This window comes from Lemur catta, chromosome 7, assembly GCF_020740605.2.
Source record: "Lemur catta isolate mLemCat1 chromosome 7, mLemCat1.pri, whole genome shotgun sequence".
Lineage (NCBI taxonomy): Eukaryota > Metazoa > Chordata > Mammalia > Primates > Lemuridae > Lemur > Lemur catta.
This window is the reverse complement of record NC_059134.1, coordinates 81,504,593-81,648,771: the sequence shown is the minus strand read 5'-3', so window position 1 is coordinate 81,648,771 and position 144,179 is coordinate 81,504,593. Positions and strand designations below refer to the sequence as shown.

At 37.8% G+C, this 144,179-nt stretch overlaps 1 protein-coding gene and 1 long non-coding RNA gene across 2 annotated transcripts; both read left to right on the top strand.

Moving 5' to 3' along the window:
* Positions 1 to 26,985: 26,985 nt before the first annotated feature.
* On the top strand, positions 26,986 to 85,618 carry LOC123642548 (doublecortin domain-containing protein 1-like). The gene is made up of 18 exons (XM_045557715.1): positions 26,986 to 27,056; positions 35,276 to 35,457; positions 43,419 to 43,518; positions 44,293 to 44,428; positions 46,294 to 46,450; positions 50,710 to 50,874; positions 52,041 to 52,241; positions 55,720 to 55,813; positions 58,717 to 58,887; positions 61,062 to 61,247; positions 62,636 to 62,839; positions 64,129 to 64,321; positions 67,165 to 67,317; positions 68,040 to 68,141; positions 73,733 to 73,869; positions 75,387 to 75,557; positions 82,911 to 83,061; positions 85,491 to 85,618. Exons 1-18 carry the CDS (start codon positions 27,021 to 27,023, stop codon positions 85,616 to 85,618), a joined length of 2,667 nt encoding a protein of 888 aa, XP_045413671.1. The 5' UTR covers positions 26,986 to 27,020.
* A 15,632-nt stretch (positions 85,619 to 101,250) lies between these two features.
* On the top strand, positions 101,251 to 140,800 carry LOC123641720. Its single transcript, XR_006736335.1, has 3 exons — positions 101,251 to 101,266; positions 102,016 to 102,218; positions 140,598 to 140,800. It is a non-coding gene; the product is annotated as an uncharacterized LOC123641720 (long non-coding RNA).
* Positions 140,801 to 144,179: the final 3,379 nt, after the last annotated feature.

Below are 144,179 nucleotides of genomic sequence, written 5' to 3'. Positions count from 1 at the left end.
GAGTAGTTAGGAAGCGGGTAGAGATAGGACAAAAATTTGGTCTCAGAGGTCTCACCATCTTAATTTGGTCACTTCTAATGAAAAAAATAAAAAATAAAATTGTTCAAAGATACCTTAAAGCTGAAAACCTGAACAGCATGTTTTTGTTGGCTTTTTTTTTTTTTTTTTGGCTTACTGCTCCTGGGATCACCTTTCAGGTTTGGCTGGTACTTTGTACAGAGCAATGAGGTTTAGTTTCTTAAGATGGAAGGTTAAATTGCTAATTTTGGATCTTTCTTCTTTACTAATATAAAATTTAATGCTATTAATTTCCTTCAAAGTATACTGTTTTATCATCCGTGTCCTCCAAATTTTGGTGTTGTATTTTCATTTTCATTTAGTTAGCTTATGAAAAAGCTTCATTAGCTTAAGTTAAAAATGTTTTATTTCAAAATATTTTAAAATGTCTTTTAACATTTCCTCTTTCACCCATGGGTTACTTAGAAGTAAATTACACATTATATTTTTAAGAAATAGGATTTAACATAAATTTTTAACATCTTGTATATTTTAGATAAGTAATTTTTGTATAATTTCTTCACATGGAATGCCATTTTACTTTTTTAATTAAGTAAAGCTTCAGATTCAGGAAAGTGAAACCTACCTTATGACTGAAAATCAAAATTAACGTAGATCTTCCATTCATTTGCAGGGAGATTACCCTATTTAAGTAGCCTGTCTTAGTTTGTCAGTCATTATTTGCTCAATACAAGCGGGTTAATCTTCAGCCTGATGGTCACCATCGGGTCTTGTTCTCCTGAAGGTATGTTTAGGATTGTAAGTTTAATATATGGATATATTTATATTAAAACAAAAACACAATGTTTCTTTTTAAATGACTTGATGTTCAGCATTTTATAGTTAATATATATTTGAATGAGATCTTATAGAAATAAATATGATTTTATTTATGTCTTTCTTAAGGTACTTTAAGAAAGTGTATTTTATATTGCACTTTATTTGGGTAACATTCTCTCTTAGAAAATTTGAGGCAGGGAGCACTTTGTTTTTATCTTTGTTTTCTCAAGAATATGCAATAGTGTATGGCATATAGTAGGTCCCAAGTAATGTTTGTTGAATGAATAATAAATATATAAATGAAATATTCCTTCTCCTTGTTTTACTCTTATCCTCCATTTTCAGTAACTTTAAATTCTTTTTCCAAAAAGTGTTATAAAAAGCTGTTTTTCTTTTTTTCTAGTATTGCTTGCTATGTATAGCTGAAAGAATGCAATTTGCCACCCATCTTATTTAGAAAAAGTTGACTTGTATGATTATTGATAAAATCTTCCCTAAATAAAACTCTTTTGATGTGGTGCCTGCTAGGTAACTCCATAAATATATTTTTTCAAACTGGAGAAGACAAGAGAAGTAAGGCGAGAGACAGAAGAGATCAGGTGTACAGGTTTGTACACTTGGCTTAGTTGGGCTTTTGGTGACCACAGAGTCTAGTAGTCTCGGTGGTGTTAACACATGGCATGCGCATGTTTAAAGCTTCCTAATTCAAGCCATCCTGATCCAGCTGCCACTAAATTTTCCTTCATGTTATTTAAGAGCCTTACTGATTTTCACCACCAATACAGTTCAATTTTTAGAACCAATTAGAATCTTGGCCTTTGGCTGATTGGGAGTGCCCACCTAAACCTTGAATTGGACCCCTTTCTCTGTCTTTTTATTTATTATTATGGCATATAGTTAAGGTGTACAACACGACGTTTTGATATACACATACTTAAGGTCGCAGTCCCTTGTGAGTGAGTCGCACTCACTCCCAGGTACCGAGCCTCCCTCCTCCTTAAGGCAGGCTCTCATGGCGCTCCCTCCTGTCTGCTCTTGAGGTCTTGGGCTCTCGTTACAGCTGAGCACCTGCTGCTTCAGGCCAGCCTCCTCATGGTTACCAGGGATGTCCCTTAGCCCTCCCTTGGCAAGCCCGTTTGTCAACTGCCTCACTCCCTGGCAGCACCTATTTTTATGCCAGCAATATTACAGCTTTCTCACATCAGCGTTTCCTCGTAACTCTCACTTAAATGTGGCTGTATTATACTAGGAAGCTTCCCACCCCGGAATTATTTTGGAATGGCATAATTTCAAGTCTACTGGCCTGGAAAATGTCACAAGAATGGGAAGTTCTCACCCATGTTACTTGCTCGAACATAAGTTTGCTTCACTGCACTTGCGTGATTAGCGTTAGTGAAACTGTCTATTTGTGGCATGTCTTTACTAAATAACTCTTTAAACACAATTCCACTGTGTAAATAGCTTAATACAGTTAATAAGAAGAAAATAAACATAGAATTTTGTATTATAAAAACACGTGTGTTTGTTCTTAGCATAATCCAAATGTCCTCAGACCTCATTAGCCAGAGGTAAAAATAAGGTCACCCAACAAATAGCCACATTCTGGGCTAATCGCTCCACCTGCATAGCTATAGCACCTTCACCTTCTAGGTCATCTTCCTTATGTCTCCCTGGTTGTTAATACCTGAACATCTCCACAGTGTTTCATGTCTATTTATGGACAGTCCTCTTTTTACTCCTGTTCATCAGCTGCAGCGTCCTTGGTGAGGGCATATACCTCATAAAGAAAGTCCTTAACTGTACTGCAGGCGCTTCCATGATACATGGCTTTGCTGCTCCTGGGAGCATCTTCTGGTGCGCCCTGACACTGCAAGTGCCTCAAGATGCCGAAAACTGCTGTGCCCTGTTCAGTTTACACGGTGATGACTCTAGGTTATGTTCCTTGGAGAGGTCTTACAGGAATAAGAATAATTTTACTTGTGTCTCTCTTAAGGTACCTAATGCATTTTACAGCACATACACATACCCAACTGCATGCATATGTTCCACTGGAGTCAACCCTCCAGCTCTGCGCTGCCCTTTGTCACTTAGATTCTAAAGCAGCACTGATTGTGCCTTGTGTTTGCACAGTGTCTCCTGACAAAACATCTCCTTCATGTCTGGGAGTTTCTTTCTTGACAGATTTTGGGGCTTGCTCAAGTAGAGATACAGCACCCTTCGATTTCCAATTTCAAGTGTTTTGGCTCCAGTACGCATGCACACGTGCCACGCAAGACCAGTCACTGCCCGCCTCTTCAAATGAAAGTACCAGTTTTCCTCAGATTTCTTTTTCCCATCATTCTGAATAACTTTTGGTAGCCCGAGAGCTGTCTAGTTCATCATTTTATAAGAGCAACTCAATACCTTTCAAAATAGCAACAAAGAAAATAAAATATCTAGGAATATATTTAACTAAAGAGGTAAAGGACCTCTATAAAGAGAACTATGAAATGCTAAGGAAGGAAATTGCAGAACACGTAAATAAGTGGAAATCCATACCATGCTCATGGATTGGAAGAATTAACATCGTTAAAATGTCTATACTACCCAAAGTAATCTATAGATTCAATGCAATTCCTATTAAATTACCAACATCATTTTTCACAGATTTAGAAAAAATAATTATACACTTTGTATGGAAACAGAGAAGACCCCGTATAGCAAAAGCAATCTTAAGCAATAAAAACAAAATGGGAGGTATTGATTTGCCAGACTTCAAACTATACTACAAAGCTGTGGTGCTTAAAACTGCTTGGTATTGGCACAAGGGCAGGGACACAGACCAGTGGAACAGAACAGAAAACCCAAATATAAAACCATCCTCATATAATCATCTAATCTTTGACAAAATAGACAAAAACATACTCTGGGGACAAGAGTCCCTATTCAATAAATGGTGCTGGGAAAACTGGATAGCCACATGTAGAAGACTGAAACAGGACCCACAGATTTCACCTCTCACAAAAATCAAATCACGGTGGATAACAGATTTAAACCTTAAATGGGAAACGATTAGAATTCTAGAAGAAAATGTAGGAAAGACTCTCACAGACGTTGGTCTAGGCAAAGAATTTATGAAGAAAACCCCTAAGGCAATTGCAGCAACAACAAAAATAAACGAATGGGACCTGATTAAATTAAAAAGCTTCTGCACAGCCAAAGAAACAGTCACGAAAATAGACAGCCTACAGAATGGGAAAAAATTTTCGCATACTACACATCAGATAAAAGACTGATAACAAGAATCTATTTAGAACTCAGGAAAATCAGCAAGAAAAAATCAAACAATCCTATCAAAAAATGGGCAAAGGACATGAATAGAAATTTTTCAAAAGAAGACATAAGAATGGCCAAAAAACGTATCAAAAATGCTCAACATCCCTAATCATCAGAGAAATGCAAATCAAAACCACAATGAGATACCACTTAACTCCGGTGAGAATGGCCTTTATCAAAAAATCCCAAAACAACACGTGTTGGCGTGGATGCAGAGAGACAGGAACACTCATACACTGCTGGTGGGAATGCAAACTAGTGCAACCCCTATGGAAAGCAATATGGAGATACCTTAAACAGATTCAAGTAGACCTACCATTTGATCCAGCAATTCCATTATTGGGCATATACCCAGAAGAACAAAAGTCATTCTTTAACAAAGACACCTGTACCCGAATGTTTATAGCAGCACAATTCACAATCGCAAAGATGTGGAAACAACCCAAGTGCCCATCAATCCACGAATGGATTAGTAAACTGTGGTATATGTATACCATGGAGTACTACTCAGCTATAAGAAATAACGATGATACGACATCTCTTTGGTTCTCCTGGAGAGAGCTGGAACCCATTATACTAAGTGAAGTATCCAAAGAATGGAAAAACAAGCATCACATGTACTCACCAGGAAACTGGTTTCCCTGATCATCACCTAAATGTACATCAGGGAAGGATACCAATTGGATATCAGACTGGGATGGGGGGGTGGGGGGAGGGGATGGGTGTATGCCTACATGACGAGTGCGTTGCGCACCCTCTGGGGAATGGTCATGCTTGAGGGTGCAGACCCGGGGAGGTGGGGGGGGAGGGGATCGAGGTATGAATACATGGTGAGTGCCAGGCGCACTGTCTGGAGAGTGGGAGCGGACGCGCTTGGGACTCTGACTCGGGGGGATGGGCGGGACAGGGACAATGTATATGACCTGAACTTATGTACCCCCATGATGAGCTGAAATAAAAAAAAAAAAAAAAAAAAAAGAGCAACCACAAACTGGTTTTACTTTTGGCATTTCCACAGCACTCATAAAAAAGAAAGGCTGCTTAGGTAAGGGTATGAGAAATGTTTTGAATGCATAATATGATTATATATATTATTCATACAGGATATTTTATCCAAGACTCTATAAGTACCTTATTGGATGGATTTGAGCAGAAATAATTTACTGTTCTGATGTGTAAAGCACAGAAGAGTGCACAAACCCATCTAAATGAACTTCCAATGTGTGTGTTTTGATGTGATGTTGGTGCATCTTTGTGCATTAGAAAGTGTAGATAAAAAGGACAATAGCTTCTCAGGTTCATTTTTATTTTTCAAAATTCCCAAATACAGTCATAAGGTTCTCAGATTGAACTTGGGAGTCAAGAGAGTAGTCTGTGTTAGTTTGGATTGTCTTGCTTCTTCAAGAATATTAAGTGATCTTGATTTTGGAACAGTGTTTTACTCACATTAAACTAAATATTGAAGAATAACTGTTTTCTCTGCATCATGTAACATAGGTTTTCCAAAGCCCGTTTCTTTGTTTTTATATTTTTTGGTCTTTCAAAGCATTTGACTCATTTAACTACTTCCTACTTGTGAAACAGTTTTCTTGATTTCTCTCCTACTTCACTGGACATTTCTTTTCCATCTCTTCTACTGCTTCCTGGTTTTGGTTCTATCTCTAACTGTTGAGTATCCTAGGGCTCTGTTCTCTGACCTCTCTCTCTTTTACCCCTTCACTTCCTGGATGATCTCATCTACTTCGGTGGTTTGAAATGCCGAGGAGAAATCAGTGGCTCCCAAATCCATAGCTCCATTCCCAACCTCTGCAGACTCATAAATCCAACTTCATGTCAGACATTTTCATCTGGAGGTGTAACTGGAATCTCAAACTGAAGATATCCCAAATAGAATGCTTATTTTACTTTCCTGAATTTACTCCTATTCCAGGTATCATCTATCCCATTTTTTAAAGCTGAACAGTTGGGAATTTCTCCCTTTTCTTTCACCAGCCCCATCCCAATACCTAATGCATTCTGAAATTCAGCTGATGAATCTGTTCATTTATTTCTTGCCTAGATCCTGAATGTGCCCATTTATTTTGATTTACACTAAACTCTAGTCCCAGCCACCATCGTCTGTTCTATAGCGGTTGATTCCTAACTGCTCTTATTGCTTCCCTTTTTGCTCTCCTGCTATCCATTATCCATCCAGCAGCCAGAGTCATTATTTTTAAACGAAAATGTGATAATGTCACTCTCCTGCTTAAAATGTTCCATCATGTTTAGAATCAAATCTCAACTTCTTGTCTTGGCTTGCAAAACCCTTCACAGTCTGGCTCCAGCCAACCTCTGTGACCTCATCTCCTACGTCTGACTGCTGTCCTTACCGCCCTCTGCTCCAGCCTCCCGGCTCTCTCTCTGCTCTTGGAACATCCTAAGCTTTTTCCATCTAGAGCCTTTGCACCAGCTGTTCCTCTGGCCCCAAATCCTCATCACATGCGCTTCACCTGGCTTGTTTTTTTTCTTGTCATTCAAATCTCAGCTTAAATGTAACCTCCTAAGAGAGGTCTTCCCTGATGACCTCACATAAACTAGTCACACAGTCAACCTCTATTATGCTGACTTACTTTAATTTTCTACATAACATTTACCATTTTCAGAGCTTCTTTGTTTGTTTATTGGTTATAAGTTCTATAATAACAGTAAGCATGCTTGTCTTGTTCATGGCTATATCCCAAGTGCCCAGAACAGTTCCTGGCATCATAGACACTTAAGAAATATGACCAAATTTCATTTGTGATTTTTTTTTCTCCCTTAAAAATAGACAAACTAATGGTATCCCACTTTTTTGGTTTCTGTTTCTATTTTTTTTTTAAGATAGTAGGAGTTATTTTCACTGTCACTTCAGAAAGAATATGATTGTTTTTGATAGTGTTTTTTAGTGTAAAGAGTTCTAATTACAAGCAGATCTGTTTGTCTTAATTCATTTGAAGTTTCCTAGATTTGTGTTACTCTGAGTACTTAAATTGATCAGAGTTTTTTCTCTTCCTAGAAGAGAAACTACTAATTGTCTACCATAATTTCCATTCTTCCTACTTCTTTAATTAACAAGGGTGGAAATGGGTCTTGCCAAAATACTGACTATCCCAGTCTCCACTACAGATTATGTGGCCTCTGATATAAAAAGTAGAAGTCATTTTGTGAAATAATTTGAAAAACTATTTAAAATCTACTGACTCTTTATTAAGCAGGTACCCTTTTACCCTTGCCTTTTTTCTTTCTTGCTGCCTGGAAAGTGGACATGGTGACTGGGGCTGCAGTAACCATTTTGTGACCATGAGGCAACCACAGGAAGGAAAAGATGTAAGGATAGTGAAAGAAAAGAAGACCTAATCTGGGTTTCTAATGACTAAATAACTTTCATACTAATCTTGGACTGCCAACCTCTGAATTTCTGCATAACAGAAAAATAAACCTCTATCATATTTAATATGTCATTGTTTGAGTTTTCTGCTATGTGCAGCTGAGCCTAATACTAATATCCCTCCCTATAGAAAACTATGGCATTCCTTTGAATGTTAAGAATATCAGAATGTCAGTTTTAGTTAATTATTTCATAAAATGTTCTTTCTACTCATTCTTTCTACTCATTTTTAATAAATAATTTGGTGTAACTCAGTATTGATATTTATTCCCATGAATGTTGATTACCATGTTCTCATCATCCTCTCTTTTGATAGAGGCAGTGTGGCTTGGGGGAAGGATATGGGCTTTGGAATCAGAGTTTGAAACTTAGCCTTATCGCCTCTGGCAAAGTTCTTTTTTTTTTTCTTTTATTCCATACTGTCTTTCTGAGACATTCTTTCATATGTATTTCTTGATTTATCTGGGCCTCACCTTCCTCATCTCACCTCATATAATTTTAGTGCCTCGTTTACTTTTAATACCTCATATACTTTTAGTGAGGGTAAAGAGAGGTGATAAAAATAGTCTATCTCTTGTTTGCTGTCACACTTCTACACAGTGTCTGTATTTGTAAAAAAGTCATTGAACTATACGTTTAAGATTTGCACATTTTATTCTATGTAAATTATATCTTAATTTTAAGAAACTGTTGTAAATAGGCATACCATAAATAGAAAAAAAAAAAAAGAAACCCACATACTCCAGTGTTTTAACATGATTGTCATCATTTCTATAATAAAAAAGGAGATAATCACTCTGGGGGGAAATTTACAGGCACTTTAATTTTAAAATTCAGAAACTGAGATGACTGCATTCTACTGGAAATGCTCACACATGATAGTCATGTCATGCTGAGGTTTTCTCTTCTAATTTCTGACTCTCCTTCTGGAGTTCCTTACCTTAAAATCTGTAAGATTCACAATTATTGCCAGGAAGTGATGTGATTTTGTTTCCTGTGCTGAAGATTTGAAATATGGGAAGCAGAATCCATAAGTTGTGCTTTTCATTTAAATTAGGAAGTCAGTGTCCCCTTCCTTGGGATGATTCACAAGGAAATAATTGTTCAGAAATGAAAGCAGTGGTCATCTGATCTCTGCGGAAAAGACCGTGGCCAAGATTAAATGTGTGGACGTTGAGACCCCGTGAGGCTCAACCAGAGCCCTGGATCCCCTCTCCTTTAAGGACCAGCAGTACTTCTTGCCTAATTTTATGAGTTGCCATTCCTAGAGGTTGTCTCCTTCTCCAGTCCCTTCTCCCATTGTCCCCAAATGTACTCAGCACATGTGGACACAGTTCCCCCTGTCATTTGGGAAGTGCCAATTTACTTCTGTGAGAGACAGGCTGGTTTTCACATTACACTGGCAACTATCCTGGACTTTAAAAAAGCAGCTGTTTGGTTGCCAGCTGACCTGCTTTCAACCAAACAGCTGCTGCTTAAAGTTATGGTTAGAGTTTGCAAATCCTTGGGGATCGAGAGTCCTGTTACACCCACCTTTGAGAATAGGAAATGTCTAGCTTATGACCATATGAATTGCTTCAACTTCTGATTGAAACAGAGCAGATGACGTTCTGTGCTGGCTGGTCTAAATTGATTCAGCCTAAGATCAGACTAGACAGATGTAGTGTGTGTGTGTGTGTGTGTGTGTGTGTGTGTGTGTGTGTGTGTCAAGAGTTGCATAAATCTGGTGATTCTCCTATTTCTCATCAGTAGCTCACCAAGCTAAAATTAGTGAATTTTTGTGAGAGAAAAACCTGTCTTTCCCAGGTTATTTTTGAAGTGAGGCAGTGAGAATACAGACAGGAAATGTTTTTGTGGACTATGGTATCGAATGGCATATTTGTTGATGAGGGAGAGAGGAGGCCCAGTGACACAGCTAGTTCTATACACACACATGCCCAAACACACACACATGCATGCACACACACACAACCATCTCACATGGAGTGACTGTAACTATGGATTTAGATATCTTTATTTCTGTCTTCGTGAAATAAACTCTAAAAAACCATGGAATAAACTCCATTTATCTTTGCTCTCTTTACCTCCTCACCTGTACTCTGCACAGTAATTTTGCTCCCCAGGACAGCTTTTAAGATTCTAATCTTGTTCCTGTCCAGCACTTTTCTCACAGCAGTAAGGAGAGGACTGGCATTCCTCCACTATTGTATATAAAGGAGAATCCGTTCTTGGAAATAAGAGCATTGTTTATGTTGAAATTCCCTTAGCTTAGCTGAACCTTGATTATATCGCCCATTCAGATAACCAGATTTTTACCCCCCGTGGTCTGTTTCCATTCTCAGAGAATTGTCAACAATTTATTTCTGCTCTGGTGATTATTTTCATGAGTGAGAGAGAGACATCTGGGAAGATTTTGATAACTGAGTAATGTACACAAAACTGTAAGCACATTTTTTAAAGATGCAATGTAAGAAAATATAGCTTTTCCTAAAAAATAGCAAATTGAACTTAGTTACTGCTAAGGTGGTGTTTGTAAGCTGGGACAATTTTTTTATATAAATGCACTGTTAACTTGATTCTAGGTAGCATAGAAAAGCACCTTTATTTGTATTTAATAAATCTGAAGAATATGATTTGAAAAAAATCTAATATGATTTATATAATTTTAATAGATCTTAAATGTGAACCAAATAATTCTATTATTATATTTTAGTGGAAGCTATATGAATTTATGTCCGTTTTACACAACATAATTCTGACAATATAAACCCCCTAACAACAAAGATTTTTCATTTTGCAACATTTTGTTTCCTCTATATTATTCTGTTCATTTAGACACTTTGATCCAAAAGCAATAGAAAGTAGGCAAAGGCATATAATGGTCAGTATAGTTTGCTTAGTGGGAAACACTTCTGATTATGTGTTCAGAAATTGGGCAAATTTGCTTCATACACTGTCATTCCCATTGTCGAATATTTACAAGGACCAGAGAATATTCAAAGCAAAGGCTTTTTTTTTTATTTTGTTAAGTTCCATGTTTATGGCATTGTGTACAAAATGTACATAAAAGGCATTTTTTTTATCTATTCCTGTTATATTAGAGAAGTTCATGCCCCGCTCTTAGCATTTTCCAACACAGCTGTAGAGTAGTTTAAAGCCTATTTTTTAAATAAGTGATGCTCAATTTGTCTTTGATGATCCGGATGATTCAGGTGAGATGGGAGCACGGTCGGGCCCTTATTTGCATAAAAATTAATCACAGAAAAATGTAAATTGATAAAATTTTGCCTAGCTTTTTCCCCCTATTTGAGAACCCGTGGATGGCTCCCAGAAGCAATCATCTCAGTATGGGGCCGCATTGGATGCTGTACAAATGATCACATTTGTGTTGAATACTCACTCATTTAAATGTCAGCACTGATGGGGCGGTACATCAGTAGAAAAAATGAAAAATAAATACACAGCAGCTGAAGACTATCAAATCTGTGGGCACTCTTTAGAGATATATGATCTAATGTGAAAAAATTGCAGATTAATTATCCTTTTTGCAAAATGGTAATTGTTTTAGTATCACACCAGAAAAAATCTGCAATTTATTTGGAATCAAACAAAAACCAGTAATGTTAAATACGTCATTACATCATTGTGTTTATTAGAAGCCTGCAATTAATTCCTAAGGCTCCTTTGGTCTTTAAAGCTGCATAAAAATGAAACAAAAGAATGTTGCTATTAATTTTCAAACAAATGCTTATCTTTCAAATCAGTGTGGCTTGTGTGAAAAAGAAGGAAATGTTATGAAGTTTTGGTGGATATAGTGTATTAACTTAATTTCATTGTGCTGCTGACACTTCTGATAATATAGTCACAGATCCATTGAAATTGTAATGTTATAATCTAAAGGTTTTTGTTCAGTTGCAAGTAACTCTAACTCACCTTGAAAGAAGTTGTGGAGAAGTGTCTTCTCAATAATAAATGCTTTAAGAACACAGCAGCAATACTAATATGAGGGGAAATAGAAACTATTTGTAAGACCTGAAAAATAGAAATTATTTGCCTTTAGTACACTAGTAGCATGCATGAGTTTTTAGATGTGTAATTTATGTCTGTTTGAAATTAAGAATTTAGGTTAGCTATCTTAAGGAAAATAATAAAATCCTAAAATTTTATTAAATGAGAACAGGTATAAGCAATGCCATTCTCACTCTAAAAGATGGGTAAAAGACATTTATTATTACTTTTACTATAATTATTATTATTGTTACAGCTTATATAATACATTTATCTTTGTTTCTGGATACCTCTTCTTGGCTTCTATGTTCTAGCTGCTTTGGTGTTCTCAGTGTATGGTTTCTATGCAGCATTCTAACCCAGTTGGAGATTAGGGTTTTTTTTTATTATTATTCTTTAACTTTAGAATAGATTTTAAATGGATCGAAATGTTGAACATGTCTTCATTAGCCAGGGAGGACAAAGTTAACACATAGCCTTTCCACTTGCTGACTTACAAAACTCCTATTGAATTAATGCTGCATTAACGAAAGTCTATCGTGGCAACACAGTAAAAATATTTTGAGATGGTTGAAATCTACTGTTATTACCAGAGTTGGTTTTTAGTTAGTTTAGTGAACAGCCCTTCAAATTTAAACTGACCAACACTTAGAGATCATACCTGTTTTTGAAATTAAATATAAGTTGGCATATAATAAGAATAGCTAACACTATGGGTCACATGCTGTTTATTAATAAGTTATGTAACAAAAACATCACATTTAACTCTGGAGCTCAGCCTTTTCAGAGTTCTGACTATAAGCCGGACCCTGTTCTGTTCCTCTACAAGTAATAATGTACTTAATCTTTATAGCAACCCTCTGAAGTAGGTATTCTTGTCCCCAAAGTGACATGTCCAAGGTCACCCAGCTAGTCAGAGGTGAAGCTAAAATTCAATCCCAGGGACCTAGTGTCAGACTTCTTGTTCTCAACCACTCTGCTCTGCTGACAAATTTCCAGTAGGCACTTCTAGGTGCCAGGTCTGTTGCCAGATGAAGTTCTGATAAGAAAAAGTGCTTTATTTTCTTGAAATTAGAATTTTCTTGTTATAATTGAAGCTTGAATCTATTTTTATTTAGAGTACTCAGGTGTTAGGTGACACATTTTAAAGTTTCATTTGATTGAGAATTTTATTTTTTTAATTTGCTTTTTATGTCATTTTGAGACTGAAAATTAAAGAGCTAGCTTCTTTGGCCACTGCAAAATGTCTCATGAACTGTCACCATTTTTCTGGACTATGCTGTCACTTTTGAGATGGGTCATTAAAGGCGCTAAAAGAAGTCCTGTCCAATTTGACAGAGTTGGCTATTATCATAATCTTTGGGAAAACCCATGTGTCCCCATTCATTTCTCTTACTCATTGGTTCACATACAGTCATTATTTTCATTCATTTATTCATCCATCCATCCATCCATTTATTTAAATAAGCCTTCTCTTAAAATTTGCAGGGTTGGGATAAAAGCACAAATGAAGGTCCAGGCCCACCCTCTTTTCTTCACAGCCCCAGCTTTATCAAGCACCACAGTGGGCCTCCAAAATGCACAGGTAGCCACACCATCCCCCATGTCCAGTCTTTGCCCCTCCATGCCTGACCGAGCTGTCTCTTGGCTACCTTTCAGGACTAGGAGGCTGCACACCAGTGGTATGATCTGCTTTCAGGATAGACAGGAGGGGAGGTTATTCCAGTCTCTGGACACAAGTTTAGGGCTGTTTGGTCAGAGAACTTAGAGGTCTCAGAAAATGGGTCTAGAGATGAGGAGATTGCACACAAATTTCAGATGGGCACCTCCTTTTGGCTCCATGGACTCATGAACACTGAGTGAAGCAGGAGGCCCAGGGAAGTGTCAGTGACTGCCTAGGTCAGTTGGTATTGTTATGCATTTTACAAATGTTTATTTGGTGTGTGCTCTATGCCCTATGCTGTTCTAAGCACTAAGGATGTACTGAAACAAAACAGACAAAATTCTAATGAAATTTATAATCTCATAGATAATAGATACCATTTCTTGTACACTGAATTTTATGATACCCACTGTATGAAGCTATGGCAAATATAGGATTGTTTATATGTGTGTTTACCAAGAGTTTCCTTTGTATAAAGTTTTGAGAAGCTTAGAGACTATGGGAAATTACTATTGCTTCTTCTCTCTCAGGGAAAATTCTCAATTTTGCCGTGAACAAACAGAGGATCATCTCACATCCTGATTTTAACAGTTTGACTCAACAAACATTTATTGGGTGTCTTCTTTATGGCAGTCACACTTGAACCGAACTGTTAAAGTACTGCCCAAATTGGGTCACTTTCTGGACATTCAAGGCTCTTTATGTCTAAACATGGGATATTTTCCCATGTGAATTGTGTGATTTACTGGCCTGTAAGGATCTGAATTTACTATGAGCTCTTCCCGTAAATAGCTGGGCAAGTCTTCCTGAACCTCATTTCCCTCATTGAGAAATGATAGATTAGATAAATTAGTCCATAAACTCCTTTCAGATGCAAGAGAAGAATCATCTGGACCTAAAGACTGGTAAGTGAAAGTGTTCCCTACCCACCCTTGCTCACAACAATGAGAAAGAAAACATATGGGCAGGTGGGAGTGGGGAGGAGGGGATGGGTATATTCACACCTAATGGTTGCAGTGCACACCGTCTGGGGGATGGACACACTTGAATCTCTGACACGGGTGGGGAAAAGGCAATATATGTAACCTAAACATTTGTACCCCCATAATATGCTGAAATTAAAAAAAAAAAGAAGTGTTGGACATTACCTTGGCATGTGGTCACTCAGTATTTCATTGTAAAAATTAGATATTTAATAGTAAGGATTTAGTTAAGTAATCTATGGTATATTTTTATGAACTTTAAAAAGTGAAATGGATATAATTGTCCAAAAAGCTTTTTCTTCCTCAATGTTAATATTTAGGAGATCTCCCTTAGGCTAGGCATTTAGAAATATAATTGCTAAATCAAAGAATATTAACATTTAAAATTATCAATGCTTATTGCCACATTATTTTCTAAAGTGGTGATGCTGATTAGAATTCTTTTTTTTTTTTTTGTAAAATAAGTCATTAGGCCCCTATCTATGGTTTTGACTATACTGTTTAAAATTACTTACCTCTGATTTGCGAAGTAATGAAAATAAAAAGTTCTCTAAAAGTTATATGGGTATTCACATCAATCATGGGTGGTTTACTTACTCTAACACAGCTCTGAAGACTTACTGTGACCTCAGCCCCATCTGGATAAGGTGCTTTTGCACCGTGGATGTTGTTAACCACCATCACTAAAGACTTAACCAACAACTGTTTGATTAGTTTCTCTTCCCCTTACTAAACTACAAGGTCTGTGAGGACAGAAATCCTGACCATCTTGCACATGGTTATATCCCAGAGTCTAGCACTGTATCTAAAACACAATAGATATTGGAGACACTGAATAAATATTTCCTTTTTTGCATCATCCTTTTTTATCAATACATAATATTTGTACATATTTATGGAGTATATGTGATATTTTGATACATGCATAGAATGTATAATAATCAAGTCGGGGTATTTGGGGTATGCATCACTTTGAGTATTTATCGTTTCTATGTGTTGGGAACATTTCAAGTCCTGTTTTCTAGCTATTTTGAAATATACAATACATTGTTGTCAATAATAGTCATCCTGCTCGGCTTTCAAGCATTAGAATTATTCCTTCAATCTAACTGTATGTTTGTACCCATTAACCAACCCTGCCCACCACCCATACACTCTTCCCAGCGTCTGATATCTACTCTCTTCCTCTGTGAGGTCAGCTTTTTTTTTTTTTTTTTTTTTTAGCTTTTTGAGCTCCCACATGTGAGTGAGAACATGTGATATTTGCCTTTCTGTGCCTGGTTTATTCCACTTAGATAATGACCTCCAGTTCCATTCATGTTGCTGCAAATGACAGGATTTCATTCTTCTTATGGGCAAATAATAGTCCATTGTATATATATACCATATTTTCTTTATCCATTCTCTGTTGATGGACACATAGGTTGATTCGCTATCTTTGCTGTTGTGAATAGTGCTGCAATAGATGTGAGTGCAGGTATTCCTTTGATATACTGATTTCTTTTCCTTTGGATAAATGCCCAGCAGTGGTTGGATTGTATGGTAGTTCTATTTTCACTTTGTTGAGAAATCTATATAATGTTTTCCATACTGTCTGTACTAATTTACATTTCCACAGAGTTCCCTTTTCTGTGCATCTTTACCAACATGTTGTTTTTTGTCTTTTTAATAATAGGCATTCTAACTTGGGTAAGATGATATATCATTATGGTTTTTATTATTTCCCTGATGATCAATGAAGCTGAGTATTTTTTCATATACCTGCTGGTCATATATATGTCTTATTTTGAGAAATATCTATTGATATTCTTTGCCCATTTTTTAAAGAAATTATTTGACTTTTTACTGTTGAGTTGTTTGGATTCCTTGTATATTCTGGATATTAGTACCTTGTTTGATGAATAGTTTGCAAATATTTTCTCCCATTCAGCACATTGTCTCTTCACTCTGTGGATTGTCTTCTTTGCTGTGCAGAAGATTTTTAGTTGAATTTCGTCCCATTTGTCTATTTTTGTTTTCATTGACTGTGCTTTATTTTTTTAATTATACTGTGCCTTTGAGGTCTTAGCTATAAAATCTTTGCCTAGGCAAATCCCCTGAAGTGTTTCTCATATGTTTTCTTCTTGTAGTTTTATAGTTTCAGGTTTTATGTTTAAGTCAAATCATCTTGAGTTGATTTTATATGTGGTGAGAGAGAGGGATCTAGTTTCATTTTTCTGCATATGGATATCCAATTTTCCCAGCACCATTTATTAAAGAGGGTGTCCTTTCCAAATGTGTGTTCTTGGAGCCTTTGTCAAAAATCAGTTGGCCATAAATATGTAGATTTACTTCTGGATTCTCTGTTCTATTTCATTGGTCTATGTGTCTGTTTTTATACCAATACCATTCTGTTTTTGTTAAAACAGACTTGTAATATATTTTGAAGTTAGCCACTAGATTTGTTCTTTTTGTTTAAGATTGCTTGGGCTATTTGGGCTCCTTTTTGGTTCCATTTGAATTTTAGTATTGCTTTTTCTATTTCTGTGAAAATACCATTGGTATTTTGATAGAGATTGCATTAAATCTGCAGATTTCTTTGGGAAGTAGCTTCATCTTAATGATAATAATTTTCTTGCCCATAAGCATGAGATCTCTTTCTGTTTGTTTGTGTCCTCTTTAATTTCTTTCATCAGTGTTTTGTAGTTTCCCTTGCAAAGGTCATTCACCTTCTTGGTTGAATTTATTCCTAGGTATTTAATATTTTTGTTAGCTATTGTAAATGCAATTGCCTTCTTGATTTCTTTCTCAGCTAGTTCATTATTGGTGTATAGAAATGCTACTGATTTTTGTATGTTGATTTTGTATCCTATAAAGTACTGACTTTATTTTTCAGATCTAAGTTGTTTTATGATTGTTTTGGATATACTTTTTTCCTTTATTTTTATCATTGTAGTCTGGTGGTTTTCTGTAGTGGTAACATTTGAGTCCTTTCTCTTCCTTATTTGTGTGTTTTTTCTACCAGTGGGCTTTATACTTTAATGTGCTATTATGATGGTAGATATCATCCTTTTGTTTCCAGGCAAAGGACTCCCTTAAGCATTTCTTGAAGGGCTGGTCTAGTGGTGATAAATTCCCTCAGCTTTTGCTTGTCTGGGAAAGACTTTGTTTCTTCTTCATTTATGAAGAATAACTTTTCTGGGCATAATATCCTTGGTTAGCAGTTTTTTTGTTTTTTGTTTTTTTCTTTCAGCACTTTCATCCTCTTCTCACCTGGCCTGTAAGGTTTTTGCTGAAAAATCTGCTGTTAGTCTTATGAGGGTTCCCTTACAAGTGACTGGACACTTTTCTCTTGCTATTTTAAAAATATTCTCTTTGTCTTTGACTTTTGACAATTTGACTATAATGTGCCATGGAGAAGACCTTTTTGAATTGTAGCTATTTGAGGATCTCTGAGCTTCTTATATCTAGATGTCTAAATCTCTTGCTAGACTTGGGAAGTTTTCAGCTATTATTTCATTCAATAGATTTTCTATCCCTTTGGTTTTTCTTTTTCTTTTTCTTTTTCTTTTTCTTTTTCTTTTTTTTTTTTTTGCCTCTGGAACACCAAATACAAAAATTTGTATATTTGGTTATTTTATAGTATCTCATATGTCACATAGTCTTTGTTTATTCTTTTTTTTTAATTTTTGTCTGTTATTTCGAAAGATTTATCTTTAAGTTTAGAAATTGTTTCTTCTGGTTCATCTAGTCTACTGCTGAAGCTCTCAAATGTATTTTTTTAAATTTAATTCATCAAATTCTTCAGTTCTAAGATTTCTGTTTGGTATAGTATGTACACTGAGCCTCAAAAATGGTACTGACATAATGATTTTGGGTGACTCTCACCCATGTCAGACGCAGGACAAGCTCAGGGCTCTGGACTTTGGATGGTTAGTTGCCTATCCTTGGGGTTGAGCTGTGTGTATATAACCATGTATTGGTTTTCTCCTATACATGTTCTGATGATAGCAACACCTCTGCTCTATAGCACCCTTGAGTGGGGCATGGTAGCAGATTTACTTTATCCTGTGCAGTTCTCCACTAGCTTCCAAGGCAGTCACCCACCTCTGCAGGCTCTGAGCCACTTGTCTGTTTGGCAGTCCTCTGGGGGTGGCCACACCTACACCTATTTTTTCTGAGGGCTTTAGAGATTACTGCTCTGAAATCTTAATATGCCATTTGGATCTGTGTCCTCTTTTGCCTCTCATCCATGTGACATGCTCTCCTGTTGATCTTAAGCCATACAGAAGGAAGGATGAACATTCTTTGTGCAAATGAGACTGATCATTTCCCTCTGCCCACTGGTCCCTCATCTATCCTTCCCATTGTTGGTAAGGGTGAGGGTGTGGTTAACATTAGAAAAAATCATATTCTAGAATGCAATAATTGTAGCTGATAGAGTACAAAAAAATATATGATTGGACTTGTGTTGGTCTGATTATGCTATAAAATTCCCAAAAATAAATTTAACATGATCAGAAAACAAATTATCATTTACATTTTCCAACATACTCTGGGTAAGACTTGCATTTAGTCATCACCAGTGGAGCCCAGTAATGACATCTGAGGGAGTCATTGCAAGCTGGCATTCATGGCTGGCATGACGGATGTTACAGTGTCATGAGTAATCATGTAGAAAGCATTGCATCATGGTATAAGGAACTGCAGGAAGGAACTGGCAGGAAGGTTTATGCTGTATCAATACAAATAACTTCCAATAGCCATAGCACTGGGACTTCCTAAAGGAAGGAAGGAAAATGATATGAAATGAGCCAATAAATCCACACCTGATGATAAAGAACACAAAGAGATGGTTCCTGAACCTGAGATGGGGTCTGGGCCCTATGAAGAATCTTCATATGCACCAATTGAGCAATAAACAAATGTGTAAGTATCTCTTCCCTATCCATTATGCCAAATCTTTATCAATAAATCACTATGCCTTGTGTGGGCCTATAAATTTTTGTAATGTATTCTACAATTACATTTTTTACATAGACAAGTGCCCCACCAAAACTATTTTTGCAGAACACTGTGCACACTAGGCGTGGCTCGGGAGATTTTTAAAAAACCTCCATCTTTTTAATGCCAATATTTCTGAAGAGCTAACACTCATTGCCTCCAAGAGCATTTCTTGAAGAACTTAGGGAAGGTGATCACTGGTTAAGCAATGGGTGAACATTAGAGGAAGGAAGGAAGGAAAAGATAGGAAATGAATTGATGAAAACAACTATAAGAATTAGGAAAAAGATGAGTGGCAGCAACATGTGATAGTTGCCCAGAGGTAGGTAGCAGAAAAAGCAGTAAAACGTTCAGAGGAAACACAGTAAAAGGTAATAGACTGGGGCAATGGAAAGATTATACTGGAAAGTGTATAGGACAAGCTGCTGTGACAAAGAGACTCCAAAACATTTAGGCTTACACAGAAGCTCATGATAGTTTATAGATAGGTAGTGCTACAGAGCTGGTAGGTGGCTCTGCCATTCTTATCATGTGGCTTCCCCCTCCCAAGTCTAAAGTAGCTAGTCCAGCTCTTGCCATTTCCTAGCCAGTGGGATGGAGCCAAGGGGCCAGGAGAATACATGTCCAGTTATCTTTAGGGTAAGGTCTGTGAGTGGTGCACATTGTATCCACTCACAATCCATTTGGCTGGAAATTTGATACATGGTTACACCTAAATGCAAAGAAATCTTGTATTAGCTGGATAGCCATGTGCCCAGATAAAAATCTATTACTACTGAATAAGAAGGGAAAATTGATTTAGGGGATAAGTATTCCTTTATGATATGAATAAATAGAGGCAATCAACCCTTTCAGCAAAACTAGTTGATATAACTGAGACTAGGAAATGAACAGCTGTAGATATGAATCACTCGCTCTTCTAGCTAGAACTCTGTGTCTTTACTCAAAGAATCATGTTTTGGCATTATTATATAATATCAAGAGATTGTATTCTTCCTTGGTCTCTTGAAATGGTACCTCTTTTCTTCTCTTTCACCATCCCAAGCTCTTTATTCTCCATGTATAAAAAATTCATGCATCCTTCAAGAATTCTCTTCCACCATTGCTTCTTTCTATAATATAAAACTCATATTATTTTCTTGTCTTTCAGACTACCTGTTATAACTCTTGTTGAAAGTACCATTTCTTTTTATTAATTACGTTTCTTCTTCTATTGTGTTCAAAAATTTTCCCAGGAACATAATCTTTGCTTCTTCCTGAAATGTTGTAACATTCCTAAGGACAGAAGCCCTCTCACACTTCTTTTGGATTCCCTGTGATGTCTTGCTTAGTGCCGAGGAGAGACAGCAGGTGCTCATTAGACAGTATTCACTTCCTTTACTTGTATGAAAATAGATACGGAAACTTCAGGGAGTTTATACACCAAAGATATGAGATACCAAAGCTAACCTATCAAGCCCATATAAGTGATAAATGCAACAGATTCAGGAATTCAAAGATCACATGGGGTTCCATCATCTGCAGGTATTGTTGAAGAAGCATGGTTTTTTGTTTACAAATCTTGCACTTGGTAGAGATTTTACTGTAGTTGCAAAGAGTGTTTTGCTTTTACACCAAGTATGAGACTCTCTGCCTATGGGAGATAATGATAGGTTTTTAGTGCTGAATATAGATTACTCCTATGTATCTAGAATCTAAATAACCAGGAGGCACAAGCAACTAGCAAAACAAAACAAAATAGAGCAGGTGAAAAGCTTATTGTAAAAAGCAAACTTCCAAGAGATGTCAGGATTGGCTTTATATCCGTCTGTATATCCATCTATTTTTCTAGACTAAATATATATGTACTGCTTGCAATTATCATTAATGTACCATAGGTTTTCACCATATTTCATAATTAGTCTTTTAAAAAATAACCTTAGATTGTGTTAAAGGGCTTAATGATCTTCAACTGAGGTGGATGTAATATAAAATTATGGAAATTATGATGGAATAAATATTCTTTTCAGTGTCATCATTGAAACGATTTCTTATTCTTAGAAATTCCTCATTATGAAAAATGGATCATGATCTTAGTGTTCTTGCTCTTAATCCTTAATTAACATCAAAATCCAGTCTATGTTTTAAGTAATTTGCTAGTTATAAGAATAATAGAAAGAGATGGGGCAAAAAGGGATTTCCCAGCCAGATGAAAAAATTTCAGCTGTATTTATTAGTTTGTACAAAATATTCCAAAAATAAAGTAGAATAATATTTAATTTGCAAAAATTACTTGATCTTTGTAAATTTTGGCTTGCAAATTAATAATGCTCTAGTCTTCAGTGTCTTGTTTCTGGTGGGGTAAGGTTATTTAAAATTAAAATCTTAAAAATAATTATTTTCATAAACTATTAAATTTACCTTTAATATATTGGTACTGATAAAAGACTAGAAAGTAATACTTGATGTATTCAAGTGTCCAGCTATGCATTTAATCTTTTAACTCTTATACAATATTTAAGCTCTGCTTGTGTATGTAGAATAGTTACCAATTTTGAATTATTTTTTCCCTGTCTAGAGCACCAAAACTTTAAAAAGCTTTCCAATAGTCTAATCCATGAGATTTTGTTGGGTTATTATCAAATCCCATCAAAGTAAGTCATTGTTATTATTACTATTATTTTTATGATCTGTATATTTCTTTCTCTTATCCTTTTCTTTTTTTCAAAGATGAGGTACGTAAAGTCAGTCTTATAAACTAAATTCTATCAAAATCATTGTACAAAATATATTATTGTCCTGTATAAATAACACGCTGTTCACTGTTTTTGAGGAACCATGAAATTTTAAATTAATTAAAGATAAATTCTAAGTTGTAGTATCTTGTGGGTAGGATATTCCTAAAAAGAAAAATGATCAGCTAAATAAATAAATAGGTCCTAGTGGGAAGCAAAAAGTTCGGAGTTTCTTTGACCCTTATGGGATGTGAATCTGATCCTTTTTACATGTATATTTGTTAAACACTGCTGATTTGAGTTGGAATTTGCTGCAATACCTATTATTTACTGTACCAGATCCAAATTATATATTGTATCATTTTATTACTATGTTCATTGCATTGTTAGAAACAATACAACTTTGTCCTGATAGAATATAAAAAAGACTATTCAATTGTTTCTTTTCAACTGGGACACATTTAGTTAGGTTTTTATTTCATTATTGATTTCCAAGAGCACCAAATAATATCTTTCTGTCACAGTGTGTACAATCTTGCACCAATTTTCATAGTCTTCCACAACGTTGTAGTGCCATCAAAGGCACTGGACTCCAAAAACTATCTAAAGTGTTTTTGTTTTCTATTACTTTAAAAGACTAATTGAATAGAACATTCTGGTGGAACTCAATCAAATTGAAATTGATATAATAAATTCTGGACTTAGTTTTTGAGAGAGGAGGTATCTGTCAACCAAAATATTGAAGAACAACCCTAATTTTGTTCTTTTAGGTTCAGATAAATCTGAGAGGGTATTATAACTTTGGTCATACTATCTATCCCATGGGGATAGATCCTCATAAAATAAAATTTTACCATTAAAGGAAAGGCAAAGTTAATAAAGACTCCAATTTAAATAAATAACATTGCATTTGAACCTTATTTGGCTGCTTTGTGAGGTGTGGAGTGTGTATATGTGTGCGTTTTCAAGCAGGTCCTTCCAAAGCCTGAGATGTATTGTTTTATATAATGTTTTGTTAGAAATACCAATTGTTCAAGAACACCACACTGAAGAGAAAAATGGAAAATATTAAATAGAAGTTCTCCAGGGACAAGAAAAAAAAAAAAAAAAATAGGCTGCCTGCAAGCATTGCGTGAATCACTGTCTCCACCTAGTGCTAATTTTTAAGAATTAGGATTCCAGAGACCTAACTGATTTTGTAAGTTCTAATTTATGTTATGCACATGTACTGTCATTATAGCTAGGCTTGCTAGTGTCATTACAGTTAAGGGTCTGTCATCTCTTCATTTATAAAGCAGAATATTAAGAGGTCTATTGCTTTTACATAAAATCTCGTGCTGTGCCAGAACTCTGCAGTCTAATGGCCTTTGCTCTATATGAATGTTTATTAACAGTGTAAGTTGAACTTGACCAGCTCATTTTAAAGGCACCCTGATGGGCTGAAGTTATATAGGCACTGTAACCAGAGTATGAAAATCTTTAGAAGTAAACTAAAAAGTGATTTTATATCCATATATGTATGCTTATGGAAGTCATAACTACACTACATACATATAGTTGTTTTATTTTTGAATCTTTACACTTAAAGATTAAATCTTGTCTCCAACACCCAATTTCTTGGCCAAGAGATCATTTAGATTGAACTTAGACCATTTTATGGCAAGATACCCTACCTGAGAGTATGGTTAGCTAGAAATTCAAATTGTCCCCCACCCCTGTCTTTTGGCATTTTAATTCTAGTTTCCTAGTAAACAATAGCTTGGTGAAAAGTTTGTATGCTAAGGTTTTGTTAGGAGGTGCAATCCTATGTCAGCAAAAGTGAAAGAAAGATGAAAGTAGGGCAGGGAAGGCGGGAAATGAAGTACTAGGTGGAGCGTTATGGATTTGGCCATAGCTTCAAAAGTAAACTCACTTGGGACACCTTTCATCCAGGCTTTTAGAACTCACATATCTTGGTGAGGAAGGGAAAGGGATGTATTTACTGATTCCTCTCGTCTCTAAGTTCTAATTAGTCAAAATTTTCTTCAGGAGAAATTGACCTGCCCTCACCTCTGGGTTATGTTACTGATCTCTCCAGGACCTTTTAGAAAATCACTGGGGAAGCCAGAGCTCATGCCCCATGGGACAGTCTTTCTTCTAAGCCCTGAAGTGGACTAGTCAGCCCTGAGAAACAGAACCACTCCAGCTCCTGATTCAGTGAGTATGAAGGAGGCTGTGCCAAGGCCTGGCCCTCTCTCTGGAAGTGGATGAGAGAGTTGGTGCTGGTAGAAGATGCGGTGACCACAGTAACGGCCAAGGATCTCCACTGAGCATGTGAATAGGGAGGTGGATGGGATGAGTAAATTTGGAGAGGCACATACACATCCCATGCATAGAATCACCTGAATGTGTAAACTACAAATACCAAAGGTTGGTTACAAAAATACCAGAATGGTAGTACCATTAAGGATGTGATTTTTCCAAAAGAGTGAGCAACACTAAAAAATCAAACAGATCTTCCCTCCTTGAGATATTGGAGGAAGTTGAATTCCTAGAAAATTCATTGTGTATTAAAATTGTGCAAAAATACTTTGTGTTTTTTGTAAAATATAGTTTGGTTTTAGACTCAGATAAATAAATTTTTACCTCCATGAATGCTTAGAGGGAAATCTGAGAGTCTGTGTGATGCATGATAAACTTTCCCATACTTTGAAGAAGGATATTTGACATTTTTGCTACCCAGTCAGTTAAATGACAGTAGTGTCCTCTAATCATTGTGACAACCAAAAAGTCCTCAAATTCTCAAAATACTCCCTAATGTATCCATACTGTCTCCCACCCTCATTGTGTTCTGTTGATTTATAATGATTTCATTCACGTGGAAACACATGAAAAGTAGTTGGAGAGGAATACATTGTGTGTTTTTTTCTAACCACTGTTCAACTGTTGAGTTATAGGTTTTGAATAGGTAAAGAATTGGACTTAACCAGTGTTGGTTTATATTTGTTTCCAAGTGTACACAAAGAAGGAAGAGTGGACAATGGGTTGAGGGCAAGATCAAAAGACAGTGCTGGACCATGGATCTTAGCTGAGTACAAAGCGAATAGTTGACCTGGTTATGGAGTATGAAAAGGTGATAGAAGCAATGGCTTGGAGTTGAGGAATTGGAGTAGGGATACATAAATACATGAACTAGAAAAAAGGGAGGCAGTGGTGAGAGGGTGGGAATCTTGAAATTATGATTTTAGAAGTGGTACATTTAACTGTTATGATCAGTTTGAGATTGTGTCCATGGGAACAGTAGGCTGACATGAAAAAGGGTTAAGATCATTGGAGGCACTTAGAGGTCAGGATGGATTGTCTACTTAGATATGGAAAAGATGTTGAATGATTATAGGAGCAGAGGAGGAGAGAACAAAAGTAAGCCAGAATGGTAAACTCTTCAATAAATGAGAAGAGGAGATACTGATATGAATGCAACTGAACTGATATGAATGCAACAGAAAAGTGTAGTAGGTGTTAGGATCTATTGATATGTGCTTCAAACAACTTTGGAAGTGAAAGGAATAACAATAATCTAGAAGTTATTATAAGAAGCAAGAAAGTGATATTTGACACCTCTGGGCCCAGATGGTTTTGAATATTTTGGATAGCATGGAAATGATGTCCCATGCCCCACAAAGTTATGTGAGCAGGAGCATGTTTCCTATTTTCTATTTCAAATCTGTGAGCCTTTTTTCACCCAGAAATTCACATTTATTCATTAGAATTTTTGTATTTATTAACATATACATATATAATATCCTATTACTTTTAATCTTTGCTATGTTAAATATTTAGCTCAATTTTTCTATTTGGTTTCTGTTGTATTTTTATTAATCTAAATTTATTTGCAAGAGATTTACTGTTATGTTTTTTGTTTCAAAAACATTTCTTTGAAACATTCTACTGAGGTTCTATTTCCTAAATTATTTCTATTTGAATCTTTATTATTTCTCTTCCACTTGTTTTCCACAGGACAATTTTATATGAGTGTTGTCTTGAAAATATCCAGCCATTGTTAATACAATGAGAACAGTTACCTAGCTGGATGCTTTCTGGACAGCCCTTGTATTTTAAAATAAATTATTGAGTTGAATGCTTTCTGAAATTCCCTTCCCTACTTAGTTCTTAATAAATTAGCAGTATTTAATGTTATAAATTTACTTTTGAATATAACTCTAGATGTATGCTGTAAGTTTTCAAGTATGTTGTTTTCATTGCTTATGAAATGCCTATTTGTCACATTATTTTTTCCTCTATTCGCTACAATAGAATTTTGGGAGAGAAAATGTGTGTTTATTTAATTATGTGGTTGAAATGATAATATTTAAACTTTCATTTATATCTAATTTTATTCTCTCATTTGCCACAATATGTGGTTTATTCAGTTTTTATTTTAAAATTGTGTTAAAATTTACTTTGTGAATATGTGGCAAATATTACAAATATTCTACAAATTGTTGCAAAAGATATATTTTCTGTTAGCATGCTACAATGTATATAAATATTCATAAATGGTCATACTTACATGTATTGGTTATAGCAGTCATATGTTTTATGTCCTTATTTATTACTTAAAAAAATTTACCTGATAGTTTGTAATCTTTCAGTCATGTAATAATGTCTCCCACAATAATTGTATGTCAGTTTCTCTTCGAACATCTAAAGTTTTGCTTGATTTTTTTACATTAATATTGTTATTTGTCATAGTTATTATAAAATGACTTTTATTCTACTTGGCCTTTTGTCTCAAATTCCAGTGTCTAGTATAACACTGCAAATTTTGCCTTAATTTAACCATGTTTTCCTGATTTAAAAATTTTATTCTTTTATTTGTAATTTACTTTCATTTGTGTCTATTATAAATAGCATATCAGATTCGGGTTTTTAATTCAGACTAGGCCTTTGCCTAGTACATAGCAAGTATTCAATGAATAAAATGAATATTTTAAAGTAATATTGAACGTTGCTTAATTCCTTTTTGTCTTTTATTTTATTTTAGGTGGGCCATAAAACATGAAGGGACCAGTAAGCCATACCAGTGGAAACATTCCAGAGTTGAAAATCCTCTATGGAACAAGCTTACCTACATGTGGCCAGTCCTTCCCAGTGGCCAACTTAATGAGGTTGTGTTACTTAGTATGAGAAGTTGCTATTAAGACTTAATTTCAGGCCCAGAATGTGGTCAAATTTCTTTTCCTTTTTTTATACTTTTAAATGATTTTTATATTTTTACTTTTTTAAAATTTCAGAGTATTACGGAGGTACAAATATTTTGGTTACATAACTTGCTTTTGTACCATTTGACTCAAAGTTATAAGTGTGTCCATCACCCAGATAGTGTGCATTGTACCCGCTAGCTGTGAATTTATCCATCTCCTCCTCTCCCTCCCTCCTGCTGGATTGCCAATGAATGTCATTTTCATATGTGCGCATAAGTGTTGATTGATTCGTTGCAATTTAATGGTAAGTACATGTGGTATTTGTTTTTCCATTCTTGTGATACTTCACTTAGAAGAATGGTCTACAATTCCATCCAGGTTAATACAAGAGGTATTAGTTCACCTTTTTTTTTATGACTGAGTAGTGCTCCATGGTATACATGTACCACATTTTATTAGTACATTCATCTCTTGATGGGCACTTGGGTTGTTTCCACATCTTTGCGATTGTGAATTGTGCTGTTGCGAACATTTGAGTGCAAGTGTCTATTTTATAGAATGTCTTTTTTTCCTTTGGGTAAATACCCAGTGTTGGGATTGCTGGATCAAATGGTAGGTCTACTTTTAGTTCTTTGAGGCATCTCCATAATACTTTCCATAGAAGTTGTACTAGTGTGCAGTCGACCAACAGTGTATAAGTGTACCTTTCTCTCCTCATCCTTGCCAACATCTGTTGTTTTGGGACTTTTTGATAAAAGCCATTCTCACTGGAGTTATGTGAAATCTCATTGGGGTTTTGATTTGCATTTCCTTGATGATTAGAGATGTTGAGCATTTTTTCATGTGTTTGCTTGCCATTAATCTGTCTTCTTTTGGAAAGTTTCTGTTCATGTCTTTTGCCCACTTTTTAATAGGGATGTTTGATCTTTTCTTGGTAATTTGATTAAGTTCTTTGTAGATTCTGATTATCAGCCCTTTACTGAATATAGAGCATACAAATATTTTCTCCCATTCTGTAGGTTGTCTATTTGCTCTATTGATTGTGTCCTTGGCTGTACAGAAGCTTTTAAAGGTGATCGGGTCCCATTTATTTATTTTTGTTGTTGTTGTGATTGCTTTTGGGTTCTTCTTCATAAATTCTTTGCCTAAGCCTATATCTATAAAAGTTTTCCCCACCTCTTCTAGAATTCTTACAGTTTCATGCCTTGGATTTAAGTCTGTTGTCATCCATCATGAATTAATTTTTGTGAGTGGTGAGAGGTATGGATCCTGTTTCAGTCTTCTTCATGTGGCTATCCAATTTTCCCAGCACCATTTATTGAATAGGAATTCTTTACCCTAGTGTATGTTTTTGTCTGCTTTGTCAAAGATCAGATGGCAATATGAGGATGGTTTTATATCTGGGTTCTCTGTTCTGATCCATTGGTCTATGTCTATGTTCTTGTGCCAGTACCATGCTGTTTTGGTTACTATAGCCTTGTAGTATAGCTTGAAGATCCTCTTCTTGAGAACTTGTATCCCCTTTATCATTTAGTTCAAAGAATCTTTTGATTTTCATCTTAATTTCCTCCTTGACCCAAATATTGTTCAGCATTAGGTTGTTTAGTTTCCATGACTTTGTGTAGGGATGAGTGTTTCTATTGGAATTGATTTCTAATTTTATTCCACTGTGGTCTGAGAAGATGCATGGTATAATTTCTATGTTTTTAAATTTGTTGAGACATGTTTTATGGCCTATGATGTGATAAGTCTTACAGAATGTCCCATGAGCTGATGAGAAGTGTATATTTAATGGTTTTTGGGTAGAATGTTCCATAAATGTCTGTTAGGCCCATTTGTTCTAGAGTTCCATTTACATCCATTGTTTCTTTGTTTATTTTCTCTTAGGAGGATCTGTCCTCTTTTGTCAGAGGGGTGTTGAAGTCCCCGGCTATTAAGGTGTTGCTGTTTATCGTTTTGTTTAGATCAAGTAGGATTTGCTTTATGTAGGCGCTTAAATATTTAGAATTGTTATATCTTCTTGTTGAATTGTTCCCTTTACCATTATATAATGAATATCTTTGTCTTTACTTTTGTTGATTTGAAGTCTATGTTCTCTGATATGAGAACTGCTATACCAGCTTTCTTTTGGTTTCCATTTGCATGGAATATTGTTTTCCATCCCTTCACCTTGAGTCTAAATAAATTCTTGTGACTTAGGTGTATTTCCTGGAGATAGCAGATACTCGGCTTGTATCCATTCAGCATCCTATGTCTCTTGAGCAGGGAGTTCAAGCCATTCACATTTATTGAAAGAACTGATAAATGGAATAGATTTCTGTTCTTCCTGTTGAGTAGCACTTTATTGCTCTGTTTTACCTCTTGAGCCATTGTGGTAACTGGGCTCTGATCTTTAGCTTTTGGGGGTTTTTACAATGGTGGGCATCTATTGTGCTGATCCATGTATAGCATAGGTCTGAGGATTTACTGCAAGGCAGGTGTGGACTTGACGAATTCTCTTAGCATTTGCTTGTCTGGGAAAGACTTAATTCTCCATAAAATGTGAAACTTAGTTTTGCAGGATACAAAATTCTAGGCTGGAAGTTGTTTTGTTTAAGAAGATTGAAGATGGGGGCCCACTCCCTTCTGACTTGTAAGATTTCCTCTGGGAATTCTGCTGTAATCCTGTTGGGTTTTCCTTTGTAGGTCAGTTGTTGCTTACGTCTAGCTGCTTGTAGAATTTTCTCTTTCACTTTGACTTTGGCCAGGTTGAATACTATGTGTCTTGGAGATGTCCTGTTTGCTATGAATCTTCCCAGAGTTAGATGTGTGGTTAAATTTCTGACAACTTCCATGAAGCTTTTGAATTGCACTTGTTTGATGCAAGAGGTCAAGCTTGCTAATTCTTTTGTTTTCTCAATAATTAGAAAGATGTGATTACGTCTTCCATTATGGAGACAAATTTTTCTATTTCTTTTTGAAGTCTGTCAAATTTTACTTTATATATTTTGAAATTTAATTCTTAGGCACATATATGTTCAAAATTCTCTCTCTGGTGAATTGAAACTTCTATAACTATGTAGAAACTCTCTGTAGCTCTTGTAAAAGTCTCATTTATCCAATACTAACAGAAATATTTCATTTTCATTTGGTTATTACTTGCCTTGTATTTCTTCTTTCCATCCTTTTAATTTCTGTTTGTATATTCTTCTGTTTTAGAGGGGTCCCCAATAATCAGCATATAGTTAATTTTAAAAAATTGTCTGACAATCTTTTTCTCTAACCTAAAGTATTTGACCTCTTCTATTTATTGTAATTAGAAGTATATACTGTATTTGGATTATTGTTTACTTTCTATTTGCCGTGACTTTTCTGTTTCTTTTTCCCTTATTCTTGTGGTTCCTTTATATTCACTTTTTTCTCATTATATTTTTATCATCTGCTAATTTGGAAATTATACCCTCTATTTCCATTCTTTTTTGTTATTATCCTGAAGATTTTAGTTTGCATGCATAAATGATCAAAATCTAAAGTTAAATATATTTACTCTTCTCTCAATCAAGAAGGTTAGAATCTTTTTTCAATCATGATTTGTGACTTATATGCTATTATTGTCATGTATTTTAATTTTATCATTTAAAGAATTTCCACAAGATATTAACATTATTGTGTACAGTCAATATGTATTCAGACTTACCCCAATTTTTCATCCTTCTTGTTATAATTCCTCCTTACGTCTCAGTCCTACCACCTGGGACTACTTCTTTCTGCCTGCTACATCTTTCTTTTACTTATTGGAAGCAAACTCTTTCAATTTTCACTTATCTGAAAATGTCTTTATTTTGCCCTCATTCATGTAAGGTATTTTCACTTGGCAAACTGAAAATAATCATCATTGACTTCTAATTTCCATAGTTGTTACAGAGAAATCAGCTATCATTCTAAATGTTAACTCTTTGAAGATAATCTATCTTTTTTTGCTGGCTGCTTTTAATACCTTCTTCTTTCTTTGGTATTCTATAGTTTCCCCACAATATATCTGAGAGAAGATGTTTTTATTTATCCTGCTGCCGAGTCTCAGATTCTTTGGGGTTCTTGAATCTGTGAATTGGTATCTTGCATAATTTATGGAACATTATCACCCAGCACTCTTCAAATATTCTCTCTCTTATATTCCTTCAATCCATTCTTTATAGAATTAGGTGTATGCTAGAGCTTCTCATTTTGGATCTCCATGTCTCTTAACTCCTCTTTCATATTTTTCATTGCTTTGCATCTTTATCATACATTTTTACATCATATTTTCAGACATTTTTCTTCCAAATTATTAATTTTTTTCCTTCATCTTTGTCTGATATGATTTCAACTCCAAGCAAGGATCAGCCTATGGTATGAATTCTCAATGAAGATTATTTTTCTTCACACAGTAAAAATGTTTGAGATAATCTATTTTATCTGTAACCACCTGAAGAGGTATTATTTCTGGTTTGCCTTTTCAGTGAAGTGTAGCCTATTGTGATTCCTGTTTTATGGAGGGAGAGGATCTCCTATTTGACTTCCCACCTTGGGTGGGCCCTGGAATTTGTCTCCTGAGCCCTTCTCCTGCAAGACCATGGAAACAGAAACTCAAGTTCCTTGGGGTTTAGCAATTTCCCTCAAGGTAAAAGCCAGGTTTAGCATTCTGCTTACCTCTCCAGGTCTCAGGTATGTCTCACTGTATTGCTAGGTCAATGACAAACCTAAAAGATTTTTTAAAAAATATTTTGTCCTGACCTTTTTAATTGTTTTTAGAAGAGGGCCAATCAACTTACCTGTTTTGTCGTACTTTCTGGTCTCAACCATGTTTTTTCTTTCCCCTTGAAAATCACTATTCCCTGTACCTCCTCACTGGTTGAATCAGAACCTTCTAAAATAGAATGATGACTAAGGGAAGATTTAAGGAAATATAAACAATATGGAAATATGGAATTATCTTTATTGTGACTCAGACTGCATTAATACAAAAAATTATTTACCTCTCAGTGGTGATAGCTGCTTTGAGAACTGATCTCATGCTGTTTGCACTTTTAAATATTATTCATCTTAAAAAGTAATTGATTAATATTTTTATGAACAAACAGCATTTCTTGAGTATACTGAGGATATCAGTATTTTCAAAATATGTTAAAGCTAGTTATCAGGACTTTATGTGTAGCATGCAAATATTTTCTCCCATTCTGTAACAGGTTGTTAGTTCACTCTAATTGATCAATACTTATGTGCACATGTGGAAGTAACATTCATCAGGTGTCGGGCAGGTGGGAGGGGGAGGAGGGAATGGGTAAATTCACACCTAATGGGCATTGTGTGCACTTTTTGGGGAATGGACATGCTTGTAGTTCTGACTCAGGTGGTGCAAAGGCAACATATGTAACCAAAGTGTTTGTACCCTGTAATATTCTGAAATTAAAAAGTAAATAAATAAAAATATGTTAAAACCTTATTAAAACACAAGATTAATGGATTCTTTTGGTTTCTTCTATGATTAAGTTCACTGGAAAAATTTATAGTAATTCAAGTTATTTTCTCACCCCTTGGAGAAAAAGTTGTACTTTTCAACACTTAAAGGTAAGGAGCAATGGATTTTCATATTTCAGGAAGAAACTGTTGAAAAAGTGAGATTGAAAATATGTAATATTTTGTAATGAGCCAGTGGGGAATGATTCTAAAATTTCTAAATTGCTAAATTATATCTATTTGGATGGGCTCATGCTAGACAAAAGAAAGTTAAAAGTATATTAATCTTTTAAGAAGTGAGGAGAATTAGCTGTCAGAATAAAGTGGGGAAAGGAGGTGTGAGAAGGCTCAAGAGAGAAAATTAAAGAATCTATAATTTTATTAATAACAAATAAATGAAGGAGGGCCAATATAACTAAAAGCTTAGATCACTGCTTAAGAGCCAGTCTTTCAAAAAAAAAAAAAAGACACACTTTCTCTGGTTATGAGAGAGAGGTGAGAAAGAAAAAGTAGAATTATCAATTTAAGGGAGCACCATAGCCCATCAAGGGTCTCCTGACAGTGCAGCTGTGCCATGGAATAGTGTGAACACAGAGAAAACCAATAAGGAAATGAATGGGAACGTAGGAATTCCAACTGAGAAAATGGAGGGGGAAGAAACAGCACTCCAGTCAGTTTAATTACATACCCATGTTTTTGTTGTCTTTCATTATCCTGACACCATATTTCTCTATTTCCATGAAGGACAAAATGAAAGTGCCTTAAACATCAGAACAGAAATTAAAGTACATTAAAAGAAGAACTGATCATGGTAGTCATATATTTGGAAAGTTTTGAAACCTAAGTTAATTTTTTATATTTGGGATTAGGTTTTTGTGATGTTTCAGGTGGGCTTCCTTCACCTAACTGGAAAGGAGAGTAAGCCGTCTGAAGTTCACAGTGCTTCGGTGGTGCTAAAGCCAGTGTCTGCAGTGGTGACCACTTGTCTTGAGACAAGTTGGAAGTGAGAAGGTCTAAAAGTAGCTAGAAATTAAGATACACATTTCAGATATATTCATCAGAAATAAAGCATGCTTGGGACAGTGAAAAAAAAATCTTAGTTCCACATCCTAATTCTGTGAATGAACAGGTATCACAAACAAAGCACAAGGGAGAATCTTGTTTCTCTTGCCTTTCTCTTCCCTGGTTCAGTAAGAAAGGTAGAAATACCAGTTATTTTACACCAAGACTTCAATGTGACAGTGTCGTTCTCTCCTGAAGTGACAGATTGATTCGTTGAGCAAGTTGGATATGTCACATAAGTTAGCAACTTTTGTGACCCATTCTGTGTCACCGAAATGTGCTGCCAGTGTTTTTCTAAAAGAAATCTCTGGAGTGGCTCTGGTAACTCAAAACTCTGGCCAGCGATCTACCTTTAGGAAGCCATCTCACTTCTGTGTATAAGAGGAGACGTGTGTGCTCTGCGTCCATCTCCTCTCAGAGCTGCACGAACAGATGTGAATTAAGGGCACGTACTTTAATGTGGTCGATAATTTTAATCACATCCTGCGAAACATTGTTTAGTTCAGGTGACATTTTTTGGCTAGCCAGAATTTCTCTATGGGTGATACAGTGCATAGACTCACATTGAGAAGCGATCTCCTTGACCTGAGTGATGATATAAAATTATTGTCATCGAGGTAGTATGGTACTGTTCTGGGAAAGACAAACTGAAGGGAACAGAAACAGATCTACACGTATATGGAATTGTGATATTTTACAGGTCATTGCAGATTAACAAGGGATGCTGCCAGGACAATTGTTTATGAAGGTAGAAAAAGAAAGAAAGAACAAACTTTGGCCTTGTCTAATATCATCTCTGATCACCCCTTCCTCCATTTACTCTGCTTTTACAAGTATCTGTCTCTGTGAATGGCAATACCATCCACCCAGGTGTCCAAGCTATCAATGTGGAAGCCATTCTTCCCTCCTTTTATCATCCAAACATGATGTTCTATTAATCCTTAAGTCTGATACGAGGCTTCAGGAGTCAGTTATGTGGCATTTCTGAGTTAACTTCCCCTCCCATGTGGCCCCATAACTCCCATAACCTGTCATTATTATACTTACACTGTTGTTGTTCCCAGTCTATTTCTAGATAAGTTTCTGAGAACCCCCCTATAAATTCCTTGAGGGAGAGTATCCTGTCTAGTTCATAGTTTTATTTCCAGTGACTAGTACTGTGCCTAGAATATAATAATCAATAAATATTTGACAAACATATGAGTTAGTAAATGAATGTACAAAGTAACAGAATTCTACAATGGAAACATCTGAAATGTGTTAAGGTGATATTATTTCAGGCTATTTTAAAACCACTTTTCACAAATTCTTTCTTCACATTGATTAAAGATACTTCACATGTGAGCAAAAAAAAATTCCATGTTAATTCAGTTCTATTTTTCTAGAATGGTATTTCATGAAAGGGAATAGATCACCCATGTTGCAACATAATGCAGGCTTTTAGATACATTTTTGAAATAGGTTATCTTTCCTCTTTATTAAAATAAAGCATTAATTAAAATCATCTGGAACATCTTAGGTGCCCAATAAATTTTTGTTGAATGAATGAAAGATTAAGGGTATAAGTGCTGTGTTTAATGTTTTTTAATCTAGAAATGACTCTTCTTATTTACTTATTATTACATTTTTATCATTTCTTTCTGAAGGGGTTTGATTGGCCAATAGAAGGACTGCTTGTTCCAAATAGTCCTCCCATGAAAAAACCCATCTGTAAGACACCAGAGCAATATGTCCCTGTGAGACTAAGAGTTTTGCGGAATGGAGACAAGAATAAAAACAGATCCCTTACTGTACTTGGTCCAGCCATCTCACCTGGATGGAAAACACAGTAAGAACAACTTGTTCATACTTCTTATTAAGTATACTTTCTATTTTCTACAGATTTTTGTCTTCATTATGAATGTTTTTTTCTGGGTGATTTCTGTGTTTATTTAGAAAAAGGGATCTCATATTGATATTTGAAGATGAAAATAGATATTAAGAGTCATTTAGTTTCTATGTCAGGAACTTAATTTGAACTCCGATGATTCAGGCTAAGCACAGAAGATGAGTTAGACATGGGTAACTCTGATTTTAAAAAGTTCTATGATCAATGTATATTTTGAATTCCCATTTTTGTTTGAGTTTTATTTAATGCATCTTGAAATAAATGAACTCATAAATTCCTTCCTAAATATAGTTTTGTAATTCCTTATTTTAGTTATTACATGTAATTACTTATGTTTAAATCTTTGAAATATTTAATGAACAAATATAGTTCTCAGAAGTATTACTATATAATTTATATTCTTTCCTTAGGATAACATTTTAAAAGTTTATAGTCCTAGAAAAGCATTGATCTGCACTTTAGCTTACCTTATGATTGGAATAAAATCTTCCCAAACAGCCAATATTTCTCCAACATTGGAGAAAAGTCGCCTGTTATACTTTCATTTTATGACAAAAGAAATAATAGATCATTGAAAAGCTCTGGTGTAAAGAATGAGTTAAACACATTGTTTCTCATACTATTAGCAGCGATATTACCTCTTGACCTTTCTTTTGAGATGTTTAGAATATTTGAGGCTGCTGATAATAGTTTAATATTACTTTCTTCACATTGATTAAATATACTTCATACATCGCTGAACAATGAGTAACATTCAGATTGGCTGACCACTGAACTGCCTGTAAAGATGATAAAGTAAAAAATTAATCTTCAAAGTATAGTCAAGCCTGAAATTGAAATCTTTGACGCATACATTTCATAATTAGTTCATTCTGCTCAATGTAAAATGTTAGGGTAATGTCCTTAAAGTACTGTATGACTTTTTTTAAACACCCAAAGTTAACACATAATTTCTGTTCCTTCCTACATTTATTTTTTTATTCTATATTTTTAATTATATACAGATATTATCTTAACATATTAGTATTTTAAAATACATCATTCAGTCAGGTAATCCAAACATATTTTGAGAAATTGGCAAATTTGGACAACTATCTGTCACAGAGTATGTGAAACTCTCTACTACTGTAGGCTATGTTCATGGAATAGTGTGTCCTGGTTCATCAGGTATTCAGGTATTAGAGAGTCACTTCATTCACCATGCAAATTAACTATTCCCAAATAATTAAAACACACTGGCAAGCACTTGACACTAAAACTCTACTGAATTTAGTTTAATCATTTTTTGCTGATTCTGGAAGTGTTCTGTAGGATCATCAATAGCATCTACACACACACACACACACACACGCACACGCACACACACACACATACACATACACACACATACACACTCACACCCCGATCTGTATGTAAGTATTGGTTAACAGAAAGTTTAAATGGAAAGAGTCTTGGATTACAGTAGGTTGACTGTGTTGCCCAGGTTCAGAGAGCACCGCTCACATTGTCATCGTTATGCATGGCATCCTAGAGTTGTGCAAGGTAGAAGCCCTGCTATACAACTTTTAATAAATCCAAGCTACATATCTTCTAGAAGAAATAAACTCTATTAACATATAGCAGCCGGGCATGGTGGTTCACACCTGTAATCCTAGCACTCTAGGTGGCTGAGCCAGAGGGATCACTTGAGCCCAAGAGTTTGGACCAGCCTGGGCAACATAAAGAGACCCCATCTCTACAAAAAATAAAAAAATTAGCTGGGCATGGTGTGGTGCCTGTAGTCCCAGTTACTCAGGAGGCTGAAGCAGGAGGATCGCTTGAGCCCAGGAGTTCGAGGCTGCAGTGAGCTATGATCATGCCACTGCACTCTAGCCCAGGAGTTCAAGGCTGCAGTGAGCTATGATCATGCCACTGCACTGTAGCCTGGTGACAGAGTGAGACCTTGTCTCACAAAAAAAAAAAAAAAAAGAAACGCTAAAAACAAGAAACAAAAACCATATAGGGATACATTATTTGCATTAACCTGAAACTTATGTATAAGAAGAAAGAGGGTTGGGCCATTTAGTGTCTTTACAAGCAAAATCATGCTAGAATGATGAAATACAGATCCATTCTAACCAAATCCTGCTCTAGTAACATGCTATACTTCAGCTATTTAATAATTTAATTGAGACAGTTTTGAGGTTTTTTTGTTGTTGTTATTGGTTTCTCTATCTGCAAAGTCAAAGGAAGATCAGATAGTATTTGTTGATTACCTAGTTGTTTATTACTCTTGGTGAGTGACAAGATATTGTCAATTAGTCTTGATAATGGCTGTCAAGTTCATATAAGTTAAGACCTTCATAAGTTTTCTTGTCTTACAGACAAATTTCATCTCTCAGAACTATAAGTTAAGGAAAATTTTATAAGTGATATTTTAAGAAATTTTAAGAGGAAAGGCTCTAAAGTAAATTTTATATTTTAAATAATTGTAGTATATGTATTACTGATTAGTCAGTTATGCTCTCTGGACTCACTCAAGATCCTTAATAGAGATTTTAGGGCTCTTTGTGACCTATCCCTGCATATTTCTCTAGCTCTATTTCTTTTCAACACTCCTCCTCCGTTCCCACTCTCACCCCCTCCATTTTCCAACACCTCTGATCTGTCTTTATGGTAAAGATCTTTTGAGAATGAGTTTAGACTTCATTTCTATATTTTCACTTTGAACTAGATGCTCCCTCCTCTTGAGTTAGTTGTCGCTGCTATGTCCTCCACTGCTCCCATCACCCTGGGCCTTCTACTAGCACAGCACCTACCATTCTATTTCATGATTAACTGCTTATGTCTCTACCCATGAGACAGCAAACAGGAATGATGTGTGATTCATCCATAGCAGATGTGCAATCTGCTGTGGGATGGTCATGGAACATTGTGTCCTGGTTAATCAAGTAGAAAGGTACTGGAGAGTCACTTTGTTAACCATATGATTAAGGGCCCACAGTAGGCCCTAAATCAGTGCTATTGAATGAATAAATAACTATATTTGATCACCATCTCTAATGAGTGAATGAATAACTATGTAGTGTTTGATCACTGTTTCATTTAATAAAATACAAGGATTTTAAAAATGCACAGAATAGTTTTCTAACTTGAAAATTTGAACAGATGTATATTCCAATTTAGCATACTTTTTCTATAACCATCATTGTTTATTTTTCAATTTTAAAATGTTTAGGTTTGGATTAATAATAGGATAATATATGAATAAAGCATTACAGATAAAATGAATGCAATCTCTGAGTTTTCTTAAAAGGTGATAAATTTACATTTCAGAGAGTTCAGCATTATTAGAAGAGAATTTAAAATAGTGAAAATTTATTTTCTTGTATGAATTATTCATAGTATCAATGTTTATGTAATAACATGTCCTATTGTTGAATATTTAATATAAAGTTTAATATTTAATTGTAATAGTTTTTGAAACAGTATTTTTTAAAGAAAGAAAGATTATTTTAGGGCAAATCACAATAAATTTTTTCACATATTGAAACACATTGAGAGATAATTAAAGTGTACTGACATATCAATCAAATCTTGGATCATTTGTTTCAGAAATGTTAACACTAACAGGAAAGAGAAAATCTGTGTCACTAAGTATTCTGGAACAGAAACAAACCAGAGTGAATTTCACCAACTTTTGGAAAGGTAAATACTTAATATTTTAAATGCAAAGGTATTCTCTGTTCAAATGCCTGAATGATTATGTATTACAGATAACGCACAATACATATGTACCTGCATAAGAAAATAGTTGTTAATATAATGATTCTGGAGTTTTTAATCTGTAAAATATATAAACTATGTGAGTCTATAATACTAATACTAAGTACAATTTTTCTCCTCAAATTTCAAGGTCTGGCAAATCCCCTAGCTTTCTGAACTACCAACTCTATAAATATAAATTAATCTCATTTAAAAATATGTTCCACAATTTACAACGCCTTGCTCTGGTTTATATTTGTTTGGATTGAGGCCAGGATAGTTAAATTTTTATATTTTATCTACTATAAACCAATTTTTAAAAATCACTCTTAGTTCATTTTGTGTTGCTATAAAGCAATACTTAAGGCTGGGTGATTTATAAAGAAAAAAGGTTTATTTGGCTCACAATTCTGATGACTAGAAAGTTCAAGATTGGACATCTGCATTTGGTGGGGGCTTCAGTCTGCTTCCACTCATGGAAGAAGGTGAAGAGGAGCTGGTGTGTATAGAGATCACATGGCAAGAGAGGAAGCGAACGAGAGAGAGAGAGAGAGAGAGAGAGAGAAAGAGAGAGGGAGAGAAAGAGAGAGAGAGAGAGGAGGGAGGTGCTGGGTTCTTTTTAACAACTAGCTGTTGCAGGAACTAATAGAGACTTCACTCACCCCTAAGGGAGGGCATTAATCTATTCATGACCCATGACCCAAACACCTCCCATTAAGCCCCACCTTCAACATTGGGGATCAAATTTCAACATGAGGTTTGGAGGGGACAAACATCCAAACCATACTATTAACCTATATCATATTTGTGAAACATGTAATTTTTTTTTTTTAATCAGTATTTTCCTACAAAATCGAGAATTAGATAACTGCTCAAAGGTGGGGCACCTGGTATGAACTTTTTTGTGAAATATGCCTTGCCAAATATGAGGGGGCAGTCTATTGAATATAAAGAAAATTATGCTATCTTTGGTTATTTAATAAGTCACTCAGGACAGTTTTGAGGTTCACTTCTCTTGTTAGTTTTTCCTACGGAGCTGAAAGAATATCTGATAGTATACTAAGCCCCATTTTAGAATAATAGATATAGAACTGTTTTTTGTTGATACCTTCTACTTCCTATAAAGTTGCTGACAACATGGAGATTAGGAGGCAAGGGAATTGATTTTAACCCCAGCTTTGCTATTAAATAGCTTGAAGGCTTCAGCAAAGCCCTGCCCTTTTCTGAGCCTTGTTTTCCTCATCCATTAAATAGGAGAGTTGGCTAAAGAGTGAAGAGGAAGGCAAGAAAGAATTTGACTCTCCTCAACAGCATCTGTTGTGTTTATATTATGTGCATCATCTAGTTTTGGATGTTCAGCCGTTTTTTTATGTTGTTGTTGTTGTTTTGTTGTTGTTTTTTTTTTTTTAAAGGGCAAGGCACTCCTTGCTTTCAAAGAATTTCCAACTTTTTGGGGAAGGCAGTTTGCTTAGTGAAACAATCAGAAAACCACACATGGCCGTATTTAACTATACATAACTGAAACTGATCAAGGGATCACTGTATATATAACCAGGAAAGGGAGGGAACCTCATGAGGGGCAGCTGGCAGGGTAGGCCACCAAGAGAGGAAGAAAAATGAGACAGAAATACAAAGCAAGAAGATAAAAGAAGAAATTAAACACCTTCCTGGAGGTTTTGTTATTTTGAAATAACCAGAAGAATGTGGAGGAGCTCTCTGGGGTGGAGTTCCCTGGCAAGTGATTGGTTTGAGGAGACTTCTACTGCTGCCCAGAGCTATAGCTGCCTGTGGATCTAGGAGACACAGGTCCTTTCTTCTCCCTGCTGCCCTTTTCTCTCAGGGACACCTTGGATTGTATTGAAATACAGTCCTCAGGGATGCAGCTTCATCTGATTCTCCTCCTTTGTTCCAGTCTTGAGAAAGCAAAGTCAGAGATAAGCCTCACTTTCCTGAACTCTATAAACCCAAGCAGGACACATGGTTGCTCGTCCTAACTCCTGGGGTGAGAGTCAGAGGACTTTATTTCTGGGGACTTTGCCCCCATGTAACAAAAAAATTCTGGACTGCTCCTTCAGTATCTTGGCCTCAGTTTCCTCACTTTCTAACTCTAATATCTTATTCTATGACGACGCCCTCTAAGGAGGCCACATGATGCAATAAAAGACCCAGAGAGATTTAGGTTTGAATTTCAGCTTTCACGTGCTACCTATGTGACCTTGAGCAAAAAACTTCACCTCCAGGCTCAGTTTCCTTTTCAGTAAAATAAGCTTCTCAGAAATGGTGCGAGAATTAAATTCAAGAGAAGACATGAAATGCTCGCAGTGCTTGGTCCATTTTACTAATGCATTGCTGACTTTATATGTGCCAGGCACTTTACAAGTATTCATACATTTATCTGTTAACTATCCCTATGAGATAAGGACTGCTATATTCATCTTTTACTGATGGGGCAAATGAGGCTCAGAGAAGTTCAGTAACTTTTCCAAGGTTACACAGCCCATATATGAGAGGGCTAGAATTTGAATGCAGGCAATCTGACTCCGGAGCCCACACTACGTATTAGGTGCTTAAGAGCCAATTCTTTTCTTCTTCTCTCCCCATTTATGTGGGCTAGCATGTAACTCGTTAGAGGAATGAAATATAGAGGAAACTGCTTTTCCCAGTCCTCTCCAACCCACCTGTACAAGCCAAATTCAGCATTAAAACAGGGGTTTCAAAAAAGAGAGGAAAAAAGATTCACCAATAGCCTATTTCTTCTATTCTCTCGCTCATTGTCCTGAAACAGAATACTCCATGGTTCTAACATTCTCCCCAGGAAAATGTGAGTGGGGGCAGATATGATAATGGTATCTCTTCTTAGGGCATACTATAACTGCTTGGATTTGCAAACATATCAATTTGGGGGAAGTAGAAGGAATTGGGTTGGGAATTTGAGTATCACCCAAACAGAAGCAGACAAATCTTGTGACTTGCACTCAGTTGTCTTATAGTTTCCTCCCACCCACATCTTACTAGTTCCTATACACGAGGAACATGGCCCAGTCCTTCCTGGTCCGTCAGCCTCCAGAGTTGTGATGTGCGCAGCCGGGACTTAGTTACCACTGGTTTATTTACTTCTTAGACCCCCTCAGAGAAATGGAGGGCCTAATTATCTGCTTAATTGTTCTATTCCATTGCAGGAAATAAAATTTAGAAATACTCTTCATACAGATGAGTCTTACTGATGAGCATAAAGTTACCTCAAATTCATTTACTATAAGCAGTACATTCTAACACAAAATATATTTGGCAAGAATCATGCTCTTTCCTTCTTCCAAAGGCAGGATCATCACACAGTGCTCTTTAGGAAATGCCCCATCACTCCCCTTTAGCTCTGTTTTTCCTTCCTCACAATTGTATCTCTTTACCTCTATCCTAAACTGGCTGTCCAGTCTCTCCCCTCCTCCAGCCCATTTTCTGCCTTTCTGGCAGTAAACTTTCTAAAGAGCAGATCTGACAGCACAATGCGTCTGTTCTAATACCTTCAGTACCTTCCTGCTTTATGGCGTAGAAACCAGGTTCATCAGTCTGGAATCCTAAGTGCTTTCAGTTGGTTCCTGTCTTCTTTTCTAGCTTTATCTTTTCCCTCCTCCTGATACACTCAGCTCTAGTTTATCTAACCCTTTCACTTCTGGGGAAGGGTGACGGGGAACTTGGTGAGAGATGTGACTTTGACAACCTTGCAGAAAGATCAAAACTTCAAGAGAAAAAGCTCAGGAAGATGTTTTAGGGGGAAGGAAGAGCAGGAGCACAGGCACAGAATTAGGAAAGTGTAGAACATGTTGAGGAATGAAAAGTCAATAGCAATGTGCCTACCTGTTGGTTGGTCATGCCTGGTACTGTGCACAGCACTTTGGAAAATCAACCTTTAAGCCTCACAGCAAGCCTGGAAGGTAAGAAATTTAGGCATAGGGAGGATAAATAATTTCCCAAAGTGCCACAACTTAGAAAATGAGACTCAAAAGGGTCTGACAGGCTCCAGAGTCCAGCTCTCGGTTGTCTCGCAGTCCTACAGAGTTGTCATTAACGATCCAGTCCCTTGATTTCTTTTATTTTTTTCTTATTTGCTACCTGAAGCTTTCTGTATGCAAGGTCAATTTTTATATCTCTTTTTACAGGTGCACTGAAATTTTAAATTTACCTTCTGCAGCTCGGAGATTGTTCAATGAAAAGGGGAAGGAAATATTTACCCTAGAAGACCTCCAAAGAGATGAACTGGTAAAGACATGGATTTGAAACTAAAAATATTAATAGATGAATATCACCCAAGTAAAAATGTCCTTAAATATAAGACTTCATATGCTTACTATTTTTATTCTTATTTTTTTTCAGGATTATCCTAACTGAGCAACCATTAGAAAGTAGCACTAAGAGCTAACATTGTTGAGAGCTTCCTATGTGTCAGGCATGGTTTTCAAGGCAGTGTATAAGTTAACCCTTGTAACACTCATCATAACCCTATGAGATGGGTATTTTCATTATCCTCACTCTATAAATTAAGGAAGAAACTGGAGAAGTTCAAATTATTCACCACTTGTAATTTCTGTCTCCTACTCTGAAGGAGATAGATGCTCTACTCTTTTTGAGAGCTTCAAAATGGAGTTGTTTAATGATTTCTTACTAAATGATAATTTTGCTTTTTCAGGAAAAAAGTATAGTTGCTTTTTCACACACTGTATTTGAGGTTGCTGGAGAAGGCTGAGAAGTAGAAGGATTTTAGTGGCCCAGCCTTTTCTCCCATTTATGGAATTTGAGGCATCAACTTGAAAAAATACCTATTTCCCTTCCTTCTTCAGTACAAACCCTTGAAATTCATCAAAGTTATTGCCTTTATCAGCAGTTTGTTCCTTTTTATTTCTGAGTAGCATTCCATAGTTTCTTTAATCATTGACATATTGTAGAATTTTGATTATTTTGATTGTTTCCAGTTTTGGCTATTACAAATGCTTCTGTGAACAACTGTACACAGGATCACAGACTCTTTTTTGATAGGTATATGTTTCATGTGGAGAACATTGGATCAATCCTGATCTGTCCATTGCTCATCAAAAGAAACAAATCTTTCTGAGGAACCTAGCATCAGACATTTCCAAAATTCAAATCTTTTGCAGCACACGTAAGATAGAAGGTAAGCATTGGAATTATTTGCCTTAATATATTCCGCCAAAATAAAATGCTTGATGATATTACTTTGCTTAAAAAAAAAAATCCAAGTTTGTTTAAGCAGCTCATATTTCACCTCTGCATCTTGCTGTTTAACTCTTTAGACTACCATATATTTAGTAGGGTTGCATATTTTAGTTAATACTACAATTTAGATGTGCAAAGCAAACATAATCTCTTCTTTTTTTTTTTTTTTTTTTGAGACAGAGTCTCACTTTGTTGCCCAGGCTAGAGTGAGTGCCATGGCATCAGCCTAGCTCACAGCAACCTCAAACTCCTGGGCTTAAGCGATCCTACTGCCTCAGCCTCCCGAGTAGCTGGGACTACAGGCATGTGCCACCATGCCCAGCTAATTTTTTTCTGTATATACTTTCAGTTGTCCAGATAATTTATTTCTATTTTTAGTAGAGACGGGGTCTCGCTCAGGCTGGTCTCGAACTCCTGACCTCGAGTGATCCACCCACCTCGGCCTCCCAGAGGGAATCTCTTCATTTTGTCTTTAACAGATCTGTCTTTCTTTGTGAGCCTTGTGCATTGTTATCAAGAAAAAGAAATTAATCGTCCAGTTGGCTTTAAATTTTGTCGCACCCATTAATTTAATCAGTCCCTTGGGAGGACTTTCAGATGTCTTAGTTTCCATACCACTTTAGTTCCTCTCTAGGATAAAGGAAAAGAGCTTGCTTCCTGGGCTCTGGTGGCTGAAATCTATGGCTGGGGTGACTTGTGTTCCATTCTTTTGTCCCAGACAATGCTCTGGGTGGGTGATGCTTCCTGCCTAATTCAGCCTCCCCTCTGCTCCCTCTGGCCCTCTGAAGCCTGGCTATGACTGAGTGGTCATCCTTGCTGCAGAGCTAACTCACCTCTGCTTGGCAACCACCTCTTGAAATCTCCCCAGCAAGACTCTCAGCAAATCCTGGGCCACCACTGTACCTCCCAGAAACCGGATGCAGGTTGACATGGCTGTGCCTCAGATTGGAGTAGCAAGGGTAGCTTGAGAGGTAACCTCTTCACAGTGTCCTGGACAATGGGCAGTGTCCTCAATGTTTCGCTGGTTTAACTAAGATACCCAAAGTGAAGGCAGTGGGGAGAATCAGGATACGCTGTGCTGGTTTTCTGGCTTTGTCTGTCTTGTGTCCCCAGTCCCCTCTGGCCCAGAAATGGTGGTTTTTCTCCAGGTCAATCATGAAGTTAAACCTTGATATGGGGGCTACAGGCTCATAGATCGTGACTGTTCCATCCTGAGTTGCACTGTTACTGTCTTATGGCAGTATGGTATTTGAATGTCAAAAACTATCTTTGGACTTTTGCTTTCCCTGTGTAACCTTCCTAATTTCCTCATGATCCTCCTCTTTCCCTTAAGACTGCGCAGGATCCAGGACAAAAGTTCTATACAGAGAAAAGAAAAAGAGAAAAAAACAATATAATTTAAAACATGAAAACATTATCCTATTACATATATCAAACATTGTACAGTAAAACTTTGCATGTGTCTTTCAAGTCATTGGAACTTTCACTGATGAGTTTGGATCCCAGAGAATGACCTAGAAAATATATCTGAATAATGTAGACCGTTTGAATAGTTAGAATCTAAAATAATTCGCTTATTTTTTGAAAGGCCTATTTTTAGTATTTTTTGACTAAGAATATCTTAAGAGAAAAGAATCTACAAAAATTAAATGAAATTAAATCCGACTTAGTTCAAAGGACAAACGATGTATAGACCGAAAAGCTGGAAATTTTTTGTATTTGTATTTTAGCATGTATTTTTAAATTCCTGATACTCTACGATTGTAATTAATATGTCCTTGCAATTTGTGCATTTCTGCTCAGGTCTTGTTTTAGAAGTCCAAAGTCACCTTGTGTCTGGAGGCAAGCTTGCTGTGAAACCGATAGCAATTTTTGGAGAAAAGAAGCAAGTTACAGAAACTGAAGAAAAGCAAATACAAAAAGATACTTTAACAACAGAAAATGCTTCCACTGAAATTCTGTAAGTAATCAGTGTAGCCAGAAAAGCTACCTGGCTGCTTTTTGAACTCAGCTCATTAGCCTGACAACAGCACAGAGCCCACGCAGGGAGCCCATGCCAAGTTTGTGAAACTCATGGCAGGTGAAGAGCTAGTATTTAATTAGTTTTTTGGCAAGAGGATAGAACTGGAGCTTCAATGTTCAACCATTACGAGGATCTACTTTCAGTTATATTGTTATAATGTTACTATTTTAAAAGACTAGAATCTTAGAATTGTAGACATTTATTTGAGGAATTTATTATGTTTTATTTCCATAAACATTGACTTTAGGAACAGTTAAGTTTCTTCCCTAAAGTAGGTTCAAGTTAGATGCAGGTTAATATACAGTTATCTTTCTGGATCATTGAAATAGCTTTCTGATTGGTTTCTGTCTCCATAATGTCTTCCTTCCAGTTCACCTCTAAGTTCCGATTGTGGACAATTATCTTTCTAATGCACGGTCCTTCTCCCACAGGTTTTCAATAGCTACCTATTGCAGACAGAAAAAATTATTACTCTGGAATCCCAAGCCCTCTGACCCTCATCCATGCTTGTCATTGACTTTCCTGTGCACTCCCATGCCGGCTTCCTCTCCACACTTTTTCTTCCTGCCACATGAACTCCAAGCTCTGCTCAGCCAACTACAAGCTGTCACCTGCATTTGGCACATTCCATTTACATTCTGTTGCAGACCTCTGAACCACATATTAATTTCTCTCTACCTGAAGTACTTTTACTTGCCCTGTACTTATCTGCAGAATGACTCTTCATCACTGAAATCAATTACAGCAATGATCGTATGTAGCAATGTATTTATCAGTCCCACTCCTCCCTGCACCAACCTGGGAACCCAACTCATTGAAGGCAAGAACTTTGTCACATGTGCTCTCGAAGAGCAGAGTAACTGGCTTTAATCATCATTTACTCAATAAATGAAGGAAAGAATGAATTAGTTTCCAAATTCTAAAACCAAAAATACCCGGTCAGTTACCATTGCAATAATTATGAAAATTAATATATATATATATGTCATTGTTACAAACTGTTTCTGTCCTCAGTTATAAGAATATGAACTTATATTTTCAGAACCAAATTTCCTCATTTGCTGGATGATTCACCTGGTCCTATGACCTGACACTAACAAAGGTAGTAGAAGTCATTTTTTCAGAGAGAATGAATTGTCCTAGATGACATCTTTCTCAACAGTTCGGGAATTGAACAGAAATTTTCCTAATATTCCCTTCTGAAGAATGTATCATCTAGCCTCTGAGTTATTTAGTCTGCACTTAGGAAAAAAGTAAATAAATGGAAAGTAAGAAAAAAAAAAGTAAATAAATGGAAAGTAAGAAAAAAGAAAGAAACATCTTTGAGAGCAAAGATCCTCATTGTTCCGAATCATAGATTTCATCAAAGCTTGGAGTCTTTGAGGAAAAGTAATTGTGTCCACTCAAAACACAATACAGGCATCTCATGCACATTCTAAGTTAGGTTTTTCTGCTTCAGCCTCTTCTTGAATACTCCTAGTAATAGATCACTATTTCATGAGACAGCCCTTCCGATGTTTAAATAATTAATTATTTAGGATATCTCCATCCGATGATTTCATCTATTTCTCTGTACTATGCCCTATTCCTCTTCTACTTGACAGTCCTTAAAATATTTGAAATATTTATTAGTACACTGGGTTATTTCATTTCCAGGCCAACTTTCACTAGTTCTTTAAACCATTTCTGATGACATGGTCCTAAATCATCTTACATTAAAAACTCACTAAGATTTCCCAGACTTTCTTAAAAATGCTTTTTTTGGAGGTGTTTACATATTTGAGAATTGGGATGATTTAAGGACGGACATCCATAAAACAAGAGGGTAGAACATAAATCTAGAAGGAACCTTTGTGATTGCTTTGGATTATAAAGTTGTCCAGTAAAAACAATAAGAAGCAAAATGAAAAAATAAACTCTGGGAACACTAGCCTCCCATTTTTATGCTTTATGGAAAAAAAGACTTTCAGAACATAGAGCTTTAAGGAAACTTTCTCATTTTCTCACCAAATTATGGGTACCCTGCCTACCTCTTGAGCCTTGTCTAGTACTACTTTTCCCCTCACTCACTGCATACCTGTCAAACCAATTTCTTTCTGTTCCTCAAATGGGGAAAATGTATTTTTGCTTTAGAGCCTTTCCATTTGTTCTTTTCTCTACCTGGAATGCTCTCCCTCTAGATCCTCACATGGCTGTCTCCTTCCCATTGTCCAGATCTCAATTCAAACATCACCTCTCAGAAGAACCTTCTCTGATTCCATTGTTAAAGTAGACCTCATCTCACCTCACCTCAGTAATTTCCATTACAATATCCCATTTTATTCCATTTACAGCATTTATCTTATTTATTTATTCATTTGCTTGCTTATTATCTCTTTTCTTCCCACTAGAATGTAAACTCCATGAACTCTAAGAACTTACCTGTTTTATTCATTGCTATGTCCCCAATGCTTATAACTCTGTGCCTATGACATAGTAGATGTTCAATAAGCACTGGCTAAAGGAATGAATAACTAATGAATGATTCATTCTATGAATGAATGAACAAATAAATTAATAAAGTAAGATGGATTTTAAAGTGACTGCTCTAAAACTGATTTGATTATACTTTATTTGCCAGGAAGCTCAATAGCTGATAGATAAATTCCAAGTAAGAAAATTAAACATCTGGTTTTGGGTGAAGATTCTTATTTGTACTTTGCTAACTTTGTTACAACTAAGAATGACTTTTTTCTTCAAAGAAATGGAGTTGGTGAGAAAGCTGTGTTTTTTATTTTTAACACAAGATGGCACTGTTGTTTTTTAACTGTTAGGGAGATTTTTGACTTGAGAAGCCACTTGTGCTGCATGCAGTTCTGAATGAGACAGTCATTACCCCACCAGTTTCATATCCACATGTAATACTTCCATTACATTTTAAAAGTGTACAAGCAGCTCTACTAGCACAGGAACTGTCCCTGAAGATGTTGGTAACTTGATAATGCTTGCAGTTACATCAAATTACCATAAGCACGTTGGCGATCACAGTCTGCCCCAGAGAACTTTATTTACATGTATGCATATTTAGAGTTGAAATATGCTTCCTGTTTTGCCTGAATATTTATCCTGCCCTCAGCCAAGCATTCCTCATATTATTTCATGATTCCATGAAAGGCAAATGTGCTTTAAACAGTGGCCTGGAACTTTATATATACAGTTCTGTACGGTGGTTACTGTTCCTATTCACATCTTCATCTTAATAAGAAGTCAGAGGCCGGGCGCGGTGGCTCACGCCTGTAATCCTAGCACTCTGGGAGGCCGAGGCAGGCGGATCAGTCGAGGTCAGGAGTTCGAGACCAGCCTGAGCAAGAGTGAGACCCCGTCTCTACTAAAAAAAAAAAAAAAAAAAAAAAAATAGAAATTATCTGGCCAACTAAAATATATACATAGAAAAAATTAGCTGGGCATGATGGTACATGCCTATAGTCCCAGGTACTCAGGAGGCTGAGGCAGTAGAATCGCTTTAGCCCAGGAGTTTGAGGTTGCTGTGAGCTAGGCTCACGCCACGGCACTCACTCTAGCCCGGGCAACTGAGCGAGACTCTGTCTCAAAAAAAAAAAAAAAAAAAGAAGTCAGAGGCTGGCTCAGTTATTCAAACTATGACTAATTTAAGTGTTTTCATATATTATTCTCTATCACAAGCTGGCACATATGTGCAGATGCTATTTAAGTCACTCTCTAGATTTCTCTATTGAGAGGAAAAGTTAAGTTAATTAAGATTTCTTAACATTATCTAATAAGTAAACTTTATGAACCCCAGCAATCTAGGCTGTACTGTTGCAGACAGAATTATGACCCATTTATGGAGTAGGCAGAAGGAATCTCATTACATGTTCATTACAAATTTCTTAAACTACTGGGTAGTTTTACTCTTTATAATTTTTGAAATATAATACATAGTCCCATTTTTCTAAGTAAATATAACAAAGATCAATGCTGTTTATTATATGAGTGAGAAATTTTATTTATAGCCTATATTAAAAGAATAAATGGTGCATTAGCAAGATGTGGACTTTGAACATTAGACACCCTTATGGAAATATGATTTATAGATCTACCAAATGTCCTGCTGGATATGATCAGACTACACCTCAGAAAAAATCCTGTGAACACAAATCAGAATTCTTAGACTTGGGTTTGTTTCTGATCCCTGATAGAGATTCACATGCAAGGGCCCATCTCCGAATGAAGGCTTGTCACACACTTCTCAGGTATGCCTGGCAGGAAATTTTGCATGACTTTGATGAGGATGACAGTCTTCCAAAGAAAATGGAAAAAGAGCTCTTTGAAAATGTGGAACCACAAAAGAAACACAGGGAAAAGTTGCAAAAAATTACTATTAGGGAGTTCTGCGTACCCTTAGATTCTCTCAACTTGGGACAAACATATTCCTGGGCTTTTTTGCTCCTGTTTCTATCAACATGCACATTTTTATCCTATGTTTTTGATTACAAAGTATTTACAAAAATTTGTGGGCAGTTTCTTTCCCCCTTGGTTTATTTTGTGCAGTGTAATATAATTTCTTGCTCATTGGTGTGTCTTTTCTACTAAGCAGTATGCTCATCCACCTTTGCCTCCTAAGACCTTAGCACAGAACCTATATATTTGTTGAATGAATATGAGTGAACTTATGAATAAACATGTAGGATGCGATGCCTGATGTCTTTAATAAATTAGTAAAATGCAATTTCTTCCTTTTTAATTTAATCATTTTTGGTCAATGTCCAAAATTTGGCCAATGTCCAGGAATCTATAGTACTTTGTATTATTACATAATCTTTAGACATTTATTTAACATTATAGCAGTTACTGGAATATGTGAATTAAATGGTTTTGACACTTTAACATTTAGCATTAGACCAGACACATTGTAGGGGAGTAGGGGCTTAAAAGATGTTTACAGATTAATTTAATTGCCAATGCATTGTGATATTTAATATTTTTAATAAGTCTACATAATAAGGTCCTCAAGTAAGGGAGTCCTTTAAATTAACCTCTTAGTGGGTCATTATTTTCTTTTATGATGTTCTATGAATTTTTAGAGGAGAGTGAAAAACTTGGAGAATGGTGTTCTATTTCCAGGGATACTATGGATAGAGGATAACAATCATAGTTTGAACAGAATTCTTTTATTTCTCTGTTTTGATTCTACATACCCCCTCTCCTTTCCTACTTCTTTTTTGGGTTTCATTTTTTCCTCTGTAACTAAATTACTTCTTCAACTGAACTTTTCTCTTTGCTGATGAATGTCTCAAATGTTCTCCTGGATAAACATTTATTCCTGTTATAAAATAAACTCAGTATTCTACTTTCTATGTCAGTTTAGAAGTATAAGACTAATAGCATTTCTGTTGTTCTGATGATATGGTTTCCTATTGCAAGTTAACATGGTTCGCAGTGGAGCTCTCACCCACAGAGCTTACAATCTCTAGCACATCAAGTACACAGGATGGTTTTTCTGCCACTAATGGATGTTTCTTTATCTTAGCCATTTGCCAGAGCATGGTAAATTGCAGAAGCTTTGCCTCCAGCAGTTTGAATACAGAGATGGGCAAATTGTAAGCTGTGCTGCTCCTCAGCTAGTCTTGGGGGTGCAAGGTCCCAGCCTCCGGTCAGGCATGGAGGTGGTTTTGGTGGAGAAGAAATCTGATGGTAGTCATCAACGCTGGATACACAAGAAAGACAGCAGGTAATCCCATTATATTTAGGGTTAATATGTCAAAAGTTGAATAGGAGCCGAAGAAGTCTGGCATGGTCCCTGCAGAACAAGCAGGGCTATATTTGAGGGCTATGGATTTTCTGTTTAACTTAGCTGATAATCCTTTATGCTGGCCAAAAAGAGAAAGAGAGTAAAATCAAATGCAAATGCTAGGTAAGCTACATATAGTTTATTTGCAATTTGATTGAATTAAGAAATGTTCACTCCATAGTTTTATTTTGCCATCAGGCTCAAGACTGGACTGTAATTAATTTTATTTTTATGACATGAAGCTATCAAATAAGAATTTTAAAAAGTTCCTAATTTTAAAAATGTTTCAGTACTTTTCATTAATTTGATCCCCACCCTTCCCCACATACATACCTTCCCTCCCTCCTCTACCTTCATAAAATAAGCAGCTGGTGGCTTCTACTCACACAGTAAAAACTAATTTTTACAGATTATCAACCTAATTCAATGGCCCTATTTTCAAACCAACTATAATACTGTCAAAAGGTTATTTTTGAAACAATCAGAAGTCTAAAACACTTGGCTAGCTGATGATATTGAGGAAGTCTTATTAATTTTGTTAGGTGTAATAATGGTTTAATGGTTATGTTAAAAAAAAGAAAAAATGTCTTGATAAGTTAGATACACATTGTAGTAGTTACAACTAAAATTAAGAGATCTCTTAGATATGCTTTAAAATATTCTACCAAAAATCAAAACTTTAAAAAGTTGAGTGGAATGGATGAAATGAGAATGGCAGAATGCTGATAGTTGTTAGATCCAAGTTTCTGTGCATATTTGAACATTTCTTTAACAAGAAAGAAAATAATTCCCTGTTTTTCAGATTGGTTTGCTTCGAATTCTACCATTAGTATTATATGGTGAAGGCTCCAGGGGCCTCTTAAATCTTTTGAAATACTGTACAAAATGTATGTTTGTGCGTCTGTGCAAAAATTTGTTTTTTCTCCGAAAGAGCTGTAATTTTCTCTGGATTCTTAAAAGGTCTGCGATGCAAAAAGCTTATGAAACAGTGCTTTGTGGGAGAATGCATAAGCTTCAGCAGGCGGCAGCAGTGGGCCCAGCATGGGGAGGAGAGGAGTTAGTCTTACTCTGCTCAATGAGATGAGCAAAGCCGCCAGCAGGGAACACTCGCTGAGCTGGTTTTAGGGAAGCCTGGAAAACCAGCTGTGTAGACAAACCAGGTGATAGTGTTCCTTTGCCCCATTCACCTGGACTAAGCTGCCTTTGCAATGTGGAGCTAGGATGGCAGGCTTCTGTTCCTGCGAATGGTTTACCATATGGGACCAGCATTCATTCTTTCAGCTGCAAAGAGTTATTGAGGGTAGTGTTTTAGGGGTGGTGTTTTAGCTAAGAACAAAACAGATAAAAGTCCTTGCCCTTTTGGAGCTGACATCCGAGTGCTACCCCATCTCTACATTATATTTAGCAATATATCTTTCTGCCTTGGCTTTCTGTGTTTCCACTTAAGCCTAAATTGGAATTTGAGCATGGCTAATGAATTCAGGTGAACATGCATGGGGAATGAGAGATGTGACCCGAGAAGACTTGATCATTGGAAGAGAGTGCTAGTCCTGAGTCCTGCTCAGTGTCTGTCAGTGGTTTTGTCTTTCATTCTGAGTGCTGTGGAGAAAGCAGGAGGAGGGGAAGGCTATTTAAGAAAAACGGTTAAGCTTTCCTCAAACACTGTGAGATGTTGTGCCATGAGCAGCACTGCCTTGGATGATTGAACCATGTGTAACACAGAAGAAGGGGGAAGACAGTTTCTTCCAATCTCCCCCCACTTTGTAGACATTCTGCAACTTTGTCATCATGAGTCCTCCCCATGTCAAGCCACAGAATAGAGGGGCAGTTGGTAAGAGGGAGATGGTGGTATTGGTTCATCCCTCATCAGAAATTTCAGAGTCCAGAGAGAAGAGGTGGAGTAGCAGGGGCCTAGTGGGACAGGATTTGTTCGTGAGCATGAGCCACCCTCTAGCAAGACCCAGACACATTTGGGCGGGGGAAATTTTGCGGAAGTCTTGGATTAGATGTGGGCACAATTCAGAGCAATATATGTCTCATGGTAGAAGTGTGTTTGCATAGTGACAGTAATTCTGAGCTTTGTTCCACATCCTCGCTTGGCATATTGCTTTGTTCTCTTTCACATAAATAGATGCTAAAGTGCATTTGTTCTGATAAGCTAGTGGGGCCTGGAGAATCGTGGGTTACACTATGTAGTAGAAACCTGTAGAAAATTCTATTGGTGTTAACCAGTGTTTTTATCTTCCACATTTTGCCCATGTGGCAAGTTAGGGAATATATACATACATATATGTATAATATAGTATATATATAATTATTTTATATTATATATATGTTACCCTAGGGCTGAGGGAGAGTACCCAAGAAAGGAAAAACTTGGAATTGGGGCGCCTGCCCAAGGCCGGGGTTCAGATTTCACTGGAATAGGTGTGGTTCCATCCCATTGGATGGCAGAGAAATTTTGCTGGTGTGCCTGGCCAGAGCTGGTCTGTAGCAGCTGGGTATCTTAGTCCATTTTCTCTTGTTTATAACAGAATACTTGAAACTGGATGATTTGTAAGAAATGGAATTTATTTCTTATAGTTCTAGAGGCTGAGAAGTCCAAGACTGAGGGGGCACATCTAGTGAGAGCCTTACTGCTGGTGGGAACTCTCTCTAGAGTTCTGAGGCAACACCGGTATCACGTGGTGAGGGGGGCTGAGCTTGATAACATGCTATCCTCAAGTCTTTCTTCCTCTTCTTATAAAGCCACCAGTTCCACTCCAATTTTAACCCATTAATCCATTAACTGTTTAATCCATGAATGGATTAATCCATTCATGAGGGTAGAGCCCTTATGATCCAAACACCTTTTAAAGGCCCCACTTCTCAATACTGCCACATTGGGGATTAAGTTTCAACATGAACTTTGGAGGGGGCATTCAAACCATAGCACTGGGCAAGCAGGAAGTAAACCCCTGGAACATATATGGGGGTGCAACTGTTTGCTGGGTACACCAGCATGCAAAGGGAGTAGGGGTGCTGGTACAGCAGGAGACCTGAAGGATGGGGTGTCCGTGGCAAGAGGGCAGTGAGCAGATGATCACCAGGCAGATCAGGGCTGTGAGGGTGCTGAGAGACCTGCGTTCTGGGCACACCTGCGTGAAGCACAGCATCACTGAATATTCTCACTCCCAACAGCTGACCCCATGCCACAGCCAGAAAGGGCAGGAGAGCCCCTTCTTCCTGTCATCTTCCAGCATTCTCTACTGAGAAAGCTTAGCATCACACTTACCATAGGGCAGGAATTCTTAAATGATTCACGTCCATTATCGCAGAGCATGTATGGACCTGAGAGGCAACACATTAATACGTGGCACAGAGGGAGATCTAATCTGGTCATGCTACTTTGTAATGTGACTAATCCTGTTTTCCCAAGGACCTTTCACCTGGTGAGTAACCCGGACTTTGTGCTGGCAGTGTCTATGACCAAGGCTGGAAATGATGTCGGTGGCCATCCAGTTATTGTTCAGGTAAGTTATGTATAAGCTAAAGATTAATCATGGCCTTTTCGTTATTATAAATTGAAGTAAAGCTTTAAGCTTCCTTGTTGTGGAGAAAAAAATAGCTGTCATGGAATCCTATTTTGAATGTAGTTGTTAAAATATTTACAGTAGTCTGCCTAGATTTCAACTTGAACATGTTCACGTACCTCTTAATTTAGTTTAATCCAACAGATGGTGATTGTGGGCTTGCTACAGGTCAGGCATTATGCTAGTTACTGAAATCAAATTCAATGTCAAGCATGAGAAATTGTCCCCAAAGCATTCACGGAGCGTTTAGTCTCAGTGGTGGGTGCAGTCATGTGAATGACTCTTAGATTCATCTAAATTCAATCACTGGGAACATACACTAGGCCCTCTTTACCTGATAACTGGAGGGAGAACTTGGTGAGGGAGTTCTTCCAGGAGGACATGAGCTTATCAGTGTTCATTCTACTAAACAACCCATTTGAAATACTATTTTAATACACTTTTGCAAATGCTTATAGCAGCCAAACAGTTTTTGAAGACTGCAGAGAAGTCTGGCTTCATTTGAGTTTTGGACAAAGACCTAGGAAGTTCTTTTCTCTCGTTTTTCTGTCCCTCTCACTTACTTATAACTCAAAACACTCCTAAACATATTTTTCCTTGCCGGTAGGAGAGAAAGTTTAGGAGCATTCCTGTTCTGCATTTGCTGTCTGTATCCTCCACAGTACATTCCAGCCTTTTGTTAAACAAAATATATTGTCTCCAAATAACATTTGCTTTATTCTGTGTTTTTAATAGCAATGAGGCAACTTGTTTTGCAGGCCCTGGATCCAAAATTGGGATATAGCAATCTGGACAAATATCAAAGCTTAATTAAGTCTTCCATCCTGATGATAAATATGGACTAAAAATTTACCCTAGGAGATACAGTGTATATAAAACTACGTCCTTCTCTGTCAGGTGCCTCTACAACATAGACCACAGTGAGATAAAACCTCAAACATAGACAAATTTAATATCTTAATCAGTTTCATAAAATTATAGATATAGATGTTTTCCCCAAAGGTTCCTGTTTTATAAGAAATAAATTTGATCGCAGGGTAATTTGGATTACCTTTCTAGATTTTTTCTTTGCTGGTGTTTCATTTTTATTTATTGAAACAATCAGTTTGTGAGAAAATATTAAAGTTCATGTAAAATAATAAAAATGAAGCATGGTAGTTTAATGTGATTAGACCCTTTCCTGTTCCTTTAAAATATAGTCTTTGGTTTTCCAGACCTCTGAGGGAGGCTTTGCTGTCTGACCCATTAAATCAATTCTTGAGACTCATTTATTTTCTTCTTTGCTATTTAGCTCTTGCTTGATAAAGTAGGTGTTATTAATTATAAAGTTCCTTGAGGTGATATGATATGTTTAGTTAGAACTATTCAACTGGTGTAGGTTCTGTTAACTTGAAATTATTTCTTTGCTTATACTTGAGCCAAATTTTATAATTAGAATAAAGATACTGTTTTATTATGTGTTCAACTGAATGTACTTACTTAAAAAATAAATCTCCTTGACAATCAGTGAAATATAAATTAAAATATCAACAAGGTACTATTTTTACATATATTAAATTGGTGTTTTGGGGGGTATTGTCCATTTTTTTGGCAAGAGTGTGAGGCAAATGGGTCATTTCATATACTATGGGTGGAAGAGTAAAGTAAAATAATCTCTCTAGAAAGCATTATGAGGCCAAGCATGGTGGCTCATGTCTGTATACCCAGTACTTTGGGGTGTCAAGATGGGAGGATTGCTTGAGGCCAGGAGGTGAGACCAGCCAAGGCAACATAACAAGACTCTGTCTCTACAAAAGACTCAAAAATTAGCCAGATGTGGTGGCAAGTGCCTATAGTCCCAGCTGCTTGGGAGGCTGAGGCAGAAGGAGGATCACTTGAACCTAGGAGTTGGAGTGCTGCCTCCTGGGTGACAGAACGAGACCCTGTATCCAAAAAGAAAAATAAATATATAAGGAAGGGAAGCATTTTAATATATCATAATCTTTAAAAATGATTTTATTTTACCAGCAACTCTACTCCTAGGAATTTGTCTTAAAGAAGTTATCATGGGTTTACCCAAAGATTAATTTTCACTATTATTCATTGCTGTCTTGTTTATTATAGGAAAATGTTGAGAAACAACCTACATATTTTACTATTGATGATTAGCAAAATAAAATATTCCTAAAATGAGGCCAGGCGCGGTGGCTCACGCCTGTAATCCTAGCACTCTGGGAGGCCGAGGCAGGTGAATTGCTCAAGGTCAGGAGTTCGAGACCAGCCTGAGCAAGAGCAAGGCCCCGTCTCTACTAAAAAAATAGAAAGAAATTATCTGGCCAACTAAAATACATATAGCAAAAAAAAATTAGCCGGGCATGGTGGCACATGCCTGTAGTCCCAGCTACCCGGGAGGCTGAGGCAGTAGGATCGCTGAAAGCCCAGGAGTTTGAGGTTGCTGTGAGCTAGGCTGATGCCACGGCACTCACTCTAGCCCAGGCAACAAAGCGAGACTCTGTCTCAAAAATAAATAAATAAATAAATACATACATAAAATATTCCTAAAATGAAATGATATATATGTGTTTAAAAGATGTTAGGAAAAGGCTCATGGAATATTGTTAAAAAAATGCAATACGAAATTGTATATATTGTGTGATTCCATTTTTGTAAATCAATGAATGCGTATTTATAAATATAAAACAATTATGTATATAATCACCAAAATACCAAACAGTAGTTATCACTGCATAATGACATTATGAGTAATTAGCTGCACTTTCTAGATTTATGCAATAAAAAATATGACTACCATAATCATTTCATGAACTTACCTATTTGACTTCATATTTTGCCACTTTTTACAGAAATATAACCCATGCAACAATGGGACTGCCAATCAAAAGTGGAATTATGTGGAAAATATGAAAGCATTTATAGCCTTTCATAGCACTGCCCTGAATAAGGAAATTACATCAGCAAATTATGCTGGTATTTGTACATCATCTGTGATTAAAGAAGAAAACATTGACCAACCAGTAAGTGATTCCTTCCTCTTGAAGATAAAAGGAAAATAGGCTAAAATAGGGTCACTTAATAAAGCAAGAAATTTTTTTCCCTAGAAAACCTTATTTGTGTAAGTTGAATGCTGATATTTGAATGACATCACTTAGCCTCTGTGATTCTGGTTAGGAAAGAATTAAGAAAAATTATGAGGAAAAAACAAATTAGACAGTCTATATAAAAGTTCTTTAAATTTTTATTATGGAAATTTTCATACATATTTCAAAGTAGAGAGACTAGTACAATAAGTCTTCCTTTATTCATCATCCAAAGTGAACTATTATCAAGATTTTGCCATATTTGCCAACCCTAGATGTGATATAATTGCACCTCTACATTAAGTACATCTAAAAATTTTGGACATTTTTTGACATAATTATCATGCCGCTCTCACAACTAACAAAATTAACAATAATTCTTCGGACATGTAATACTCATCCTTAATCAAATTTACCAGGTTGTCCTAAAAGTTCTTGTTATGGTTTGTTGGTTTAAGTCAAGATTCAAATAAGGTCCCCAAGTGACATTGGGTTTCATAATCTCGGTCCATTGTGATACCGAATGTCCCTTATTTGCATTTGTTTGTTTCCTTGTGGCATCTTTTGACTTGTTTCTTCATCCCCCATAATTCCTGCAAGTGGAATTGAGCCTTAGAGTTGTAATTAGATTTATGTTTAACAGTTTTTGGCCAGAGTTTTCATAGGTTTTCCTGCATGTTTCCTACTTATCACTTACGCAGGCAATGTCTAAGTTTTCAATTTTTAGCAATAATATTTATCAGTGGGTTTAGGTGATTATAACCTGATCCTATATTAAAAATTCCTAATGACTTTTCATCTAATGTCACCCTTTTATTTTAAAAGGGTCAATTTTGTATAATTCTGTCATTTTCCCTGCATTTATTAGCTGAACTTTTAATATAAGGAAGAACCTTACCTCATCATCTAGATATTTGACTACCCAAAAATATGGTTTGTAAGTAAAGGTAGGATAAATGTTAATTCTTTCTAATATCTTTCTAGTATAACAAACCACCTGAAAATATAGTAGCTTAAACTAACAACCTTTTTTGTTTTGTGGACTGGCAATTTGGGCTGGGCTCAGCTGGGCAGTTCTGCTGGTCTTGCTGCAGTTTACTCATGTGGCTGGAGTCATCTGGTGGTTCTTCAGTGGTTCTGGTGGTTCTCTGGGGACTAGATGGTCAAAGATGGCCTCCCTCATTTGTCCAGTGGTTGGCAGGCTGTTGCTTGGGGGCATTGGTTCTTCAATCACATGGCTTCTCCAGCAGGCTAGCTCAAGGTTCTAATTTTAGCCAAAAGTAAACAAGCTCCATTGTGCAAGCACTTCTTATGCATTTGCTAGTGTTATGTTGGCCACAGTAATTCACATGTCCTTGCCCAAATTCAAGGAAAGAAGAAAAAGGAGAAATAAACTACTTCTTGATTGGAGGAGTATCAAAGCCACACTCCAAAGGGCATGCAAACAAGGATGGGACAGTTTTATTGTGGTCACTTTTACAAATAATCTGCCACACTTTCTAATGCACAGTTTTGGAAGTTATAGTTGGCCAGTTTACTTCTAGTGGTCTTCAATGAGTTATAGTTTTGTTTTTATTTGTTTGGGTTATGTTTGTTTTTACTTATATTGTTAGCATCATTATAAACTCATATGATTTTTTATATTTATTCATATTCAAAGTGTTTCAATTATTCTTTTTGGTGCTCTGAAATTGTCCCACTTTAGGCCAGTGGGGGCTCCTTCATGTTGGCCGCTGTGTCTTTTTCAACATGATTCGTTTACTGTTGGATGGCTTCTTTTCTTTCTGGGCACAAAAAAAAAAAAAAAATGTTCCTTTCTTATCTTGTATTAATATATTTCTTGCCCCAAATCTGGAACTGGCTATTCCTCCAAGAAAACCTGATTTTGGACATAAGTTATGATCATTGGTGTTGAATTGTCATTATCGAGTTTGGAAATACTTTAAAATAAAGTAATAGGGAGCAGAATGATGCCTTTGTGTTGAAATTTCAAATTTAGCATTTGGGGATGATAAAAGTGGTTTATTTATATCATATTGTAAAGTGTTTTACAGAAATGCTATCATAATATGGATACACCTGTTTAAAAGCATATTTGTCTCCCATTTCAGGGATATTATTATCTCTCACCTGGTGAAAAGAGAAAAATGATGCTCTGCTTGGCTTGCGGACGATCCATGAGAGCAGAGAAGGGACTGAAAGAGTTGCTTCCAGGGGTTCCATTCTTTTGTGTTTCAGGCTCCAAGACTCAGAAGCCCTTCTCACCAGGGCCGTTCAAGGTCATCAATGTGGCTGAGGTGTGTAATGATCTGAGGTCTGCTAATGCACGTGTGGCAACAATTTGGAAACTTTGATGCATTCATTATCTGCCTCGCACTCAAGTTCATCCAATTCATCTTCCTCAGATGCACCTTTACCATTCTACCTGCATTGATTTCCTTTTCCCCATTGTAATTTAAAATACATTGTCTATTAATAGTTCGATATACCCTTTGAAGTTAATTGGGCACTTCTGCAGCTTTAATCATCTACTGACACTTTTCACTGTTCTCAGTGTTGCTTTTAGGTGAATCTTTACTTAGCAAATCTTTACTTAGGGTAGCAGCTTTTTTGCCTATATCCACAGGATAAACTCCTTTTTACTAGTATGGAACGTTTCAGGGGGAATGTGACATGTCGTCATTAATGACTGTTCAGGTTGGGTGCCTGAGTTCACATATCCATGTCTAATATTATTCAGAGTTCATGGAGGAAAAAAAACTGTCACTTTCTTGTGACTCTAATTTAAAACAGCACCATTTGAAAAATCCTTCCCTTCAAATTTAGAAGTGAAAAGAGCTAAGTTAACTTACATACTTGAATTTTAAAAAGGAGCGATTCCTAAAAGGTAAGGAACCTTACAGCCTTGGTGTGCTCCTCAGAGCTCTCTCACCTCTAATCCTGATACACTTGGGGGGTGGGGTGGGTAGTAACAGGTTACAGTAAACATCAACTGAAACAATGACTCTGAAGGAGAAAGGAGGTCAGTCCTCGGGGAAGCCTGGAGGCATTTTGCTTTGTTTTAGAGATAGTGAGATAGTGTTAGGGAGGTGGAGGGGAGCTAATTGGAAAGAATCCCCAATGTTATAGCTTCAGACAGAGCTCTGCCCTTGGGGCAGCATCCTAGGTAGGGATGCAAAGGGAAAGCTGAAGAGTGGTGTTCACCACCCTCATTACCATGTGGTTAAGGCTATACTCATTCCCCTCCTCCTCCATGGACATCTTCACCACGGGATGGCATCATCCGAAAGTTAAAAACTCAGAGACTATCTGTAATGTTAGTAGCTCTGGCATCCTTCTTCCCGTTTTCCTGTAGCAGAGGAAAGCAAAGCAAAAAACCTCAACAGAACAAAACAAAAAAACAAAAACAACCAAGAAAATGCTAGATACACAAGCCAGATGCCCAAAGTCACCTAGTGACTCAGTGACAGGTCTGGAAAGAGAACTGAGGAATTATGATCCAATGTCCTTCCCACTTGAGCATCAACTATCTACAGCATAAGAAGTAAGTATTGCAAAATTTAGATGCCACACACACACACACGTACACACACACTTGTTAAATGAAGGGACTGAAGTATGCCAAAAGAACAAAGCTAAAAGAAAAAAGTTTGGGTAAATGTACAATTTTTTTTAAATAAATCAGGCTGATTTATCATCTTACGAGGCTGAAAAAACTCTAAGTTATTATGAAGAACGTCTGTTATCTTTACGGATGGAGACCTGCACGCAAGCTGTATCTCACAGTGGTATGGCAGCTACGCACCAGAAGGCAGTGAAAATAATTGCATACAAAAATGGGGATGGATATCGTAATGGGAAGTTAATTGTGGCTGGAACATTCCCCATGGTAAGTGGCTATCACTTAAATGCTGCTTGCATCCTCAGAGGTAATGATAATGGCAGTTCTTCTGACAAGAAAAAGCAGTGAGATTGAGTGATAAATGTCCCTGGCCAGACTCACCAATTTAAGCTGATGAGATCAAGATCTCTGTTTACTTAAAGACATTCTTTTTTATTGTATTTCTGTGGCTACAGACTTAGGAAAATGAGAAACCAGAGTATGGTTTTTAGATTGGGCCCAGAGTCAAGATATGTAAGATGGGGGGCGGGGCAAGGGGAACAAAGCTACCAGATTTTCTTTATTGTCATGACAGAATTTTTTTTTTCTGCCTTGCTTCCCATGCCAGCTTCAAACTGTATGTCATCTGAGTAGTCTAAGAGATGCCACCTCATTTATCATCTGGAGCATCTGAGCACTTATTTGTTGATAGGGTGTTTCATTTCATTTTTGAGTTGGAAAAGCAGGGTTGTGTTAGGAGGAACTATATGGTCTCTCTTGGAGGCTGCCCCCCACCATTGTAGGAAGAAAGGAGAGCCCAGAAAGCCCAAACCCAGCTTTGTCTTTCCATTGCTTGTGATTATCTTGTCTTTACATTCTGGCCAATACCTTTAATAACGTATTTTTGCAAGTGGTGTTAGATATAATATGGAGTTACCGTGAGCACTTCCTTGCAAACACACACATCTGTTCATTCACCTCTTTGGTTGAAAACAAATGGATTGTTTTATTAAGGTATTATTGTTCAATGGACTAAGCAAAGCACAGAAGTTAGTGACTTCAAGATTTGCCCAGGGGTCCACAGCTGGCTTTTATGGTCTTGGGCAAAAATATTAAACTTTCAGCATGTTTTCCCATCTGCAAAATGGAGGTAATAATACACATCAGTTCTTGCTTTGAAAGTTAACTATTCGTTTATTTTAAAGCAGTTCATCAACATGAAATATTACAACAATTTTATACCTTATAAAGTAATAAAACTGAAAGTGGATTTCTAGGTTGAACATTTCTTAGAAAATACTCTGATAATAAAATGTATTGACATACATCAATTGCTGTGTTAAGTTTTTGGAGCTAGGAATTTTTACTGCTGGATTGGACTAAGTTGCGAGATTAGGTAGGATAATCTATAATAATATCAGACATCTTTTCTCCAAAGAGCAAGATCAGTAGTTATTCAGCTTTCTATTTTCTCAAACTAAAGGATTTTCTCAGATTTCTAAAATGACAAACACTTCATGATTATTTTCAATTCTATCAGTATTTCCTGTCAGTTCCTTACAGCCTGTGTTATCTAGCTTCTTACAGAATGCACAGAACAACTTGGGCTTGCCCAAGCAGCCTCAAAAGTATATACCAAAGATGGAACTACAGTCTTTACCTTGCGTGATTTGGTTTTATGGGCTCTAGATGAATCCTTTATCCAGAGAGACTCTGAGGAACAAAAGAAAGACTCCGCTCCTGCTGGAACAGAAGAGTTAACTATTAAAAGTATGGAAAGTTGGCTACATTCTACAGGATTTAGCTGGTTCTATTTATGTTTGATCATGAAAAAGTTAAATGTAATTCACGTCTTCTAGAATTTCAAAGTCATAGGAAGCTATTTTTGTAAGTGATTCCAAGAGTATCAATGAAATTCTCATGTTGTTTTTATCTTATAGAATAACAAGAAAAATTTCAAAAATTAATGTAAATTTTGATTTCAGCACTGAAACAATAAATAAGTTGCACAGAATTAACAAAATATGTTTGACAGTTCAGCCACTTAATAGAACATGAACGTCTTTTGTCCTTAAACTCAGAACCAAAACCAACTGGAGACCACTTAAGAAACCGATCAATGCAAATCTGTTCCAATTGTTAGCAGAGGTGTCCTCTCTATACCTCTCCTCTTCTCCAACTCCGTGTCTCTGCCCTGTTCATCTCTACTCCTTCTATAAAATCCCAGAAGGTCCAGGCAATGGCCTTCTATTGCAGCTTTTAGCACATTGCATTATAATTATCTGTTTACATCTTTGTGTATCTCATTAGACTACAGCTTGAGGGCATGGACTGTCTCCCAAACAACAATTTGCTAAATAAAAGCAAGTCATGCTAGTAGTGATGCAGTAGAGTTTTGTCAGTGTGAGATTTTCCCCTGTTGTTGTATTGAGAGACATAGTTCAGAGGTTAAGAACTTAGATTTTGGAACCAGAATACCAGGGTTCAAATCCCAGCTTTGTCACTTGCTAGCTGAGTGACTTTGGGCAAGTTGTTTAACCACTACATACTTGAACTTTCTCATTTGTAAAATGAAGATACTAATGGTCACTTCATGGAGTTTTTATGAGGACCAAACGAATATACACATACACACACACATTCATAGTGAATATTGTCTTAGTCCATTTTGTGCTGCTGTGACAGAATACAACAGACTGGGTAATTTTTAAAGAAAGAAATTTACTTCTCACAGTTCTGGAGGCTAGGAAATCCAAGATTATGGTGCTGGTAGGTTTGGTTGTCTGGTGAGGGCTACATACTCCAGAGGTAAGGACTCCTGTGTCCTCACATAGTGGAAGGCCGAAGGGAAAGAGAGCCCAACACTGTATGAAGCCTCTTTTGTAAGAGTTTTGATCCCATTCACAAGGAGAAGAGCCCCCATGACCTGATCGCCTCTTAAAGACCCTATTTCTCTTAATACCATCATGTTGGGCATTAAGTTTTAACACTTGAATTTTGGAGAGGACACATTCAAACCATAGCAAATGTATCTATATATCTATATATAGATATATTCAATATCTGTATTCATTTGGTCCTCATAAATATGAATATATATTCATAAAAATGTATACATGTGTATATGTATGTGTGTGTGTGTGTGTGTGTGTGTGTGTGTGTGTGTGTGTATATATCTTACTTACTGCCTGGTTGATGTTTACCAAACATTCAATGAATATTATTTATAATTATGTATAGGATATTATCTTTTTTGTTTTCTAATGGGTTTTAAGAAATAATTATGTGAACATTTAATGCCTAGCTGATCACTAAAGCATATAGTTCTGTCTTTATTTGGCATGTAGAATATCTGAACTCAGAGTTCTATAAGATTATAATTTCAAACACTCTTCTTTCAAATTCTTATTTAAAACCTGGTTAGAAGTAGTGTTATTTGTGCAGGACTATCAGAGGGCATCCTTTTGGTTTCATCCCTTCCTCCCTATATTCTAGTTATCCTTAAATCAAGCAGGGCCATCCATGGGCTGCCCCCTTTTTGGAATTTTGGCTTGGTGCTATGCCATCAGTTGGCACTGAGGAACTTTAAAGTAACAGCTGTTGGCCAGAGTTCAACATAGTGCTTACTGTGCAGACAGTGGTTAAGAGCAGAAGCTCCGGAGGCAGATGGCCTGGATTCTGATCTTGGCTCTGCCACCATCCAGCTTTATCACTAAGACTCAATTACCTTATTGTAAAAGAGAAATTGTAATAAGACCTACCTCAAAGTTTCTTTTTGAGAATCATGTGACACAATGTATGTAAAGGTCTTGGTAAAATGCCCAGCATATAGTGAGTTCTCAGTATATATTAATTTCTATCCTTCTATTGAAAGATACTATTAACTATATTGAAAATAACCTATTTATAGAGACCCTTAAATGAGTTTCTCTCATATCTCAAAATTAAGAAAAGTGCATCTTCTGAGGACTTTATCTGTATGGGCCAGATGAAACCAGAAACTGTGTTTTCCTCTTTGCTTTGGCTACTAGGAAGCTCATGGTCCTAATTGTGCTTTATGTCTAGCAAATAAAAATAGAGCCTTATTTATTTCTGTTTAATAATAAAAATAATATCTAGCATTTATTAGATGCTTACCAAAGTAAATAGGCTGAACACTATATCTTTGAAGTACTTAACTTTTTTTCTTTTAATCTTCCTAATAGCAGAATGAGATAGATACTATTATTCATTTAAAATATAAGGACACTGAGGCACCTCATCCTTGGCTTTAGTCCATTCCTATACTCCTGTTCCCCTTTACTTGCTTTTTATAACTTTTTATTTTTCCCATTTCAGAGTAGGTATTTTGGTAAGCCATGTCAAATTTCTTTCAGTTCTAAGTGATGTGTAAGAAAAGAATTAAAACATATTTTCAATCACATTAGTTTAAATTCTTTGGTTGCATATTAAGTTTCTGACCAAATTTATGTATTGATCTCTGGTTTTGGTAATGCTTCTTTAAATCATGTTATTAATGAAGAATGAAATATATTGACTAAACAAATGAATTCAGAAAGCAAATGTATTCTTTATTCATTGAACAACAGTAGATGTGTCATTTTTTCCCCCAGAAAATCTGACAATGAATGTGAAAAACAAATTATTTCCAAAGTCTGTGAAATCTGATAGTTTGGATGGTATTGATAAGTCTGTGCTTGCCCTCATCCTTAGAAATCCTATTGCCATCTGGGTATCTTGTGGTGAACCATTTCTACCTCCAAATGGTAAGTGTTTTGTTTTTGCTTTCTTTCAAACAAGTATATGAAGGGAGAGAGAAACAGATTTTATGTCATCGTAAGAAAATGAATTAAATGTGTATAATGTCAACATAATAACATCACATTTATGCAAAGAACAGGAGGTCCATCAATTAATATGTGCACAAGGATAGCTGTATTTCCATATTTGCACAATTGCCTGTTTTTTTCTTACTGGAATGGAGTATTCTGCATGGAAAAATGTCTAATTTAGTTGATAAAGAGATCTTTGGTCTATAAGACTGAGAATAATGGTATGCATTAGAAAATAACAAATGAGTTTAATTCACACTGAGGACGACCTGTCTGCACATTTTCATTTTTAAGAATTGCACCCTTTAGGCAGTAGGTGGATGTTTAAAAAATGAATGGTTCCAACCCAGGCTTTCATCACCTCCAAATAGTTTGTGGAAGTAGAAAATGAAATATGGCTATTGCATATGGTAAATCTATATAATAAAACAGCATCGTTCTTCTTTTTTCCCCCTCTCCATTCCATGAAGAAATGCCTTAAGCCCTGTCATCTTTCAAATGAGGTTTCTTTTAATGACCCTTACCTTTTAATTACTTGTTTCTAATTGAATCTATTTCTTGAAGCAGAAAGTTCTTTATAAATTATTGGTGTACATGATAAATTACTGTTGATAAAATAATACAAGATAAAATATCATGTATTGTTATTATTCTAGCTTTGCAGGAAGAAGAAAAGTTAGAGAAACAAAACTGGCTTAAAAAGGACAAAATTTTGGCTGATCTGGATACCATGAAACACAAAATGAGACAGTTAAAAGGTCAGTATGATCTAGACAAAGCATCACTATGTTTAATTCAAAATGTAACCTCATATTGCTGATGGTTATTTTCTAACATTAGATACCGGGTGTTTAACCAATGAGTACTATATAAATATTATGTTACATAAATCAGTTGAGCAAAGTCTAAAACTTAATAATATATCTTTTTCATACTAATTTTATATGTGTAATTTTTATATTAAAATTAATACCAAATGGCTTATGTATATATTTAAAAAATTAGGAGGGTGTCTGAGCCAGATAACCCATCCTATTGCTTTAGAAATAATCCCTGAACTGACATTTTATGAATTAGTCTTTAAACAAAACTTGCCATTCCTTTGGTATACTGGGGAAGAAGTTTGGGGTTTTTTTTTTTTTGTCTTTTTTTTTAATAATCTAAATGAGGAAGTACTAAAATCTTTAAAAGTCAATGTCAGTAACTTAAATGACTCCTCCTTTTTATGCAGGGTAAAATATGCCAAAGTGATCAATTGGTGTCCTCTTCTTCCATTCTCTTTGTCATAGAATCTTAGGTTCCTGACCTTATTCTATTCCCAGCACTTGAGATACAAATGTTTCTTTGGGGAAAACAATGTACTATGGACTTTAGTCTAGGACAGAACACGTTTCAAGCTCCGTAATTGCCACAGCAGAATTTCAGCTCCTGAGTATGTGTATTATCTTGTGTCAAACACATATGAATCTTGTTTCAATAAACAGCACGCTTGTCCTAGATGCCCTAGACAGAACTCTGGTTTGAAATGGCTATTGTCCAGTTCTTACCAAAAGAAAGGTTGGGTGTAAGTGAAAAGTGTCTCTTACTCCTACTAACCTCTACTACTTCTATTACTAAACATTTTCATTTGAATATCCCATGGACATGTCCAAAAGTAAAGCTATCATATTACCCCCACACCAATGTCTCCTTTGCTTCCTCTAGTAGTGGATTCTGCCACTGTCCACCCAGGTGTTCCATCTCAATAACCTGTGAATTATTCTTGGCATCTCCCTCTCTCTCACCTTTCCCAAGCAAATATTCAGTAAGTCTTGTTACTTTGAATCTGTCAAGTTAATCTCAAGTGAATTCTAACCCTCTCAGTCCCTACTATCATCTTCCAAGTTCAAGCTACCGTCATCTATTTCTTGGATTAGTGGAACAGTTTTCTAACTGGTCTCCCTACTTCTAGTCTTGACAGTAGTTTCGCTTCTATGAATAGTGGTGACATTTCTGGAGTTGAAGTGATCATACAAAAATGCAAAGCTGTTATGGTACTCCAGGCATAAAACCTTTGAAGGCTCCCTATTGTCTTTAGGATGAAGTTGAAACTCTTTAATGTGATTCTTTGGAAAAAGTCAAACATTTTTCCTTAGTTCCCACATCACAACAATCATCAACACAGAAGGCTTCTGTGACCGAATATGGGGAAGTGTTTCTCCCCATCGCCAAGTGAACAATCAGTTCTGCAGTGGACACCAACTGGGTGTGCTCCCATTCATGCCCAACACTGTCTCCCTGGAGACAGTGTCAGATCCCACAGGTTGGGCACTCAGTCCCCACAATTACCCACCTTCAGACACCAGTTGCAAGTCCAGGCTTCTGGAACTTCTGGCCAACCAGTTTCATGTTGGGGTTTCTACAAGCCTCTCTTTAGATTCGATTAGTTTGCTGAAGCAGCTCACAGAACATAAAGAAACACGTTTACCAGTTTATTATGAAGTATACAGATGAAGAGATGCAGAGCATGAAGTATGAGGAAAGGAGCTTCCATGTCCTCCCTGGGCGTGCCACCCTCCAGGAACCGCCTGTGTTTTGCTATCTGAAGTCTCCTAACCCGGTCATCTTGGGTTTTTATGGAAACTTCATGACATCAGCATTCCTTCTCCCAGGGTATGGTGCAAGACGCTCTCTGCAATGAGAGTCTTATGACTTTCAGAAAGGGGGTTTGGGGGTGGGGAGGAAGGTTACAGTCCTGCCTTGGGACAGGTGAAAGGAAAGCAGGAGAAGGTCAGAGAGATTCTGTTTGCTGAGGCCTAACACACCCAACGTTATAACAAAAAACCGTAACAAGGACTGTGGGAGTTACGAGTCGGGAAACCATGGATGAAAACACACAGTGGCCGTTTATGATCTTGCTCTCTTGTAAGTTCCGCTTTCTCCTTGCCCACTGATCGCCATACATTTTAACTTTCTTTTAGTCCCTCAGACATGTTATAGACTTTCTTAACTCTGAGCTTTTGGTACAATTCAGTTTCCTCTGCGCCAAAGTCTTCCCTCTCCTGTCCTCTTGGGTTGCTCCTATTCATTTTCTGTTTTTTAGGTTATTTGTTACTTCTTCCCAGAAGTTTTCTCAACATTCCAAGCCTGGGATAATGTGGTTTATCACACCCTGACCATCCCCTCTGATAGTCCTCATCACATTAGTCTAATTACCTGTTTATGTGACTGTCTTTCCTATGTTAGATTATAAATTCTGTATGCTTCTAATTTGTTCTCTGAATAGTTGTAGAATGAATTAAAGAATGAACAGAATTTCAACCATTCACTCCAGTGAGTTTTCTAAGCTCTTTTCCTGTATCAAATTAAATCAATAGAAAGCAACATACTGAAAATAGCAGCTGGCAGAGCTGCCTTTACTGAATTTAGATTTTATATCATGTCTTCAGCTTTTATTACAGTTAAGTATTGAAAAGACATTTAAAGTTCATTTGGCATCATCTATAATATCACTGTTAAAAGCAGTCTATATTTGGTCAGTTGACATCCATTACAGAGGGATCCGTTGATGTAGTTACTCTCAGAATTTAGTGCTAGGATAAATATTGTCTCTACTGACAAACTGGTATGTTTTCTGCTATCAATTATAAATTCAACACATGCTTATAAAATACTTACTATGAGGAAGGCCTCTTTCTACCTGTTGGAGTTATTAAAACAAATAAGAATGTCTTAGCTCCAATAACTGCAATACTTATAAGATTGTGAGTTTCTTGAGGGTTGGATAAAATGGGAGGTATGAACAGTTGCTGAATCAACTATTTTGTATTTTTGTAGCCATTGGTAAATGCAATATGTGTTTACTGAGCATATACTATGCACAAAACACTGTGCTGAACTGATTTTACATTTCATTTGTAAGCATGAACAATGCTAATATTAATCATAATACTAGTAATTACTTTGTAGAGTTTTTATGATTAAGTAACAAATGTCAAGTATTTACTACATGGTTAACAGATAATAAATACTCAATAAATATTGGTATAGGAACACCTGAGCAGACAACCCATTTTCCCACTTGAGGTTATAAAACTTATAAATAAAACTCAGGAATGGCAGATCAGGTTAAGTATCACCTTAGTCACATATATAGGCAATGTTGAAGCCTTTAATTTAGTGTGAAAACTAAATAAATCTGCAATCAAAAGCCCAGATTGGGTGGACTTACCCTTCCAGACACAGGAGATGCTGAACAGGATGGGCCTTCCAGTAAGGGAGGGGAGTGGAGAGAGCTTTCTAGCATGAAAGAACAGCGAAGCACTCATGTTCTCTAGCATCTGAGAGAAAAAAATGGTAAAAATGGTCCAAGAATCCTCAGCTTCTTTTTCCCAACTTCCAATCAGAAAAATCATCTGCAATATCAGTGGGGCTCCATTCACTTGAAATGAAACAATAGGAGTAGGGAAGAGGCATGCCCCATTAATAGTTAGCTATTATCATTACTATCCCCTGATCTCATGTGAAATAAAATAGGATATATGGAAAAATGTAATAAGAAAATAAAAAATAAATTATTCAGTACATTATTGCTTGGTTTCAATTTATGTTATTCTTACCTACATAAATAATAGTTTATTACAAAAACCTTTCCCCAAACTGAAACCCTTTGTGATGACATTATGTCTTTTTATGAAAATTATAGTGCAAATGCATTCATTTTCTCAGGACCATTAGAAGCCAGTTGACAAAAACCAAATCATGCATAATGATTTTTTTTCCTGTTTTCTAGACTCAATCCCCAGCTCTCAACAGTATAAATGATAAACTATTGCTAAACTGTCTTTATTTAAACAAAATTTTAGTGTTCAAAATGCATTATAAATAAAACATTTGTTGACATATTATTTATAAAAATTTATGTCATAAATTAAGGTTATCTGCCCTCTATAAATAGAGCTGTAGATAAACTATTTATTATAAATTCATGTTATGTATTTGTGAGGTACCACTGTGGACTTCTCCAAAACTAATGACATTGTCACTGTGACTCATTGACTGATTCAGTTATGCTTTCTCCACATCCATAAATTGCGTATGAATCCTTATTAGCTACATAGAGTTCTGGTTTCTATTGAAAAGTCATTGCTACCATTTATTTTTATTGCTGGATCTGTTTCCATAAACTTAAGGCACAAGAGCACAAACGCTTTGTCCTCTGCAGGTATTGAATTATTTTCCAAGAGTTTTGTTTGTAACCATAGTCTGAAAATCTGCCCATAAAGACTATGTTGGCAACAAAATTGAGACTCAACTTCATTTTAGTAGTTTTATTATTTTATCATCCTAAGTGTTTACTTTCTCAAAGAAGCCTTCTCTGATGCCTCAGACTAGTTTAGCAACTTTTGTTAGAAGCTGTTATAGACCCTGTACTTCCATGGTGCAGCATAATTGCAATCAACTATTGGTGTAATCATTTCCTTGACGTCTGCCTTCCCCTCCAAACTTGAGGCAATGTTTGTGCTTGCATTATCCAGCACAATGCCTGACCCACAGTTATTGCTCAAGATAGATTTCTGGAAAGAATACATAAGAAAAAGCATTATTTTTACTTAAGAAATTTAGAGGTCAATATGAAACTCATTGCTGAGTATATCTTCAACACAGAAAAACAAACAATTTCATAAATGTGACTTTTAAAACCTATTTTATAAGAATTTCAAATGATCTAGTTGAAAGAATGTATAAATTGGAATTACCACACATTAAATTATGCCTGTGATTCTTTAGAACATAGTATTCCAATAAATATTTTCTCTTACCACAGCGTCTTAACAGCATAGGGGGCACAGCAGAGGTGTCAGAAACTAATCGTGCTCACAGGGTATTATTAGGTAGAAAAAAAAGGCTCCTGTCTCTTGGGTTAATATTATTTTAGAAATACTTAATCCCCAGGCTGCTAAGCTAATTGTGGGGGGAAGGCTTATTATTAGTGAAGAGAACAAAACATATGCTCCAGGACTGGAAGAGATGATAGGAACTATATAAGGTCATGAATTCTATTTGACTAAATTACTGCTGAACCATATCATGGATGTGAGGCTGGGGCCAGTGTGGAAGTCGGCATGTTATCTTTCTTTGCCATCTGTAGAGTGAGTATGCGTATCCTGGCTATTTAAAGCCTCAAGCTCCCATATGAAGAGGTATTGTTAGATATTATTACTTTAGGCATCTTTGCTTTTATGATATATTTAGTATTTTAGCCTATGCTCCTAGGTGGAATGATTTATGCATAGAAAGCCAAACCAATTTATTTGAAATCTGAAAGCCTATCATCAGAAACAAAATTTCTAGAGACTTCTTTCCTCAGGGCGGCGAGTAGCAGCATGTCAGCCGGCCACCATGGTTCCCACCAAGAGCCCTGTGCAGCCAGTGGTGGTTGAAGGAGGCTGGACCAAGCAGACTCAAGAGGAAATTAAACTCATGGAACTTATAAAACATACAGAGGTATGTTCATTAGGATTCCAAACATTAAAGGCTCTGCCTCTTTTATAAGCATTTAAAAGTACAATATTGAATTTTAAAATTATTCTATTAATACATTTCTCAGCATCTGATCGGTTATGGCCATATAAGCATATGCCAAGCATTGAGTTGGCATTTGGAGAGTAGCTATCTAAAAGACAGCCAGCTCATATGAAAGTCTGCTTTGTTTGAATGGAGACCAGAAATTATGACCTTAGCAAAGAAGAAAAAAAGGCCCAGTGGATATGTACAAAGGTAATTGTAATAAGTGTAGTCAAGTTGAGCCTTATGGCTTCATTGCTCATTACTCCTAAGGGCATGTCTTAATATGTAAAAAGAGCAAGGAGCAAAATACTAATTGCAATGGAGACATTCAGAAGTGAAAAATTCAAAAAGTGGTTTCAGTCCAATTAGTTAATCAGTCAGGATTGCCAGATATAAAAAAGTTGAAAAGATAAAGGTCAGCTGTTGAGAGAGGACTGGGGAGAGAGACCAGGGAAAACTTTTTGCTTTGTGAAGTTTTTCATCAAAATGATATGTTCCTATTTAATAGGGTTTCTCAAATTCGTGGAATGTGTTCAATCTAAATCTTAGGCATGTGCCTGAGTCAAGGTTACTAGAAAAAAGAAATTGACATCGCTAGAAATATGACTTCTTGCCAAGCTAAGAAGGATAAATCACTGACCAGGGAATGAATACAAAGCACTGAACTAGGACATGCTTGAAGTAGGATAAAAAGCTGCCTGGCAGGGACCTGGCAAAGTATAAGTGTGTCTGCTGTATTATAAAAGACAGCAAGTAAGAACTTAAACAACATTCATGTATACTCCCTTACGTGTTTTTTGGTTAAAGGAAGTGATATTGTGATTCTAATCAAAAACTCATTTGTTAGATGCAGAGAAATCTCTCAGTAGGAGAAACACCATGCAGAAGTCCAGAAACACATCTCTTCATTTCTTCACATTGTAAATGAAAGATCAGTGCTTTGCCAAAATGACTGCTTCATTATTGTTATTACTCTAATGTTCGTTATTTATTGCCTGTAGGGTTTCATTGAAGCAAGGAGAATTTACTGAAGAGTCAGTGACAAGAGAGGCTAATGCAATTAATAGTTCCTTCCTAAAATTTTTTCAATATAGTTTAATCACAAGATATTTTTGGCTTTCATCACATTCTTTACACACACTAAACAGACAGTTCTTTCTTTTTCTTTTTTTTTTTTTTTTTTTATTTCAGCTCATCATGGGGGTACAAAAGCTCAGGTTATATACGTTGTCCATGTCCTGCCCATCCCCTTGAGTAGGAGCCACAAGCGTGACCATTCTCCAGACAGTGTGCCTGGCACTCACCATGTAGTCATACCTCCATCCCCTCCCCCCACCCCCACCTCCCTGAGTGAGCACCTTCAGGTATGCCCATTCCCCAGATCGTGTGCAGCGCACTCATCATGTAGGCAGACAGTTCTTTAAACATGACATTCTCTGGGCATTTTTTGACAGACACACCTTTCTGAAGTCCAAGAACTGCAATCCAAAAGGAATTCTCAAGTTGCATCTACAGCCAAGCGGAGCAGTCTGTATAAGCAACCCAACACAAAACGAGTATGGATTTACCTAAATGGAGGCAGACCTGAATATGGCACTTATGCCTGGGGCAGAACTATTTCAGAGGTAAATCTAGTGTGAAAAGAGTGTTCAAATCCCAGCTCTAGCATTTCTAAATTGTTAGGTCAGACAAATTACTTTACTTCACTGAACCTCATTTTCTCATCCATAAAATGGGAATCATATTTTCCTTGCAGGGTTGATCTGATAATTAAATGAGCTTATCTGTGTGAAAATGGGAAGTCCGGTGCTGTCTAACATATGTATGAATCTGAATACTACACTTGGCAAGCATAGAACAATGCCAGTTAAACCCACCCTAGCCAAAGACTAAAATCTAAATTTTAAAAATAATTTTCCTCATCTATTTAAAGTCCAGTTCACAAAAGAGTAACTTTTTTCACCCATCATGAATTATTTAGTAGATCCGTTGTACATTAGGAAAACAATAGTAGTCAGTAGAGAAAGCCTATCATATTCCTACTATCCACAGCCTTAGAATGGGCAGAATTCCCACTTCTCAAAGTTAAAACATTGACTAAGGAAAAGATGAATAGCAGTTCATTTATTGTTTGTAATTTCGAGAATATAATTCTAAAATTTGACATTCTGTCCTAATCTTTAAATGAAAATTTTAGGCACATATTAAATAAATTTTGATAGTTTTTTTTTTAAGTCTGATCTGTGGCAGTTGTATCTTAAATAGTAATTTTTCTTTTTTATTTTGTGAAATGTTTTCATGAATTTTTCTGGGATAAGAGAAAGTCACATAAAGACGAGATGTTGCTGAGGGGTGGTGGACAGGCAAGATGGTGAAACAGACTTCCTGGAGAAGTTCACGGAAGCTGGTGAGAGCACCTAGGGTAGCAGGGCTGACTCAGATGAGTTCTGCCCCTAAAGATATGTGTGGTTTCGAAGTGTAAGGGGAGACCACTTTTCTTTGATAGAAAGTTGTAATAAGAATGGTGAGAGCTATTGCATGTCAGACATTGACAACCAATTTGCTGTACTTGAGAAGTGAAGACAAAAAATGCAGAAAATGTATACTTGAAACTAGGAGTACAAGTAAAGGACCTTCGTATACCTGGGAGAAAGGATGGAAAGTGATTTTTTAAAAATAAGTGAAAGTTTTTCAGAAGAGAACTTCCTAGAAAAAGCACTGTAACAAAGTTGGAATGTTTTTTTTCCCTGCTAGTTTCTTCGAAAAACCACAGAGTTCATGTTATAGATGCCAAGTTTTAAAATGCACTTAACCATTGCAACTAGAACTAATAAAATAGTGAGACAATAGGAAATGATTTAACAGGTAAAGGGTATGGCAGGGATAATGGGAAAAGACAGCCTATCAGATTCAGGATAGCAAAAACTTCCAATGATTTTTACAAAGATTACATATATCTGTATGAAGTCAGTGGATGATTTTTTGATTTATGTGACTTTCAGTGTAGTATATAAAAGGCACTCTGTAACTATTATTCCATGATCATATAATTTTTATGAATTTTATGTAAGAAGGGCACTGTGATAGATGCTGTGAAGTATTACTCTAATTCATGTCTGTGAAAATATTTTGTAAACTTAACAGTGCTATATAATTGACTGGTTAATATCAACAGTAGTAGTAGCAGTACAAGGAATGAAGTAACATATGGTCTGTGCTCTCGTTAAATTAGTATTTCAAATTGGCAAATCTTTTAAAAATATATGCAAGGTTTACTTGGGTATGTAGAGAAATTGGCACTCTCATGTTGGTGGAAGTACAACTCTTTGGAGGAAAATTTGGCTATACGAATCATAAGAAAATGTACTTCTAGAACTTTTTCCCAAGGATATTTTTATGAGCATATGCAAATGTTGTTTGTTAAGAATATTTGTTGCAGGGCTATTTAAAACAGAGCCAGATTAGAAATAATTTAAAAACTCATCAATACGGAATTGGTTAAATGAATTATAGCACATAGAATGGAATATTATTATATAATTCAATTAAAATCACCTTTTAGAAAGAATAATGACAATAAAGATGTGTAAGATATACTATGTGAAAGAAACATAATATAAACCATGTGGAATTAAAGTCTATACACATGCACGTACACATACAGAAGAAAGACTGGAAGGATTTTATTGTTGTATATATTTTTTAGACAGTCCTATTATGGGTGACCTTTATTTTTCTTCCTTGTGTGTTTTTTTGTATGTTCTATATAACATTTTTATGACAAATTCACAGTTTCTTTGTAAGGAAAACACGTATGATAAGGAAGCTGCCATTCCTCTGAGAGAAGTACTAACAGAATGGGATAAAGGTCAAATTCGTGGTGTAGGCAGGAAATTCAATAGGAGTTCAGAGAAGGGGAACGCTGTGCCCACCTAGGCTGAGGGATAAGGGTCTGCAGAAGAATCAGTCAGGGACTCTGTTTCCCAGGTACTTGGGAAATAGGTAAGATTCAACATCTTAGGCAGAACAAACATTAACAAGTATGGGGGGCACCACACACAAAGGTATGGGTGTTAGAGTTCATAAGGCATTTTAAACAGATGCTCCTTGGAGGAGAAATAGAGAGATGACTGGAGAGATTATATAAAAGTGTATGTGTTAGTTTGCTCAGTCTGCCATAACTGAATACTACAGACTGGGTATTAAAAAATAGAAACAACAGAATTTTTTTTTTTTTTTTCACAGTTCTGGAGGCTGAATGTCCAAGATCAGGGTGTCAGCAGGGTTGTATTCTGGTGAAGCCTCCCTTTCTGGCTTGCTGACAGCCACCTTCTTCTCATTGTGTCCACACATGCCTTTCCTCTGTGTGTGTGTGTGTGTGTGCCAAGAGAGAAAGAGCTCTGGTGTCTCTCTCATCTCATAAAGATACCAGTCCTACTGGAATAGGGCCTCACCCTCATGACCTCATTTAACCTTAATTGCCTCCTTAAAGGCCCTATCTTCAAATGCGGTCACAGTGGGGGTTGGGGCTTCAACATGATTTTTGAGGGGATGTAATTCAGTCCATAACACTGTCCCACACTGAAGTGCTTAAACCATTACGTGTCTGCATAAAGAAATGGCATGGTGAAAACAATGTTTTATAGAGATTAATGTGGCCTCAGTGTGTAGAAAGACACTTAGAGAATGTCTAGAAAAATTTCTGCATAGTATTAATATTTCTTTTTTTGCTTTATAAAAAAAAAAAGTTCTTTCTAACCTCTTCCTTTTCCTTTTCCATCCTGTATATTTTTGTCTTTAGGGGCCTGTATGAGATTCTTTGTGATCGGCTAGAAATGTATCCTTTCAGGCTGCCAGGCTGTAAAAAATACCTCTGGAGAAGGGACTGTGTGTGTGAAACAAATAGGCAGCAGGAAGGGTAGGGTTCACATTTCACTGGGGGAGTCTGGCTAATGACACTGATTCCAAAGAAGCTCCGAGTTTCAATGGTTAGTACTTTTACTGGAAGAATGAGAAACAGAACACATTTCAAAGTGCTTCACTCTACCTTCTATAATGAAACCCCCAGATGGTATTTGAATCCCATCCAATGCAGACTTTCTCTCAACTGTTTTCACTGCTGCGGCTATTCTGGATGATTTAACCACGTCCTTCCCACCCACTCTTTGAACATGGCTAGGGCTACTCTCATCTCCAACTGGTGTCGGCTCATCAGTCATCAATGCACCAAGGCAGCTCTCTCTCCAGGGTTAGTGGCTCTTTCTTCAGGACCAACATCTTTCTCTGATTTATGATTGCCTGAGCCCCTCCTCCTATGTTCCTGAAGCGTTTGTCTTCTTCCCATCCTGCAACATCTTTCTGATTCTACAGAGTCTCAAAGTCAGTGTGTTCTTTCTCAGCCCAGGAACGGTTCTGAATGCATGAGCAGAGGCTGAAAGACTGAGAAACAGGTCCTTTTGATTTGGATAGGCAAGTACCTCATGCCCACAGGGAGCATGCAGTAGCTCTGTGATGCCCTTGTGCCCCACCCTGAGGAGGCCTGGTCTATGAAAACTGAACTCACAAAATAGACTGTGGGTGAGAAATTATTTATAGAACATTGTTCCTTTCTCATGAATTTTTGTTATTGCAAAAATTACAAACATTTAATTTATATTACCCACTTTAAAGAGGACACTTGAATAAATTTAGTTACATTTGAAAAACTGAGAATTAATAACATAAAGTCATAAGCTGACTAGATATTTTAAAACTTAATTGTACTCAAAATGCCTTATTTTCAAATTTATTTTTTAAAGATTTTTGTAAATTCATTGCTTTTTGTCTCATATAAGTAGGTCTTAGTAAAAACCAAGTGAAATAATCATAATTTAATTCATATTTTGCCTTTCATGTATGTTTTTATTAAATTATATTTATTTTTATTATAAATGGAAAACATAATCTTTGTAGAATAGTGATATTTTAGTAATAAAGTAAGGAAAAATATAATAAATACCTCCTTGTAGATCTTTTCAAACTACACAAATTTCTCCCAGATACCTATCTCTACATATTTCTAGGACAGCTTCCCATTTTCCCAGCCCAAACAGAAACTCAGCTAGCATCCCTTTGGTTGCCTTGAAGCAGAAAAAAAATAGTGACTGCTGTGGACTGAATTGTGTCCCCAAAATTAATATGTTGAAGGCTTAAACCCCAGTGTGACTATATTTGGAGATAGGACTTTTAGGGTATAATTAAGATTAAATGAGGTCATAAGGGTAGGACTCTAATTCTCCCTCTTGGCCATCTACAAGTTAGGAAGGGAGCCCTCACCAGGAACTGAGTCAGCTGGCACCTTGATCTTGGACTTCTCAGCCTCCAGAACTTTGAGAAATCAATGTCTGTTGTTTAAGCCATTCAGTCTATGGGATTTGCAGCCCAAGCAAGCTAGGATAGTGACTATTTTGGAGAATTTAAAAAAATCACAAAATAAATCACATGAATCTACTGCAATTTCATTTTTCATTTTTTAAAAAGTCACTATGAATTTTTTGATTTTTTTAATAACATTTATTCCATTTTCTAATTAGAAAACAGCATATAGTTATTATATTAAAATTAGAAAAAGAATAAAAGGACCAAGTAGGAAAAGGAAATTCCATCACCCACAAATAACCATTTATTATAATTTTAGTATATATATTTCTATAGTTTCTAAACAATTATAAATTGTTTTGCCATTGTGATCATAGTAGATCACATGATATATTACAGTTTTGCAAGTTGCTCTATTAACCTAAAAAACTATTGTGACTTTTTCTCCGTATAATTTAACATTCTTAAAAAAACATTATTTTTAATGGCATTATAATTTTCTGTCAAATGGACGTATTATTTATTCATTCAGTTTTCTATCATTTACCACTCAGGTTGTTTTTAATTTTTTGCTATTATGAAGAATGTTATAAACAACATATTGGTATATAAATCTATATTCATTCTCTGATTATTTTCTTCAAATAAATTCCTAGAAGGATTGCTAAGTCAAATTACATAAATATGCTTGAGAATTTTGATACTTATTGCCAGCTTGTTTTCTAGGAATGTTTCAGGAGTTTATGCTCTCACAAGTAGTGAATGAGAATTCCCACCTGCCTGTTGTATCAACAACACTAAGTGCAGTAATTTAGAAACATATATTTGCAGGTTTGACAGAAGAAAAATGTTATACCCATGTTTTCATTTATGTGTCTTTAATTACTTGCAGAGATGATTTTGATTTATTTTATTTTGTGTTATAATTTATTATCTCTGAATTCCCTAAGTCCTGTGTTACTTTGCTATTAGATGCATTTGTCATATTGATAAGAATTTTCTTTTTTTTAAGTAGTAACTTTATCAGAGTTATCGTATCAAATTTCTAATTTGCCATTGTATCTATGGCGTTTTTTAACGAACAGAAGGTAATAAATTTTATAAGTTTGTTCTTGCTTTTAATGTTCTGATAGTCCTTTACCATCCTAAGGTCATGTAAATATTCACCTGATTTTTCTTCTAATTTTTTATAATTGTGTTTTTTACTTTTCCCTTGTCCTTTTCTTCTGGTGTAAAATTTGAGTGAAGCTGTTTTCTCTGCTCTATTTGTTGGCTTAAAATTATCTCAGCCCTGTTTACTAACTGGTCTTTTTTTGTCCTCCCCACTAAGTTGAAATACCAACTTTATAGCGTAATAAAATCTTACATATACTAGATTATGTTTTTAAGTTATATAAGATATGTAATACTTCTTAAATTATGTAGATTTATAATACATTTTAATATCTGGAAGAAGTCACCCATTGTTGCACTTTGTTCTCAAATTTTACGTGAATATTTTTGCCTGTAAATTCTGATAGGCGAAGTCTGGAATTACCTTTCAACACCACAAAATCATCCTACAGGGGTTTCAAGTGTAGTTGTATTAGGCTATTAATTAACTTCATACGAATTCACACCTTTTACAATATTCAATCTTTGCAACCAGGCTTGTGGCATTTTTTTATATACCAATAAGTCTTTTTTGGTTTTGGTCCTTCAGTAAAATTTTATATTTTTTAACAAAGTTCTCACATTTTAAAATAATTGTTATTTTTAGTTGGTTTTGTTGCTGGGGTAGATCACAATCTATATCCCAGATCTGTAAACACATGTCTATAGATTGTGCTGGAGATTGATGGTGCTGTCGGGGGTAGTTGTGGACCTGGTTCCTGCATTTTTGGGGAATAGCCTTCTGGCTCTCTGTGAGGTGAAAGTCATGCAGCCAGGTGTGTAGAAACCTCTCACTTTCTTCTTGACTGCTTTTGTTATTTTGTCTTAAGGCCTTATTCACATTTTAACAGAATTGCCCTCAGGAGTCTGGCAGCATGTTGAGCAGTCTTTCTAGTACTGTTGACAGACACACTTTGTATCTATACATGTGTTTTTATGAATATTTCAAGGGAAATTGAGAAAAGTTGAGTAAGGCCACTCTGGACAGTTTTAAAATTTATCATTTAGAAAAAAAAAGACTTTCTAACCATAGAATCATAGAGCCAGAGATGTCTTAGGCCAAAATTTTCATTTTTATAATTAAGAGATTCTTGTAATAAAGTTGCCTGACTTGTCTCAGGTCACACAGAGCCTGAGTCTCTTCACCTTTTGTCATTCTAGTTCCTTGGTCATTAAAAAAATTTGTTTTAGCTATTCTGAGAAGTCTGGATTCTCATTCTAGGGTTTATCATATTTAGGGATGTCTTAAACAGTGAGAAGCCTTCTTCCATGGAAAAATATAGAACTAGGAGGAAAATTCCACTGACGAGGACGGAAATTCCTCAGTTTAAGCACTTTAAGGAATATTTGCACGTACTTCCTTCCAATACTCAATTAACATAATAGGTTTTTTAAAAGAGTTGATTCTTTAATACTTAATTATATTGTGACATTCCATATTCTTACATGGCTGTCCCTTTGTGTTTCAGCTGTTGGATGACTGCTCGTCTCGTCTCAAAATGGCCCACCCAGCCAGAGCACTGTACACCCCAGAGGGAGAGCTGGTTCAGTCGTGGGATGACGTAGAGCGAGACATGGTCATCTGTGCATCCACGGGGCACGGCTTTATAACCCAAAAAGGTACGGATGACAGTTTCTTTTCCATCAAGTTTGTAAAGAATTAAAGCATTTTTTTTTTCTTCAAAGAGCTTATATCCCATCATGATGATTTCTCATGATTTTTAAATTATTATTATTATTAAATAATTTAATAATTATCCTCACCTATTCTGCCACCTAATTGTTAACACTATTTGCTCTGAAGAATTCAATCCACTTTCAGTTAGCCTTGAGCCTTATTTAGGGGCTGTACTTGTAGCAGAAATGCTGAGAAAGCCCCATTTGAAGGTATTCGCTTAGTATGAACCCTGTGGAAAGTGAGGCTCCACTGACTTCCTACTTTTCTAGTTATTTCAAACTTAATGTTTTATTAATAGTAATTACATAGTTTGCGGATTTATTTCTTTAGTAATAAGTAAATATATGGTAGTTTTATTATCTTGTCTATTCTTTGATCATTTTCCTTGATAAATGACAAACACTGAAAAGAACATGTATTTATTATTGAATGAACCCTAGTCCTTTATCCTATTCCTGAGGACTTTAAAGACCCTTTCTAGAGGCAGGTGTCTGTTAGCAAAGACATAATTTTCAGGAAATTCCAAAGAACATTGTTATCACTTTAAAGGAAATTGAAAGATTAGGAAGTGAATTATCTGGCATCCTTATAATAATAACACTAGATTTTTCCTTTAAAAAGTCACCATAAAAGTATTACCACCATGTTATATGTAACGTAGGTAAACCAAAAACTTTTAAAACAGTTGCAGTCATATCTTTATATTTGGCCCATAAGGGACAAAAGTAGAGAAATGAAGACCAAAAAATAGGGAGACAAGGATGTACTGGGATGCCTAAGGGATGCCACAAATATTCCTCCAGCACTATCCTACATCATGGACGAGGCTCCAATCTTTGTGTTCTGCTGTTTCCATCACACCCCACTATCCATCACCCCAGCTCTTGGTGATCTTCACTGCATGGTTACTTAGAAGAACACACCAATGACAGGGTTCTTATCATCAGTAAGTATTAATTAACAGCTTTCTGTATTCCCAAAGTTCATTGCCTCTTAAAGAAAAATAAGCCAGGCTTCCTTTCTTGAAAGAATTTTCAATCTAATTGAGAATATGAACACACTTGAAATGATTACAGTACAATTGAATAGTGAGCAACTGAGTGGCATGGTAGGGACTACTTTCCCAGTCTCTTTATTATTTATGCTTAGTCTTTCATGTTCTCAGGATGGGCCTGTACCCTACCCTCCTTGCCACATTGTGATCGTTGAGCCCGTCTTACAAATAAAGCTAAACATGTTTCAGGAAAGCTAGTCAAAAGGGTATCCAAACCGCAGAGAGAGATGGAGGCTGGCTTCCCAGAAGTAAGCCTGTCACCAATAAAAACTGTGAAGGGAAGAGAAAAAAATTAGAAATGTAAATATTACTCTTTCTACCATTTTCCTCTATGTTAGTTCTGTGAACCTTTGACAAGGCTAGATAGACAAACGTTCATTTTTATTCTGTAAACATATGGATCACTATGATGTGAAAGTTGATTCCTTTCCTATGAAAGTAGCTTCCCCATATTATCTTCCTGGTGAAGGATTTGTAGTTTTCTCCAACTTTCTAAATTCTTTCTAGTGAGTGAATGTATGTTCTAGGAAATCTGATTGCAGAGAGTTTGATTTAGTTGTTCTTTAGGAACTTGTTTTACTGTTGCCATATTATTGTTTTTTTTTAAATAATTAATTTAGAAATAATCATTTAGTAGAAATCTAAATATTCAGAATGCTTTAAAAAAAAGAAAAGATAGAACTGCTACTAAATGTATATACCCATTAAGGGACATTTAATTGATTAGTTATTCCACTCATGATTTTTCTGTGACCTATTGGCTTAAATGTGTAGTAAGAAAATAAGGTAGCCTGGGAGTTTCAAAACTAAACATTCTATAATATTTTATGTACTATAACATCAAAAACATTTAGCATGTGGAAGTTAGTCATCAAAGAATCATACTGGGTTTTTGAAAAATGAATTTGATTTGGAAAAACAAACCAGATGCTATTAGAATGGTTTCTTTCACACAGACCCCCAACAAAATTAAAAGAGTGCTTTATGACGTTTGCCATAAAACCTGAACACTGTTCTCTCTACTGTGCTTCCTGTCTTTTCAGTGGGTTCAATTTTTAGACCACTCCTAGGTTAGCTTCCAATTCAGGCTGTGCAGAAAACCTGGAAGAGAGCCCTCTCTAGCAACTTCCATTCTCTAGAAATCCAAAGATTATTAACACATATCTGATGTAATAAGCAAGTCAAGGGTGTAATGAGAGAGTCCACGGTGGGAGCCAAGGATTTCTGGGGGATCTTCCAGTTTATAATCACCTTGGACTTTTAATTATTTTCTGTAAATACATTGACTTATCTCTCAATGTATTTTTTTTTTAACAGAGTTAAAGCAGCAGTTGGAGGTCAGAGCAAATTATGCCAGAATCCAAAGGCAGCAGGGCCTGCAAGCCACAGACATCGTGGTGATGCCATCCACAAAACTGCTATCTCTGGTACATCTCCACAATTAACTCCTATCAGAATCATCAGATTTTGTGCTATGTTTTGCTGGTATAGATGTGTACATACATATGCTTGTATGCTTGTTATGACATGATGATCATTTATTCCTTTTATTTTCATGGAGTCTCTTTTAAACATTGTTACCTTTTACCTAAAGTGGGATTTTATGCCTCAAATCTATTCTTGGAAATGCAACAAAATTAGACATAATAATGCCAATAAAATATCTTAGGTGCATTTTCTTCCAGGAAAAAAATGGAAACTATATTATTGAAATATAATTTCACAGGGTCAAACAGCTTACATAGTATATTATATATATAATATTTCATAATACAGTAGACTCTTTTTGACCACTTAACACTAAATTTGCCCCCAACTGACATTTTCTGACTCAATCACCATATTTTTAAAACCTCCATTTTAAAATCCTGCATTTACTGAATAAAACTGAAATGGCTGGTGGCCACCAAATGCCACATGAATTGATCTTTTCTCCTCCAATTTCTCTTCAATTTCACCTGTAGTAACAGTGCAGGACCCTTTGTGGGGTACAGTTAGATGTTGTTCATGAGCTATGAAGCTGAGCAATTCCTGGCCTAGTGTCAGAAATCAAAAGTCATAGACTAAGTCCTCAATACAAAAACTTAGGGAAAGGATATATGTATTATTTGAAAGAAAAATCATATGAGGGTTATTTTTCAAAAAGAGATGGAGGGAGATCTTTAGCAGTCTTAGATATCAATCCTACAGGAAGAGAAGAATTTACCTGCTAATTTCTTCCGGAGTAGAAGAAAGAACCGTTTTTTCAAAGCATTGCAGTAACAAATCAGTTTGGTTTCTGCTTTTGGTGGAAAAATCCCAGAGAAATGCTCTTCCTCCCTCTTGTCCTCTGAAAGCCACTCACAGCTCTGTCTGAATATAAATTGCAACCTGGCTAGGTGTGTACTGAATGGCTCAGCTGGGCTCACTCCTCAATCCTCCACTTTAATGTGATCCAGGAAGGCAGTATATCATTTCTACTGAAGGGGGCTCTTGGTAATCACTGCAAAAGGCCTGGTATTTACTCCCAGTCTGCAAATCAGTAGGGCTCCATGAATAAATTCCTACTGCCTCCGACACCACTAAAAGCAAAGCACATTGAGATGAAATTTCACATGTTACATCAACAGCAATTTGCCCTTTTACAGACATTTTCTTATGTGTAACAATGATGTTAGAAATGTGCAAGTATTCCAAAGCGGTTTTGTGCCACATAGGAGAAAAAGATTGCATGTGACTTCTCTTTTGCTTTTTCTTTTTTAACAATAAAGCCAAAACAAGAAGGGTTAAGGAACTTGCTCCCAGTCAGAAAGTGAGCCAAGAAGACTCTTAGTAGTTGGGCCTCTCCCTAGACTGACTTGATCACAATCCCTATAAAGACAACATTATTTTCAGAATTCCTTGAAAATAAAGGCATTTCTCTAGGTGTAAAAATATGTATCATTTTGCTGCCAGGGAAAAGTTGATTTTGCTATGAAAATGGCATAATTTCACCCTGGATCAAATGTGCAAATTCTTGTGAAGTCTTCGCTCTTGCATGTGAATATGCCTGAAGCGAAAATTGGTAATATCACACAACGCTGTATCAAGCACCAGGAGACATAAGGCAAAAGTCTTAACTGAACTTTTCTATTACCAGTAAATGGGATTTTAGATGTAATATAACAGTCATCAACACATCACATTTTACCAGCAAGGCAACAACACTTACTTTGTGGACGACAGCTTGCCCGGGGTATCTCGGTAGTTCATAGCCACTTTTAACTTAGACTAAGAACAGACTTGCTCTTTCCTTGTTATTGACCCCCATCTTTGGTTGGCTGAAAGGCGGACTGGGGAGCAGTTTCTCCACCTTCTGCAAAGACTATAGGATGAGACTGTTGCAAGTCTGTGCAGCCATCCTAGGCTTTTAATAAACCCAGTAATTTCCTTTGGGGACATGTTCATCAAATTTGAATCAGCCTCATATATATAAGTCAGATTTCAATATTTTCCTATCAACTGAAACCTATTTATTATTAACTACTGAAGCAACTATCCCCAAATCCATGGCCTTCTCCAGAAGTTTATTTCCTGCTGATTCACAAACACCCTTAAGGTGATCCAGATGTTAATCATCAGTGTACCAGCATTTGTGATTGTCCTCAGGAGAACTGGATTTTTCTGCCCACCTCTAGCTTTTGTTCCCTGATTAAGTGTTGGGGTGATGTTGCATGTTTCTAAGCAAGGTAACTAAAAGAAATATGCCTGAAAGTTTGGCAAACTTTTTGAGATTAACTGACAATACTTAAAAATTTATATATTTGTATATTTAAATAAATATATTTATATATTTAAATAAATATTTATATATTTTATCTGGGCATTTACATCAGTTTTGTAAAACAGGACACATTAATAATAATTCAAAATGCAAAGGTAGCTTTGAAGGGTGATAATCCTGAATTTCCATTTTTTCTTCATTGTTCATAGAAACTAAATATTGTTTTGTTAATCAAGAAAACAAAGCAACAATCAATCAAATAACAACAAAAAAATAAATTTGTTCTCTTTTGCCAGAGAATCACTTAGAAATTGTGGCCAGTGGCAGTTGCAGCATTTGTGAGCTAACCTGCAATAATAGCCCAGGTGTGCTGAGTGTCATTGAGAGATTTGTGATTCGCCATGGCAGCAATTTTTTTCTGGCATCATTTGGAAGGGAATGATCAAAACACACAAGTCTGTGTTATTCTAGATCATCACAAAATCATATGCACATGTCCTCAGTTAAGTGAAATTTAGACCCAACGGTTATTCTCAATTGTTTTTATTAAACCAATGGCTCTGATTCTCTCCTGGCTCAGAACACATCTCATACTCACCACCACCCACCCCAGACTAGGAAAGCAGAAAGAAAGCAGCACTTTTGTTCTTAACACAATACACTAGAATTCTGCATAAATGGCACAGTTTAGGTCCGCATGACCATGAGCAACTGCAAAGCAAGATCAACAAAGACCACTCAGGCAAAGCTGATGAAAGTAAATGGACTGATCTCGTAACCATGGATGTTCAGTGGGTGCCTACTGCCAGCTGTAGCATTTTCTAATTCTACGAGTCTGTAATATGAAACTACTATCAATAGGCTGTCACCCTGTAGCATATGTGCAAATAGAAATATATGAGGAGAGAGAAGTTCTCATGCCCACGATGCAACTGTGTTGGAGGAGAGAGGAAGAAAGGAGACAGGAAATTTTATTTATATGGCCAGCAAAATGGTGATTCTGAATTGGAGGTGCTATCACTTATTGTCTGTGGTATCCTCTGCTGGCTTGCGGGTAGATATAAGGTTCAGTCAAGCTGCTGGACCCATTAGTTCCTAGCCTGTCAGTCCTACAGTTGAAGCTTCAAACTTGGGAATTGATATTGGGGTTTTAGCCCAGGTTCAGATGCTCAAGAATGTCAGCTCTGTCAGACCAACTGAGGCAGCTGTGGGGTTAGTCTCTAGGTGCCACCACGGGCAGCTGTGTTTAAAGGAAATTGCCCAAAGGCACACTGTCTTTAAATAACCCTGCAGACTAGGCTAGAGAGAGGTGAAGGAGAGGAAGGAACCTCCCAGGGCTCCTAGGTTAGTGCCTTTAAAAGTCTAAGATTTGATTAGATCTCTGTTCTCATTTCCATCACTCTTTGCCATCTTCCCTCCCTTCCTCTTCCTCCCTGCCTTTTGGCCTTTTCTCCTCAGCTTTTCCTGCTTTTCTACTCTAAGAGCTTTTAAATCACATCTTTCATTTAAAAATAAAAATCCTTCGTGGAACAATTTGTGGATTGGCAAGGGATGCTTCCCTAATATGATTCTCAAATGTTAGTGCACAAGAAACACCTAGGGAGCTTGATAAAGCACAGATTCCCAGGCTTGATCCCGGCAGTTGCTATAATCTGTGTGCCTCAGGTGGTGGAGGGGATCTGTATTTTCACTCCTTCCTGGAAAGAAGTGTGGTAGCTGATTGCCCTTTGAGAAACCTGGCTGGGAGTTTTGGTGTGTCAGGACAGCATCGTTTACTATCAATGGGGCGTGGCCCTAGCCATAAGTTCAAGAACACTGTCTGTGCTTTACCCTTGTATTCAAGAATTACACAGACAACAAAACGTTTGTTGTGTGTGTGAGGGTTTGAGTCAAAGTGTCCTCACATTTTCTCATCACCATTTCCTTAAGAAATGATGGAAATGTTCTTGAGTCAGGACTAACCTCCCAGAGATTATAGCTAGGACCTAGACGTTGGAAGGCTAAACAAGTGAGTTTGAGGTGCTGAAACTTTCCATGTTAATTAAGCAGCCTTCGGTACTGATAAAGTCTTGCTTTTTGAAAGGTCATAGGAATAATGTCAATGCTATGGTACATCTATCAAGGAGCAATTTTGAGGATAGGATGGGGAAAATAACCAGCTTCCTGAAGTTTTCTTTCTTTTTATATGTACAAAGAGGGAGAGCTTTGGAACAAAGCCAGGATTCCTATTTTATATAGTTGCCCTTTGTCCAATGAAGGAGGTGCTTACTAGGGGGAAGCCGAAACCTCTCTGTTCTGTTTGCCCTACGTCTAGTTAACGTGTATGTCCGAGCCACCTGCATCCCTGGCAGGCCCATCTAAGAGTGGTAAAATCCATACGATATTATTCTAGTTTACTAATAGTAACAAGTGCTCTTAGAAAAATTAATTTTCAAGATAGTTCTCTTGCCCTGCAAATGAAATCCAAATAGGTTGAGAGATAGACACTTTTCTTAGAAGATAGAAATATAAAGAAAATTAGGTTTTCAAAGGCCTATTTTATGTATATAGCCCTTCACTCTCTCTCTCTCTCTCTCTCTCTCTCTCTTCTAGATACTGGGCATGCAAAGATGAATGTAACAGATGTGATCCCTATCCCAATGGGGCTCATGCTATGTGTTGGGGGGGCACTCAGAAGTTAAGCAAGCATATGACATAATTATATGCAATAAATGAAATGTCACTGTTCCTATTCAGTCAGTGAGAGGCTTGCCCTTGGATGCACCCTCAAAACTGACCTTGGTGATATTTGCTAAGCAGCCACCATGAACTTGAGGTTGGAATCTGTGACTTTGATTACAATATCAGGATGGATACCAATTGGACTCTTAAGTAACACTTCTCATACAAGCAAGTCTGTGTGAGGAAGTGGGTCTTGCAGAGACTCCCTGGCAAAACTCAAGATACTCTCTGATTGGCATCTAGGAAATTTTGCCAAATTAATTCGAAAGCCAAACCCTTTTTCTCAGACCTCTTCTTCCCTCTTTAGTGTAGTCATTTTGGTAGAATAAATCCCATGCTGGATTTGATTTTTATTACCCTCTCTTCCATAGTGTCCCGTCTCTGAGGCCAGCCTGGCTAACAGCTTTCCCAACGTTGAAATGTGAGTTCTGCTCACTGGGCTGGATAGTGGTCTGCTGTGCTTGAGTTATAAATCCTTGTTAGGCTCCAGGACACCCAGGGAGGGATATTATCTGTTAGATGACACCAGTTCCCATGAAAAGGTTGATATGGGCCACATCTATACGTTTAACTAAAGCAATGTCTTCGACCTTTAAGAGACTTCTCGGGGAGGAGTTCTCACCAGCAGTAGGATAAGCTGCAGCAGCAGCACCTAACAGCGTCAGCAGGACTCTGCACTCAGTCCTCTGTCTCGCTCAGGAAATGACTCGACAGCAAAGGTCGATTTTCATCTGCACCAACTTACAACTGTTATTATGAGTAAAATAGAATTCATCGGTGGGATTTTTTAACTACTTGAAAGTTGTTTATTACACTGTCTGACTTGAGACCACTGCCATCGCTCACATCAGTCATTTTCTAACCAGTCATTGTGCACGCCGCCGCTCCAGCCTTGCTCCTCTCCAAGTCTATCAGAGTTGTAGCTACAATGAAAATCACATCATGTCACTCCCTTGCTTAATGAGCTTCAGCGGCGCCCTGGTTGCCATCAAAATGAAGGACAAAGTCCTCCCTGTGTGCTCAAAACCCTTTGGAATCTGGTGCTCCCCTAGCTCTGCAGTGGGTTCTCAGCCCTTTGTTCCTGGGGCTCTACCATCCTAAACTTTCCCCATTCCCCCATTGTGTGTTCTCTCTTACCTCCATACCTTTGCACGTTCTCTTCCTGCAGCTCTCTCAGGAACTTTTCCCAGACCACTGCCCACACCTGCCTGTGTGGGGAATTTCCTTCCCTGGCTTCCCTGTGCCTGTTGCTTACCCTAATTGTAGCACTTCCACTGTGGACATCCTCTTCTTCCCACTGGCCCGCAGACTCCTTGAAGTAGGGCCGGCTTGTTTACACCCGTATTCCCAATGCCTGAATATTCCTTACTACATAGTAGGCATTCATGAATATTTCTTGGGTGAATGTGAGATTTAAGGTAACTTGCTTGTTAAAAAAGTTTTATTTTTTCATTTTGTTTAAACCATGTACTGAAGTAGCTGCTTTTTAATCTAAGTAGTACATTGAATTAGAGTTTAGCTTTTTGTAGAACTTTCTTCTCCTCACATACATTATCACATCAATCCATAGAACATCACATTGCCTTCTTATAAAACAGTTCTGCACTTGTGGAAAAGACAGTATAGTCTAATTCAATTCCCCGTATCAAAAGGCAAACTAGAGCAATATTGATTATTATCTCTTCTTTGCCAACTGTAACTTTCAGAACACTCCAGTAGAGTAGAAAACACTGTTCCCCATCAGAGCCCAGACAGACCCTCTGCTGCAGGCAGCCTGGCTTGGAAGGGAAGACATGTCACCCCCTTTCACAGCATGATGATTTGTGACTGAGACGGGAGAGGCTGCTCTCTGAACCACATGCCCCCTGGTGCAGGCAGGCTAAAGAAAGATGAATGGCATTATAAGACAGACATCTGAATGTTTCGTATTAAATTAGTCCCACAGAGCGCCCAGAATTCTCATTCCATAAATCACTAAGTAAAGTAAACTCACTCCTACGTTAGATTGCTGTGACTTTGGCCTGTGGTGTCATAGATAATCTGAAAACAGTTAAACATTTGTCTGAAATAGTAATAATTTTCAGCATATTTACTCAGTGGCATAGAGGTGACCCAGGCTGATCTCTGCTGCTAGAAACAGCATGTAAATGGGAGTCAGCCAATTTAGGAGATTTCCAACAGGAGTCACTGCTCCTCACACCCCCTCATCTACTCTGAAACTGCCACAAGCTCCTTCAGGAGCTGCTAGGTCCTGGGGGTCCAGATGAGCAAATGTCCCCCCGCTCTAGAGTAGGTACAAAAGAGCACTGATGCACCCCTATCCCTTCAATAAATTGCAGTTATAATTTGAAATCCACTTTAGAATACACTTTCACCTTGTGTTGGTCTAAGAATATCCTTGGCTTTATTCTGGTTCTTATATTCTTGAACTGACACTGGGTGTACTTGGGACACTTAATAGAATGGATGAACATGGGACTGGGGTTCATGAGACCATCCAATTCAATGCTAACAGGCTGAGGGACTGTCTAAGCTGCTGCTTCCTCTTCTAGAAAATTACAAGGACAAGTTCTTAATCTTTAAAGTAACATCCAGCTTTGAAAGTCTGATTCCAATTCAGTGGCAAGATATGATTGGGCAAAAAGAGTTCTGGGCCGGGGGTGGTGGCTCACGCCTGTAATCCTAGCACTCTGGGAGGCCGAGGCAGGAGGATCGCTTGAGGTCAGGAGTTTGAGACCAGCCTGAGCAAGAGCGAGACCCTGTCTCTACTAAAAAATTAGAAAGAAATTATCTGGACAACTAAAAATATATAGAGAAAAAATTAGCCGGGCATGGTGGCGCATGCCTGTAGTCCCAGCTACTTGGGAAGCTGAGGCAGGAGGATCGCTTGAGCCCGGGAGTTTGAGGTTGCTGTGAGCTAGGCTGATGCCACGGCATGCTAGCCCGGGCAACAGAGTAAGACCTCAAAAAAAAAAAAAAAAAAGAATTCTGACAGCCTGAATTCCAACTGATTCCTGAAAGTCCATCTCCTCCTTAGTAGGGCCTTTCTATGAGTGTTCATTAGGATCTGTATCCAGGGTCACCTTCACCCTTAGGAGCCCAGTTTGAATTTCACCAGAGCAACAGAGAGAGGTCACATGGCTTTATGGTAGCCAAGGACTAGAGGTAGCTCTTTCCAGTTCCCTTGACTTGGAGTCAAAGACCTGGATTAATTCTTGCCTACTCCACTTGGGCAAATCCCTTGAAATAATAATCAAATGAGATCATCAACATGGAAGAAGGACCTTAACACCTGTAGAGTGGCTACCTGTGCCAGGAACTATGCCGAACTTTTACATCATTATTGTCTGTTTCATTCAATACTCACAGCCATCCTATGAAATAGATATTTCTTCTACTAATTTTACATTCTACAGATGGAGAAGCTGAGCTTCTGAGAAGTGAATTATCTTGGCCAAAGCCACCAGCCAATAAATGGCAGAGCTGGTTAGGCAGATCTGCCTAACCTCGAAGCCTGTGCTTTTTCCATTATACCACCCTAGAAACCCCTTGTAAGTTTTCAGTGCTGTAGAAATGTCAGATGTGGTTATTGGTAATTCTAAAAATGAGTTCACTTGATGCCTTCAAGGAATCATTTTATGGTTTAGTCACTGCCTACTTGGATGATTTTCCTGAGGACAATTAAGTTAAGCAAGGTAAGCTACACTTGGATGCCTAACCAAGGTGGGAGAGGTAGTGCCCTGTGCATGGGAGAGGTCTTCATTCTCTCATTAGGACACAGCAAGCCAGCAGGGGGCTCTAACTTCCCTATCCCAGTGTTGTATTTATCTGTGTATTAGTTTGCTAGGGCTTATGTCTTAGTCCATTTTGTGCTATTATAATAGAATTCCTGACACTAGGTGATTTATAAAGAACAGAAATCTATTTCTTACGGTTCTGGAGGTTGGAACATCCAAGATCAAGATCAAGGCACTGGTATCCAATGAGACTCTTCTTACTGTGTCCTCACATGGCAGAGGGTAGAAAGGCAAGAGAAAGCAAACCCACTCTTACATGCCCTTTATATAGCAGCATTAATTTATTCATGGGGGTAGAGCCCTCATTACCTAAACACCCCTCAAAATTCCCCACTTCCTAATACTGTTGTATTGGGGATTAAGTTTCTAACACCTGAATTTGGGAGGACACATTCAGCCCCTGGCAGCTACCACATCAAAGTAGCACAAAATGGGGGGCTTAAACAATGGAAGTTTATTGTCTCACAGTTCTGAAGACTAGAAATCCAAGATCAAGGTGTCAGCAGCACTGGTTCCTTCTGAGGCCTGTGAGGAAGAATCCATTTCCTGCCTTTCCTTAGCTTCTGGTGGTTTGCTGGTGCCATGGTCTGAATATTTGTGTCCTCCTTGAATTCACATGTCGAAATCTAATCACCAGTATGATGGTGTTAGTAGGTGGGGCCTTTGGGTGTGATTAGGTCATGAAGGAGGTGCCCTCATGAATAGGATTAGTGCCCTCATAAAATAAGCCTAAGAGGGCTGTCTTGCCCCATCCATATGCGAAGACACAGTAAGAAGGTGCCATCTCTGAACCAGGAAGCAGATTCTCACTAGACACTAAATCTGCTAACGCCTTGATCATGAACTTCCCAGCCCCAGAACTGTGAGAAATAAATTTTTATTGTTTCTAAGCTACTCAGCCTAATGCATTTTATGATAGCAGCCCAAAAAGACTCAGACACGCTGGCAATCTTCGGCGCTTCTTGGCCTGGAGAAGCATCACTCCAATCTCTACCTTCATATTTATGTGACATTCTCCTGGTGTGCTTCTGTCCAAAGTTTCCTGATTTTATAAAGACACTAGTCATACTGGATTAGGGGCCCACCCTACTCTAGTATGACCTCATTTTAACTAATTACATCTGCAATGACCCTATTTCTAAATTAGGTCACATTCTGATGTGCTGGGGGGTTAGAACTTTGACATGTGAATTGGGGGTTGGGGGCACAATTCAACCCGTAACAGTCAATAACAAAAGTCCCAAACCTCACATAGGTAAGTACTTTGTCTGAGTCCAAGTGCCCTACCATTAAAGATCACAGCATTCTTTCCTGATGGCCTGTCTCTTTCTCTTTTATGTCTTTCTTGTTCCTTACTAACACTGAAGTCTGATATTAATGGAAAAACCATTAAAAAAAACTATTATCCTATGAGGTAAAGTGAATGCACTCAAGTGTAAAAGGAAGACTTATCGATCAATTTTAGTTAAACCTTGCTTGTCTGACACTTTGCAGCTAAGGAATGTGTTTTTATTGCCTGGCCAGATAGTTCACATTTCCGGTCAGTCTTAGTAAAGCCCCCTTTTATAACATTGATAAAATTTTATCACAGAGCTATGAAAACAAAATTAGATTTCATAACTCACATCAGGCCTTGAAGGGGATGCCTCTATAAATTTTACAAACCTTATCAAGCTTTAATGCATCTATTCTGATAATTTTTTAAAATAACAACTTCTACTGAACTTCATATATACATATATGTGTATATAAATAAGTATATAAATGTGTGTTTGTGTATATATATATATATATATTTTTTTTTCTCTCCATTTTGCAGGAAAGAAAACTTTCTTCTCCTATGTGTAGACAGAAGACTGTGACAGAAAAACCAATTATTTAGATTGCTGCGGACTCTGAATTTAAGCAAATCCACTTCTAAAAAAGAAAACTGGACAGCTTATTTAAAAATTTTAGTTCTAAAATTTATCCTTCAAGATACCTCATTTTTTCATGAGCATATTTTGAAGAATAAACATTGACAAATCAGCCACAATATATCCATAAAATCATTGGAAGACATGTCATAATCAAGGGCATTGTTAGCCATAGAGATTTTGTATTCTAGTGAAATCCTGTATACATTCCGTAGCTTTTCCAGTTTATAGAGTGGCCTGTTGGGGAAAAATTGCATGCATATTAAACACGTATTTTGTCTCCTCAACTAGATGGTAAATGCCTGGAGGGTGGAACCTTTGTTTTATTTACTTGGGACGAGGCTCTACCCACAGGGCTCATTGACGCAGCCTGTCAGTCCCTGTTCACAGCAACATGATGGGAAAATGAGGTTCAGCCATCTTCCACTCTGTGCTGGGCCACAAACCCAAATTGCAACAGTACAGTGGGAATAGAGGGTCTGCTTTATAGACTTTCCCTTCAGTCAGCTATTCAGGAACTACAATCCTCAGAGTCAAATTAAGTGGAGCTATAGTTGGGTAGTCCTTTCTGCTTTTCAGCGGCAAGAAACACATCTCAAAATTGTGCAAATGAAATAAATGTCATGGTATAAACTAGATATCTTATATTCTTAAAATATATCTTTGTTGATTATACATTTTTGTTTCAAATAGCAAGTTTGAAGAAAAGATCCAAAAATTATGTGAAAGTACTTATAAATGAACTGACAACATTTGAAACTTCAATAGACAATTATGAAGCAGTTCTCAAGCTGTTTTGGTACATATACTCCTTTGAGAATCTTTTAATTAGCCATAATCTCACAAAATGCACATACAAAAAAAAAAAGTTTTTCATACCATTTTATGGAGTTCACAGAGGTCTGGGTGAACTTTCCAAGTAAAGAAGTTCTGATTTAAGAGAACATATTTCTGATTTCTGTAATCTTTAAGGTTTGGGGGACATATAATCTATACTTCTTCAATGGAAGATTTCAACACATCAGATGAAGCAGATTCTAACTTTCACTGTGGTAATATGTTATTTTGTTCTATTCAAAATCAATAAACCATGAAGATTTCTTAGCATCTTTGGGTGTGATTTTTGCATCTAGGAATCTTAAGTGGGAAAAGAGAAGGAAATATAAACTTCCTCAAACAGTGTTGTTAATTTTGGGCATTCCTTGGAGAAAACCCTATTACCTGGAAGGAAAAAAGCTAATTAAGTCGACATTTCTCACAATCACAAAGCCATTTTACTTGTTCCTCTTTACAGGCAGGAGGAATACATGCTATTTTCTTTTTGTCTGTCAGGAGAACAATAGGGAACACTGACAGGCCTGGCAGTCGGGGACTGAAACTCGCAGAACGGTGGCCATGTCGGGGACCTGCATGGAAATCACTGCTATTTGGCCATAGAAAAATGGGGCATCTTGGGTTGGAACCCCCAGCTACCGCCACTGCTGCACTTTTTGTGTATTTATCTTTTATGTAGGATGGTGATGTTGTTAAATGTTTGGATAACTTTCTGATCATTTTATTACAAGTCATGTTACAACTATACTTCAGTTGACTTAGTTGAACTTTACTATTTTCTCAGTCAGAAATCCTGTGCAAAGTGCCTTCTAACTGCTTTTAAGGTGTTACTTAGAAACCTCCTTAAAATCGTTAAATTTTTATATGAAAAACTTATTGCATTAGGAATTAATATCACTGTCATTGGCTAGAGTTATCAAATTAGTTAAGAGCGGTGGACTAGGAGCAGAAGATGCCCTGCAAGTCTGCTTTGTCTGTTCTCTGCTTCGTTCCCAGAGCTCAGCATGGTGCCTAGAACACAGTAGGTGCTTATTAAATCTTTGTTAACTATCAAAGGAAGAGCTGAGTTCCAACACTGGTTATGCGTCTTACCACCCATGGGACATATCTATTTTCTCATCTGTGAAATGAGAAAAGTAATATTTCCCTCTAGCCCCCAAAAGTTGTTTTTTGCATCAGATGAACTAAAGCATGGAAAAGCAAGTTTTCTTCATTTTTGAAGAGAGGAATACTCTTCAAAATTAGTCATATGTACTGTAGAGGCAGAAAAATAACTTTCTCTCTACCCTTCTGAGTTCTTAGCTGGGATGGAACATTGTAACAAAAGATTGATTAGCAAGAAAAAAACAAACAGAAATCATTAGCATGTATACCTCACGTATACATGGGAGATACCAAGGAAATGAGTAATTCTTGAAGAAGTAGCCTAGATTTCAAGCTTAAATCCCATCTTCAACTAAAGCAAAGAAAGAAGGGTGTGGGGGAAACCAGTTAAGAGGAAATGACCAGGGTTGTCAGGAGGGGAAGTGTTGTCCAACAGGAAAGATCACAGGTACCAGAGCCAATGAGGAGTAGCTAGGAAGCCACCATCTTTGTATCAGGCACCATGCTAGTTCTTTAGATGCATTGACCTGTTTAATCCTCACAACTATTATTAGCTCCATTTTGCAGAACTGGAAACTGAGACGCTGATGTTAAGTAACTTGCCTTAAGTCTCATGGCTAAGAAGGGTCAGAATGAAGGCTAATGCTAAAAGCCTGGGCACTAAACCCCTATACTAACCATTGTCCATTTGTTCATTCCAGAAGTATTTATTTGTTGAGCACCTACCATGTGCTAAGTATTAATACTTGTGATCAAGTTCAATGTGGCATTAAGCAGATAACCTTCCTTTGTGTCAAGAGAAAAGAAGGTAGTAGAGGAGAAAAACAAAAAAGAGAAGGTGAATACGGGTGAATACAAAGTATACTTGTTTGTTTGATTGAACTCAGGAAAAACAACTTTTTTTCTTTTTTATTTTTTTGCTACCACTCTCTGAGCTGCTGGAATCTCTCTGCTCTCTGTTTGAACTTGAGCAAATATAAAACTTATATTTTCTCTGTTCCTGGAGCTTTCAGAATCCTAAAACATTTGGTTTAGATTAAATCTGTTGACTGAGGCATTATAATTCGGCTTCGACGGAGATGATCCCATCAACCGTCGCCTTATCTAACCTAACTGCTTATTACAGTAACAGAGTACACTAGTCAGGGGGCCAGGGCAGGGCCAGGGGGAGAAGGTCACTCAGGTTTATCAGCCACATGTACACAGCAGGGTGGTGTCCTTTTAGAATGGAGAGGAATGGATTCATAAAATCCAATCGGGAGCATGTGTGTGCATTTATATGAGCCATTTTTTTTTTTGCCTGAATCTAAATTATAGAGATTTTAATAGCTCCAGTAATTAGACAAGTATGTAGTCAACCCCATTATGTTCCTGTGTAATGTCACACTCCCTAGGGCCCACCTTCCCTGCTTGCTGGGCTCCCTGCATGGGCCCCCTTCCCCCTTATTTTCTACCATAGGGAGGGGGTTTCTTTTCAAAGAGCTTACTGTTCACATTGTTTTTATCCCCTCAATCCGGAGGTTGGATTTGCTTTCTCAGGGGTTTCACCATTGCATCTCCCAGTTGTGTAAGAAAAGGACAGCAGGTTCTGGCAGTTCATTTGCATCCCCACAGTGCCTGGTGCACCCACTGAGGAGCACGGAGGATGCGATAACTTGAGAAGGGACTTAGCACAGTGCCTGGCACAAGGTAAACACTTCCACATTGTTTACAACTGAGTGTATTTAAAAAACGTTTGATAATTCAATTATTAACCTTAAAGGGACAGAACAAAATACCTATATCCACTATCTCAAATCATGGATGCTTTGTAGAAAACCTCCTTTCTAGTTCCCTGATTGCCTCTCATTGTTTATTCCCTCTTGTATTTTGCAAATTTCTATTATCCATAGTAATACTTCATTTCATCATCATAGATAATCTCCCTGCAGGAGCTGAGGGCTGTATTTTGATATATAGTAAGCATCTTGGATTTTTCTTATTGCTGTTTCTAGAACTAAAAAAATCTTCAATAACTTAAAATTAAGGATAGGATGTGCTGTGTTACTAAAACAATGCAATTTATCTAATTAAGAGACTGACTTTTTCCACATGTATATACTGTACATATTTTTCTAGGGGCTCTCAGAAAGCAGCTTTCATTGCCATTTGCTTTTTGGTATTTTTCATAAAGATATTCTCAAGAATAGTTAAAGAAAGATGTGTGGAATTTAATACCCTGGGGTCACCTTTTCCCATTCAGTCCCTCCCTACCAAAAAGAAAAAAAAAATCTGAATTAACTATCTTTCCTTCACAGGGATCTAAGTTGTCCCTGCAAGCAATGCTAGAAGTCTGTGAAATTGCCCCCCCCACCCATCTAGAAAAAAAAAACAAAAAATCCCCAAAACAGCGTAAAATAAAATGTTTAATTCATGCTTGTAATTGACTTAGTCGTCTTTGGCAAATTCGTATTCTCTTTTCTCTGTGGAGTGGGTATCAGACAGACAGAAACTGTGGTGTGAGCAGTGGCAGGGAGACAAAAGTCAGCGATGTTTCCTAAAACTATATCTAAAATCTTTTCTCCCGAGAGGAATAAAGGGATAATGAGCTGGGGTATTCTTAAAGGTTAATCACAATTTACAACACAAATAAATTTAGTTTTAAAATATGTGTGTGTTTTTGGCTCTAATGACTGAAAATGTTAAGCTAAATATTTTGCTTGCACAAGGAAAGACGAAGGGGCTATATGAGCAAATTAGAATGCAGAAGCTGCCTCTGCCACCAGTTTCCTCTAGAAGAGAATGGCTAATTCATATGCGTTGTATTCTCAGCTCTCCTTGGGAGAAAGAAAGGCTGCCCCTGGAGGAGCCCAACTATTCAGCATTTTGCTGCTGGTCAGGATTGATTCCAGATGTGGGAGGTAAATGCTAGAAAGAGTTTGGAAAATGGAGTGGAAATGAAAAATCCCTCAGGCCATTTGAGTGCTGATGACAGATGAGGTAGGTATTTTCAGGTAACTAATGAACTTGCTGGGAGCTTGGAGAGTGCTCGGTGGATATTTAACAGGCAGGAAAGACCCAGCTGAGATATGCCAATACCCCCATGCACTGTGCTCCCCAAACTGGGGGAAACATGGAGTCCTGAAAGTAACACATAAATATCGAAAGCTAAGACATAGCTACTTTGTAAATAAGCTGAATTTAAGTCCTTTCCCAAAGCTAGTTCAAAATCTGTGAATGTCTGTTTTTTTTTCAACTTCTCATTATTTGATTTATCATGACTATGTCATTATTTAAAGAAATACTGAAAAAGTTCTCACAATGTGTAAATCAGTAAGGCAGAATAAGAGACAGAACAGCAGAGTCGTTATAAGCATAGATTCTGGCGTGACCCAGACATGGGTTTAAATATTGGCTCTGCCACTTGCTAACTCAATCCTGAGCAAGTTACTCTCAGTATCCTTGATTGTAACATGGTTATAATACTAGTATTTATTTTAGGTGAGTTGTGAGAATTAATTGAGGTGATGTATGTAAAGCAGTTAGCCTAACACTTAGTCAATGCTCAATAAATGTAAAACTAACATAAAAATTTTTGTTATTTGAGGAATGGAGGTCGGGCCGGGAGGAGATGCATAATCTCATCATGAAAAGAGTTTAATCTCTGCTAGTGAGGATTTTATAATTTACAAACCATGCATATCATTAATAGATACCTGCTATTTTCAACTTTAATATTGGTATTTCAGTTAGAATTCTTGGTTGCAAGCAAGAGAAATCTAGAATTCACAACATAAGCAACAAGGAGATCATATGAAGGATAACGGGGGGCTCACAGGATTGAAGGGTACCAGAGAGCAAGCCTTGGATACAAACAGGAAGCCCAAGAAGCAGAAAACGGGAAGCAGAACAGGAGACACAAAAATCTCCGGTGCCCAGGGAAGCTAGGCAGGTGAGTGACTTCCCATTATTTCTCTTAGTCCCAGATCTACTGATTCCCAACATTCCAAGTCTCAGGAGAGATCATAATCCGACAATTATCTAAGACTCAAAATGTAACCCCCCCAACATAACATCTGTGACAACTGGTCACCCAGATTTAAGCATCTCTGTGGACAGGAAATTTACCACCTTACCAGACAGCCCTTCTACTTCCTGACAGTTCTGGGGAAAATTCTTACTTACACTGACCTGAAATATTTGTGCTTGTACTTTCTTTTCACCCTGATTAGTTGTATATCTGCGGCTAAAATGAACAAGTTTAACCCTTCTTTCAAATGAGAAGCCTATCAATAGTTGACATCCAATGTGATGCTTCTCCAAATTTGTAACTTTCTCACTTAGTCCTCAGGCAACATGATTTCACAATATATCTGGTCAATTAAATTCTCTCTCATTTGTGTTATCATAGCCTTTTTGCAATGTGTCATCCAGAACTGAATGTAGTAGCCAAGCATCAGCCAAATAAAGCTCATTGTAATGATAAATATTAATAATCATCAAAGTCATAGTAGTGGCTACCTAAACTAAATTAAAAACTTACTATGTGGTAGGCATTTTGGTAAGCACTTTACCTATGATATTTAATTTAATCCTTATCACAGACCTTTCAGAGATTCTGTCATTATCCCCTTTTAAGGATGAGGAAACAGCCTCTGAAAGGTTAAGTCACTCACCCAAAATTTCCACTGCTAGTGAGTGGTAGTGATGGATTCAAACATGAGTATCCCTGACACCAGAGCACACACTCTACCCACTTCACCGTACTTCTCTTAACTAAAAACCACATTCAGGTTTTGGGGGGTTTTGTTTGTTTGTTTTGTTTTGCCACTCCTCCTGACCTATTCTCACCAAGATTCCATGAACCTTTAACAAATTATCTTATAACGTGCAACAACAGGGCTCTCAATAGTGGTACACTTCACTTGCATGAAGTGTTTTTGATAGAGATGATACTGGTTGCTAGATCCTAAGACTAATAGTATGCCAAAAGTAGGTTGTAGGAGAGTAAGAAGTATCATGCCTCAACTTCCATTTTTAACTTTTTTTACTCAAATCATCAGATTGGCCTTTAGACTTGTTGGATGGTTTGGGAATTTTAACGATATTTTCTGGAAAGTGGATTGGGAAGCCAAGGGAGAGTTGAGGGCTCTTACTGCCTAAACTAAAGCAATAAACAGCAAGAAGTTCAGCTCAGTCCCCTAGCTCTCCCACCTCTTAACACTTAATCCAAGGGAATTCTAGAAATTAAGGTATGCACTGAATTTTCAGTTTGGTGGACATTGGCCTTTTTCATTGTCCAAATCTCTTTTCACTGCTCTGTGTCTGGGCCTTATGGGAAATGATTCAAGTACTCCATGGAAGGTTACCAAATCTTGAGCCATATGAGCACAAAGAATTCTCCCAAAGACACATGATAGCAAGCTGGTAAGATTTCTCTGATCTTCAGTCAGGGGAAAGATCAAACTGCTTCAACAAGTCTATTTCCATAGATGCTATAGCTCTCCTAACAGTCCTAGAATTCTGGAAAGTCAATACGCTCTAATCACCTTAACAGAGTTCTCTTTGGCCTTAATAACAGAATAATCAATTCTGTTAGGATTGCACCAAAGAAAACATGGGTAAAATGGTGAAATAATACTCATTGTAAAATTAAGTGGTAAAATCCAGACTATTCTGAAGTAGTATCTCTCTGCTTCTTTAGGGCAGGGATCCTTTTCAGTTTTGCTCATTACTATATCTCATTCCCTGGCTTAGTGCTCAGCACATGGTAGATAGTCCAATAAACCATCTTTGAACATCAGCTTTAACTGAACATAGAAATGCATTAAAAATGCCTAATCCTTCAAGGGGTTGTGAAACATAATGTATCTTCAAAATTTTCATCTACTTTGAATTCTGAAGTCTGGTTTTCCCATTTGCTCCAAATCTTAACCACCTTAGATAAAACAGGCTACTTTTATTTTTCATCAGCTTCTTGTTCCACTACACCAATGATAACTCAAAACTAATCCCTTTGATGTCGATATTTTCTGATACTCTCTTTTTAAATCTCCCCAGATATAATGTTTAAAAGGAATTCCAAAGTTTGGTTCCTTTCAAGCTGAACCTATGCTGAATATATAATGTTACCTTTTAAATTTAGAGATTTCACTGGCTAAGAAGATTTGTCACTTGGACTTCAAATTTCAGAAAGAAAATGCTAGATTATAACTCAAAGAATCAGTTTTACTTTTTTGTATGCAATATAGCCCACTAGGTGGCATTTCAACACACTGAAAACTGAATCTATGAATTAGGCATGAATCCACTATACTGTTTTAAAAATAGGTTTTAAATTGCGTTGCACTATATGGTTGTAGTAGTATTGAAACACTTAGCGTTTGTGAACTGGAAAATTCTGTGGTGAAGAAATTATGTTTCTGTATTAGATAAGAGATGTTCTAATAGAATCCCGCTGCTCTTTTTGATGGAGTGCCATTCTGAAATTGCATCCAGGGATGGAAAAGTTGGTACACTGGCACCCTGTCAGGTAGCTCCTATTGCTGTGAAATGTGGTTAAAAGACATATAAACCAGCAGAAAATGTGTCACAAAAGTCATGTATATAAAAAATTAACAGACTATGTGGTATCATTCTTGTCTTAGACCCTTTTGTAATGCCATAGACTGGGTAATTTATCGTGAACAGAAATTTATTGGCTCACAGTTCTGGAGGCTTGGAAGTCCGATATCAAGGTGCCAACATCTAGCAAGTGTTTTCTTGTTGTGTTGTCACATGGCAGAAGACGAGAGGGTGAGAGAGAGCAAGAAAAAGCCAAACTCACCCGTTTATAATAGAAACAATCCCACCGTGAAGGCGGAGCCCTCACAGTCCTATCCTCTCCCAAAGGCCCATCATTACAATGGCAATTGAATTTCAACATGAGTTTTGAAGGGGACAGACATTCAAACCATAGCAAGCCTCTTCTAGCAGTCAGCATTTCTGGGCTCAGGAAATGGAAGTTTGGATGAGGAAGAGAATGCAGCCAGAACAATCCCTCCTCTGGTGGGCACACATCTGTTAATGTTAAATGACAAAGATTCGCTCCTTGACCAAACTCTACTCAGGCTCTTCTGAACTCTTTTTTCAATCAGGCCTCTACTTTGAGACTTCTGTGTTCATCTCCGCATTGTCCAGTTTTAGCCAGAATCCTGCTAAGTCAGCTTAGCCATCCTCCATATCTGATCACCCTCAGTATCAATGAGGCTCTTCATGCTCCACCGTCCGCCAGGTGATGTCTCATCACCCTGACCTGCCTTCAGCAAGAAGCCTGTTAGGTTGGTTTAGCCAGAATCCCCCCTTACCCATGATGTTTCCCCTTACTAATTTTTTCAGTGACCCCTGCTCTTGGCTATAAACCACTTTTCCTTGTTGTATTCGGAGTTCAGCCTGTTGTGCCTCAGAAAACAACACCCCCAAGTGTGGCACTTTGACATGCCAAGTACTTTGATCCAAAGAAGCAGCCTCAGGACCAGTCTCTCTGACCTTCCCCCAATCTCCTGTCTCTTGATCCTGTTTCTCTCCTAAGTACAGGGAGGGACTTTCTCGGATGTTTTCCTCAGAGAAAGGGGAAGTCCCTTCAGACTGTCATAAACCCCCTCCCTGGAATCTACATTAGCCAGGAAAGATTAACTCCTGTCAGAAGAGAGGAAGCTGAAGGTCTCTGGCCCAGGACACCAGATGGACTTTCCTCCTATTCTTCTGAGGGCTGCCACCCGAGAGGCTTCATCTGCACAGTAAGACAACCTTTGTTCTCAGTGCAGTTTCTCCCCTGTATCTTGTCTTCACAGCCCTCCAGGAGCCTCCAAGCCCCTATTTCTGTTTGCAGCTCAAAGTGCTATTTAGGCTTCAACCATCTGACCTTCCTTTATCATATTTTGTGTGGCTCCTATGTGCATGTGCATGTAATAAATTTGTATGCTTTTTTCTCCTGTTAATCTGTCTACTGTCAGTTTTATTTCATAGACTCAAGTTACCAAACCTTCAGAGGGTGAAGGGACAGTTCCTTTTAACCCTAAAGGCCCAATCTCTCCCCCTCTGCAAGACCCCACCTCAGTGGTCCCTCTACCTATTATAATGGTTCCAGATAAATCCCACCTTACTGTTCTTTAACAAGTGTCATGAGTGATTTTTTCTTTAACATAAATTCTCAGCTGTGGCCCTTGTTCTGTTTAGACAACTAGCCACTTGGCCAAGAGTACATTTTTAAGACCTCTGCCATCTTTCAAACTTAACAAAAATAGCTTTAATGCTATACACTTTGTTAAATAGTATTTATCGTTTTCATTTTAAAATATTTCAGTTCTTCAAACATTTTACTTTAAGATCCTAGATCTTTACAAAGTCTGTCTTGACTTTCTAGGCCTGAGTGAGTTGCCCCTCCCATGTGCTCCCACAGCACCCTGTCTTTCTGCCATCATAGCCTCTGTTACACAGGATTATAACTACCTGTTTAATACTTGCCTCCCCTCTAGACCAAAAGCTCCGTGAGGACAGAGAACCCGGCTGTCTTGCTCAGCACTCCATCCCCAGGGGCATGCATAGCAGTGCCTAGTATTCAGTGTTTGCTGAATAAACAAAAGCAAATTTCTAGAGAAGAAGAATAAAATGTATTGACCTCTAAAAGCTTTGAAATGTTTGCAAGGGCCCCTCTGTAGCATATAATTCAAAGTTAATCCTTCCCTCCCTCGTATTCCCAGAGATACTAGCCTTTTTGCTTTAAATCACCACCAGGAGCAAATAGCATCCAAAGGCTGCCATTCGGAAATAACTTTGGCCTATGCAAGCCAAATCAATTTCAGTCAATTAAATTAACATTTATTGACCACCAGTAGATATGGGAACCAAACCCGACAGGAAATATTTGGTATTTTACCCTCACCAGGTTTGTCCCCAGATTCACTAAAATGTATCAAAATGTTTTCTCATCTTTCTTTAATTAGATGCTGATGAATATATGTACAGGAAACAGTGTACATTGTGCAACAAAGTTTTTCATAATTTTTGTCACAAAGCACAACGTTGCAAACAGGACTGGAGCTCCTGGCTGCTTCTGGCAAGGAAATTTTATAAATGAGAGTCATTGTAGCAGAGGTCATGAGCTTAGGGACTGACATTGTACCAACTGGATTGGAATCCCAACTCCACCACTTCCTGTCTTGAGACCTTGAATATTTTACTTAACATCTGATGAAACGATATTTTTAAAAGCATAAAAATAGCACTTATAGGTTTATTGGGAGGATTAAATGAAATAACATGCATAAACTCTTAGCATAGTGGCTGGCCTGCAGCAAGAGATCAATAAATATTAGATATTATTATCATTATTATTTATCTTAATGGCTTTTCTTAGAAGCCCTTCATAATCAATGATAGCCAAAATGAATATTCCATAGGTTCCCTTATACATATTTTGTTTCTGTCTATTAGATTCTGATATTGTGGTTGTAAATAAGTATAAATGTGCCCCAAGCATATACTAGGGTTATGTATTTAAATTAGGAGCCACTAATAATCATTCATCTCCATTTTCCCTTTTGGATTAACTTTTTCTATTATTTCCGAGATTAGGTACTCTGTTCACATTTATTTATTCATTCACCTGTCCATTCAACAGACCTTTATTGCTAAGTAGTAGGCATTGCACATGCATAGATTCTACCTCAGAAAATTTGCAGTCTGTAGCAAAAAATGAAACATGCACATGCACATAACTTTAAGAAGAGGAATAAGTAATGAGTGTCAGAAAGGAGAGACAGCATGATGAAATTCAGAGCGGAGAATCTGCTATTTCAGGACTCACACCATGTACCCATATAGATAGAGAGATGCTAGTGAGAATACAAGAAAAACGGAAGCCACAGTTCTTGTGCTTAAGGAATTTGGAAACTTGGAGGGAGAAAAAACCAAAGCTATGAGTGATTTCAGTCTATATCCCAGCAGTAGGGCTATTCCTGACCCACAATTGACCTTCAGTTGAAGAAAAAAAGTATCCTGAAAAATATCTGTGAAAACAAAAATAAAACAACAGTAACAACAACAACAACAAAACCAAGCACCAATTCCATGCCTGGATTAGGACACTTTGGGCTGAAGGAAGAAAATGGAACCAACACTTACTGCCTTATCGCTGTGAGCAAAAAAGTTCTGTGGAGGTATGCACAGTTTGCTTTCTTTGGTTCCCATAACCCTTGGCTTCCAAGAACTCAAGATGGTGTTCAATAACCAGACAATTTGTCAAAGCCATTGCTTAAAATAATGCCCAATTAGCAATATTAATTCAGTTCATATCAACACATAGTTATTAAGTGCCTAGTATGATCAAGATATAGTATTAGATGCCAGGGTAGCACACAGATATGAGTTCTGCCTGCTCAACCCTAGGACAAGACATTGGAGCCAAGTGGGAGAGATGGGATGAGATGGGCACAAATAACCGCACTGTAAGGTTTAATGTGCATAGTGTCCTGTGGGTAGTGTAAGCAAAGTGCTGTAGAAGTACATAAAGGATAGAGAAAGGATTTCAAGCTAGGATACTGAGGAAGGCTTCGTGGAGGCAGTGACATTTCAACCAGGACTTGAAGGACAGGCAAGATATTGAGGAAGAGCAGTTCGGGTGAAGGACAAGCTTAGCAGAGGTGTAGACTGGGGGAATTGCCAAATGAATTGTGATGTGTTTGAGTTAGAGAAGTGCTTTCTAGACTTTATGAAACTACAGGACCCTTTTTGAAGTGAGGTTCTATAGAGAGCCATAGTATGCTTACAGAGATGCTCTGTTCTAAAATCCTGGCTGCTCTAGAGATCCATAGAGCCCAATTTAAACCCCAGGGCTGAAGACTAGAGGACAGTCTGGAAAAACGGGGTGCAGCCAGCTTTGGACACTCCAGAGTGGCTGTGGCCCTAGGGACAATCTTGGGCTATGGGAGGTTTCTGAGCAGAGAAATGACAAGATCAGAGCTGTACTTTGTTGAGACTCCTCTGGTGATTAAACATAGGAAGGGTCAGAACAGGGAGAAAGAACTTTATCTTGAAGAAATATAGTTTATAGAAATGTAATAAGAAAATTATATATCATTATGAATCTCCAGAGCTATAAAAAGTGACCAAATCCCCTGCCGCTCTCTGGTAGAGGTTCTTTGCGACAGCCTCAGCTGTTGAGAAATCCTTCCAGACTGCAGCAGAGAGAATAGTGCATTTTGTATTTCCAGAAACTGAGATTGGTGGTGATGTGGTTGAAGGCATGGGGTTTGGACACACACAGGCCTGTGTCTAAATTCCATCTTCTAACAAAGTTCCCTAAACCTCAGTGTCAAATCTCTCATCTGAAAAATCAAGATTATATCAACTTCATATGATTATTGTGGGGATTAAATGAAGTCATATGTTTAAAGTATTGAGCACAATGGTTGGCAAAAGTTAACACTCAAAACATGATTATTCTCCAAGACAAATTAACCAGCCACATTAACAGGAAGAGGGGATGCTAGGTATACCTAGCAGAATCATTTATACCAGTGTGGTTGCTGAGTTTCCTTTGGCTGGTGCAAGCCCAACCCTGAGCTGGACACATCCTTCCCTTTGTTGAGCAGGGAGTCTGCCAGCCAAGGTCCATTGCAGAGGCTCTGAACACATTTCTGTTTCATTCCCTCCCTCTTTTAGTGGAGACCACTCAGGCTTCTCCCTCCCATGTGCTGATCTGCATATCTAGTTTAGCGAGTTGAGCCCGTAAAAGGATTCCTAGGCAACAAAAGAGAGAAATGATTTTGTTCACACTATTAAGAAGCCTGCTTTGTGGGTACTATCAAGACAGATTATACAGCAAATTGGTGAAGGCCACATGGCATGTCAGGGTATATGTACAGTAATTGAAAAGTATTGCTTGCACGCTTTCAGTATCTGGGCAATCTCCCTGCAGACAATGGCATCAAGGGATGAACTGCACCATAAAGGATGGATTCCAGCTGCATCCAGGACAAATGTCATGCACGGGCCCTGAGGAGTATAGGCAGAGCATCAACTACACTAATGGTTTCCAAGGGAGCTGATGTTCCTGGTTTCCACGAGGCAGAGACAAGAAAGGAGCTTTGTCAAAAACAGCCTCTGTGCTCACATTTCCCATTTTTTATTTGGCTCAGCATTTTAAGCTTCCTTGGATGCCCACCTAGAGATGCATTGCTGATTCTCACTCTGCTGCTTCCCAGGGGTATCCAGAGTCTCCATCTAGCTCTCCTGCTAAGCCCCTCATCCAGGGCTTGAATCAATGTCTCTTACCTGGCTGGTGGATGCACTGTGTTTCCACAACCGCTGAACTCAGAAGAATGAGTAGAAATTTTATTTTACCTTACGAATTTGTCCATTTGGTGTCTTTGGCTTGGGCTTGGGTAGATGAGCCTTGCTTTGATTTCGGACCTGAGATTGATTCCTATGAACTCCATTGGGAGCCAGGAGAAGAATGAAGCAACAGAGGGACTGGTGATCTTTGACCCCAGCCCATTGATGGCTGTTGTCGTCACAGTCGGTGGCTGCTCTGAACAAGAAATGCATTGTCTCTCATCTATTGTGGACTGGCCTTCACAGTCAGTCTTCACAGGATGTAACCTTTAATCAGAGATGTGTTCTACCTAGGGTGAAGTGTGGATGAGGAAGGCAGATCAAGGAAGTTAGCAAGACCCCAGAGGGTCAGGACTTGAGAGGGAAGCATTAGGGAAAATAATAATGTTAATAAGAATAATAAGAGTTAAAAGTTAATATTCAGTGAATAGTTACTATACAGTAGACACTTATACTGGTTGTTCCATTTAATCCTCTCAACAACCCTGTGAAGTAGGCATTCTCTCACTTTACAGATTAAAAAATCTAAGGCTTAGTCTTTTTAAAGAATTTTAACATGGGTAATAATCTAGGTAAAACTATGAGTCTATGAGGTGATCCCAGACAATAAGTCCACTACTGCTTGGTTTTACCCCCATGAATCAGGAAGGAAGTTGAAAACTAAAGTGGCTTTTAGGGCTCTGCTAACCCATCTGGAATCAGGAAGCTCAAGTCAGCCGTGTGGGGAGTTTCTTAGGTTCCTTTCTCACTATCCAAATATTCACCATCCTTCAATGCTCAGTCAGGGCCCACTTCTCCGTAACTCCTTCCTTGAGAAAATTTTTGGATCCCCATAATAACTCCTTCACTCAAATTACCTCAGGAATTCCTCGAAGCCAAGCTATTGCTACTCTTTTCCACCTTGTAGATTAAAACTGAGCTTAGAGAGGGCTAAGACATTTTTCTCTGATTTTTATAACATTGACCCTTGAAAATTATAGGCCAGTGATTTTGTAGAATGGCCCTCATTTGGATTTGTCTGATGTTTTCTGATGATTTAAGTTAATGCATCTTTGGCAGAAATAGCATAGACATGATGCTGTGTTCTCATTGCATTCTGTTAAGTGCTGTGCTTTTCTGAAGATGCTATTAATAAATCTGATCACTGAGTTAAGGTGATATCTGCCAGGCTTTTTTACTCATTGTGGAAAAGTTACTCCTTCTCTCCCTTGGTAGATAACAAGTACTTGATAGAAAAGTATAATGAAACTATGTAAATATTTTATTCCTCATCAAATGTACAGTTGTATATATGTACAGATGGTCCCCAACTTACCATGGCTCAACTTAAAATTTTTCAACTTTAAGATGCTGTGAAAGAGTTACTCATTCCGTAGAAACTGTCCTTCAAGTACCCATACAAGCATTCTGTTTTTCATTTTTAGTACAGTATTCAATAAATCATATTAGACATTCAACACGTTTTATACAGTAGGATTTGTGTTGAGATGATTTTTCTCAACAGTAGGTTAATGTAAACATTCTAAGCATGTTAGAGGGATGCTAGGCTAATCTATGAGGTTTGGTAGGTTATGCATATTAAATGCACTTTTAACTTATGATATTTTCAACCTATAATGGGTTTATCAGGATGTAGTCCCATTGTAAATTGAGGAGCATCTGTATTTCATTTGCACTCATGCTTTTTTTTATTTTATTAAATGGGTTATAATCCATTATTTTCATCATTTATTTTAATGCTCAAATTGTCCTTAGTTTTATTAATGAGAGTCCCATCATGCTGGCTTCTGTCCCCATCATTCTGTGAACAATTCCTTATTTTATGGCATGAAAAAGATGTTCCAGGTTCATCTTGATCTTTCCTTGCAGTCCCCATGGGAAGATCTCTCTCACCCTGCTCTGGCTCTGACCCTATATGCAGAACCACAATCCTGACCAGAAACTCTACATAACTGCCTGCACTTGAACACTCCCACAGATTGCCTTCCCACATGAACACTCTTCTGACCCTCTTGAGCTTCATACCATGACCAGAAGCTTGTCTTTATCCCTCAACCCCTACATTGATACCTCCTTGCTTCCTTACCCTTAGGTTGCCTTCCAGAAGGTACACCCAACCTACCCTCTCAAGTTCTGATATTCTTTACCACATTTCCCTTCTGTGAGTTTTCGCCACTCATTCTGAACAGTCTCCAATACCTCATTCCAGGTGACCCTCCTACATGGACACACTCTTCCTCTGACATGGCTCCAACACCCATGCCAGGCTACCATGCTACATGAGGTTGCCCTGCTCATCCCACACAGATACCTTCTTCATCCCAGTTCTGCTCTGCCACCTCCACGCCCACCTAATGGATTTAAGACTAAATTGCTTGGAAAGGGAAGAGAATGAAAGAAGAAAGAAGGGAAGGGGAAAAAGGGAGGAAGTGGAGAGGGAAGAGAAAGGAAAATAAGAAAAGGGGAGGGGAAATGGAAAAACAAGTGGAAAAGGAAGAACTTCATTTTTAAAGCTTCTTAAACTAAAAGTACATATTAAAATTCTGAGGGTAATCCCTAGAAGGATAGAGTGTGTAACATCCAAACTAGTAGAAAGAAAAAAAATGGAATAAGGGAAATAAAAAATCAAATCAATCTTAAAGAAGACAAGAAAGAAACAAATAAAAGGTGGCTCATACCTGTAATCCTAGCACTCTGTGAGGCCGAGGTGGGAGGGTCTCTTCAGCTCAGGAGTTTGAGATGAGCCTGTTTGAGACCCCGTCTCCACAAAAAAATAGAAAAATTAGCTGGGCAATGTGGTGTGCACCTGTAGTCCCAACTACTAGAGAGGCTGAGACAGGAGGATCGCTTGAGCCCAGGGTTTCAAAGTTAATGGCTATGACACCGCTGTACTCTAGTTGGGGTGACAGAGAAAGACTCTGTCTTAAAAAAACAAAAACAAATAAAACAAAACATAAAACAAATAAGAAAGTAACAAAAAATGGACAAATAGAAAATATTAAATACATTGGCCGAATCTAATCTAAACATATTAGGGATCAAAATCAATAAAAAGAGGATTTAAACTATCTAGTTAAAGATGATCAGACTGGGCATAAAAATAGAATTTATGTATATGCAGTTCACAGGAGCCAGACTTAAAACATTAGGATACAGAAAGTTTGAGAAGGTCCTGGGCCCCGTTTCCCCCTCAGACTCATGTCCTCATTCTGCTCTGGAGGAGAAAGAGGTACCAGAGCCCAAGCAATGAAGGAGGCTCTTCTCAGGGTGCATAAGGCCTGCATAAGCCACCTGAGCAGGGTGAGAAGGAAAAGAACAAGATGAGCCTAGAACATGGTTTTTGTGCCATAAAGTTAGAAGGTGCCCAAAGAATGCTGGGGAAATGTCAAAAGGATACACAGAAGCCAGTGAAAAGAGACTCCCACTAATCGAATCACAGTGATACTGATGCCCAATAGTTGCTGGCTCCAGGCCTGCTGGTTTCTGTGTTTGGTCAGTGGGAGGCTGAGTTTGGACTGATCGTGAAAGGTGGTGCCAGGGGCTTCTTCCCTACTCTCTCCTTCAGTCAGTCTCTGGCTCTGGGGTATGTCCTGCACTGTTACAGCCCCTCTTGCTCACTGTGGTTCCAGCTCGTGTGGGTGGCCGTGACCCCTGGGCTCTGATATCATTGTCTCTCCCCTTTGTTTCCCCACCCTATTCATGGTAGCAACTTGTTGCTATTGCTAATCTTTACATTGCCTCACCATCCCTGTTGGGTTTCTCAGATCTTCTAACATTTGGATAACCCATTCCATGAATTAAATTCCCTCTGTTTAAATATTTAAGGAGGTTTCTGTTTTCCTAATTGAACCCTGACTGATACTCCAGGAAAATACTGGCAAAAAAGAAAGATGGTCTAATTATACTAGCATTAGTCAGAACAGACTTTCAGGCTAAAAGCATCAGTGAGATAGAAAATATAACATAATTCAAATAATTACCTAACAATCTGCCAAAATTTATACAGCAAGTATCAACAAAACTACAAAGAAAAATGGACAAACCACCATCAGAATGGGATATATTTAATACATTTTTTCCAGTAATTGATAGCTCATGCCGTCAAGGAATAAGAATAGAAAATTTGTACAATATAATTAAGAAACTTGATCTAGCAGACGTATATAGAATATCACACCAATAACTAGAGAATACATATTTTGCCCAAGCACACATGGAATCCAGATCACATTTTAGGCAATAAAGAAAGACTTAATAAATTTCAAGGAGTATCATACAGACCCCATTCCTAACCATAACAGAATATGTTAGAAATCACTGACAAAGAGATAGTTAAAATAACCTCATACATTTGGGAGAAAAGAACCTCAGAGGTAAAAGAAGAAATCACATGGAAATTTTAAAATACTTATAATTGAATGACAATAGTAAAATAGTATGTCAGGGGAAATTCGATGCCCTGTAAATTTCTATATAAAAAAAGAAGGAAGGCTAAAAAGTAAGAGCTTTGATAGGAAGAACAGAGTAAAGCCAAATAAAGTAGAGAGAAGAAAATGTTAAAAATAGGAGCAGATATTAATATAGAAGTAGATATTAATAAAAATCAAGGAAAAGATTGATAAATTTGGCTACATTAAAATTAAGACATTTTGTTCACCAAAAAAACACCATAGAATGAAAAAAAGAATACACTTGAAATTGCATTTGCAGCATATATTAGCAGCAAAGGAACAGTATTCAGAACATAAAGAATTCCTACTAAGCAATAAGACAAACAGCACAACTGAAAAATTACAAAATAAATATTTTACAGACAAAGAAACTTGCATTGGCATAAACGTGTGAAAAGATGCTCCACTTTATCAATAATCAGCTATTTTTAAATAAGTTTTTATTGACATCCACAAGAATGACAAACTTTTAACATATGACAATTCTAAGTGTTGATGAGGATGTGGAATGATGGAAACTTTACACACTGTTCGTAGGAGTATAAATTGAAACAACTATTTTGGTGAATAACTTGGCATTACCTAGTAAATTTGGATATGCATGTGCCATACAAGCAATCAGTTAATTTTCTAAATATTCCTTAAGGGAACTGATGCACATATGCACCAGTAGGCATGTACAAGAATGTCCACACAACACTGTTTTTTAATAAGCTTAATTTTTTTAGAGCAGTTTTAGGATCACAGCAAAATTGAGCAGAACGTACAGAGTTTCCACATACTCCTGGCCCCTACTCAGGTACAGCCTTTTCCACTATTAACATCTTGCACCACAGAGGCATGTTTGCTATGATCAATGAACCAACATTGACAATGTCATTATCACCCAAAGTCCATGGTTTACATTGGGCTTCACTCTTTGTGCTGTATGTTCTATGGGTTTTGAGAAATGTATAATCACATGAATCCATTATTATGGTATCATACAGAGTACTTTCATTTCCCTAAAAATCCTGTGTTCTCTGACTATTCATCCATCTCTCCCTGCAAATCCCACTAATGTCTTTACTGTTTCCATAGCTTTGCCTTTCCCAGAATGACATGTAGTTGGAATCGTATCATATTTAGCCTTTTTAGATTGGCATCTTTTACTTAAATATACATATAATCTGCCTTCATGTCTTTTCATGGAGGATAGCTCTTTTTCTTTTTAAGTGGTGAATAATATTCCATTGTCTGGGTGTACTGCATTTAATTCATCCATTCACCTACTGAAGGACATCTTTGTTGCTTTCAAGTTTTGGCAATTATGAATAAAGCTGCTATAAACATCCTTGTGCAGGTTTTTGTGTGAATGAACATAAGATTTCAACTTATTTGGGAAAAGACTAAGGAGCAGGATTCTTGGATCATATAGTAAGAGTATTCTTAGTTTTGTAAAAAAACTACAAAACTGCCTTCCAAAGTGCCTGTATCACTTTGGATTCCAACCAGCAGTGAATGAGAGTTCCTGTTGCTCCATATCTTTGCCAGCAGCATTTAGTGTCAGTATTTTGGATTTTGACCATTCTAATAGGTGTGTAGTGGAATCTCATTGTATTAATTTTCAATTCCCTAATGCAATATGATGTTGAACATCTTTCCATATGCTTATTTGCTATCTGTATATTTTCTTTGGTGAGGTGTCTGTTCAGCTATTTTACCCATTTTTTATCGGCTTGTTTCCTTTCTTAATGTTGAATTTTAAGGGTTCTTTGTATAGTATGGATAACAGTTCTTTATCAAATGTGTCTTTTGCAAATATTTTCTTCCAGCCTGTGGCTTGTCTTCTCATTCTCTTAACATTGTCTTTTGCAGAACAGAAACTTTCAATTTTAATGAATAACAGCTTACCAATTTTTTTTCATGGATTGTGCCTTTGGTCTTATATCTAAAAAGTTATTGCCATATCCAAGGCCATCTAGATTTTCTCCTATGTTACTTCTAGGAGTTTTATAGTTTTGAGTTTTACATTTAGGTCTATGATCCATTTTGAATCAATTTCTGTGGGTTAAAATTTGTGTCTAGATTCATTTTTTTGCATATTGAAGTTCAATTTTTCCACCAGCAATGGTTCAAAAGACTATCTTTGCTGCATTGTATTGCCTTTGCTCTTTGTCAATGATCAATTGACTACATTTATGTGGGTCTATTTCTGGTCTCTATTCTGTTCCATTAATCTATTTGTCTATTATTTTCCTAATACTACACTGTCTTAATTACTATAGCTTTATATTAAGTCTTGAAGTCAGGTAGTGTCAATTCTCTGACGTTGTTCTTCTTCAATATTGAGTTGGCTATTCTGAGCCTTTTGCCTCTCCATATAAATTCTAGAATCAGCTTATTGATATCCGTAAAATAACCTGCTCAGATCTATAGATCAAGTTGGGAAGAACTGACATCTTGACAATATTGAGTCTTCCTGACCATGAACATGGATTATCTCTCTGTTTGTTTAGTTCTTCTTTTATTTTTTCCAACATAACTTTGTAGTTTTCCTAATGTAGATCTTGGCCTTTTTTTTTTTTTTTTTGAGACAGAGTGTCGCTTTGTTGCCCTGGCTAGCGTGAGTACCGTGGCATCAGCCTAGCTCACAGCAACCTCAGACTCCTGGGCTTAAGCGATCCTACTGCTTCAGCCTCCCGAGTAGCTGGGACTACAGGCATGCGCCACCATGCCTGGCTAATTTTTTTTTTCTATAATTATTTTAGTTGGCCAGATGATTTGTTTCTATTTTTAGTAGAGACAGTGTCTCGCTCTTGCTCAGGCTGGTCTCGAACTCCTGACCTCGAGCAATCCACCTGCCTCAGCCTCCCAGAGTGCTAGGATTACAGGCGTGAGCCACTGCGCCTGGCCAGATCTTGGCCTTATTTTTCTAGATTTCACCTAAATATTTCATTTTGGGGGAGGGGTATAATGTAGATGGTAATGTGATTTCATTTCAAATTCTACTTGTTCATTGCTGGTATATAGGAAAGTGATTTACTTTTATATATTAACCTTATATCCTGCAACCTTGCTATAGTCACTTAATAGTTCTAGGAGGTTTTTTTTGTTTGTTTGTTTTTAATCAGTTCCTTTGGATTTTCTACATAGATCATCATGTCATCTGTGATCAAGGACAGTTTGATTTCTTCTTTCGTAATCTTGTCTTATACTTTTTATTTTCTTGTATTGTCTTAATGCTTATTAGTTAGGTTTTCCAGTACAATGTTGAAAAGCAGTGGTGATAAGGGACAGCCTTGCTTTGTTTCTGACCTTACCAGGAAAGCTTTGAGTTTCTCACCATTAAGTATGAAGTTTTCTATAGATTTTTGTAGTTGTTCTTTATCAAGTTGAAGTAGTTCCCCTCTATTTCTAATTTTCTGAGTTTTTTATTAAAAGTAAGTGTTGAGTTTTGTCAAATAATTTTCTGCTTCTATTGGAATGATCACGTGATTTTTCTTTTTTAGTCTATTGATGTGAGGGGTTATGTTAATTGGATTTTGAATGTTGAGCCAGTCTTGCATACCTGGGGTAAATCCCACTTGGTTGTGGTGTGTAATTCTTTTTATACATTGTTAGTTTTGATTTGCTAATATTTCGGGAAGAGTTTTATATCTATGTTCATAAGAGATATTGGTCTGTAGGTTTCTTTTCTTGAAATGTCTTTGTCTGGTTTTGGTATTAGCACAATATTTGCCTCATAGAGTGAGTCGGGGAGTAGTTCCTTTTCTTTTATCTTCTGGAAAAAATTATAGAGAATTGGTATAATTTCTCCCTTTAATATTTGGTAGAATTTACCAGTGAACTCATGTGGGCCTAGTGTTTTACGTTTTAGAAAGTTATTAATAACCAATTCAATTTCTTTAGCAAATATAGGCCTACTCATATTATCTATTTCTTCTTATGTTAGTTTTGGCAGATTGTGTTTTTAAGGACTTGATTCATTTCATCTAGATTATCAAGTTTGTGGGCACAACACTACTTTAATAATAAAAATAATTTGAAACAACCCATATATCCATCAATATTAAAACAGATAGATAGATTGTAGTCTAGTCATTCAATGAGACATGATACAGCAATGAAAATATATGATCCACACTTGTATTTCTCAACCTTTTCTTCATATTATACCCCCAAGGAGTCTTTTTAGATATTTTTTCCTAACAACCCCCTGGATGAAATTTTAATGCATCAAACTGTATATTTGCTTTACATATTAAGAGTAAGAGTTTTCTGCACTCCAAGAGCAAATTTTCACCCATGGAGGGCAATTTCACCCCTGTTAAAATGGCATGATTCAGTCATCAATATGGATAAATTCTAAAAACATATACTAGGTTCAAAAACAAGCAGCTCTAAACAATATGTTATTTAGGGATACAAATATATGTGGTAAAAATTAGAAAGAAAAACAAGATTGTGATAAACAAAATTTCTTTAGTAGTTTCAGATCAAGTAGGCAGGAGATGGGTCAGTCACACAGAAAGTTTTAAGTTATTGGCAATATTCTCTTAAGCTGTTTGGTTAGTACATAGGTATTTTTAAAATTATTATTATTTGAAATGTGTGTATATGCTAGATGCATTTTTTGCATGTATTCTATATGCTACCAAATAATTACAACACAATGTGATAAGGGCAACTGTACAGGTAGATTTAAGTAGATGACACAAAGGAGAACATGATCAACTGCGTGTAAGATTCAAAGAGGGATGCAAAGAAGAGGATATGAGTGAACACGGTTCTGAAGGGTGCCTGGGAGTTTACAGGTAGAAACAGAGAAGAGCATTTTATGTAGAGGGCTTAACACATAAAATAGCTTGAACTTTGGAAGAACTATAAGGAATTCAATATGCTTTGGAGAATTGAGAGTGTGGGGAAATGTGAGCTATTTATGCTTAATAAACGCAGAAAGATTAAAACTACAAACAGAGGGACATCATTTCTGTAATTTCCTTCATGATAGGCTTTATCTCATTCCCAGAGCAGAATAAAGTGGTCTGAACTTTTCTTATAAAATACCACCAGCCCCACCTCAGAGCTTAGAGTTCTAATCCTTGGCTAAACAAGCCGAGAGTTCTGTGCTGCCATCTGCATCCACTCAGCCTTCTTCCCATTTGGCCTTGCAAATTGTTCTTTCTCAAAGTTCAAGATTTTTAATCCTTCTGGGCAAGGATTCACTAATTAAAGCCCAAACAACCTTAGAAGCAAATGAGCTTTTGGGGGGCTCTGGGCACCATTCCATGGCTCTGGATCCATTGTTTTTATTTCTTAATACTTAAAAAGACTTCTTTGTTTAATTCTGAGCTTCCATAAGTGCCTTTTTCTCACTTTGAGTCTCTTTCCTCCCTTTTGGCTCTACTTTTGCTCACCACAATCAGCCTAACAAAATCCCACCTAAAAGAAGCTTATATTTTGGAGGTCACATGATTTGATTCTCTTTGTAAATATTCACTACATGTGCCAATCAGCTCAGCTGCCACTTGTAGTTGGTTCACATGTATAATTACCAAGACAGAAAATATAGATGCAAAGTGTATGTTAAGTGCAAAGAGCAATGCACTGTTGATAAAAGAAAATGGGATCTGGGAAGTAACCCTTGATGTACTGCATGGGGATATTTCAAAGAAGTCATAGTTCATGGGTAAGCCTTTTTTCCCCCTCCAGCTTCCATTCTGAGAAACAAAAGCAGAGCATTAGAGAAAGAAAGAGGCTGTTTCTACACTGCCAAATTGATAATGGATCATAAATAAAATATAGGCTTTTGACACTTGTTGGTGGATTACTAACAAAAAAAGAAAAGAGAGAAAAAAGAAATATTAGCGCCAACACAGGCTGCCTCATCTCTCTAAGGGTTAAATGCATTGCATTTTAATCATGGCTGTCTTATTTTCCTCTGTAACAAGACTTAACTTGTATTTTAAACCTTTGGTGGATATTTTCGTTCAAAGATTTTTCCAAGGTTGTAAGTTAAAAGTAATCACAATACCTGTGCTTAGCAAATCAATAAGAAAAAAAGAAGTATCCATTATGTGGATGTGTGTCTCTTTAGAAAACATAAGTAGCATGTGTTATACAAATTAACAGAGTTCAAAACATGTTATAGTTTTGTCTCTTTTCTGCTCATGGTCAGATAAAATCAAAGCCTCCCTCATGAATTCGTTTGACCATTTTCTCTTTTTAGATCTAGGTATTAGTTGTGTCTTTGAAAGGGATTGATAGTCTTCTACATAACAAAATGATCTCTATCCCTCCCCACTTAGAAAATCCTCAGTTAAGTTTACTCTGATGCCTAGGAGGCTTCTGTGGTGTGATTACCTTCTCCCCACGCTTTTGGAAGCAACCAGCACGACTTGGACACACTACCTAGATATACTAATCACCATTCAGCACAGGTCACGAATAAGGTTAACATCTCAACCGACTTAGAATGACAGGCTTTAGTCACTTGCACATCCTGTTTGAATCTTCAAAATAAAGAGTGTCTCCCAAAGATCAGCTGAAGCTGGGTGAAGTTGTTGTAATGTCTAAGTTAAAATGGTTCAAGCCCCCACGCACAGGTGAGTGGAGAACCAATAACAAGCCACCCCCTCCCTGATCCTCCCAATGACCCCAGGGATTCTCAGGGGGCTCACCTTTTAGCCCCCTTTGTTCTTACTACCTCCTTCCTTTGCATCCTCACAGGGGTGTCACAGAGATCTTCTCCATAGGAGTTAGCTATTACTCTCCCACTCCACACCTTCCAGAAGGTGTCTACCCCTTTTTCCTTTGCTTCACTGAAGCGGCTGTTGCAAGCAGATGGATTTTACTCAAGTCTCAGCAGTAACAGAGGAAAGTGTTCACCTGATTTTCCAGTGATTACAACCCCTGGACCAGCCCTGTGAGCGCAAGCTCACTGTCTGTCTCCCCCCTGGGCCTCCAGTCGCTCCTGGGCCTTGAGCTGCTCTTTTACCCCTTCCTTCCCCAGACCTTCCACTGTTTTGCAGAGCAGCTCAGCAGCGCTCTTTGCCCAGCTGTGTAGCTACCCCATTCAGACTCTAAGAGGACTCTTTATTTAGGCATTTTTCTAAATAAAAAGTCATTTCAAGAAAGAAGCTTTCCCCCTGGGGCAGAAACAGCTGCCAGCAGTTGTGATTTTTAAAAACTGCTTTTTCTTTCCATCATACTAATAATAGAAATAACTAACACCAAGAATGTTCTTTGCAACCACTGCAACGCTTCACATCTATTATGACCATGGTGCTGTGAAGTATTACTTAAACTTTCTGTGTCTCAGTTTCCTCATCTGAAAAATGGAGACTATAATAGCAAATACCCCCCAGGGTCATTGTGATGTAAAGCCATTTAAAACAGTCCCTGGCACTTAGAAAGTGCCTAATTAAGGATAGCCACGGTTACTATCTCCGTTAGACAAACAGATAATGGAATGGAAGCTGGGCACTGCTGGGTCTCTTGCCCATGGTTACAGAGGGGGAAAGTGGCCAGGCCGAGATGTTATCCCAGGCTACCGGCTTCAAAGCTCGTCTTCTGCTTCCCTTGGATCATGGGCTGTACCCAACTCTAGGGACTAAACCCACATCTGTAGTTTCTGGGTTGAGGGGTCCAACTAGAGAAATCAGCAGTTAAAAGAAAATTAAAATAGCTATGAACATTTAAGAATGAGGAAATTTTACATGAAATTCTAGATATAGGACTTCTCTTTTAACAAATAAAGTATTTAGCCCATGTTTGGGGATGGAACCCACCAGTTAGAGCTGAGTAACTGCTGCTTTTCTGGAATGTGGCCTCCCGGTATGCCACAGACTCCACCGCATTTTGCTTTGTTATTTCACCAGCCTGGATTCTGTCAACACTTGCATTTGAATCCCTTGTCCTTGCCGTGGCTGACCTATGTATATATCCTACATTTATATGAGTTAAGTTTAGTAATTAACAAATCTTCCCTTCATATGATTCAGCAGAAACTTCAGGAGACCCTGTTGAGCTGACTCTGGTGCCACAATGACAAAAGGCACAAAATTCCTTCCACACAGAACCTTTAACAGCTGCTTTGGAATTGCCTCTCTCCTGGCCCTGGCCACTGTCAAGTAAACTGACTTGAAAGACACTCCACGATTGCTTAGATCATTTATGCTGAAATCTCTACTGTAGAGGTTCTGAAACTTCTCTAAACATGTCCCTGGCATAGGTCTGGACACAGATACGGCATCTGTGGTCATACTCAGGACAGATCTGCTTGAGACTTTGTCTTTGATCATTGCTGCAGGATGCTAACTGGCCTCCCACCACCAATTCCCATGGCTTCAATTCATCCTGGATTCAACTGATGGGATAATCTGCCTCAAACATCCACCATATTTCTTTCTTTCTTTTTCTTTCTTTCGTTCTCTCTCTCTTTCTCTCCCTTTCTGTCTCTCTCTCTCTCTCTCTCTCTCTCTTTCTTTTTCTCTCTCTCTCTCTCTCTGACAGAGTCTCACTCTGTTGCTCTGAGTAGAGTGCAGTGGTGTTATGGTAGTTCACAGCAACCTCAAACTCCAGGGCTCAAGCAATTCACCTGCCTCAGCCTCCTGAGTAGCTGGGACTACAGGTGCACACCACAACACCCAGCTAACTTTTATATTTTTAGTAGAGGTGGGGTCTTGCTGTTGCTCAGGCTGGTCTTGAACTCCTGAGCTCAAGCAGTCCTCCCACCTTGGCCTCCCAGAGTGCCAGGATTACAGGCGTGAGCCACCTCTCCCAGCCATCCATCCTATTTCAACCCTCACCCACTCAAGACCTTGCAGACCCTCCCTATCGCTTCCTGCATCCAGTCCACCCTTGTTAGTCTAGCATTCAAAGCCCTCATCAATGATGCTGTCCAGGTGGAACATTTCCAGCCTTATCTCAAATTTCTCCTTGACACGGCCCCTCAGTTCTAGATTAAAAAGTTCCTGAGCTGTCTACTTCTGGGCTTCCATTCATTTTTCACCTGCTAGTAGCCAACCCTGGATTTCTCCCCTATCTAATCACACCTTTTTTTCTGTGTCCTGTTTGTATGTGCATATTTAATAAGTATCATGTCCTTGAAATTAGTTCAATTTTTATGCCTTATCCAAAGACTAGGAAGTTCTACACTAATGTACATCACCTGTGTTGTGCTCATAACAGACATTACTAGTCAAGGGTGGCACAATCTCCCACCGAGCTTCTAAATCCTTCTCAACATTAAGCTCCAGGAAATGACCACATGTCAATTAGAGTTGGATATGGCACACCACCTATTTGCCATTCCTATTCTATATGGACACGTCATCACAGTTCTAAATGGTAGAAATGGGAAAATTCAGCAGGAAGACAAGGGCAGGAAGAGCACTTATTTACTTATTTTTCCTGTATCTTCTCCCTGAAGTTCAGGTCTCTACATGTGGAAAGAGTAGGTCCTGGTCAATCGTATTGTCCTTAAGACTGATGACTGCTCCCCACCAATGATGCCCAGACCCTCCTCACAGTTTCCAAATGGCTGCAGCAGGTCCAGTCCGTTCGATGTCTTGTAGTTTAAAATTAAATGAGAAAGAGCAATATTCTTTTCCCAGAGTCAGAGAAAACTCCAATGCATCTGAATGGTTCTGATTGTGTCACATGATCATCCCTGATCCAATCCCTGTGTGTGTGTGTGTGTGTGTGTGTGTGTGTGTGTGGTGGGGTGGGGGGAGCATGAAATGTTATCATTGGTCAGGACTGAGGCTCAGAAGCAGTACAATTAATCAAAGTATGCACCTAAATTATAGACACAGTTTTGCCATCTCAACATTAGCTTGTTTATGCCAGCAGCAAAAAAGCCTGGAGAGCAAGTGGCAATGAAATCACCAAAGGTGTTTTCCACAGCTTCTTAAGAATTGAGTATTTTTCCTTGCAAGAAATGGTCCAATGCCTGGAATAAGTGGTAGTCAGCTGGTGCAAGGTCTGGTGAATACAGTGGATGACAGAGAGTTTCCAAGTCCAGCCTCTGTAGTTTGAGCAGTGTTGTTTGTGCAACATGTGTTCCAGTGTTGTCTTGCAAGAGGATTGGCCTGTCTCTACTGATGAATCTCGGCTGCTTAATTGCAAGCATTCTCATCATTTTGTCCAATTGGTTGCAATAGACATCCGCTATTGTCGATTGACCAGGTTTCATGAAGCTGTAGTGGATAATACCAGCGCTGGACCACCAGATACCATTATCTTTTTTTTATGAATATTCTGTTTTGGACTGTGTTTTGGCACTTCATCTTTATCCAGTCATCGTGCCAAATGCTTGCGATTGTCAAAAAGAATCAATCTTTTAATCACATGTAACAAAATTGTTCACCTTTATGTCGTGACAGCAAAGAAAGGCAAACTTCGAGACGATTTCTCTTCTGACACTCATTTAATTCATGCAGTACTCATCTATTCAGCTTCTTTACCTTGCTGATTTGTTTTAAATAGCCTAATGTTGTTGGAATAGTAACGTCAACCCTTGCTGCTAATTCATGCATAGGTTGAGATGGATTCACTTCTATTGCAGCTTTCAGCTCATCATTATCCACGTTGGTCTCAGGTCACCCACATGGCTCATTTTCAACATTAAAATCACCAGAACAGAACTTCTCAAACCACTGATGTACTGTGCCTTCATTAGCCACATCCTTCCCAAACACTTCATTGATATTTAGAGCTGTCTGTACTGCATTGATTCTACAATGGAACTCATATTAAAAAATAACATGAATTTTTGACTTATCTATGGTTTCACAAACATTGCTCAAAAAACATTTGGAAGATAATCACAAGCCAAACTATGCGTTTGAAAGACTGAGGATGTACCATCATGATAAAAATAAAACAAATGTCAAAGTGAAATGTCAGAGATATTAACTGTAAAACTTACTACTTAAGGAAATCGGATGTTTCATACTTAATAACCTAATAGTTAAGCTTGGGAATTGCAGGCATCAAGATGGTATTTAAAGCCATGGAAAGAAATGGGGAAAACAAATTTTTGTATAGATGGAAGAGAGAAGCCATCCCAGGTCTAAGCCCTGCAGGCCTCCACAGCAGGAACTGGGGCAAAAATCTCCATTTGCATTGAGTGCTAACAGGTCTCCTTCCACGGACTGCACAATTAGAATAATTTTTTCCTTTAGTTTGACTTTTTGCTGAACTCCAATTTTCCTATTTGAATAAGACTTTTATATTTCATTTTAAACTTTGTGAATGTTTTCCATGCATAGCCCCCTAAATATTGACACATCAGGAAGGTCAGCCTCCATGGAACTGCCAAAGCAAATGCTGACATAGCCAAGAACAGAACTCTGGTTTATCTTGGAAGGCAGGACCACCATGCCTTGGCTTTCAAGGCCAGAATGGCCTGCACAAGGGCAGAGAAGAACATTGGCACAGGGTGGATGATGCCATAGCCAGGCCCTGTCACTGCAGAGGCGCTTGGATGGAGCATGAGGTCAGTCAGGTCAGGGGTCCTGTCCTGGGACCTCCTGGAATCTGGGTCAGCATCTCGGTGACTAGTGCCCAGGCGAGCCATGGGGCTCCTCCCTTCTCATTGGCCGGCCTGATTAATCTGGCGCCTAATCGGGCCCCTTTGAAGAGGAGGGGTGGGATAAAAGAGTAGCACACCTGTTTTCACTTGACTCCAATCCTGAAATAATTCTGTGGCTCCTGCAAGATTTGAAACAAATTAAATTTGAAAGGGCAGAGAGGGCAGCTTTGAATGGTTGGCTCCGTGGAGCAATGCTGGTTTTCACTCCAGGAAATGGCTTCACTGAGAGACAGTATCCTGGCCACAGTGGCTGGGGTGGCTGTCAGTGCGTAACAGTGACTCGAGCCTTGTGGGATGGGCTCTTTTGCCCTGTTATCTCTGGCGTCAAGCTTCTGCTTTCTGGACTTTGATAATGTCAGAGGAAGGTTATAATGGTACAACATGAAAGGTGGTTGTCAAGTGGGAAAGGCATACAGCCCTATTTAGGGAATCTGTGTTTTAAGTAAAGACACACTCTGCCATAAAGGGAGGCAGTGACCGACACGATTCTCTTCAGCCCAGCACATGAAAGATTATTGTTGGACAGGACCTTAGAATAATCTGGATTATTTCCTTTCAACAAATGAAACGAATAAAGCCTGAAGGAGTTTCTGTTACAGGCAGAGCTGGACTAGCTAAAGCAGGGATCGCAGGCTGCAATCTCGCATGCTTAACTTCCTTTCCCCTCAGGACAAAGACTGTCGTGACTTCTTTTTAACCTCTTTACCTTTTATTGTTCATCACTGAGCTGAGCTTTGGGTTCAAAGGTAAGACATGGCCCCTTCCCTTATGGAGTTCACAAGCTAGTACAGCTCTGTTTGGAGGGCCACCAGGGAGGGGTAGCCCATTTCCACAGGGATTTTCAGGCTATAGATTGGTGCACAGACTGTGATGCCCGACATTGTTTCATCATCTTCTGAAACACAGAGGGCAGTTGTAACGTAGGCAAATAAAGAAGACTTGGAACCTAAGATCCCCGAGTGGTCCCCAGGATGATTAATAAGCATTGTCAGAGGAGTCCCAGACCTCCCTCTGCCTCTGTAAGAACCTGAATTTTTCTTAGGATGCTGGGAATGAAGAGGCAGCAGTGGAACAGGAGGAAATTCTTCCCACCTGGACCAAAGCGCCAGGCCTTGCAATGATGAGAGATTTCCGCCAAGGCTCCGGGTAGGAGCAGATCCCTCCCTCCCTCCCCTGCTCACCCTTTACCTACAAACCCTTATTGAGCAACCCCCAGGTGCCAGGCAGTGGGCTGCTAAGATGAAACTGGCAAGTGGGCTTCTCTCGGACTTACAGGTCTGTCACTTTGATCTTTGCTACAGACGCAACCAGATGTGATCAGTGTGACAACCTGCCTCCTTGATCTGTTGCCAACGAGGGGTTTGACACAGAAGTTCAGAGATATGAGGTCACTGCCTTTTATGGTATCTGTCATTAATACCTCCTTGGCAACAGTCAGAATTTTCTTGCCTGGGACCTAGGGCAGCTGATTAAGCACTCCTGCTAGCCCAGGGTCTGGTCCTGGCTGATTTTAAGGCCTCCCTTTATGCCGTCCACAGAAAGAGAAGCTAGGAGACCCAATTGCAAGGCCACTTTGACCTTTGCTTCAGGATCCTTGCAGACTGAGACATTTCAATCAGGCCAAAGCGCAGAGACCTCTCTAATGAGGATTTGTCAAAACCTTCTGTTTGATAAGGGGCGGATTCTGCCACTGTGTCAATTTTCCTTCTCACTGATGTTCCTGTGGCCTTTGATAGCACAGATCACACACACATAGGTGTGTCTTTCATGCTCCTGAGCCTCGCGGGGCCGGGGTCTGCCAAGCCATCATTAATATGCACCTCAGTGCAGCTGGTGGGGAAATTGATAGAAATAAAGGAGCTGAGGTTCCCTTTCATGTGAGCTCAGGAAACCCACCGTACACAAGTGTTAAAAAGGAGATTGTTCTCCAGAGAAAAAGAGATCCATAGAGCAAATTGTGGCTGCCTTTGCAGTGGTCTTACAAAATTAGGGCTATTTATTATCTTCTTAAACATTAAGGCATCGCCTTAAACATCACCCAGCTCTGCACCTCCCCATACCCTCTCTTCTGGTCAGGCACTGTACTGGGGGGAGTTTTTGGTTGCAAACAATAGGGGCCAGTTCTGGAAATCTTAAGTGCAAAGGGGATTTATTGGAGGCTGGAAACTAAGTTTAGAAATAGGACAGAAACCAGTGCTGTTCTAGATACGGGCAGAGCTAACTATTTAGCCAGCTATGCTAAGCACTACCTCTGGAATAAATGTGCTCCACCCATTTCCCCATCCTTTCATTTTTACACAAGGAGAGAGAGGCTGTTGGGCTCAGTTTGGCTGATGTGGTGACGCCTTGGGTGATGAGGGCAGGTGTGTACAATGGGAGAGGGGTTCTTCAAAAGATGCTGGTGCTGCCACTCGCTAGAGGAACTGGTTGCAGACAGCAAATAGATCCATACCTGTGCTACAGTGAGCAATGCCTCATCTTTGTATTTCCTTCTTAAGTCTGCACCTTTCTGTCTAGCCTCATTCCCTTTGTCAGGATGTTATCTACCTCAATTGACTTGCTATAGGAGTAAAAGAAGCAACATATGAAATTTCCTAGCATAACGTCTAGCACTTAGCTGAAGGATATTATTAATTGCATTTGAATTTGAATAGACTTTCTAAGAGACCTCCCTAACCACTTTATCTACCCTCCTCCAATCTATCTTCCATATCATTGCCAGAGTGGGCTTTCTAAAATGCAAATCTAATCGTGCCATGCCTCTGCTCAAAAACCCCGATGGCTCCCATTGCCTGTAGAATAGTCTAAAATGATTAGCCTGATATAATACTACATATTCACTCTATTTTACAGTAGCATCCTGGTCAATGTTTAATAACCAGAGCTCTGGGGGAGAAGGGGCAGAGAATGTATGGATGCATATTCATACATTAGTTTATTATAAATTTTACTGATATAACAGATGTGTAGCACACTCCTTACAAATAATTTAAAAAAATACTCTATTGCAAATTGCCTAAAGCCAATGGATTCCTACAAAATGCTTTTGTTAATTCTTGCTAAACTCCTATCTGTTGCCATCGATGAACAAGTGTAGTTCCAACATGAGTTTATATTTTCTTTTAACACATACAATAAAGGGAAAACACTGAAACTTCACTTGTTCATCAAAGATGTGAGTCATCTTTGCTGATTCAGACATTTGCAAATACCAGAGGAATATTTATTCAATATTTTATTCTATTTGCAATGCTATAGATATGTTTGCATCATTAACACTTTCTCCGTCACTTTATTAAGTCTAGATAATCAATAGAAAAAGTAAATCAAGCCTGATTTGTGACATTTGCACATTTCTATGGTGTACATACTCCCACCCTGGCCAATTTCAAGCTACCAAATGATATCAGCAACTGCAGAGTCTGGAAGACATGTAGAGTAGCACACATTATAATACATAGTACGTACCCCATACATTTACAATAGATATAAATAATACAGATCATATAATAGTAAACCATAGTTAACATAATTAGTGGTGTTACATATTCATTACTTTTGTTTTTAATATAAACTTTAGATCATTTGATTTTTAAAATGGCTGCTTTTAACAGCCATCTTGCAAAATTCCCGAAATGTTAGTGATTGGCTCTTGCAAGCCAATGCGAGCCAGCTCCCAGCACACCATTGCATTTACCTGTAAGGCCTAGCAACAGGCTTATTAACAAACACTCAGGGAATGAAGGGATGAACACAAGGCTCTGTCTGATCCAAACTGACTTTATTAGTTTCTTTTCCTGCCCTCTCGCACTCTGCAACCTCTACTCCAGGCAGCAAAGTGGGAAAAGCATGCTGGTGAGCATCCATTATTTTTGCCTGGCAACAGCATTCGCTTTCCTTTATCCTGGATTTCCCTTCAGCAAAGCTACACTTCCCCTACTCTCAGTATGGGGAATTCAGCTGGAGTCACCTCACCACCTTAGTCCTGGGTGGCCATGAGACAGTGGTCTGGCCACAACAACGAGGAAGGAGATAGACCTTTGCTGCGGGGAGTACTAACTTGGTAAGTTTGAGCTGCTGGGGGCCCTGCCTGCCACCACTTAGGGAAAGCCTGTCTGAATCTGAAACCAATGGAGAAAAAACAGAGCCAAGAGGTGGAGAAAGAGGTTATGGATGATGTCATCTGAGCACCTAGATTCAACCATTGTTTGATTCTCTGTGCCTCAGTTTTCTCATTCTATAAAATGGGGATAATGTTAGTACTTCCTTTATGAAGTTGTTCAGGGATTACAGGAAGTAGGACATGTAAATACAGTGCTTGCCCTGTTTAGTTACATGAGCTGATAATCCCTTTTTTGCTTAAACTAGTGATTGGGTTTCTGTCACTTGTAAGTAATACAGGTACCCAAGGAGGAAATTCAGTTCTGGTGAAATCAAACTTCAAGTCTGTTCCCAGGGTGCCCCTGAGTACCAGTTTGTGAGGAAAGGCATTAAATAATCTGTCGTCTCCATGCTGTGTTTCTCTCCGCCCGTGTTCCTTTTGTCAGAGTCCATGGTAGGATCAGTCAGATTCCTGGTACAGAACAGGCACCGAAAAAAGATTTATCCAATAAATGAATGAAAACCTCAATGCCTTTTAGTATTGGCTATTGATTGCCATGGAACAAATTATCCCAAAATTTAGTGGCTTAACAACAGACATTAATTATTTTTCACAGTTTCTGTGGACCAGGAATTTGGCAGCAATTTAGCTGGGCAGTTCTTGGTTGGAGTCTCACATGACATTGACTCAGAAATAAGTCAGGGCTGCAGTCATCTAAAGGCTTAATTGGGGCTGGAGGATTGGGTTCCAGGATGGCTCACTCCCATGGCAGCAAACTGGTGCTGCTGATGGGAGGCTCAGGTCCTCTCCCCTGGGCCTCACCACAGGGTTCTTCAGTGACTCATGACATGGTGACTGGCTTCCCCTAGAGCAGTGATCCAAGAGAACAAGGTAGAGGTCACCAGGCAGCTCCTGAAAGTCTTGATTCAGTGTGGGGGAGACCGCACTGTCCTTTGTCACCCAGGTCAACCTTGACTCACTATGGGAGGGGGCTACTTAAAGGTGTGAATATAGAAGGCAGGGGACACAGGGTACCATCTTGGAGGCTGGCTTCTGCAGCCTCGCATGACTCAAAACTCCCTTCATTGTTCTTGTCTTTGAACTGCTGCAGGAGAAGGTGAGATCTTTTAAGTTGCTTTAGATTTAGCATTTGTAAATTAAAGTTCCAAGTATTAGTGACTCTTTGAAACCTTGGTGCCATAACTTAAACGTATTAGCTTTTAGAAATTTGGATATGGAAGAGCAGTTTGAAGAAGATGCAGCCAAAACCTTCTCCTTGGCCTCTGCAAATACATACAATGTCACAAATCCTTTGCTGCCTATTGAATTTTCACAATGGAAACACTCTTCCTGAGAGGAAATGAAATTAAACTTTGCTGAATAATCTCACAGCCTCCCCTAATCTAATCTATGTATGGGGTTAAGGCAAGTACATAATCCATAAGAGGAAGTGCGGTTCAGGAGGCCCAGTTTGCTCTTGGGAAAGTTGGCAGAATTGACATCGTTTTCTTCTTGTGCGCTGTGGGTGTTTCCACCTGGTGAGCACTGGCACCAATGCCTTTGCTCTGAGGCATGGCAACACTTGAACACCATGTGTGGTGTCATTGAATTGGAAAAGGCTCAGGTTAGAATCTTTTATCATTTCCCCGGCCTTCCCTTTACTCGTAGGGTTATATACCTTTTTACTCCCTTTAATTCTGTATGCAGCCAGGAACAACATATACTCTAGTTCTGCCACAGTAAGGCAGAACTGCAGGCTCTGGAAACTGCCCCATCTAAAACTCGTCTTCAAGTCCTGCTCATCTTCTCTTCCCTCCTATAGTGCCAGTTCCGAATTTCAGGCAAGAAAGTTCAAGGCCATCAACATTTAGAGCAAAAAGCAAAACTAGAGTTGGGTTGTGGGTTGCAGGCTCTGGTCGTGCACTTTTATTTAATGTTATCATTTCATTTTGGCTTCTGAAGAGTTAACCTGAGATTTTCTTACAACCCTTTGTAATCATCACCCTTTTCCGGGTATAAGCCTCAATTGAATAAGCATTTATTTAGCCCCTACTGTGTGTCATCAGGTGTGAGAGGTACTGGAGATATGCAGAGCTCATGGTTTAGGGGGAAAGACAGGAAAGTCAGCCTGTTCTGAAGCTGTGGTGAGTGCCGACGTCAGTGGCAGGCTTGTAGGAGGCTTCACAGAGGAGATGAGAAGCAAGCTGAGCCTTTGAAGAGAAGAATATTTCACGAAAATGAGAATGTGATTGAAAGAAGGATCCCCACCACCCTCCAGCCTACCCAGAAATACAGAGATAGAACCTGGAGGCATTTGGGGACAAAGGTAACCTAGCATAGCACAGAGAGTGATGAGCCAGGAAAGGCTATGTTGGGCTGCAGGGGATGGGGGCTTGAGGGCCAAAGCATTTGGATCCATGCAAGGGGCCAGGGATTTTGAGACTTTTATTTTTAATCAGCAAATTTTTTTTCCTCAAATAAAGTCTTCCATAGATTTGCAGTATTTAACATGAATACAAGAGGTATCTATGAGGTAGGGTTATGTTGCTGTCACACAGGGAAGGGTTTAGCGACCTTTGGTTGAGTCTCCCCAGCAGTAACCCCCACCACCCCCACCTTCCTACTCCACGAGGAAGACACTAACTTATGGTATAAAGGGTAACCTACAGAGGGCCATGCTAGAGAGACGACCAAGGGACACATAGAACAGAATTTTGAGAACAACTGCTATGAGCAGTGGGGAGCTTTGAAGGTTTTGGTGCAGGAAATTGAAAGTGTCGTGTGTGTGTGTGTGTGTGTGTGTGTGTGTGTGTGTGTGTGTGTGTGTGTGTGTGTGTGTGATAATTGGCATTAGCATGGGAATGGCTATTTGAGAGTGAGAGTCCAGGCAAGGCTCACGGGGGCCTCGGCAGAGGACATCACAGAGTGTTCATTCAGAATCCCATCTAGCTCCCCAGCTGAACCTAGAATCCCCTCCACAACCTCTCCCCTGTGTGACTGCCCAGACCTACTTGAAGACTGCCAGGGACGAGGGACTCAGTACCTCCTGTCGGCTTGCTCTACCTTTAGATTTCACTTCTGTTAAGATAATTATGGCTTGGGGCAGCTTCCATCTGTTGTTTTTCTCACTGCTTGGATTGGGGTACAATCGTGAACCCTCTTTCAATGGCAGCCTTTGCACGTTGCCCTGTCTGATCTACTCAGCATTTGTGAGGTTCTCAGCATATGTCAGGCTTTGGGCTATGGAGAAGGGATACAAAATAAGCCCTTACCCTCAAAGAAAGCAGTGCCCCTGGGGAGTGTGAGGGGTCAGGCTCATAACAACATCATTCGGGACACCAAATAAGGAGTAATAAGTTCAGTCTGATTGGTGGCTATTGGGAGGTAGGAGAAGCTACAAGGGAGATTACATTTACATGTTACTGTATAAACAAGTTGAATTTAGTTTTGTGAACAGAGGGAGACAATGGAAAGATGACAGAGGAGGAAGGGCATCGCAGGGAGAGGAGACAGTGTGAGTGCCCAGAAAGGTGTGAGTGCCCAGCTGCAGGGAATTCCATCTCCACTTATTGCAACCACTCAGTCTATGACATGATGATAGTGTAGCTGTTAGGAATGTGTTCTCGGGAGTCCAGTTGCTTGGGTTCACAACCCAACTATTCTGTGTATGAAGCCATTCAATTTTGGGAATTTTACTTAACTTTTCTCTGATTTGGTTTCCTGCTCTGTAAAATGAGGATAGTGATATTATCTACTTTACGGGGTTGTTGTGAAAACTAAACAAGTTAATCCATGTAGAGCAGTTAGAATAGTGCTTGTCACCCAGAGAGTGCTCCATCCACGTTATCCTGGAGTCTTTTTGGCATGCTTTGAATATTTTATGAATGGCAGGTCATAAATTCTATAGGAATTTCAGAAACAGGTTCATCTGGATGTTGAGGCTGGCTGGATGCAGAAGGTAAAAGAGGAAGAAGAACTGAAATTCACCCTGGTGACCATCCCCATACCAGAAAGGCTGTGACTTTGCTGAAATCTGGTGTCCATTTGGGGGTGAGCTGAGGGGTCAGCTCAGCATAGATGACCTGTCTAGTCACTCCTGGTTTCCCAAGGGTCTTTTCCAAGAGTGCATTAGAACGGACTCAGGAGCAAGTTGTTCCTCAGCTGGCAGTTGGAGTTGCTGGCACGAGGAGTGTGGATTCCAGAAGAAGCCGCAGGGAGCTGGAGCCTCTAGGGGTTGGCATGTCTTTGAAGTTAAAGCCTCTGGGCATCTTTGTGCTTAGGCAGAGGCCAGAGGCCCCTGGGCTGTGCGAGATCACTGCTATCCCAAGCATGGACAGCATGCCCTTCAAGCCCAGGGGCCAGCCTGCTGCCCTGGCTCAGATCATGTCGGCGTGGACCTCAGGAATCAAGCAGAGCCTAAATTTTCACTATGAGATGGTAGAGTGAACACAGAAATTAGAGCCAGAAGACCCTGGCAAGTGGGATCTGAACTAGTTATTTAAACTCTCTGAGTCTGGGTCTTCGTTTCCTCACTTGTAAAGTAGACATAACAATTAACTCAGCCCTCCCCGCAAAACGCTATGTTTTGAGAGAGTGACCATGAGGATCAAATGAGCTCATGGGAATGAAAGTCCTTTTGAAAATGGGAAACCAGGCAGTTCCTGCATGTGTTGTATTCTTGACTTTCCACCTTTACCTGCAATATTTGCAATACTCCTCTACCACGGTACCACCTGTTAACCTCTATATACTTTTCCTTCCTTCTTTCCTGTACTTTCATTATCACAACACTTTTTATACTCCGTTGGATTTGCTTTTAAACTGACTGTCCCAATGACAAGATAGAATAATCTCCTCAAAGATGGGGTTATGTCATAATCCTTTGTAGTTACCCAAGTACTAGAACAGTCTGGGTATGCATATTTGAATAAATGAATGAATGAATAAATTGCTATGCAGATGTAAGTTGTCATTATAATATTGTTCAACCAACGTTTAGAGTGTGACTCCCTTGTTCCAAGTTCTGTATGAGGGGTTGGAAATACAAAGACGGGCAAGAACCTTCCTTCCCCTCCCACTCACAGGGGAAAGACTGGCCCATGAGTAGGTCATTGACATGGTGCATCTCAGTGCACTTATAAGAGAGGTACAGAGGTGAGCCTTCCGAATGCATTGCAAGACACATCTGATGTGAAGCCATGGTTTGTTTTCTCTGCCTTAGGGCCTGTGATACAAAAAGAAGCGTTGTTTTCTTCTGTTGGCTGGCAGGGTTGGGTTCTGCTTGTGGGAATAAGCCAGGGTTGTGAACCATCTGTGGTGGGCAGGTGAGATGAGGGCTGACATTTCAAGAATATTCCTACCAAAACCAAACCACCTATAACTTGGGAAAAATAACTGTATGAAATAATTTCAAGCAGCTGAGCCAGTGTTAGATGTGTCAGGATGAATACCCCTCTTGTCCAATCTTCCCTGTCTCCCTCTCCCCATAAAAATTTTTTACTTTCCTGTCCCTCCTCCTAAAATAGGCTCCAGGAAAAATGGTGGCATTGATTTATTATAGAAAGAATAACCAAGTTTCCGTCGTCCTCCCATAGACTTGTTTTTAATTATGAAAATCTTCTAGATCAATCTTGCTTTCCCTATGACTTTAGTGAGTTGTTCACCCAGTGTTTCTGTGGAGGTGAAATGAGCAGGCTCTCTACTGGGAGCCAGGGGACCTTTTCTCTAAGCCCAACTATAATTAGCTCTGTGACCTTCGACAAGTCACTTAATCTCCCAAGTAGGTTCTTTATTTTCAAGTGAGGTCTTTGATTCCAGATCTGGTGTAATCAGACCCAAATGTGAGGCCTGGGGTCATCTTTGATGTTTCCTTACCTCATCATCACCCTTGCCCCCCACAGCCCATACAAATCTTGTTAATTTTTCATTCACAGTATCTTCTATAGGCATCACTTTTTTATCTATCCCTAATTTGAGTTTAAGATCTTACCAAGTATCAAATCATCATTTTGAGGGTCCTATCAGGAGTAGGTCCTTGGTTAAGGGAGAGAAATGAAGAGACACAGCCCAAAGTAACATGCTAAGGGATCGTCCTTGGAGAAGTGTAGGTGTATAGGATTGACTTGAGAGCACAGAGTCTGTGAATCTCTCTGAATCTCAGGAGAGCCCAAATTCAGCCCAGAGTCTTGGTCCAACCCTGGCTCTCAGATCCAGTGGGGTAATTTATTGACAGGAAGGTAAGGAAATAGAGACAGAAAAGAGCAGGAAAGACCAAAGCAGAGAAAGAAACTAACACATATTTCTGGGTTAGCACTTCATACTCTTTGATCCAAGGAGGCTGCGCTGTTCCCTAGGAAGTATGGATTATTGTCTTCTTTATGCACCTGGCCCACAGCCACAGAGCTCTTCAGTGACAGACAGAATTTGGACTCAAGTCTTTAAGCTCAGGGTTCCTTCTGACCAGTAGAAGAACCCATGTGTTAAACACTGGAAACTCTTCCCAGCATTCTGGAACCCTGGGGATTTTTTCCCCAATCTTTTTTCAAGATGGTGTCAAACCTCTTTGGCTCATACAGACATAGTTCTATCTTTCTTTTTTCCTTTCTAAAAAGACAGGTCTGTGATCCTGGCATGGATAGAAAGGTTATGTATTTCCAAGTCAATCAGGTGGTTCATCCTACTTGCTTTTTTTTTTTTTTAATCAGACTTCTCACTTCTGATATGCCAGATTTAGCCTTATACTAATTTGTGCTTAACTCTCTTAGGCTAGACAGGTACATCTGATGAACTCTACCTCCATTTTCAGATTGCAGCTAAATTAGGCATTAAAATATGGTCACATACGTGAGAGCACCTGCACTTAGTCATCTTCCCATTTTCAAATGCAAGCCTAAAGTCTTGGCTCTTATCTATATTTAAAACTGACATTGTTAAATGCATAAGCACATCTGAATTATTTATATTTAGGTTTATACAGTCTCCAGCTGCAACCGTATATTTCAATATCTTTAAATTCCACGTTGCCATCTGGACCAGATTGCTGCTAAATCAAATCAGATAAACGTTACCTTTCCACTACCTCTGATTTATATCAACCATTCATTTCCAAAAGCACAGCCCTGTTAAATCCAATCTACTTTCAAAAAGCTTATGAAATTAGCTCAGTTTTGAGGATTTGATAGTCTTTCTCTGAAGCTCCAGCTTTGAAAAGGCCATTTGGATAGATAGAAAAGCAGTCTGGAAACAGCAGAGCCAGGAGCACTGGATTCATTGATTATTAGGCAAATCTTCTGAGCCTGACTTCATTCAATTACTCAAGGCTTTCCTCTAATCAAGTTATTGTGAGCCAGTTTATAGACCACAGAAATGGAATATGCAGGTTCTAAAGTGTTAGGATGTTCCCTATAATTTAATCTGGCACCTCCCTGAGCTGGAGGAAAGTTTAGCCCAATATTCAAAAGGTGAATAGAGATACAGAACTTTTAGAATTGCATTTTTGTAGTCCACTTTACACGGATACCTCTTTCCCTGGAGAATGTAGGTGGGGTTATATATGAAACAAATTAGAGTCAATTACTTTTCACTGGGAAAGTTCAAGTCTAAGATCTTTATTTATTGGTGAAAACAATAATGGCCTGTAATTTTGTCAATAAACAGAGCCAATGCCTCAAGTAAAGCATCAGAGTGTTTTATATAGAAGGAAGGAAGGGAGGAAGGGAGTGAGAGAAACAAATGAAAGAAAAAAGGGAGGGATGGTGGGAGGGGTGGGAAGTAGGGGGGGGGGGAGGGCAAGAAGAATCCAAGCACAAAGGATGCTAAAACATCAAGGTGATAGGAGCCTGAATGATATGCACACATTCCTTTTATTTATATACAGTCACCTACAGATATTACCATTCTCTTTCTCTGCCCATACAGTTCCAAGTCTGAACTTACTTAGCAAGTCTAATGACTGGAACATGAAATATTTTCCAAATGGCTCCATTGAGTGGATCTGTAGTCCATCATCGTACAGTTGGAATGATGTCATAAATGGTTACATTTTAATCCTTCCTGTATTTTCTAAATGGGAATAGGGAGGGGGGAAGCTGGGAGAAAGGTTTGCATATGATGTTCTAAGCCTGAATAACTGAATAAAATCTTAAGTGTAAGGATAGAAACCTGTTCTTTTTCAGTATGACTAATGCTAATTTTTCTTGCACACAAAAAAAGAAATATGTCTCTCTTTAATGGTAAATTACCATTTATTGTAAATGTGCCATGTGAAGGAAGCCGTAAGTCATTATTATTGACCTATTATGATTCATTCTGCTTTACCCTGAATTAAATAAAAATGTGCACTTTAGGATAATACACTTTTAGTTCAAGTGTTCTTTTACTGGACCTGAGCCTGCTAGATTTTCCAATCACATAGCTTGGAGGGCAAATAACTTGACTTACAAAGTAGATACCTCATCATAATCACTGGTTGTCCCCCATTCTGTCCCAAGCACAGGAGATGGTTTTTAATCTCTGACATAATAATGTGTGAAATCAAAACTTTCATCTAAACTAGAAAGAAAGCAGCATCCCCAAGTATGTTAGTTTTGTGTGTAGTGCTGCATAGAGGAGAAAAAGCCAAAAGAAGGAAAGGTAGATATATTCAGAGAACTTGGGGGAAAGCTATTCTGAGGAATAGAGAAATTAGACTTCTTAGTTGAAAGAAAAAGCAAAAACACACCATAAGTCCCTTAAAAAAATAATAAACCTTACTCTAGAAAAGAAAAATAAATGTAAATTGTGAACTGGAAAAGTAGAGAGAGTGAAGCATTCTTGGTTAGTTAGAGCAAAGGTTATTAAAACCATTCAAAATATATTTCATAGTAGTTATCTCTGGGTGAGGGTGATACAGATGGTTTTATTTTCTATCTGCATTTATAAGTATTTATATCTGCAATTAATAAGTATGTCTCATTTAATAAAAGATACATACTTTAAAGGTAGTTTTGCTTTTCCTAAAAGGACAAGTTCCTGTGATTCACATTTGACATGCCAATTTCCTAGGAATTTCAAATGATGTAGAAGGTACCAAGCAAGAGTCCAGTTTCTACTCATAGGAAGAAGTGATTGACAACACGAACTTCTAACTAACCCAGCACTTCTGAGATGTGCTCCAAATGTACAGGGAAATAGTGTCAACGCAGCTGTCTGTCCAAAGCCACTACCTCTTTGTTCCAAGGCCAGAACACAAAGGGCTAAATATTTGAATGGCAACTGAAAGAACAGCAAGGCCAAGTAGCAGCTCATAGAACTTGAGGTTCTGGTTACCGGACCTGTCATTGGTTTGATGACGGTATTTGCAGAGAGAGAGAAGGCAGAAGGCTGGGGCAACCATTCAAGAAGCACGAAGCATCCTTTGTAAATGTACAGTAAGACCTCAAACCATGTGCAGGGAAAACTGACAGCTTATGGGCACTCCCAGAAGAACTAATGGCCAGTATTACCAAGGAGGATGAAATGTCTCTGGAAGAGAGAAACAGAGGGTAAATAAAGGGCAGACCAGAAAAATTATTATAAGTATAAAAGTGTGTGGGTGCCAATTAGTAATAAATATTGTAGGAATAAAAATAGCCCTCGGCATGAAGAAGGAAGGTTACTTGGTAATTAAGGAAATTGAGAGGCTTATTGGACATCTAAAATATCGGGAAGGAAGATAATGAAAGCATAATTGCAGATAAAAATTATAAGAGTGTCAAAAATGACTGAGGAGCGCTGAAGTTGCAAATGAAATGGAAATATCAAAGCCGTGCAGATAACATATTACTTCTGTCTTAATTGCTGTAGGTAAAAAGCAAAGGGAAGAAACGATGACAGCAGAAAGTGGAGCTCATACTCATCTTTGAGAGCCACTTGCAAGAGGGCAGATCTCACAGCGACAGCTCTGGACATGATGAAAAACAAATTATTCAAAGATATTCATTCTCAAGATGGTCAATTTTTTAAAACGTGGACAGTCTGAATATTCTATTTTTTTCCCTTCCTCATGCTGTTAGGCTACACTATACAAAATTACTGATATTCAACAGTTACTGACTCGGCAATTTCATACAGGTCATTTAGTAGAATGTTCAGGGTAACCGCTTCTTAACATTAAGATTAATCATTTGTGGAATATTTCTTGGATTTTTAATGCAAAACATAATTTTGAAATTAAAGAAAAATAGTTTCTAGCCCAAAGCTAAATTTTTCTTTAGCACATATTAATTTCTCTAAACGTGGACTTATTTAGGCTGTGTACTCTGGAGGGGAAGCTTCCTGTCTTTTCTAACGTGTATCCCAGCTACACAGACACAAAAACCATTTATCACCAAATGATTGTTATAAAGAGGACCCCGAATAAAGTTTTGCTGAATTGTGAGGTGAACTATTTCTACAAACGGAAAAAAAAAACAGTGAGTTTTGGACTGGAATCTGCATGGTGCCCTAATGCACGTTCTGGGTGGTAATGGTGTACAATGTTAGTAGGCTTTCAATAACATTCTCCCCATATTGGAAGTTCCTTAACAATAAATAAAATAAACCACCAATACTGAGTGTCATTAAATGAGTCTAATTCTGCTTGATGGATTTTAGCAAATATTTACATTAAGGGGAACATTTCAACATCCCTCAAGGGGTTATTCTAGAGGCTAACAAGACAAGACAGTTATTTTCAGCAACAGCCAAATAATTGGTATTTGATAGAGTTGTCTGATTCGCTGATAATTAAAATTATAAATGGGTCTTGTTTGGCCTGAGTGATTATGTTCATGCTCTGGTGACTCTGCCCTTTAAGTACTGGGGCATGTAATTAGACCCCTCTTTGACCTTTGAATATCATGGTGACCACATCTAGGCTGTGACATCCATGGCCTAGATAAGTGCTTAGAACCAGATGGTGTTTTCAGACAGAATTAGCACAGGCTCCTATTACCATTCCTTGGCTCGCCATCGAAGACAGGGAAAATGACTTGGGAACGTCATATCTTGGACATGTTATGCTACTGTACTTTTATTCTCTAAAAAAGTTATTGATAGATAACTGGAAATAAGTTTTCTATAATTTCTGTTTCTTCCTTGAAACTTCTACTGCATCTTATATAATAGACTCTTACATTAGGGTGCTGCAATGTAGATGTGTGTGTTTAATATGTGACTATCTGGATTCCTCTAGGTATTGTTAGGTTGAGCCACATGAAACTACTAGTATTCACGTAGCATTTATACCCCCCACCTATCCACTTTGGATTCCCTGTTTATGCCTAAATTTAGAATGACGGCATTGAGAAACTTAATTCCTGGCAACAAGAGTACATATATCTACTCCAATCCTTCACTTTACAGATGCAGAAGTCAAAGTAGACAGAAGCTAGAGGTTAAGTGACATGCCAGAGAACACCCAGCTGATGGCGGTCATGGGGAGGGGCAGAGAGGGGTCAGATCTAGAACTCAAATCTCTTGGTTCCAAATTACTAGTTTCTTTTTTCTAAAGATGCCCTTTAACTGGTGAGAGAGTGTTCCTCATTAAAATAACATCAATTGAATAACTCCTTCTACTCTAAGTCCCCCCAATATTATTTCAATACAATATTTTCAAGCCGCATTCTGTGTAGCCCTAGGTTGCACATTTTATTTTCTCAGAGATGTCCCACAACATTGTCTAGTGGTAGGACTCAGAATCACCTTAAGCCCCACAAATTTTACACGAGACAGACTTAGGACATTAAGTAATTTGGTTGGAAGGTGGTGGTTGGGAGGTGGGGAAGGAAGGGGCCCCATTTTGCTTCCAACCAGAACAGTTCCACGTTTATCTCCTTGAAATATATGTTGGTGTTCCTCGTAATATTGCACTTGAAAAAAAAAGTTTGGAAATCACAAAAGCCCATCAAACAACATAAACCTCTAGGACATCTTATGCAAAAAGGTTTACCTAACTCCAAAGTCTAACTAGAATATCAGCTCAAACTCTACACAATAAATATTCCCCAGGCCCAAAACAAGCAGATGGAATTGTCATTGCCCATCAGCTTTTCCCCCAGTTTTTACTAACTATAATTGTATTCTGATTTGCAACCACTGCTTAAGGGAGACATCGCACACATTGCACATTTCATTTGTAGCATTTCTTTAACCAACAGTGTCTGACACTTATTTTAAACAAATAAAAACTGTTTCTGTATTACATAGAATTTGAAACTTGGGCAACTTTCTTAATTGCTAGATATGATACTACCACCCATTCTCATGGGAAAGCATCCCTGAGTAGATTTTTTTACATAATCGGATTATATGTGAACTCAGCTGATCACAAGCCAGCAATGATCAGCATGGGCCACACCCAGAGACTCTGATTTGCACCAGGTATCCAAAGGCAGGAGTCAAGCTGGTGTATGCATTGCTGTGGCCCTTTAAGAGCAATACATTCCAGCTGCGAGAGTGAGTCACGTGGGGTTCGTAACTAGAAATCTTAAGGTTTGTACCCATTGCAAAAGTCGCTGAAGAGAAGAAAAAGACAAACGAAGCAGATCTGAATTAGATGATATAAAAGGACTTAAGTAGGCAGCTCTGAAAGAAAAGCATGCACTATAATACCTCCCATATAGCATTTGTGAATGGCTTTGCTAGCTCCAGTGCTATTCTGTGTGAGTGACTAACTACCACCAATTAATGCAATTTGCTTTCTTGACATTATAACAACTAAATTATGATACTGATGAAATTACAGTAGATCAGTCTTTGAGGCATTAATTAAAATCTTGATGAGGGCAGGTTTTCTGTCACAGAAATAGTCCAAAATGAAAATCAGATTCTAAATGCTATGATAATGGAGTGACCAAGACCAAATCTCAAATAATGATTGGGATTATTTCAAGGAGATAATTTAATCTGAGTGGCAAAAATTAAGTTATTTGGGTGGGCATTATATTTCCTATGTTTTTCAGGTCGAGTAATGCTACAAATAGTGACTGATAGAAAAAAAAAACTGGACAGAAAAAAGATGACTGAAATAACAGCAACTATTTATAAAATATTTAATTATATCCCAGGCACTGTGCTAGGCTCTTTACCTGCATTAACTCACTTAATTCTCACAAAACTCTACAGCAGTTACTTTTATCATTAGCTTATGTTATAGGTAAGGAAACAGAGAAAAAGAAGATATAGCAACTTGCCCAGGGCTGTACAAATAAGTGGCAGAAATGGGATTTGAATCACAGCTCACTACACTCCAGACCAGCACTGCCCAATAGAACTGTCTGCAATGATGAACATTCTCTTATCTACGTTGTCTAATGCGGTAGCCATTAGCCACGTGTGGCTATTGAGCACTTGAAATGCAGCAAGTGCCACATTTATTATAATTTAATTTACATTTAAATTTCAATT

Excerpts from the sequence above, each read along its gene's own strand:
- LOC123642548 (XM_045557715.1), top strand. The coding sequence starts at position 27,021 with ATGTGGCCAGTCCTTCCCAGTGGCCAACTTAATGAG. Across the intron at positions 35,458-43,418 it reads TCACCTGGATGGAAAACACA|GTGCACTGAAATTTTAAATT; the intron begins GTAAGAACAACT and ends CTCTTTTTACAG. Across the intron at positions 43,519-44,292 it reads ACCTCCAAAGAGATGAACTG|GTATATGTTTCATGTGGAGA; the intron begins GTAAAGACATGG and ends CTTTTTTGATAG.